The 127812-nt window shown below is 32.9% G+C and overlaps 4 protein-coding genes across 7 annotated transcripts; 1 reads left to right on the forward strand and 3 right to left on the reverse strand.

Annotated features, from left to right (window-relative positions):
- Positions 1-4583: 4583 nt before the first annotated feature.
- Positions 4584-6148, reverse strand: LOC114327380 (collagen alpha-2(I) chain-like). The gene is made up of 2 exons (XM_028275977.2): positions 5984-6148; positions 4584-5038 (listed from the first exon to the last, which is right to left on the reverse strand). Exons 1-2 carry the CDS (start codon positions 5993-5995, stop codon positions 4682-4684), a joined length of 369 nt encoding a protein of 122 aa, XP_028131778.1. The 5' UTR covers positions 5996-6148; the 3' UTR covers positions 4584-4681.
- Positions 6149-15455: 9307 nt separating this feature from the next.
- Positions 15456-17712, reverse strand: LOC114327382 (collagen alpha-2(I) chain-like). The gene is made up of 2 exons (XM_028275978.2): positions 17554-17712; positions 15456-16129 (listed from the first exon to the last, which is right to left on the reverse strand). The coding sequence occupies exons 1-2, from the start codon at positions 17563-17565 to the stop codon at positions 15557-15559; spliced, it is 585 nt and encodes a 194-aa protein (XP_028131779.2). The 5' UTR covers positions 17566-17712; the 3' UTR covers positions 15456-15556.
- A 5602-nt stretch (positions 17713-23314) lies between these two features.
- On the forward strand, positions 23315-58833 carry LOC114327384 (collagen alpha-2(I) chain-like). Of its 4 annotated transcripts, none has more exons than XM_028275979.2 (2): positions 23315-23479; positions 29688-30319. In XM_028275979.2, exons 1-2 carry the CDS (start codon positions 23468-23470, stop codon positions 30222-30224), a joined length of 549 nt encoding a protein of 182 aa, XP_028131780.2. In that variant the 5' UTR covers positions 23315-23467; the 3' UTR covers positions 30225-30319. The 4 variants fall into 4 exon arrangements, with proteins under 4 accessions (XP_028131780.2, XP_050512421.1, XP_028131783.2 ...); XM_050656464.1 differs by lacking the exon at positions 29688-30319 and adding an exon at positions 58167-58833 and having other exon boundaries at positions 23418-23479; XM_028275982.2 differs by lacking the exons at positions 23315-23479; positions 29688-30319 and adding exons at positions 55993-56159; positions 58167-58833.
- Positions 58834-65029: 6196 nt separating this feature from the next.
- On the reverse strand, positions 65030-72142 carry LOC114327385 (uncharacterized). The gene is made up of 2 exons (XM_028275983.2): positions 71976-72142; positions 65030-65504 (listed from the first exon to the last, which is right to left on the reverse strand). The coding sequence occupies exons 1-2, from the start codon at positions 71985-71987 to the stop codon at positions 65103-65105; spliced, it is 414 nt and encodes a 137-aa protein (XP_028131784.1). The 5' UTR covers positions 71988-72142; the 3' UTR covers positions 65030-65102.
- Between the last annotated feature and the right edge of the window lie 55670 nt (positions 72143-127812).

Raw genomic sequence — 127812 nt, forward strand, 5'->3', positions numbered from 1 at the left:
GTCCAATTTTTATTTAGGAGTGAAAATACACAAATAAATGTTTTGAAAAAGTTGTCAAAACTAAACTTTCAATATGATGGGTTACCACGACGACGATATTGGTTTCCATGGCGACAATTCAAAACCATTGTAATTGTCTACTGATTTGACTTTTAAATATTATGTCAAAATAATTTTATTTCATCGAATTATTGCGTTAATTTCATTAAAACATGAAAACAATAAGATACATTTGAAATAAATTAGTAAATAATGTCTAAATATTATTTTATTGCATTATGATAGTATATTATAATGACCTTAAAAGGCATTCTACTTTCCCGCACGGCGTACGGGAAAGTGAAACTTTCGGAAACGAAATGCGTGCGTGAAACTGGTTGTTTTAGCAAGGCCGTAGAAAAAGGGAATTTTTTAAAAACATAAACATTCTCCTCTCATTGGCACTCAATTTTTTTTTCAAAACTTCCTTTTAAACCAACCAAATTTCTAACGCATACTATAAATATGTATATTAATATAGTGAACTGTAATAATTCGTACACACCGTTTAAAAAAAGTGTTTTTTCTACAACCACTATTCAAAGTGCACTTTTCTGCACGGTTTTATGTTAGCAAACTTGATATTTTCTCACAGTATAAGATATTTGACATTATTGTGCAGAAAAGTGACGTTTCTGTGCCGCAAAGTGACGTTTCTGTGCCGCAAAGTTCTTTTCTGCACAGTTGACTACCTCATTCTGAGTAACGTTATATTCTGTTTACATCCGTGGACTACCGAATTCTGAGTAACGTTATATTCTGTTTACATCCGTGGTTAAACTTTAGACAAATATATAACCTATAAGACAATTATTATATTTAACTATAGCATAGAAACTAAATTATGGATGTTACAACTGTTTTATTTTACAATTTTATTCTTATTAAACATTTTATAATTATCAAATAACCAATAAGGATTTAGCAACCTGTGCAAGAGACGTCGAATGAAGTAGGTTTTGTGTAAATCCGTGACTGCATAAGTATAATGTCAATAATGTGTAATAATTGTTTAAATTTAAACAAATTAAGGCAGTTCATTAATTTTTTAACTGATTTCTGTGCAATTTATTTAGGTATAAGGAATTTAAATTGATTAGTAGGTATTAATTAAATACAGTTTAAAATTTATCACATAGGTACCTATTATAATTAATCGTCGTTTGGAAATTGTGATTTTTATTTTTAGGAAAAACTGTGCTTGTAGAAAAAGTATAGTGTGAAACACGTGCAGAAAGGTAATTTCTCACTCGTTTGAATTGCGGCACTCGCCTGCGCTCGTACCGCAACTTTTCAAACTCGTGAGAAATTAGTACCTTTCTGCACTTGTTGCACAATATACTATTTTCTACGGCCGTGCTAAAAGCTAAAATACTAAAATACCTTGTAATATGGCATTATAATAATATATTATAATACATGCAATAAACTAATATTTAGATATTATTTACTAATTATTTCAAATTTATCTTATTGTGTTCATGTTTTAATGAAATTAGCGCGATTATTTCATTCATAGGAGATTCTGAGCAATAGAAAGCTACAGAAATGCAAATTAAGGTGATAATTTTTGATAATATCCCGTCGTCAAGTATATTACGTCAGATGCCCTTCGTTGCTACAAAAAAAATACATTCAGTGACATTAATGACAATTAATGTTTTAAAAGTTATAAAAGTGATGACATTCAACCGTAAAATATTTTATATCAACTGTGTGTTTAACAGTACTAATTTGTACTTACATAAATAAATTACAATAAAATTTTGGTTTTGAACAGTTTTATTCATAAAATAATCGCAACAAATTGCACTCGATCTCTAAAATTGATATAGAATTTTTGCCCTCGTGACACTTTGACATAAATTTAAACTGTCAAAGTGTCACTCGGGAAAAATTCAATAATTTTAGAGCTCTTGTGCAATTACTACTGATAATTCGATGAAATAACATTATTTTAACATACTATTTAAAAGTGAAAGTATCACTTTCCGCACTTGTTAGGAAAATAACTATTTTTTGCTTCAGGTATTGTATCTGTTTGTATTTGGACTTTGGTATTTTTTCTTAAAGATTTCAATATTTTCCAGGATTCAGATTTCCTTGTTCCTGCTATGTATTGTTAAATTTTTGTACACATGTTTCTTCCCATTCTTCATTATTTTCTTTTGCCCTTAATCGTTTTGGTACATTCCATGTCAAATCACTCAGACAAAAACTTTTGGATCTCCGATTTTTCCGAAACTTGGTGTATAGCTTCTACCGGACATAAAAATAAGATATTTAGGGTCAAAACATTTTCTTCTTCTTTTTTCTCAAAATTTTATTTTAAGCAGTTTTACAGTTATTTGGTATTTATTTAAACAAATTTGCATTTTCTATCATAAAGTAGGCTATAGTCTATCATAAAGGGACTCAAAAATGTCACTTTATGGCATTATAACAAGCTACTTTGATTCAAAACAAGTTTTTGATCAAATTTTATAGTGTAGAAAAGGTTAACATACCGTTTTTTTTACATTTTCCTCCATTCCCAAAATACATCGTAATCGATTTGGCTGAAAATTTGCCCACATATAGCCAAAATATAGTACTTCAATTGGTTAGAAGGATTTGAATTATATTAAAATACCAAAAAAGTTACATGCAATAATATTAGACTCAAAAGTATATTAGTCCAGTCGGAATAGCATTTGACCTTGCATGCCGAGCTGCCCAAAATTGTATTTTTCTACTCTTTGGTGGGGTCAATAGTAGCCTCCGTTACGTTAGCCGCCATCTTTATTTTAAAGGAGAACCGTTTTTGCTCAATATCTCCGCAATTTTTCTCTTTTCGACAAAAATGGTAGGAACTGAAATTGCTCCAAATAAATCGTATTTACAATTATTACAATTTATTTTTAACAATTTTCGTCGTGAGGTCGATATTTTCCGAGTTAATTGTACTTACAGTAGACGCCTACATTTTTGGCTATGATATTGCATGTAACTTTTTTGGTATTGTAATATTATAATTCAAATCCTTCTAACCGCTTATAGTCCTATGTTTTGGCTATCTGTGGGCAGATTTTCAGCCAAATCGATTGTGATGTATTTTGGGAATGGAGGAAAATGTAAAAAACGGTATTTTAACGTTTTTTACACTACAAAATTTGATCAAAAACTTGTTTTGAATTAAAATAACTTGTAATAATGCCATATAATGACATTTTGAGTCTCTTCTATTAAAACATTATGTTTTTTATCGATACTTTACGATAGAAAATGCAAATTTGTTTAAATAAATACCAAATCACTGTAAAAACGCTTAAAAAAATTTTGAGAAAAAAAGGAGAAGAAAATTTTTTAACCCTAAATATCTTATTTTTACGTCCTGCAGATGCTATATACCAATTTTCAGACAAATCGGAGATCCAACATTTTTTTTTTATCCAAAATTGAGTGATTTGAAATGGAATCACCCTTTTACTTTATGCTTTTCAAATATAGAATTTTCTCAATACATTTTTTGGTTTCTTCGTTTATTTTTACTTTCTGTTGGGTATTATTATTATTATTTCTTGTGGTTATCTCACTTTTTCGATTTCTTCTTTTAAGATGTCCATTAACTTGTCCTCTTGTACTACCGGACTGTTATCAGTGGAGCCGTATGCTTCCAATATCGCTATTTGCGTGCCATATATTTTCATGATGAGTTTTACTAATCGTTCATTTATGGGTTCCCATGATATTGACTAAATAGTGACTATATTGATCATTTATAGATGTCATCTATAAATTGTGTACCGTTTCCCATTTTTCTTATCTTCAATGGTTACCAAAATATCGTGGTTTATCTTTTTAAAGTCGTCTATCCCTTCTTTGTCTTAACTTTACATCCTTGGATGTTCCAAGTGCTGCACGTAATTTCTCCCTCTTTCTCTGTTTCTCTGTCTCTCTTTCTCTCTCTCTCGCTCTCTGTCTGCTTCTCTTTTCTGTTGGTTGAAATTTAAGACTGGGTCTATCTTACTAAAAGCAGAATTGCCCCCACGTATCCGATGGTGCTCCCTCCGATGAAGGTGTGGATTAGCACCCGGGCAACAACATCCTGATTTTTCATCCTGCTACCTGTATGTTTGTCCTTTTTTTGTTTTATGTTCCAGGATGTTAAAGTCTGACGCCAAAACCCTCACTTTATAGGGCATGTAATTTCAGCCGCCGTTGTAATCTTTTTAATTTTTAACATTTTCAGTGTCACTTCTGTAGCGATATTTTTGCATATACCTATATTTCATGAATTTTTTTCTGTCTTTTGAACCTGATCTGATATTTTAAAGTATTCTTCATTGACCAAATAAAGACATTTACGACGTCTCTTATATTCTGATAATAAATTAATATTAATGCAAGTTCTGGTAATAAAATATTGTGCTTGATTTTTGTTCTACAAATGTTATGCCTACATTTCATATTTTTTTCTCTCAAACTCTATAGAGTATATAAAAATCGTTTTCATATTTATATAAAGTACCCCATCAAAAGTTTTATGAAGAATAAAGACAAAATTTTAATGTATGTACAACGTTTATTTAAATTTTTGTATTTTTCAGTTCTATTTATACAAAACACAACAAAACAACTTCTTTTTTGTAATTATTTTCGTTTACCAGTGTCCGGCACCCCATCCATGTCCCCATCCGCCAACACCTAAACCGGCATGTCCCAAAGCTAAAGCGGGAGCTCCCCATACACCAACACCATTGGGTCCAGTTGGTCCTACAGCTCCGTGTCCGTTGACTACTCCAGAGGGTCCAACGGCTCCAGCTCCAGTTACTACTCCGGATGGACCGGCAGCTCCAGCTCCAGTGACGATTCCAGAGGGTCCAATTGGGCTAAGAGCGTGGGGGTTGATGATACCGGCACCATGGCCCCATCCCAAACCTCCTAATCCTGCTCCCCAGCCCAAGCCGACGACGGAGGCAGAGGCGGTGGCTGCCATGCAGGCGAAAGCAAGAATTACCTGAAAAAAGAAGAAAACAATTTTCATAAATAAAGAGCGTTTATAATAGTATAAAAAATTATCAGCAATTTAGTTTTCATGAGTGACAAGAAATCATTAGAATACAACAAACCGTCATATTTATGTTTCATAGACCTTAAGAAGGTTTTTGACTAGGTCAAATTAAAGAACTTTATCCACTTATTGTAGAAGACTAGTCAAAACGATCGAAATTATTTAGCAGGACAGGACAATAAGAGTAACAGAGAAGAAGAACTAACTGACAATTGAAATTGAAGCTGGCAATGGGATAAATCAGGAGAATTTCCTGAGTCCTCTATTGTTCAACTTAATCATGGATGAAATAATAAAAAAGTAAGAATAAAAAACGAATAGCAAATTGGAGAAAAACAACTTAAAAAAGAAGGAGATTTACAACGTATGCATCACCAATTTAATATGTCGGCCAGAAAATATTTAACTTGTTAATTTCCCCACACAAGACAAAACCCATGGTTACAACAGCAAATCTGTTAAGATTTAAATTAGAGCTGTAGGGACAGATAATAGAACAAATAGTGGAGATTAAATAAATACATTCCGTTTTTAAAAACTCATTCAAAAAGAAGAAAATACCACAATCGATGCATATATCGAAAAGCTAAAAACGAAATTTGATCGAGAAAAAATATATACTCCAGAACAATCAAAATGCAAAACATTGCCAAAAAGAAAAGATAGAATCATATATTTAAAGTAAGTATGGACTAAATAAGCGAATAAAGAACATTAAAAAAGTAGACAAAAGATCCAGTACATTTGCCATAAAAAATATTCCCTATTATTAAGTTTATTTGCAATAAAATCTAAAAGAAAAATGCAGAAAACTGCTCTGCAAAACTTTTTGATACTATTTTTTATACAAACTTTTAATTGGAATTTATTAAATAAAGCCCTATGTCTTACCAAAGAGTTCATGTTGGAAACTTGTTCAAGTCGTTGAAGTGAACTGATACCTACCACCCTTGTTCCCTCTTCTTTTATACAATAGCAAACCCAAGAAATGACCTTCGTTCATATAAATCTTTCTATCCGCGTTTAGAACAATTATTGTTGTTATTGTAACAGGTTATTGACTAGACCAATGGTACATAATTGTACCAATTCAAGAAAAAAATGTATTCAATGTCGTTAAAGAGTTAAAGCTTACCATATCGGCAGATATCCGTAAGTAGATAAGTAAGTACCTACATAAAAAAATAAATAGTCAAATAATGAAAGTGTAGTTTTTGTTCTTTTTTTAACGAAACTTTAGGTGTGAACACCTTTTTATATTTTTTACGATATGATTGTGTGATTCAGTCAAGATAAATGAAATGTTGAAATAAATGGGTAATTGTTAGAAAATCACAGTCTAACAATCTGCATTACGCATTTTGTAGGATTCTTTGTATTTTCGAGAATAAAGTAATATACCAGAAAAATTAGCACAATAAAAGCCTTTATCGTGACACTTTTTGATATCTCTATTTATTAACTGCTTTTTGTAAATTTAGTGATACAAATCTAACATAAGCGGAATATGCAAAAGACTAAACGTCATTTTTTACTTATAAGCAATATACAGGGTGTCCCGAAAAGATTGGTAATAAATTATACCACACATTCTGGTGTCAAAAATAGTTCGATTGAACCTAACTTACCTTAGTACAAATGTGCTCATAAAAAAAGTTACAGCCCTTTGAAGTTACAAAATGAAAATCGATTTTTTTCAATATATCGAAAACTATTAGAGATTTTTTATTGAAAATGGACATGTATCATTCTTATGACAGAAAAATCTTAAAACAAAATTACAGTGAAATTTGTCCACCCCATAAAAAATTTATGGGGATTTTGTTCCCTTAAACCCCCCCAAACTTTTGTGTACGTTCCAATTAATTCATTATTGTAGTACCATTAGTTAAACACAACGTTTTTAAAACTTTTTTGCCTATTATTATTTTTTCGATAAGCCAGTTTTTATCGAGATGCGGCTTCTTTTTCAATATATTTACGTAAAAATTTTATGGGGGTTTTGTTCTTTTAAACCCCCCAAATGTTTGTGTACGTTCCAATTAAACTATTATTGTGGTACCATTAGTTAAACACAGTGTTTTTAAAACTTTTGCCTCTTAGTATTTCTTCATAAGTCACCTTTTATCGAGATGTAGCTTCTTTTTCAAAGATTAAGATTAAGACAAAGATTAAGATGTTGCTGCCATAAAAATGAAACAAGTCTATTTTCAATAAAAAAATCCCTGTGAGTTTTCGATATATGAAAAAAAATCGATTTTCATTTTGTAACTTCAAAGGGCTGTAACTTTTTTTGTGTGCACTATTGGTAGGGGAGCAAAGTATGCTAAATGTGCAGTCACTCGAGCGCTTTGGAGACCTATTGGATTGTGAAGAGTAGGTCCTAAAACCAAAAAAAGTTAAATAAAATTTTCCATTTTAGTGGGCGCTTGCCATTTTTTAATTTAATTTTCCATTTCCAACAATCGTTTTTTCCGATTATAACGCCATTTATGCATAATTCGAAAAAATGTTTCGAATAAAAGTTACTTATTTTTTCGTAAGGAATCCAAATCTGTAATAAAAAATGGGGGGATTCAGGGGAGAAAATGTTCATTTCGCAAAATATCGCGGGATTCGTATTTAAAATATTTTGCAAAATTTTACGGTTTTGTTATTATTATTATTATTAGTAGGAAAGGTTATGAAATAATAGGTAACTTAAATATTTATGTTTTATAGTTATGAATAGATAGATAGATAGATAGATAGATACATTTATTTCCTTTTAAAATTTTACAATTTTATGGAAAGGGTGAGAACAAATATTTCGTTCCTTTTTTTCATCCCAAGAAACACACAATATGTTTATTTTAGGGATAAACAAAAGAAAGAAATAAATAAAAAAAAAAAAAAAAAACAACGAGTTATATAAGAATTAATTAAAGATACAAAGTATAATTTACGTATTTAACTATTCATTTATGATGAAAGACCTAAGTTTTAGAACATTCCAGATATAGCTAGCTATTATTTTAGCTGAATATACTGTAATGTTATTTAAGGTATGAGTTACAGTATCAATATCGGCTATATAATTAATGGATGATTGTTTCATACAAGAATATATTGGACAATCAAAAAGTATATGTTCAATTGTTTCTAACTCCTTATTGTTACAAATAGTACAGATTTCATTAGGATTAATTTTATATGTAGAATCCTTATAAGTGAACGTTAAGCAGAATGAATTACATAATCGAAGCTGTGCAATAGTTCTTGTAATCTGGATGGGCATTTTTAGGCATAAGTATTTTTGACTTAATTCGGAAAGAGCTAGGTGTTTATATAAGGGGAGAAAATTGGATTGCTGACAAAGAGAAATATCTAATTCTGAGAGCTTATTTTTAAATTTGATTAACAAGGCTTTTCTATTCAGTTGTAGGGAATGAAGGGAGAGATTATTCCAAATAGGTTCAGCATCAATAAAAGTAAAAAGTGATTTTACCTGCGCTGCCCAGTTATACCTGCTATCGGTCTCCATCAGTTGTAGTTGACGAAAAAAGCACATTTTGGGGTAACGGGAATCGTCCATCATATAAATTTTCTTTAACCAGTTTAGTGTCCACTTGAATATATTATACAAGAGTTTGACTCTGCCGCATTCTACTCTGACTATGTAACCGGGTGTGGATATGGGAAGCATAAGAATTCGTTTTAGGAATTGTACTTGAACTTGTTCGAGAACATCTACATAACGGAGTGCCCATACAGAAATACAATTGGAGATTGTACTTGTTACTAATGCATCAAAAAGTTGTAGCCTCGTTTGCATGCAGTCAATTTTAAGTTTAGCTAGAACAGGTATAAGTGCTCCAGTTGCTTGTTTAGCTTTCGCATTACTCACATCTGCCATTTCACGGAATAGAGACGAAGAGGCAAAAGTCACTCCAAGGTAATTATAGGTGTTAGTTAATAGAATGGGATATTGATTGAAAGTGAATTTAATATTATTTTTTAAGTTATAAGGACCCCTAGAGAAACACATAATTTTAGTTTTAGCAGTATTGACAGTAAGTTTGTTTTGTTTGCAGTAATCCTCCAACATTTTTAATTTTTTTGATATATCGATCTCCGAGTGACCTAATATTACCAAATCGTCAGCGTATAAAAGCATAAGAATTTCATTTACGTTATTAACATTGATGCCTTCTGCTCCGCGGCTTTTAAAAAAATCTTCGATGTCTGCAAGAAATAACGCAAATAACAAGGGACTGAGGACTTCTCCCTGTAACACGCCCTCACAAATGTTAAACGATTTAGTATATTGCTCGTCAGCATTAACCCTAAAGGTAGCATTAGAATAGAAAGATTTAAGTAGAAGTACAATTTTAGAGCTAATACCTAAAGCAAAAAGTTTAGACCAGAGCAACGCGTGGTTAATGCAATCAAAAGCCCGCTTAAAGTCAACAAACAATACAAATAGCTTGCGCTTTTTAAATCGGAGACGAAATTGAATGATGGATGTAAGAGTATAGACATTATCGTAACAACCACGTTCTTTACGAAAACCAGATTGGGATTCGGGAAGTATATTAAACGATTCTACCCAATTGACTAAACGGTTCAAAATAATTTGCATGAATACTTTAGTAATGCAGTTTACTAAAGCAATTCCCCTGTAATTGGAAGGATCGTTAGAGGGACCTTTTTTGTGGAGCATTTTTAGAGTAATTTTCGACCAACTATTAGGAAAAGTGGAAGTGTTGAAGATAGTATTGAAAAATGAGTTAAGGTATAAGATCCAGTTATTTGGTAAGTATTTGTAAAACTCATAGGGAATATTATCAGATCCTGGAGCTTTGTTGTTTTGACAGGAATTTAAAGCTAAGTAAATTTCATTGGTGGTAATAGGATTATCAAAATACGGATTCCTCGCATCGAAATAGAGGGTTGTGTCCACTATCCCGGCTCCCATAATTTCAGAGTAGAATGTTTCCCATGTTGCAGCAGGTAAAGATATGTAACTATTTGAAATATTTCGAGCTCTTTTAATATGAAACCAAAAAGTTTTTGAATCAGTAGAGTTGGAAATATTACCAATAATATTTTGTTGAAATTCAGTTTTTTTTACTTTTAATAATTTTTTATACTCTGCTTTAATAATTAAGTATTCGTTTTTAGTTTGATTTGAGAAATTGTTTTGTTGACAAATTTTGAGTTTACTTTTAACTGATTTCTTTAGATCTCTACATTGACAATCATACCACGGTTTGTGTTTATTAGGTCTGTTAGGAGCGATTATACTTTTTGACAGCCCAAGATTATCAGCTGTTTTATAAATATTATCCAACAGGTTTTTGTTTGCCATTTCGACATCATGAATTATGTGCACCCCCGCAGAATTTTGCATGTTTAGTTTATAAGACAAAACTAAAGATTCATTTAACTTAAAAATAGTTTTATTTTTTATTATAGTTTCTTTCATAGGTGAAAGATACGTTTGAGTTATAAAGCATGAAACAGGAAAGTGGTCTGATAAAGTACACGTTGTATTTACGTAAACATCATTAACAAAGTGCAAATGTGAGTTATTTACCCAGACTAAATCTATTGTACTCTTGCCCATAGGGCCGACGAAAGTAAATTTTGCAGGCTGATCAGAAATACACCTACCATTTAACAGACAGAACCCGTTAAAATTCATGAAATCAAGAAGGCATCTACCTTTTGCATTAATTACAGTATCTAAACTTTGTCTCTCGTCAAAAAAATTTGTGTTTTCAAATATTTCAGGAGGGGATACGTCATTGTCTGAAACACGGGAGTTAAAGTCTCCTCTAATAATTATAGGTGTATCATTAAATTTCTCTAAAATATTAGATAACACCTCCTGAAATAGTGACAATAAATATTCAATACTTAGACTAGGTTTAAAATAAACGTTACAGACTACAAATTTATAATTATTGCTAGATATTAAACAAAAGATCCACCAAGGTGATTTATCAATACAAACAGAAGAAAGGTTGGGATTACAAAAAATTGATAGACCACCGCTAGCCCTACCCAAGGATTTTTCTTTTATGGCAACTGAACTGGCACATGAGTAAGTAGATAAATAATTTGAAAATTTTATATTTTCGGTAATAACCCATGTTTCCGATAAACAAAGAATGGGTATATCATTGAAATCACTTAAAAAGTCATTAACACTATTAATTCCTTGTGAGTTCCAAAAAACAATGTGTACTGATTGCTATTCAGATTTCGAGGAGGCAGGTTTTACAACTTTTAGGCCAGACTCTCGATTAGGTGAAGACTCTTCCTCGCGAACTCTTTTGTTGGATAGTATTTGAACGATTTGCGGAACTCCATAAACATATTTAATAGTGAGATTTGTTTCAGTTTTTAATCGTAACTCTAGTTCTGCACGTAAATCATTTAGATGTTGACGCTGTTTAGGTGTCATATCAGAGATTATCTTAACTGAAGGATATAAATTACGAGAAATATTCTTCTTGTTTCTCAAAACGTCCAATGCAGCCTTAGGAGTCCCAAAAATAACACGATAAAGACGAGGTTTGTTATTATTAGTATTTTTTCCAAGACGATAGCCGGACTGGATACAATTCGCAGAATTCGGAGATAAGTGCGTAATTACTTCTTTAATTATGCGAGCGTCATCTTCGGGTGATCTTTCAGGAATTCCTAGGAGTAGGACGTTCTTTTCCCGCTTCAAACGCTGAGTAGTTTCGTAATATATATCATCTTGTGACGGAGTTGTAGAGTTCACTAGTTTTTCCAAGGAACTAACTTTTTCACGAAGAAGATTATTTTCATCACGAAGAGCGGATACATCCTTCATGCAGTTTTCAAGCATTTGTGATTGTGTAGAAAACTTGTTATTTAATTCTGTCACAGAATTTGTGAGAATGGATAATTTGTCCATAAGTAAATCAAACTGATGGTTGCTGAGTAGCGAGGCTGAAGACATAGATGGCTCATTCTGAAGAGTAATGTTATTCGGAGAGGCTCTACAGGTATTACAATGCCAGTTCTCAAATGATACGGATGTTTCATTGCAACCATTTAATTCTGATCGAGCACATCTTTTATGGCATAATTTGTTGCAACTTAGACAAGAGACCTGGCTATCGATCTCCATTAACAAATTATTGCAATATAAGCACAGAGATTTTAAAGACATTCTTCTAATGAGGTGCAGGTTTATGTTTTTTTGAAGTTGTTAATTAAACTAATGTATGTAGTAGATCCAAAAAAGACTTACTGTTTGATTAATTAAATACAATCAATGGCACGAAACTATATATTTTAGAGAGCAATTGTAAACACGTCTGTACACCACGGACTTTCAGTTCTCACAGTTATGAATAATATCTTTTTTCTACGAGCGTGCAAAAATGTCTACTTTCGCGCACGCATTTTAGTTTAGAAAGTTTCACTTTTCCGCACGCATGTTACTTTTCCGCACGCGGTTTTTACTTTTCCCCACGCGTGTTAATTTAGATATGTTAATATGGCCTTAAAGTAATTATAATACATGCAATAAACTAATATTTAGATATTATTTATTAATTTATTTCAAATATATCTTATTGTGTTCCTGTTTTAATGAAATTAACGCTACAATTCGATGAAATAAAATTATTTTGACATAATATTCAAAAGTCAAATCTGTAGACAATAACAGTCGTTTTGAATCATCGTCATGGAAACCAAGATCGTCGTCATGCTAACTAATTATATTGAAAGTTTGGTTTTGACAACCTTGTCAAAGAATTAATTTGTGTATGTATTTTCACTAGTAATACCACTAGAGGTCAAATTATTTCCGGAAATTTTTTTGAGATCATGAATATTTTGAAAATTCCTAAAATTTTCTAAAAATATTCATTACCAAAAAAAAATTTCCGGATATTAATTTGACTTCGCGTGGTATTCGGTAAGAAAATTCCACACCAAATTTGCATTTGAAAATCCAAAGCTGCATGAACAGATTAATAGCGCGCCATAGCTTTGTCAGCAATTATTTAGGCTTTCAAATTCGTAATTTCTACTCATTGTAGTTGCATGGGAATACCATTTCAAGATAGAAAATAGTATATTCTTCAATTTTACATAAGTTTTGAGTAACTACAAGTGATAGAAAATTATTTTTTGGCGTTTTATTTTAAATTATGTAAATAAAAACCAGTCTGTCAAAAATGTTCTGTTATTGTAAACGTCAAAAAATTTCCACTATAATTCGCTGTTGGGTACCCCACGAGCAAAAAATTTCCGATAAAATACCTCCGTTGCCATGGTGATCTGTCAAAATAACGTATTTTGATTGGTTCAAAATTACAGGTGTGGAATTTTCATATTAATTAAATTAATTGATTAAGATTTGGTAATTTTTTAAAGACTCTAAGGGCCGGTTGTTCGACCGCTAATCAACAATGATCATTATCAAATATTTAATTACTGTCACCAAAACTGTCAATGTCAACTTTGTTTGGGTTGCTGAAAACATAATTAATTACAATTATGAGATTTATTATTAATTATGTTAATAATGATTGTTATATTAATTGATTATAGACTCCACAGACTTTTTAACAACCCAAACAAAGTTGACATTGACAGTAATTAATTATTTGATAATGATCATTCTTGATTAGCGTTCGAACAACCGGCCCTTAGAAAAATATTGTTCCTAACTCTTGCAGAAAGAATGACTTTCTGCACTTGTTAGGAAAATAAGTATTTTCTACAACCGTGTTAAAAATGCAATTTTTAGCACTCCATAGGAGCGTTAAAAATGCTACTTTAAAGCACTAATGCTTTAAAAATTTTAAGGCACTGCAGTTAAAAGTGAATTGTCAAATTGTGAAACGTCAAAATATTTATATTTCATTTTTTTTCTTTTATGGCTTTGGGAACTGCGCCCATTTAGCCTGCAACACTTCTTGAAATCGACGCATCACCATACACCAAAACCATTACGAATTCATCTCCGAATCCATTACAAAACAATCCAGGGTAGGTGAGGGAAAAAAAAACTTTTCGCACCCAGATCGTTCAGGGTGACTAACCACATACTAAGTAGGGATACGGGGTATTATTAATTTACACGACTAATTTTATAATCTAAAGTTTCAATTTACACGACTTAACATAATTAGCAGAATCCTAATGATTGACGGTTTGTTCAAAGCTAGTAAGTTCATCAGATTATATGGGGGATAAACGTTTTCTTGCACTAGCTGCATATTCAACAAATTTCTTTTTGTCACATATTTATCACATGCAAAAAATATATGATCCAAGTCACTTATTGTATTGCAATTTTCGCACAAATCCGACTGTATTATGTCGCGAGCTATTAACAATATCGTGTCTTGAAAAATCTAAATTTTTATGCCAATAATCTGTCGGGATTTTCGGATGTAAAAGAGTATACCTTGTCGGACAATTATTTATACCTTGTCATTTATTAACATTAATATTAATAGTACAACTTGCGCAATTTGAAAAAGTGGTTTAAAAGGTTTTTTTAAATTTAATTTAAACTGTATTATTGCATTTTAACACGTTTGTAGAAAAAAACTATTAAAATTTGGCAGAATATATAACAATAAAAGTAGATGTTATTCTATAGTTGTTATGATTTACGTATTGACAGTATAGGCAGTTTTGATGTAATGTCAAGAAAAATATAAAAATGGAATGTCAGTCAAGTTCAAGTAAAAGTTTTTGTAGGTATTGTCCTGTAATTGAGAAAGAATGAATAAATTATAATTGTTGATATATAAGACGTTTGTAGAAAAAATATTGTATGATATACGTGTTAAAAAGTACATTTTTAAGGCACTCATGTGAATTGCAGAATTCGCTTCGCTCATTTTGCATTCTTCGAATTTAACACTTATATCATAAATAACTATTAATAATAAATTTTACAAGAAAATATGTATAGTTCTATTGGCCGACTTCCATTTTTTTAGCTCCAAAGATATTTCCCAAGGGTCAGTGACTCTTCCGTTCTTAAACCTTATACAGATTTTTGTTATTTTCCAGCCTTCAGCGGTTCTTCCACCCCCTAAGTTTATCTTGGTGAAACCAACATTTGTCCTTTTTCTCAGATATTTTTTCTGACTATTCCTTGAGTTGCTTTCTATGCGACAGTGTACAGTTGTTTAAAGACATCTTATACAGTGCAAAGACAACGTTCACTCCAAAAAGATGTCCTTTTAATGCTATTTTTTAAAAGTTTTTGAAATAATTTTTCTTACTTTTCATAATACATATTGTTATTATTCCTATATATCAAAGTTTCTTAAATATTTCAGAAATGTTTAAGTATTAAAGATATAACAAAATAAGTAAACGAAGTATAATTATAAAGATACAATATGTATTAATAGTTTTCACAGCATTTCATTTTATACAAACATAACAATTGGTTAATTAATTTTTCTATTAGTGTCCCCATCGTCCAGCGCCCCATCCTCCTAAAGCGGGAGCTCCCCAGACACCAACTCCGTTAGGTCCGTTTGGTCCAATAGCTCCACGTCCGGTAACTATGCCAACAGGTCCAGCAGTTCCAGCTCCAGTAACGACTCCAGATGGACCAGCTGCGCCGGCACCGGTGACGACTCCAGAGGGCCCGTGGCCACCAAGACCCCATCCCAAACCCAAGGCTCCGGGAACGACTCCAGCAGGACCTACTGCGCCAAGACCAATGCCAGGAACGCCCAATCCCAAACCTAAGGCACCAGGTCCAGCTAAGATACCACCTACATTGGGACCAGTTGGTCCTACAGCTCCACGTCCGGTGACTATTCCAGCGGGTCCAGCAGCTCCAGCTCCAGTTACTACTCCAGAGGGACCGGCGGCACCAGCTCCTGTGACGACACCAGAGGGTCCAATTGGGCTAAGAGCGCGAGCGGCGAGGAGGCCTGGGTTTCCCCATCCGCCCAAACCTAATCCTAAGCCTAAGCCTAGGCCGCTAGCAGATGCGGAAGCTACCAAGGCGACAAAGGTGAGAGCAATCTGAAAAAGACACGTGTGAAAAATACAGCTGTAACAATAACTTATTTTAATATGGCATATACACATTGTGAAATTTAAGAGGTTAAAAACTAAAAAGGTAAAACTAAACTATTGGATTGGAACACTGTATGATTTGTACACACTAGACCTACTATTCACAATAAGACAGGTAAGTGAGAAGGTAATCAATAAGAATAGAGAGATACATATAAGCTTCATCGACCTGGAAAAGGCGTTTGACAGAATTTAAAGAAAGGACGTATGGAAGGCACTAAAAGAAAGGAGAGTCGACAGGAACATTATAGAAGTAATAAAGGATTTGTACAAAAATAATACAAATACAGTAAGAACCAATAACGAGGAATCCAGAGACTTTACTACAAGTCAAGGCGTTAAACAGGGATGCGTGTTGAGCCCACTACTATTCTCAGTTGTACTGGATGAAGCAAGAAAGAAAGCCAAGAGAATAATGAGAAAACTAACATTAGGATAATGGCCAATGAAACAGGCTCAACTCTCGGAGCTATTATTTGCAGACGACATGGTACTGATAGCAGAAAACAGAAAAGACTTACAGAACAATCTTGAAATCTTAGAAGAAGAACTATCAAATATAAATATGAAAATAAATACAGAGAAAATAAAAACAATGATAATTTCAAATATGAGGAAGATACACGCAATAGAATTAGACGGGAAACAACTAGAGTAAGTGGAATATTTTAAATACCTAGGAGTAATAATTGAATCAAATGGTAAACAAGACACGGAAATAAATGAGAGAATGGGCGAACAGGAACCATATTTTAACACTATGACAACAACATTTTTTGTGAAAAAAGAGATACCAGTGAAGATGGAAGCGGCAGTCGTTAGATCAGTAGTTAGACCAACCATCATGTACATATAGCAGCGAGATATGCAGATTGATAGGGAGACAAAAATCCAGGGCCAATGCTATGGTAATGAGGTTCCTGAGGAAAATAGCAAATAGAAAGAGGACAGACAAAATACGAAACGAAACACTCAGACAAAACCCAAAGCTAGGACCAATCAATGAAAAAATAGTAGGTCAACTTAGATGGTTCGGTTACGTGTGTAGAATGTCGATGGAGAGACTGACAAAAGGAGTGTTCAGAACGAGAATTCAGGGGAAAAACAAAACAGTAAGACCAAGAGTTATGTGGGTAAATGAAATCAGAAAATAAATCGAGAAGAAAGGATTGACAATTGAAAGTGCAAGAAACCTATCACAAGATCGGGAAGCATGGAGACAACAATGCAAAACTTACTCCACCAGCCTTATACCTAAAGGTAGAAAGGCTTAGGACTAGGTAAGTAAGTATGATAAATAGACACTTAGAAATATTCACAGTTACGCACAGTTTCTCGATTATATAATAAAAAATAATAAACTACCGTACCATGGAGTTCATGTTGGTTGATTATTTGAGACACAACTGATGCAACGTTGTTCTCGCCCCTGCTTTAAATACTGATCTAAGAGCCTTATCCGACCTTCAAGATTATTAATATTGCTACCCGTATTTTAAAAATTGTAACGGGTTTTGGAATACATTGATTTAACGGCTTAATATACATATTTTATACATATATGGACTGTTTTTTAATGTACTTATAATAAATTTATTTCTGAATAATTGATGCACTGTTGTTTACCTAACAAATACAATACTTCAGATTATTTATTAGACATTCTTCAATGAAGATAAAGTAGACTACAGCGGATATATGAAAAAACAACTAGATTTGAATGTCAATTACATTTCTGAATTACATGGTGAAATTTGGGCAGTAATTATGATGAAATTGGGGTAGTAATATTCAATGCAGATTTTCTATATCAAATACATAATAATTTGTAATTCAATTCTATAAATTACCCCTGTCTGTGGCTTACTGGTAAGAGAGTCTACCTTTGGATTCAGGGGTCGTGAATTTGAATCTCATTAGGGGTCGGAAATTTTTCATTTATTGAAAATTAATAAGTGAAGATAGTTTCTATCCATGTGGGATCGGTAGGTATTTACCGGAGGTACAGCAGACTTTCGGCTACAATTAGCGTCTCTTTGTAAAGATAATGAAGTCGACTTTTCAAAGTAACAAGACATTTACTCAACACATACCTACACTGCACACTACACTAGGTATTGGATTGCAAAATCAATTGTGTGGAAAAGAGAAACGCCAGACAATGGGTCTATTGAATAAAAAGAAGTATTTGCTTTTACTTACAAGTATTTAAGTATTTACTTAATAGTAATTGAATAAAGTTATTTCTTTAATGCTTTGTTCAATTACTATTAAGTAAATACTTAAATACGAAGAAGTAAAAGCAAATACTTATTTTTATTCAATAGACCCATTGTTGCGAACGCCGTACCATCAGTCTAATGTGCCACATACTCAAAGTATTTCTAAAGATTATTCATCGCAGAATATACAAAAAGTTAGAACAATACATTGGACAAACGCAGTGCGGATTTAGAAATGCTCAAGGAACCAGAGAAGCATTATTTGCAGTAAATGTGCTAATACAGAGATGTTTAGATGTAAACCAGAACATCTATGTCTGCTTCCTAGATTATAACAAGGCATTCGATACGGTGAAACATAATCCGTTAATAAAACTACTAAGAACAAAGAACATCGACACACGGGATATAAGAATAATAAATAATCTGTATTATGAACAAGAAACTGTCATAAGAATAAATAATTTAAACACCAATAAAATAAAAATCAAAAGAGGCGTTAGACAGGGCTGTGTCTTGTCGCCATCACTGTTTAATGCATTTACAGAAGATATATTCAAAAAAGCATAAGAAGATGAAGTATCAGGCATAAAAATAAATGGCCTACCCATATGTGAAATTAGATACGCCGATGACACAATACTAATAGCAGAAACTATTATACATCTACAAAGAATTTTAGATAAGGTTGTTGCAACGAGGGAAGAATTTGGTCTGTCACTAAACATAAAGAAAACGAAATTCATGGTTATATCAAAGAAAAATATAAGAAACATCAATCTACACGTAAATAATAAGACGATAGAACGAGTTCAGAACTATAACTATTTAGGGACAAACATTAGTGAAACAAACGATTATACCAAAGAAATCCGAATTAGAATAGAAATGGCTAGAAGTGCATTCACTAATATAAAACAAATATTATGTAGTAGAGACCTCAGCCTAAATCTTAGAAAGCGAGTACTAAAATGTTATGTATTTTCTGTTCTTTTGTATGGTGTGAAGATATGGACTCTCAATAAACAACGCCTCAATAGATTGGAAGCATTTGAGATGTGGACATATCGAAGAATGCTGAGAATCTCCTGGACAGACAGAATAACCAATGAGGAAGTACTAAGGAGAACACAGAACAGCAGGGAGATACTGGATTCCATCAAAATAAGAAAACTTCAATACTTGGGTCATATAACACGTGGTGACAGATATGAACCCCTAAAATTAATTATGCAGGGAAAGATTCAAGGAAAGCGCAGCATAGGTAGGAGAAAAATGGCCTGGCTAAGAAATCTCAGAGAATGGTTTGGATGCAGCTCATGAACTCGTTGGGGCTGTAGTGTCAAAAATGAAAATAGCAATGATGATTGCCAACCTTCGTCGCGGAGATGGCACGTAAAGAAGAAGAATGGCCATTAGTTGTCGAGGAACTAATCTAAATGATAAAAATAAATTCTATAAATTAAATCTAATAACAATAAATTATATTGTTACGAAGTTCCATTGATTAATGTATCATAAAATATTGATTAAAAAATTATCTTTTTTAAACAAACATTGTTTAAACAAGCAATTGGACTTCGCAAGTCATAGGTTTTTACCCAATATGACCGGAAATATAACCAGAAGTCACTATTTGAATTTCGTGTAACTTTGTTTGGATTATATGCTATTTCACTAATATTGAGTCATATTTACCAAACTTCATCCATCAGCAAAGAGAACAAAAACAAAATGAGACTATAGTGAAAAGTATCACCGTATACAACTGTGATGTATGGCCACTGAAAGAAATAACACTAGCAACGCTGAGAGCAACGCAATTGGATTTTTGGAGAAGAGCTGCAGGAAGACCTACAAGAGAACGGATTACCAATGAACGCATTAGAGAAATAATGGAAATCAAAACGAACAATCACCGATGATTTATCGACAAAACGACTTATCTGGTTCGGACATATACAAATAATGGATGAACAACGAATACCAGAGGAAAAACTAAAAAGAAAAGTTGGAGCGAAGGAATAGTCAAAGAGCTGAGAGAAAGAAACATAGAAGAGGATCTTTGAAACAACCGGACGAAGTGGGCATTGGAAGCTGAAAAACAGCGGAGAACGTTTTTTTTTCTCTGATTCTGGCTTTGGTTTAGAATTAGAACCTTTAGCCACGTAATTGTATAACTTATCACTAAGTCAGGGGAGTAATGTGTAGTGTGTGTGTTGAGTAAGTGTCTTATTACTTTACAAAGTCGACGTCATTGTCTTTGCAAAGAGACGCTAATTGTTTCCGAACGTCTGCGGTCCCTCCGGTGAGTACCGATCCCACAATGACAGAAATTATTTTTCATTTATTAATTTATAATAAGCGGAGAACGTTATAAACCGACATGTAGTAGTATAGTTCAGAGAAATAAGATTTTTTTCGTGACACATCCCCCTTCAGGCCGAAACCAAATTTTTTGAGTAGTATGGATATCTATGTATATTAATAACCTGTTTCCTTAATAACCTGTAATACTAATATATGTTTCCTGCAGCCGATTTTGATGATATACATATTTATAAACAAATCAAGATCAAAAAACGGTAAATTTTTGCTTTTTTCGTCTATTACCAAAAAGTTTAAAAGTATTTTAAACAAATTTGAGACTAAAAAACTCATAAATCGTATAAAAAACTTCAATATGGCGTTCGCTGAATATGTCTATCCTTATTGGTTACTTAGAAAATTGCAAAATAAATCATGAATTTTGAGTTTTTATAAATGTTCATAACTTATGTAAAAATAAACTTAGAACCTTCTTATTACAAGGAATGCTGAGACTTCTGGTGCTTAAATCATACCCTAAATTTCAAAGCAATTGGTAAAATAGTTTAAAAGTTATTTAATTTGTTTATCCCTAATTCATTTCTTTTGCAACACTAAGTCAGAAAATTATTTGGTTACAGTAATACTTTGGACAGTTTATGAAAGAAGAACATTTATACTATTAACTTAATTAAAAAAAATGACAAAAAGTAATTTTAAACAGTGTAAAATTATTTTGCAAAAACATGTCGATTTTTTGCTTACTTATAAACAATTAGAATAACTTTTTAACCGTTAGCCGTAGAAAAATAATTTTTTGATATTTAGAAAGACTGAATTTTTATACTCATTTAGAAAGAAAAACAATTGTCCTAGGACAATTATGGACGAAGTTAGTCCCTTTTTTTAATTCACATGTTCTTGCAAAATAATTTTGCAATATTTAGAATTATTTTTTTATTTTTTTTTAATTAAATTAATAGTGTAAATCTTCTTCTTCCATAAACTATCCAAAGTATTACTGTAACTTCATTATTTTGTGACTTATAGTGTTGCAAAAAGTATTGAATTTGGGATAAACAAATTAAATAACTTTTAAACTATTTTATCAATTGCTTTGAAATTTAGGGTATGATTTAAGCACCAGAAGTTTCAGCATTCCATTTAACGAGAAGGTTCTAAGTTAATTTTTACATAAGTTATGAATATTTATAAAAACTCAAAATTTATGATTTAATTTGCAATTCTCTAAGCAACCAATAAGGATCAACATATTCAGCGGGCATTCAGAGGACATATTTTTTATACGGCTTATGAGTTTCTTACTCTCAAATTTGATTAAAATGCTTAACTTTTTGGTAATAGACGAAAAAAGAGAAAATTAACCGTTTTTTGGTCTTTATTTGTTTATAACTATGTATATTATCATCAAAATCGGCTGCAGGAAACATATATGTTATTAAGGGAAAATATATGTTATTATTATAGATGTCCATACTACTCAAAAAATTTGGTTTCGGCCTGGAGGGGATTGTGTCACCAACAGGATATTTTTTTCTTATTTTTCTGAACTAGTAGTAGAACGTTAAATAGTAGATGTTTGGTGAGTTGTTCTAAAAAAGTGTACAATATAGGAAAAATATGTAGTTTAATTTTGTTATAAATTAATTTATTTATAAGAAAATTAAAACATCTTTGGGATCTGGTAATGAGTTATTTATGTGTCTCTATTATTCGAGTTACATCGATTTAAAAACAAGAAAATAGCCGAGAAGATATATTTTTTTATAACTGATATAAAATGTCATAATTTTACACCTCTTGATAATTGCTGAAACGTCACATTTGATCCCATGGGGTAAAATCTATGAAAAGCAAATGAGGAATCATTGTTCATTTCGCTCAGATTTTACCAGATCTTGCTGAACTTCGACCACATTTTGACACAATTTTTTTTGGTATTCTGGTAATTACCTAGGCAACGTAGTATTTTTTAAGGCAAAATTGTTAAAACTTCGTGTGTTTCTGGCGACTTCATGAACAAAATTTTGTATTGTACACGGGGCAAAATGTAGATTTTAGTGCTCTCACGGTTACATCCCTCTGCTATACGCGTCTGGACCGAAAAACTCCTATTTCTGCCCCTTATATAATATTTTAACTCTTTTCCATGCTCTAACCCTAATAGATTTTAAATCGTTCACTGACGTTGTTATCTTTAGTCAAGAGTGAGTCTAGGTATCTTAAGATGTTCACACCTTCCAGTCCCAAATTATAGGAACAGAGAATGGAACAACCATACAAACAGAATGGCAGACGATAGGGTAGTCAAGACAGTAAGAGAAGAAGTAGAAAAAGAACAAGACAAATTAAAATTCCACTAATAGTAAAAGAAACTCAGGTTATTATAATAGTGTATGACAAAAAATGTTGAGACTGTTTTGATTTTTCTAAATAACAAAATACCAACACTGTGACACTAAGAATCAAGTTTATTCTATCAATTAAAATATATCTGCACCAGTAAATCAGGCAAATAGAAAATAAAAACAATTAAAATTCAGATTATATAAAATTTACATATTACGGATAGGTAATTTCAAGATTCCGTTATATCGCTCAAAAAGATATTTTCAGCGCAAAATGCATATTTTATATAATTGAAGGCCATTTTTACTATTTTGTGCAAGTATATAAACCAGGGGTGCAAGATGAAAGATAACAGTTTTCTCCTGTGTCTTAATAACAGCTCAACATGAACGCAATGGTAAGTCTTTTTTTTTGAAAATTCCACACCTGTACTTTTGAACCAATCAAGATACGTTATTTTGACAGATCACCATGGCAACGGAGGTATTTTATCGGAAATTTTTTGCTCGTGGGATACCCAACAGCGAATTATAGTGGAAATTTTTTGACGTTTACAATAACAGAACATTTTTGACAGACTGGTTTTTATTTACATAATTTAAAATAAAACGCCAAAAAATAATTTTCTATCACTTGTAGTTACTCAAAACTTATGTAAAATTGAAGAATATACTATTTTCTATCTTGAAATGGTATTCCCATGCAACTACAATGAGTAGAAATTACGAATTTGAAAGCCTAAATAATTGCTGACAAAGCTATGGCGCGCTATTAATCTGTTCATGCAGCTTTGGATTTTCAAATGCAAATTTGGTGTGGAATTTTCTTACCGAATACCACGCGAAGTCAAATTAATATCCGGAAATTTTTTTTTGATCATGAATATTTTTAGAAAATTTCCCTCGTCTGCGACTCGGGAAATTTTCAAAATATTCATGATCTCAAAAAAATGTCCGGAAATAATTTGACCTCTAGTGGTATTACTAGTGAAAATATTTGGTCGATCATTAATGACTAATGACAAATCATTTTAGGAGGGTTTGTTTTTGAATAAAAAGAATGTGTGTACTTTGTACGCACGTAAGAAGTTATACTTTTATTATATGATTCCAACGAAATTAATATACAGTGTGGAAGGCAATTATGGAATAAAATTATTTCTGTCCTTGTTTCAAAAAATTATAAAAAACGCTGAGACCCGTCGATTTTTAAATAAAAATGTGCATTTTTGAACATAAATTTAACTATACAGGATGATCCTCGCAAGTCTAGCATAATCCATATGCTTTATTTTTAATGGAACACCCTGTATATTCTTATATATTTAAAAGCTGCTTTACAACCTGATTTTAATGAACTGTCTCATGTAGGGTGTATTATGATTAATACAGGGTGAAATTTTGAAATTAAAAAGTATGGAAACCACTTATGGAATAAAATTGTTTGTGTCCTTATTTAAAAAAAATATAAAAAATACTGGGACACGTCAACTTTTAAATTTAAATGGGCGCTTTACAAACATAAATTTAAATATACAGAGTGCTTCACGCAAGTACGGTATAGTCCATGATCTTTAGTTTTAATGGATCACCCTGTATATTTTTTAATTTTTAGAATCTGCTAAATAACCTCCTATCAAAAAAATGTATTATGTAAAGTCCATTATGAATAGTACAAGGTGAAATTTAAAAATTATTTATAAATTTTGTCAGGACATTAAATACAAAACCCAATAGATTTATTACTTAGTTTAGAAAACGTATGCCTTTATTTAGCTAATTCAACAAATAATACCGTTATTTAAAGCCTGATAAATTATTAATTTCAAAATTTTATGTACTCGTAGATATTTAATTTCTTGACGAAAATTATACATACGATAATTATACATATAAAATTTCACCTTGTATTATTCATAATAGGTCCTACATAATAGGTATACACTTTTTTGATACAAGGTTGTTTAGCAGATTCAAAAAATAATAAAAATGTACAGGGTGATCCATTAAAACTAAAGATTATGGACTATGCTGTACTTGCGTGAATCACCCTGTATATTTTAATTTATATTTTAAAACGCCCATTTGAATTTAAAAATTGACATGTCCCAGTAATTTTTATAATTTTTTAAAATAACGACACAAACAATTTTATTCCATAAGTGGTTTCCATACTTTTTAATTTCAAAATTTCACCCTGTATTATTCATAATACACCCTACATGATATAGTTCGTTGAAATCAGGTTGTTAAGCAGCTTTTAAAAATATAAGAATATATAGGGTGTTCCATTAAAAATAAAGATTATGGACTCTGCTAGACTTGTAAGGATCACCCTGTACATTAAAATTTATGTTTAAAAAGTGCACATTTTTATTCCAAAATCTACGGGTATCAGCATTTTTTATAATTATTTTGAAACAAGGAGAGAAATAATTTTATTCCCTAAGTGCCTTCCACTCTATATGTACTTTAAACAGTTTATTTATATTTTATTTAAATATTTAACTAATTTTACTACTTACTACTTTCCAAACATTTTTATTAAAACAATAGATACCAAAAATTAAAAAAATAAAAGATTAAAACACACACAAACACATTGAAAAATGCACCAAAGAAATGATTTCTGAACAATAATTGCTGGCAAAATTTTTAACTAAATACGCATTTTCTGAAAAAATTTATATAACAAATATATTCACAATCATAAAATGTATAAAAAAAAATAAAAAAATAAAAACTTGCATTGGGATTCGAACCCGCGTGCTTAGAGTTGAAATCCACTTAAAAAACACCCGTCACCCGATTTGACCACTTACACGTACTTGTCATGTGGGAAGGTAGGCTAACTGAACGTTTTACTGTTTGACAGTTCTGAATTTAATCAAATTAATTTGATTTTTGTGTGTGTTTGTGTTCACAAAGGGAATTAAAATATTAAAATACAACAAAACATAGAGTAAGAAAACAATAGGTATATTAGATGAAGAGTGGTAAAAATTTTGTTGGCAATCAAATTATGTAAATCAAAGCATTACCTACTATAAATAGATAGGTACATACAGTTTCCAAATATGTAGGTACCTACCTATGTAATTTTTTATTACAATACTGAAACATTTACAATTAAGTACGTACCTGTTGCTTTTAAACACTATTTAAAAAGTTACTACAATTATAAACTTGCTTTTGTCTGTGTCCTCACAACAATAAAAACTAATATACAATATTTTTGTTTATCCATAACCTCCATATTGAACAATTATTGTCATGTCATTTGAACACCAATCAATTTGCACCATCAGAGCAAATGTATAATGCGTCTGCGCCGGGGAATAAGGATTTTGATGAATTCACGGATATTCAATTTCTCTCCCATAGCGCCTAAAGAAGTATAACTTTAAAAACCTAAAATGATTTTTAAATATATTTTATCGAGGATTTGTGAAGACATGTTCATTTCTTTGGATTTTGATCTTCCTGTCACACATTTTTTTTTAGAACTTTTTTGTTCACATTTCGAATTGTTCTTCTTCCTTCACTGCTTTTCCCTTTTCAGGTGTCGTTGCTCCTTATTCTTCTTCACCACTCATTCCTATCCATCGTTTCTTCTATATGTAAACCTTTCTCCATCAAGTCCTCTGCCACGGTCCTTCTATCTTCTCCTCGGTTTAACTCTACTTCTCTTTCCCTCAGCTTCAAGCAACTCTATTCTTCGCTCCACAGTTATTTCTACGTCTGACGTGACCAAACCATTGCAATCTTTGTTATTGAACCTTTTTTGAGACTATAGTTACGTCAACTCTTTCCTTAATCACGTTGTTCTTTCTAATATTACCCAATATCCACCATAATATTTTCCCTTCAGTTACCCAATTTTTTTTTTTGAACCAATTTACAGGCTACATTTTAACACCGCACACCAGTGAAGGCCTAATCACACTTTTGCATATCTTTCCTGGTTAAATCAACCAGCCTGTATCCTGTGGTAAATTTCTCGATCTAGTATCCTATTGTCATAGTTGGCTAAGGTATCGTTTTTTATTGAGTATACGCTATTATATCTGTGGTGTGTCGACAATTCATAAAAAAGGCAGCTTCCATAAATGCGACCATTATAGAACTATTTCTCTTATATCACATGCCAGTAAAATTATGACTACATATAATCAATGAGAGACTAAAAACATTCCTTCAAAGAGAAATTCCACAAGAGCAAACTGGATTTACCAAAGGTAGAGGTATTCCAGAACACCTGTTGAATATAAGACAGATAATCGAAAAATCTAGGGAATTCATAATTCCACTGTACATACGAGTATTATGCTTTATAGGTTATCGTAAGGCGTTCGACAGGGTCAAGTGGAGACAATTATGGCGAATACTAAAAGAAGTAGGCGTACCCCAACACCTTATTTCGCCTATAACTGAACTATACGAATATACGAACACACTACTGGATCAGTTAAAGTTTTTGACACACTTTCAAACGAATTTCATCCAGAGCGGGGCGTCAGACAGGTATATGTATACTATCTCCACAATTATTCAATATATATGGAGAGCATATTATGAGAAGAGCACTTGAAGGATGGGAAAAAGGCATCTCAATAAATGGTCATAAAATAAACAACCTACGTTTCGCACATGACACTGCCCTTTTTGCAAATAGTCAAGCAGAGCTGATTGAGCTTATATGGCTGGTTGAAAACGAAAGTCAAATATTTGGTCTGCAATTAAACATATCACAGACAAAGATCATGATAGTGGATAGACTACATAACAATCATCCACACATAACCACAATTGATCGATTTGAGGTTGTGAGCTCATACTTATATATGGGATAATTAATCACAAACACAGGATCACTACAGGAAGAAATAAAACGTAGATGTGATCTAGCAAAAGTCGCCACAGCAAAAATGACCACAATATGGAAGGACTGTCAAATTTCAAGAGCGTTAAAGATGAGGTTGATCAACTGCTTAATATTCCCAATACTGACCTACGCATGTCAATCTTGGACCCTGAGAAATTCGGAAAGAAGAAAGGTAGACGCCATTGAAATGTTCTGTTTGAGACGAATGCTACGAATTCCTTGGACCGACCATAGAACAAATAATTCAATTTTAAGAGAGCTAAAAGTTAGCCAACGACTTTCCAGTAAAGTCCATCTCCAACATTTAAATTACTTTGGACATGTTATGAGAGCAAACCACAGAAAACATGGAAAGACTCATTATACAAGGAAAGGTGGAAGGCCGAAGATCACGAGGAAGATCCCCAACAAGATGGATCGATCAAATTACAGGAATATGCAAAAGACCTATGCATGAGTTAAAAGAAATGACCAGAGACAGAGATCTTTGGAGACGGACAATACACGACATCACGTTGACCACTACACTCCCTCCGGCGGGTCGTCAGGACTGAAGAGAGAGATCTGTGGGGGTACATATATTTACTTTAATTCATTTTTCACTTCTCAAGTTGTGAGGAACTTTTGAACTGTTGCTCTACATTTAGGCCAGGCTCTACTACAGCCCGAGTAGAGCCCTGGCCTCCCCCAGCATCCGCCTCCAAATATCTCTGTCCCTGGCAGCTCTCCTCCAGTTATCCACTCTCAATATCTCGTTAGCTATCCATCTCTTCCTTGGTCTTGGTCTTGGTATCGCAGATGGGTCCCAATACCCTTATATTTTTTTTAAACGCTTTTCTTTAGTTCAATCGTTTGGGTCAAATCTTTGGACGTTAATTTGACTGCCTTTTCTTCAATGCAAATGACTAAAAATTTGCAGACATATCCATTCGCGGGTACAATACACGAATAGTCACTAAAAAATTTTTTTATGTTTATTAATTGTTAAAAAAAACGATTTTAACGGAAAATCCTTAAATTCTCTTGTTTTTTACAATGAAGAAACTTGAAACTATTACAGATTGTAGCTAATTATATGAACTATACATAATTTTTCACTTTTTTTGTTAATTGTTTACGTTATGCTTCATAAATAAACAATAAAGTTTCAAATTTTTTGCCGATTCCGACTACTTTTCATGTTTGTACATCATATTTTTTATAGGTACATATTTTAATAAACATGACGATATATTTTAATATTTGAAAAGTGTAAGACTAAAAAGTAAAAAATAAAAAAATATGAAAAAAAAATTTTTAGGAAACGGTTTTCTTTAGATACGAGTAACTAAAATTAAACATATTATAAAAAAATCAACTAAAAAGCAAAAAATAAAAAAAATGGAAAATCTAACACATTCGTTGAAGAAAAGCGTTTATTTGATGAAGACGCGCCACGCTTTTCTTTGACGAATGTGTTAGATTTTTTGAATTTTTTTTATTCAAAGGTATTGATAAGGTTTATTATATTTTATGTCACGATCTATGTTTCCAGAGACCAAGAAATATTTCCTAAATTTTCAGAGCCTGTTTTCTTCTTTTTTGTTTCAATAATAACTACTAGGTATATCTATTTTAAGTTCTGTTAATTTTTAGATCATAGCGTAGGTAAAGATATTTTACATACACGTTTTTAATAGAAATAAATATTTTATTTATTATAAAATTTCTATTTTTTTCAGATTGCCCTCACTTTTGCCGCCATGGTAGCGACAGCTTCCGCCTCCCACCTCGGTCTAGGTCTGGGATTGGGACCTGCCGGTATCAACCCCCATGCCCTTAGCCCAATTGGGCCCTCTGGAATCGTCACCGGAGCTGGCGCAGCCGGTCCTTCTGGAATCGTAACCGGAGCTGGAGCTATTGGACCTGCTGGAGCAGTCAACGGAAATGGAGCTGTAGGTCCAACTGGTCCCAATGTAGGTGGTATCCTTGGTGGTCCCGGTGCCTTAGGATTGGGATTAGGTCTTGGTGGCCCCGCTCTTAGCCCCATTGGTCCCTCTGGAATTGTCACCGGTGCTGGTGCTGCTGGTCCATCTGGCATCGTTACTGGAGCTGGAGCTGCTGGTCCCGTTGGGATAGTCAACGGACTTGGAGCTATTGGACCAAATGGCCCCAACGGACATGGTGCCATCTTAGGCCCCGCTGGGTTAGGTTTAGGTTTGGGATTGCGAGGACATGCCGGTTTGGGTCTTGGAATTGGGGCTGGTATTCATGGTTGATAACACATAGCGATTCTTAGGAAATGTTTTTTTACTGATTTTTATAATGAACTGATATTATTTATATTAAACAAATAAATGTTGCATACAAAATATTTCAAATTTTTTCATTTATAAATGAATTTTAACACAAACACTGACGAAATGTATGTATGGATAACAGTATTACACACGTAAAACCCATTATTTTGTCTGCTTTTAGAGATTGTTTTTTAAATTTAAGTACGAACGAAAGTATTTTACACTATAATAATCAATTATTGGTTCTTTATTTACTTTTAGAAATAAGCAAATAATAAGACCACGTGAGAATTTGGCATAATCCAGTTATCTATCCAGTTTTTAGTTAATATATTCCATGTCAAATCACTCAGGCAAAAAATTTTGGTTCTCCGATTTGTCTGAAAATTGGTATATAGCTTCTGCAGGACATAAAAATAAGATATTTAAGGTCAAAAAATCTTCTTCTTCTTTTTTTCTCAAAATGTTATTAAGTATCAATAAACTATCAATGAAAAACATAATATTTTAATAGAAGGGACCCAAAAATGTCATTATATGGCATTATAACAAGCTATTTGGATTCAAAACAAGTTTTTGATCAAATTTTATAGTGTAGAAAACGTTAAAATGCCGTTTTTTACATTTTCCTCCGATATATCATCATCGATTTGGCTGAAAATTTGCCCACGGATAGGCAAAACATAGGACCTTAAGTGGTTAGAAGGATTTGAATTATATTTCAATACCAAAAAAGTTACATATCAGACTCAAAAGTATATTAGTCCAGTCGGGATAGCATTTGACCTTGCATGCCGAGCTGCCCAAAATTTTATTTTTCTAATCTTTAGGGAAGTCAATAGTAGCCTAAATTTAAAATCACGAGTGAATTCCTCCATTACGTTAGCCGCCATCTTGTTTTTAAAGGAGAACCTGTTTTGCTCAATATCTCCGCCATTTTTGACTTTTCGACAAAAATGGTAGGAACTGAAATTGTTCCAAATAAATCGTATTTACAATTATATTATTAAAATTTATTTTTAACATTTTTTGTCGTGAGGTCGATATTTTCGAGTTAATTTTACTTACAGTAGACGCCTATATTTTTGGCTATGATATTACATGTAACTTTTTTGGTATTGTAATATAATTAAAATCCTTCTCAATACTTAAAGTCCTATGTTTTGGCTATCTGTGGGCAAATTTTCAGCCAAATCGATTATGATGTATTTTGGGAATGGAGAAAAATGTAAAAAACGGTATTTTAACGTTTTCTACACTATAAAATTTGATCAAAAACTTGTTTTGAAGCAAAGTAACTTGTTATAGTGCCATATAATGACATTTTTGAGTCCCTTCTATTAAAATATTATGTTTTTCGTTGATACCTTACGATAGAAAATGCAAATTTGTTTAAATAAACTCCAAATCACTGTAAAATTGCATAAAATAATATTTTGAGAAAAAAAGAAGAAGATTTTTTGACCTTAAATATCTTATTTTTACGTCCCGCGGAAGCTATATACCAATTTTCAGACAAATCGGAAATCCAAATTTTTTTGCTCCAAATTTGAGTGATTTGAAATGGTGAAATGAGTGAAATGAAATCACCCATATACAATGAAAGAAATCTTCGGGCATCAAACATCATAAAATCTTTTCAGGCCATAATAATGAAAATAAAAAACTTCTCCTTCTTTAATATAAAACTTATACTGAAACGGTGTCTTGGAGCATGGTATCACACTTGCTCATTTCCCGCCTTACGGAACACATCGAGTGCGAAAAAATCATATATTTAACAATATTTCTACAAAATTGCTATGATTTTTAACTTTAACTAATATTTATACTCCCAATGGTCATGTTGCTGTCTACTATTATACTGTAATGAAAATTCTTATATCATATCGATACCTATGTACAAACTGCAGTATGCTTCCAGGCGAAGCCATAGCTATTTTGGAAGCCTTAATCTTCTAATCTTCTTTAAAAAGGGTAGAACACGCAGGGCTGTAACTACGATGTTACGGACCCCGTGGCAAAGGTGATCTTGGGCCCCTTGCCCCAAAATTTCTTAAAACTTTAAAACCGAATGGAAAAATATGAATATTTATTTAGAGAAAATGCAGGAAGAGGTAAATCAGATTGCTGAGCAGATAAAGAAAATTTAAAAGGTCGAAGAAAAATTCAAGAATGCGGAACAACTCGATATGGAAAAAGTGGAACAAAAATTGACGGAGATAGAAAAATGTCAAAAAGGAGGAGACTGTCAGGAAGTAATTGTATACAGCTCTAATGAGAGCAGAATCCTATTTGACGAGGATATTAGAAAACGATATCCGGTACCTTCAGCAGTGACACCCTCGAAGGCGAGTACCGTCACTGCTGTTAGATTTATTATGCTGTGGTACTGGTAGGGCTGATTCCAATGTGCTCATTCCATCCTACCCTTACCTTTCTTTTTAATATGTGGTACTATGTGGTTCCGTTCACGTACCAATATGTGATCTGGGGTAAATTGGTTAAGACAAAGTAGCTGGGACCGAGGGCCGCTATTACGGTTGCATTTTAGTTTTTATTTCACCAAAATAACTAATTTCCTCAGTAACAAATTATATCTTTACGAAAGGTCTCGGGAGCCACTCTTCCAATGACATTTTAGGTTTTATTACGCCGAAACAACTGATTTCCTAAGTATTAATTTAAATGTTTATGTTAAAGTCTCGGGAGCCCCAGCTCAGCTCAGGCCTCAGGGGCCCCTTCTAAGGGTTCTGTTCCAATTGCATTTTAGTGGAAAATACTAATTTCTCCAGTGAAAAATTAAAACTTTATGTCCAGTTCTAGGGTGCCCCTGTAAGGTTTTTTAAAATTGTGTCATTTGAAAATATTTCGTTGGGATCGGCTTTTAAAATACATATTTTTATTTTCCTCGTTAAACTCTATGCACCGTGAAAAAAGGGGCACCTGCGGGGCTCCGCTTGGTTGGGGGCCTCGGGGCACTGCCCCGGTAGCCCCAATGGTAGTTACGGCTCTGAGAACACGATGAAGTGCTTTATCATAATAGACTCATTAAATGCATTACTGGAAATGAAACAGATATATACCAAAAATCCTATTTGACAAACAATAAAAAACTAACTAAAAACATTCCGATCAGCAGAAAAGAAAGAGGATTTTATTTGGGTAATTTCACATACAGGTATCTGCGGAAATGAAAAAGGAGATCAACTGGCAAACAAAACTTGAATAAGCTCAAACCACATTGCAAAGTTAAAAATATATCCTTACACCGATCTATACAATCTGGTTAAATCTACAGGGTGTAACAAAAATACAGGTCATAAATTAAATCACATATTCTGGGACCAAAAATAGTTCAAATGAACCTAACTTACCTTAGTACAAATATGCACATAAAAAAAGTTATAGCCCTTCGAAATTACAAAATGAAAATCTATTTTTTCTAATATATCGAAAACTATTAGAGGTTTTCTATTGAAAATGGATATGTGGCATTCTTATGGTAGAAGCATCTTGAAGAAAAATTATAGTGAAATTTCTGCTCCCCATAAAAATTTTATGGGGGTTTTTTCCCTTAAACCCCCCCAAACTTTTCTGTACGTTCCAATTAAATTATTATTGTGGTACCATTAATTAAATTTAATATTTTTAAAACTTTTTTGGCTCTTATTATTTTTTCGATAAGGCAGTTTTTATTGAGTTGCGGCTTCTTTTTTAATATGTTTACATAAAAATTTTATGGGGGCTTTGTTCCTTTAAACCCCCCAAATGTTTGTGTACGCTCCAATTAAACTATTACTGCGATACCATTAGTTAAACACAATATTTTTAAAACTTTTTTGCCTCTTTGTATTTTTTCGGGAAGGCACCTTTTATCGAGATATGGCTTCTTTTTTAATACGGTTCAAAATATACCTAAAAATGTAAATCATACATAAATTTTCATATTATTACCAAGTCTCCATAATAGTACTTACCCATATACAAATATGTGGTGGATTTGACAAATATTCAAAATATCTCGATAAAAACTGACTTTTCGAAAAAGTACTAAGAGCCAAAAAAGTTTTAAAAATATTGTGTTTAAGTAATGGTACTACAATAATAATTTAATTGGAACTTGCACAAAAGTTTGGGGGGGTTTAAAAGAACTAAACCCCCATAAATTTTTTATAGGGTGTCCAAATTTCACTATAATTTTTTCTTAAGATGCTACTGTCATAAGAATGCCAAATGTCCATTTTCAATAAAAAATCTTTAATAGTTTTCGATATATTGGAAAAAATCGATTTTCATTTTGTAACTTCAAAGGGTTGTAACTTTTTTTGTATGCATATTTGTACTAAGGTAAGTTAGGTTTAATCAAACTATTTTTGGTCCCAGAATATGTGATTAAATTTATGACCTGTATTTTCGTTACACCCTGTATACACTGTACTAATATATGGCAAAAACATTTAGTCTAAGAGCTGGGAGCGGATTTTGTGCGTGATAAGTAATATGGAAAAACTATACGGGGATATGTTGAATTAGTTGTGTACATGACTTTCACCAGCGGCCGGAAACCAGAGTTGGGGCCGAGGGTAGTTATAAGGGGGCAAAGTCGCGGATTTTATTATTTTTTTTATGACGCTCATGATCGAGATAGTGCACCAAAATTTGAGAATAAGTAGGTCATGAAGTACCTAAGTAAAATCTCTAGGGGCTCAACGCTGCGTAGCCGACAAAGGGGTGGGGGTAGGGGTGAATATAAAAAATATAAGGGGTTTTTTGCGACGTTCGTGATTGAGATAGTGCACCAAAATTTGGGTATAAGTAGACCACGACATAAATAATTAAAATCCCCAGAGCCGGAAACCAGAGTCGGGAAGGAAGGTAGTTATAGGGGGTCAAATTTCCGTTTTTTATTATTTTTTTTTGTGACGCTCATGATCGAGATAGCGCGCCAAAATTTGGGAATAAGTAGATCATGACGTAACTAAGTAAAATCTCCAGGAGTGGAACGCTGCTTGGCCGACAAAGGGGTGGGGCAGGGGTGAATATAAAAAAATGTAAGGGGTTTTTTGCGACGTTCGTGATTGAGATAGTGCACCAAAATTTGGGAATTAGTAGACCATGACATAACTAAGTAATATCCCCAGAGGGGGAAACCAGAGTGGCGGACGAGGGTAGTTATAAGGGGTAAAAGTTGCGGTTTTTATTATTTTTTTTGTGGCGCTCATGATGGAGATAGTGCACCAAAATTTGGGAGTAAGTAGGTTATGATGTAACTAAGTAAAATCGTCAGGGGCGGAACGCTGCTTGGGGTACAAAGGGGTGGTAGGCAGGAGTGAGTATAAAAATATATGGGGTTTTTTTTGCCGTTCGTGATCGAGATAGTGCACCAAAATTTGGGAATAAGTAGATCATGACATTACTAAGTAAAATCTCCAGGGGCGGAACACTGCGTGGGGGACAAATGTTGTGCCGGGTCACAAAAAAAATAATACACACTGCGATTTTGACCCCTTAAAACTACCCTCTTCCCCAACTCTGGTTTCCGGCTCTGGGGCTTTTACTTAGCTAAGTCATGGTCTACTTATTCCCAAATTTTGGTGCACTATCTCAATCTAGCACGTCGCAAAAAACCCCTTATATTTTTTATATTCACACCTACCCCCACCCCTTTATCGGCCACGCAGCGTTCCACCTCTGGAGATTGTACTTAGTTACCTCATGACCTACTTATTCCCAAATTTTGGTACACTATCTCGATCATGAGCGTCACAAAAAAAAATAATAAAAACGGCGATTTTGACCCCTTATAACTACCCTCATGCCCAACTCTGATTTCCGGCTCTGGGCATTTTACTTAGTTATATCATGGTCTACTTATTCCCAAATTTTGATGTACTCCCTCAATCACGAACGCCGCAAAAAACCCCTTATATTTTTTCTAATCATCCCTGCCCCACCCCTTTGTCGGCCACGCAGCGTGCCACCCCTGGAGATTTTACTTAGTTACGTCATGACCTACTTATTCCCAAATTTTGGTGCACTCTCTCGATCATGAGCGTCACAAAAAAAAATAATAAAAACGGCGACTTTGACCCCTTATAACTACCCTCATCCCCAACTCTGGTTTCCGGCTCTGGGGATTTTACTTAGTAATGTCATGATCTGCTTATTCCCAAATTTTGGTCCACTATCTCAATCACGAACGTCGCAAAAAATCCTTTATATTTTTTATATTCACCCCTACCCCCACCCCTTTGTCGGCCATGCAGCGTTCCGCCCCTAGAGGTTTTACTTAGTTACGTTATGACCTACTTATTCCCAAATTTTGGTGCACTATCTCGATCATGAGCGTCATAAAAAAAAATAATAAAATCCGCGACTTTGACCCCTTATAACTACCCTCGGCCCCAACTCTGGTTTCCGGCCGCTGGTGAAAGTCATGTACACAACTAATTCAACATATCCCCGTATAGTTTTTACATATTACTTATCACGCACAAAATCCGCTTCTATCTCTCCGACTAATTGGGAAACATTAGGTACAAAATTAAATGAAATCTGCACAAAAATAAATGCTGTCCTGGATAATCTTTAAACAGAAGAAATAACGTTATTATTAACCGTCTAAGACTTGACCATACTCAGGGCCGCCGAGAGGAATGGTCGGGCCCCTGTAAGAAGTGAAGAGTGGGCCCCCGGCAAAAAGCGAAGAGAAAAAAAATTGTTTAATTTTTCTAGAAATAAAATTTTTAATAATAAATACATACCTAATAAGAAGCATTTCAACTATAAATTTTATTAAATTTTGATTATATTAATAGTGAAAATATTTATAATACAGGTGCTTTTTGAGTTTTCCGATTGGCAAAGATGTCTATATTTTAAAAAAATCGCATGATTTTATCAAATCATTCTTAACGCACAAAGTTGCTCGGCCAGTTAACTAATCCTGTTTCATTATAGATCTCTTAGCATTGTTTATGCGAGAAAGACAACTAAAGGATCTTTCCGCCTCTGCAACTATCACCGGTAATGTGCAAAATACTCTTAACGCAATAACGTCGCAGGAAATAATGACTCAAATTTGAGATGTTTAACTTTAACAAGTAAATACACACACCGGCAAAATTAGCCGAACACGTTAAAAATGGGACATGTTTGATGTCTCGTATTTCATAAACCAGTGGTCCGATTTGAGTGATTCTTTTAGTGTGTTATAGCCTTATTATTTAAGAATATCGTTGTAATAATATTGTTGCTATACAGGTAAATACCATTTTATACCGGGTGTACCAATCATACTGTGTTTTTTTCTTAAAGTTTGGAACACCCTGTGGAATATTCTAGCATATGTAAAATATTAGAATTAATACTCGATTGTAGACTTAGGCTTGCTTAACATTTTCCTTTTCGATTCATTTACTTATGTGAGATAATAAAAAAGTTATGTGCGTTAACAACTATCCATGTTTTCATCAATAAATCCTCATAGTAGGGGAGGAAAGTATACTAAATTTGCAGTTACTCGAGCGTTATGGGGACCTATTGGATTGTGAACAGTATGTTCTAAAATCAGAAAAAGGTTAAGTTAAGTTTTCCATAAAGTGGGGGACTTTTCATTTTTTAATTTAATTTTCCATTTGAAACAATCATTTTTCTCCGATTATAGCGCTATCTATCCATAATTCGAAAAAATATGTCGAATAAAAGTTGCTTATTTTTACGTAAAGAATCCAAATCTGCAATAAAAATTGGGGGCTCCGATTTAAGATTTTAAATTAAAATCCCCTACCCCACCTCCGTGGGGCTCGTGACACCCCACGGAGAGCGGGGGGTAAATTAAAAATTATAAATACGAACCCTGCGATATTTTGCGAAATGAACATCAGATCGTAAAACTGCAAAATACATCTATTCAATATTTTTCAAAAATCTACCGAATGGCACCAAACACGACCCCCACGGAAGTGGGGTGGGGGTTACATTAAAATATTAAATAGGAGCCCCCAATTTTTCTTGCAGATTTGGATCCTTGACGTAAAAATAAGCAACTTTTATTCGCAACATTTTTTCCTATTATGGATAAATGGCGCTATAATCGGAAAAAAACGATTGGTGGAAATGGAAAATTAAATTGAAAAATGGAGAGTCCCACACTTTATGGAAAACTTAACTCAACTTTTTTTGGTTGTAGCACCCACTCTTCACAATCCACTCCAGGTCCCAAAAAGGCTCGAGTAATTGCAAATTTAGCATACTTTTCTCCCCAACTATGAGGATTTATTGATAAAAAACATGGTTAGTTGTTAAAGCACATAACTTTTTTATTTTCCAACATAAGCAAATGAATCAAAAAAGAAAATGTTAAGAAAGCATAATTCTACAATCGAGTTTTAATTTTAATATTTTATATATGCTGGAATATTCCACAGGGTGTTCCGAACTTTAAGAAAAAAACACAGTATGCTTGTTACACCCGGTATAAAATGACATTTACCTGTCTAGCAACAATATTATCACACCGATATTCTTAAATAATAAGGCTATAACATACTAAAAGAATCATTCAAATCGGACCACTGGTTTATGAAATACGAGACATCAAACATGTCCCATTTTTAACGTGTTCGGCTAATTTTGCCGGTGTGTGTATATTGCAGAAATATGAGATTTACCAATATTATCATCATATTTATGTCGCTCTCACATAACGAAACATTTCATCTATCAATTCTTCACTGATGTCCTTATCAATTTTTTTCTCAATATTGTCGTCATCTTCATCTCGGAATGTCCACAAAATGTTAAATAGTGAATGAATTTCGTTTACCGCATTAAATCTTTTGTTTAACTTACAATAATAATACAATAATATTATTTATTATGTTATTGTTATTTCTAACCCTCAGGAAATACCATCATTTCTAACTCAGGGAACCACTTATTTAATACCGAAGGATCAAAATAACACCCAAGATCCAGCCACGTACCGCCCAATTACTTGTCTTCCAACTTTGTATAAATTGGTCACATCCTGTATAACCCGGCGTATCTACCAACATTGTGCTCTAAACAATATCATAGAGCCTCAACAGAAATGATGCGCTAAGGATTCTATGGGTTGCAAAGAACAACTGATCATCGACTCATTCATTTCTAACCAGGCATTCACCAAAAAAGGAACATTTTTACTGCCTTTATTGACTACAAAAGGCCTTTGATTCAGTGCCGCATGAATGGCTTATAGATATATTAAGAATATACAAAGTCGATGATAACATAGTGACTTTCTTAAGGCATATAATGACAAGTTGGAAGACTAAAATTCACCTTAAAATACCTGGTGAAAACAATATCGAAACGGAAAATATCGCAATCAACCGGGGCCTGTTTCAAGGAGACTCGCCGAGTCCATTGTGGTTCTGTTTGGCTATGAACCCCCTATCACAGCTACTAAACTCCACTGACTCAGGTTTTAGCATTAAAAACAACAATACTGTAGTAGCGAAGCTTAATCATCTGTTGTATATGGATGATTTGAAATTAATGGCTTCTACTCGAGACAATCTAGAAGAGATGCTAAAAATGGTAGAATCATTCTCTAATGATATTAATATGCACTTTGGACTAGACAAGTGCCGCGTTTTAAATATAGTCAGAGGAAAGATACAGCCCGGTGGATTCGATATGCAAAATGGCCAGAACATCGAGGCCATAGGTGAAAACGATATATACAGATATCTTGGAGTAAAGCAGGTGCGGAAAATTGACCATAAGCAAATGAAAACTGAGATAACTACTGAGTTTATACGAAGGATAAAACAGCTGCTTCGTTCACAGCTTAACAGTAAAACTTTTGTTTAAGGCACCAAACACCTACGCTTGTTCCGCGCTTAGCTATTCATTTGGTATTGTTAAGTGGACAAAAACAGATATAGAAAATCTTCAGCGAAAAGTACGAACACACCTCACAAAGGCACAAAAACACCATCCTAAAAGTGCAGTAGAAAGAACGACATTACCACGGAATCTAGGAGGAAGAGGACTTATGAATATAGGTGAGCAATTAGATAAACAAATTGCTAATTTAAAATCTTATTTTCAGATGCAAGCTGAGACATCTACTCTACATCGCGCTATTTGCGCAGTAGATGACACAACACCGATCAAACTGAGGGAACCAGAAATGCGCCTAAACCACCTCACTAAAGACGAAAAATTCGAATCTGGATGGGTAAACCTCTGCACGGGCGACATCCCAATGAGGTCAGCCAAGACTATGTCGACAATGCAGCGTCGAACTATTGGTTGACATCAGGAAAGATGTTCCCTGAAACGGAGGGTTCATTACTGGCCATTCAGGATCAGGTTATACCAATCAGAAATTACTTAAAATATATCATCAAAGACCCTCAGTTTCAAAACGACAGATGCCGATATGGATATCAAGCCCAAGAAACCATCCAACATCTTACAGGGGGCTGCCAGGCATTTGCTGCATCTGAATACAAGGAACGGCATGACGCAGTGGGAAACATCCTTCATCATATAGCTATCAAGCTGGGACTTCTCCAAACGGACCATCTCCAGTATTATCAATATGTCCCTGAGAGTATGCTTGAGGATGGCAACTGCAAGCTGTACTGGGACCGCAATGTGCTCACAGACCAAACAGTGGCACATAATAGACCAGATCTCGTACTAGTTAATAAATTAACAAGACAAACAACACTAATTGATGTGGCGATACCCAACAACAATAATCTACGTAGTAAATTTACTGAAAAGATCGCCAAGTACAGAGATCTGGAAATTCACATACGAAGGCAATGGAGAATGCAAAGTACCCAGACGATACCGATTATTATGTCTACTACTGGAGTCATTCCGAAGACCCTCCTCGAAAGCATAAAAAAGCTGGGTCTGAATGAACATCTTTATAAGACCATGCAGAAATCTGTACTACTTGCGACGGCCAGAAGTGTACGAAAATTTTTGGGAGATACACCTGCATTCCAAGTCACCTAGGGCTCGATAACATGGAAAGAGCCCCACCAGAGCTCAATCCTTTTGATACCGTAGGTATCTGGGATGAGTCAATTTTCCCTTAAGAGGGAGTGTGAGCCGTATGGCTAAATCTGGAATAACTCCTTAAACAATTGACAATATTAAATATTTCACAGCGAAATATTGCGCTGGGCTCAAAATTATCAGTAGCGGTACTACTAGACCCAGGCAAATCATCAAAAAATTCGCAGGCTTTTGCATTATGTTTCTTTATTTGATGTAAATTCTGGATTTATTTCATAATTGCTGGCAATTAATTTAGATTCTTTAGCCGACCCCGCATAGGGATAAGGCAAAGATAATGATGATGATGAACTAATTTAGATTCTTCAACAATGGAGATCATGAATTTCTAATTTTTTGTAAATGTGACATAGAGTCCCAAATCATTATATTTGAATTCTATAAAGTACGTTAGATAATTATATAGAGTGCTTTTTATATTTAAAAATAAAATTGAAAACTTTTATATGGTGTAGTTTTTGTTGTGCAATGTTTTAAATATTTTTAGTTTAGAATTATTATGCGAAATCCATTAAATCGATTTTAATGAAATTTGGTGGACTTATATAACAAACATTTTCTGGGCGAATGATGAAGGTACTAAGTGCAATTTAAGTGGTTGAAAATCAGATTAAAAACAATATTATTTTCTCCCATGTTTTCTATTTATGTCTATTTTGCATCAAGGGTAATAAATTAAAACATTTTTAACCAGCCGTATCGAAAAATTCAATTATCGTTAATTTAATTTCCGCACGACTTTGCTTTAAAATGAATCCTTTTGAAGTTATAAGCAACGAAAGTAGAAACAAACGATGTTTTTAGTAATTTGTAAATATTCTTTTATTAATATTCCTGGCTTCTTAAAAAGTAGGCTATTGATTATATTCAAAATAAGATAGCTAAAAGGAACTACAACGTTAACGGGGTTTTATTATTTCATATGGTCAATGGAAATCTATATATAAAAAAACCGCGGAGTGCTACCATTTAAAGGGGTGCGTTTTTGAGAAATGGGTGAATTAGTCCCTGGGCACAGGTTACATTAGGGTGAGTTCTATGCACTTTTGGTACAAACATACTTACATAAAAATTGTTCCTGGTTAAATTTTCTATCTAAATATCACTTTTTAAAGTCAATGATACTTTTTTTTACAAAAATATATTCAAAAGAAAAAGCACAAAGAAACCCAACAGAAAGAAATTTTGTTTTTGTCCCATAACTTTTGTCCACGAGGATATAGGTATAGACATTGCTTTACAGCAAAAAAATCTACATATTTCTTCTTTAAAATGTTGTTTAGTAGAGGTAATTAGGATTTATAGTTTTCGAAATATGCTTTTTCAAAGTTCGCCACTCACCACAGCAATTTTCCTTGTTATTTTGCAAATATTGTTCTGTAACTTTTTTCTACGTAACTTTAGGTATATGCAATGGTACACGTAATAGAAATAAAAATCAATTACCTTTAAAATGGTCTACTGTATAACGTTGTACGACTTTCTTTTAAAGAGATTATGGTTTTTCAAAGTTTTATACTTTTATTTTATAATATAATATAAAAATAAAATAATATTATTATATAATATATTACATATTATATAATATTATATTATATTATATAATACCTAATATAAAAAATATCATTTTTTACTATTATTTTTGAAATTTCTCATTATAACTTTTTTTCTTCTACATTAAGGTATATATTATATTATATAATAAAAAAAGCTTATTTTTTTTACTTTAATGGTGTACTTCAAAAAATTCAAAAATATAAAAAACTACAGATATTATTTTTCAAAATGTAATAAGATCTCTCCAATGTATATCATAATTTAATAAATTGATTTAATTTTTATAAATGTACAATTTGGCAAATATTTTAAATACGGTCCTTAACGGACGTCAATTTTGAATTCTGCCATATGGTTTCAAGAGTCAAGCTCGCATTCCACAACAAAACGCCAAGCCAACAAGTGCAATGTAGATTTTAGTATTTTGTTTTGTTTTATGTAATGTTTATAATTATTCATTAAAGTGCTTATTGAAAATGGCAATTAGCCGAAACGTTTAAGCCATAACAAAGTGTTTTATTTTTATCAGACCGAAAACCCAGGAATTAAAAAGTTTCTATATGTATATGTGTATTAGGGTGGTGCGAAAAAAGTCAAGTTGATAATTCCGTGTCGCTATAGTGCGAAACAGTTGCGATTGTTAATTACAAGAAAAACAAAAAAAGAATTATTCAAATCGGACTTTATCTTCCGATCCCACAACAGACATAAATATTATGAAAAAAAAAAAGAAATTTTACCTTTTTTCAAAAAAATTTTATTTATCCTTTGTGTACGTTTTATTTATCGCTATAGTAAAATTTATTTACAGTTTGCATGGTAGAGTATTTAAAAAAATTAATTTACGTATTATGAATATCTTCCGATCCCGCAAGGTCAATCAAAATCTATAAAAATTTGAAATTTTTGATGATTTTGATAAATTAAAAAACAGTTAGTTATCTCATTTTTCTGCTACATTGTGAAGCTCTTCGCTTGTTTAAATATTGTATGACAATATTTAAAAAACCCATAACTCAAAAAGAGGGGGTGGTGGCAGTTCTAGCTCCACACGCACCCCTCTCTCCAACCAACCAATGACTGTGTGTTTTTTACATTATTTACATATGTACATTTCTTTTTCATCTGTTTGTGTCCAGCTCTTAAACATCAACTTTGTATTGTGATTTCTTGGTAAAATCTGGCAGCATGGACCTTGATTTAAATGTTTTCCTGATGAGTCCATCTGTTGATTGGGGCCCACATACATTAGCATTAGACGATGCTTCCGTGGGCAACTTTAGACACCGCTCGTCGGCTTGCATGTGGCAGGGATAGTTTTGTAACATTCCAGTCTATTATTTCAGTGTAGTCCTGTGCTTGAAAATTTAAAGTAGGAGGGATGAAATTTCTAATACTTTTGCCCTTGGCTTTAGTCTGTCCGGCTTTTAAAACTCTCCTTGGTCCTAGCTCTCTAATGTGTTTCCTTTCTCCTTACTACTTGAAATTTTAAAGCACAGGACAAAACTGAAATAATAGACTGGAATGCTGCAAAACTATCTTCTCCACCACTTCCTCGAAGAGTTTCAAATGAAGATATAACTCCTTGCATTACATCGGGCGACATGTCAGACTGGAATGTACAAAACTATCCCTGCCACAAGCCAGCTGATGAGCGGTGTCTAAAGTTGCCCACGGAAGAATCGTCTAATGCTAATATATGTGGGCCTCAATCAAAAGATAGATGCATCAGGATAACACTTAAATCAAGGTCCATTCTGCCAGATTTTACCAAGAAATCACAATGCAAAGTTGATATTTGAGAGCTGGACACAAACAGATGAAAAAGAAATGTACATATGCAACTAATGTTAAAAACACACACTCATTGGTTGGTTGGAGAGAAGGGTGCGTGTGGAGCTAGAAGTGCAACACCACCTCGTTTTGAGATCTAGGTTGTTTAAATATTATCACACAATATCTAAACAAGCGAAGAGCTTCACAATGTAACAAAAAAATGAGATAAATTAATGTGTTTTAATTTTTCAAATTCATCAAAAAATTTCAAATTTTTATAGATTTTGATTGACCTTGCGGAATCGGAAGATATTCATTAAATGCGTAAATCTATTTTTTTATTACTCTGCCATGCAAACTGCAAATAAATTTTACTAAAGCGATAAATAAAACGTACACGAAGGATAAATAAACATTTTTTGAAAAAATGTAAAATTTCATTTTTTTCATAATTTTTATGCCTGTTGCGGGATCAGAAGATAAAGTCCGATTTGAATAATTCTTTTTTTGTTTTTCTTGTAATTACCAATCATAACTTTTCCGCACTATAGCGATACGGAATTATCAACTTGACTTCGCACCACCCTAATGTGTATACCGTTGTTATATTTAAATTTAATTACTTCTTCTAGAGCTTTATTAATTCCAGGTAATTTCTGTGCTAGTGGTTTAATGCTTTCAACCCTAGCAGACGATAAATGAAAGCAGTGCGCCGGCACCGTAACCAAAATAACAACGTATGATGTCGCAGCAGCAATAAAGCAATAAAATATATTTCAAAATATAATAATAGAGGTAAAGGTCATATTAAATATAACCGATTATTAAGTGAACGTATTATGCACATTAAGTGAATAACAAAAAAAAACGGGAGAAATTACGTCTTTGGTCTGGTCGACGCCGGGCCCCTTACATCGCCGGGCCCGGTAAAATGTACCGGCTGTACCGCCGTCTCGGCGGGCCTGACCATACTAATATTTAATACCAAAAGAACCACTGCCAATCTGCTACAGACACTCTGATTAATTTATTGTTAAACATATCCTGCTTAATTGTACGCAATTCAGAAGAAACAAGATACCACGGATAGGTCTGGATCCCGCGTATGAAAAAAAAGTTGATTAATAGCAAGCTGAAAATTTGTTAATAGCTTAAGGGTGTCTAGTCGGACAAACTTTGATATATGGGAACACTGGAACAGGAGAAGTTTTAATTGTAGAACAGGTTAAAAATTTGGAACGGTCAGACCACGAAAACGGCACATGTGTTTTGTCCGACAGAACAGACTTAAACTCTCCGAACAGAGATTAAACTCTCATGAAAAATCAGACTGCTATTAATCACTAAATGGGCGTTTTAATGAGTGGAACATGTAGAATATGTCAAATGACAGGAATTATGACAGGTGGTAAATAGCAGTCTGATTTTTGCATGAGAGTTTAATCTCTGTTCGGAGAGTTTAAGTCTATTCTGTCGGACAAAATAAATGTGCCGCTTTCGTGGTCTGACCGTTCCAAATTTTAACCTGTTCCACAATTAAAACTGCCCCTGTTCCAGTGTTCCCATGTATCAAAGTTTATCCAACTAGACACCCTTAAGCTATTAACTTTTCAGCTTGCTATTAATCAACTTTTTTTTCATACGCGGGATCCAGACCTAGGAATCACAGATGATGATCTCAAAACAGTTCTCAACAACAAAAATCTTAACAGCGTCAACCTATTTAAAATACATCATTAAGTTGTATAATTCTATTTAATGTAATATTTCTTAGCATAGAATAGAAATGTGCTTTTTCTACAACCTTGTTAAAAATGCAATTTTTAGCACTCCATAGGAGTGGTTAAAATACTACTTTAAAGCACTAATGCTTTAAAATTTTTATGGCACTGCAGTTAAAAGTGAATTGTCAAATTGTGAAACGTCAAAATATTTTTATTTCATTTATTAACATTAATATTAATAGTACAATTTGCACAATTTGAAAAAGGTGGTTTAATAGGTTTTTTTTAAAATTCAATTTAAACTGTAATATTGCATTTTTAACACGTTTGTAGAAAAAAACTATTAAAATTTGTTAGAATATACAACAATAAAAGTAATAGGTCTGGATCCCGCGTATGAAAAAAAGTTGATTAATAGCAAGCTGAAAATTTGTTAAAATAGCTTAAGGGTGTCTAGTCGGATAAACTTTGATATATGGGAACACTGTAACAGGGGCAGTTTTAATTGTGCAACAGGTTAAAAATTTGGAACGGTCAGACCACGAAAACGACACATTTATTTTTTCCGACATAACAGACTTAAACAGAGATTAAACTCTCATGCAAAAATCAGACTGCTATTTATCACCTCTAATAATTCCTGTCATTTAACATATTCTACATGTTCCACTCATTAAAACGCCCATTTGGTGATAAATAGCAGTCTGATTTTTGCATGAGAGTTTAATCTCTGTTAGGAGAGTTTAAGTCTGTTCTGTCGGACAAAATACATGTGCCGTTTTCGTGGTCTGACCGTTCCAAATTGTTAACCTGTTCCACAATTAAAACTTCCCCTGTTCCAGTGTTCCCATATATCAAAGTTTGTCTGACTAGACACCCTTAAGCTACTAACACATTTTCAGCTTGCTATTAATCAACTTTTTTTTATACGCGGGATCCAGACCTATAAGATGTTATTCTATAGTTGTTATGCTTTACGTGTTGACAGTATAGGCAATTTTGATGTAATGCCAAAAAAATATAAAAATGGAATGTCAAATTCAAGTAAAAGTTTTTGTAGATATTGTCCTATAATTGAAAATGAATAAATTATAATTGTTGATATATAAGACGTTTGTAGAAAAAATATTGTATGATATACGTGTTAAAAAGTACATTTTTAAGGCACTCATGTGAATTGCAGAATTCGCTTAAATTTCGCAGAATTTACATAAATTGCCAATATTACAAAATAAAAGATAATGAAATAAAACAAAAGAATCTATTGAAAAATTTAAATAAATTAAAAATTGTCTAATAAAATCTAAGAATAATGTTGTGAAACTAGTCTTAAATCTGAAGCTAGTTTCTTAGTAAACAAATCGGTAAGAAGGGATACTTTTTGACTTGTTGTCTAAAAAAAATACCAAGAAATTTTACAGAATCAACGGTACTGATCTGGCTGTTATAAACAGTTAACTAGCACTTATGCTGCAGTTCTTCCCGAGCGTGTTGATCCATGAGGCAATGACAATTTTTTTTGTTAGTTTTTTTTTTAAGTTATACCGAGTACCAAATTTGGCATATTTGAGTTTATCTTCTGGACTGAGTACCATATATGGTACTCAGTCCAGAAGGTAACTGGACTGACTCTTTGGCAATGCAGGAAAAAAGAAGCTGGTAGTCAACCTGTTAAAAAGCAAGGGTTTAAAAGCTCCTTTACAGAATAATACTACTAGCCCGATCAAAGAACAATCTGACCCACAAAAAAAAAATAAAGGAAGGATGCAAATTTGGCGATAGGTAGTTGAAATTGTCTATTATTATATACGAAAAAGTTAAAAAATGAAGGGGAATACCCCCTCTCGAAGGTGAAAAATATACATTCAAAATAAGACCGGAATTGGATAAAATTAATATTTCTTAACAACTTTTGTTCTATAGATTTTTTTCGCTAAGTCAATACTTTTCGAGTTATTTGCGAGTGAATATGTTCATTTTTAACAAAAAAAAAACATGTTTTTGGACGGTTTTTCGGAGATAACTCAAATAGTAAGTATTTTATTGAAAAAAATATTTTTAGCAAAAATATAGGTTATAAAAAATTGAAAAAATGGTGTAGGCATGAGGTCTGTAGACCCAGTAGAAGCAGAGTTGTAACTAATTAAAAGTAGCTTCTTCTTCGTCAAATTCCAAATCGAATATGTCAATGTGAAATAACCCAAAAACGGAGCAATTTTCGGGGAAAATTCATTTCAACTTTTGAAAGTGTTTATAAAAAGGTTTTTTTCGTTTTTTAAAAAAAACTTCCAACATTAAAAGTAATTGAGTTACGCTCAAAATATTGTTGGTCCTTTTTATTTTTTGGTAAAAAAAATCGTGAAAATCACCCCCTAATTAGCATCACAAATAAATTTTATCATTACCACTTGACAAGTTACTTTGCTTATGTATCATTTATATGATCTGTAAGTTTCATCAGTTCAAAGCGCTTATTTTTGAAAAAGCTGTAGTTAAAATGGCTTGAACGAGTAACTAATCACGAGTTTAGGCCAATTTTGAACAGCCATAGCATAACCAATTTTTGTCTAACAAAAAGACAAAAAATCAAAAATATTCAGAAAAGCAAAACGAACATTTTATTACTCTTTGAGATTTTTGGTATTACTAATAATTTTTAAGTTAATTCCATAAAAAATTCCATTTTTTTTTTCAAAATAAAAAAATGTTTTATTTTAAACCCAATTTTTTTCAAAAATGAGCACTTTGAACCAATGAAACTTATAGATGATATAAACAATAAATAAGTAAAGTAACTTGTGAAGCGGTAACGATTAATTTTATGTGGGAAGCTAATTAGGGGGTGATTTTTGCGATTTTTTTAGCAAAAAATAAAAAAAACCAACAATATTTTAAGCGTGTTTTTTAAAAAACAAAAATAAACCTTTTTAAACACTTAAAAAAAATTGTAATGAATTTTCATCGAAAAAAACTCCGTTTTTTGGTTATTTCAAATTGAAATATTCGATTTGGAATTTGACGAAGAAGAACCTACTTTTCATTAGCTACAACTCTGCTTCTACTGGGTCTACAGACCTTATGCATACACGATTTTTTCCAGTTTTTTATAAGCTATATTTTTGCTAAGAATATTTTTTTCGCTAAAATACTTTTTGAGTTATCTGCGAAAAACTGTCCAAAACATGTTTTTTTTTTGTTAAAAATGAACATATGCACTCGCAAATACCTCGAAAAGTATTAACTTAGTGAAAAAACTCTATAGAACAAAAGTTACTTAGAATTAGTCATTTTATACAATTTCGTACTTATTTTGAACGTATATTTTTTCACCCCCGAGAAAATATTTTTCACCCCGTATTTCCAAATTGTTGTAAAATGGAGGGGATGTAGAATTGTAAACTTTTTCTTATATATAATAATAGACAATTTCAACTACCTATTCCCAAATTTTCATCCTTTCTTTATTTTTTTGGAGGTTTTCGTAAAATTTTGTGTACCCTGATGTGGCTATTATATACTGTCTTATCCACGTTAAGAGAGTAAATTATGCCTGATTGCACCAACAGATCTTAAGCTCCAGCTTAGCTAAGCTCTACTTATAGATAGGGCCTCCTTGAGTATCACTTACGTTGCACCATAATTTTCGATTCTTATCTTATTATCAATTATATCTATTACTATATTATGATATTTTTATTATAATATATTATAATTATATTATATTAATTCTTATGTTATTCTCGTCTTAAGCTTAAGATCTGTTGGTGCATCCGGGCATTAGAGTCAGACAGTGGCGTAACAAACTCCGTCGGGCCCCCCCCGCAGAATTGGAAATGGGCCCCCTTTAAACAATTGTCCAATGCGACATGTGTGACAAATACCTATATGTGTTACAGCCCAGTAAATCAACGTAAAATATGGCGATACCGTGTAATTTTCAGTGTCACCACCGAAGTGGTCAACTCAAGATTTTTCGAGTTATTTATGAGTAAAAATGTTTATTGTTCAACAAAAAAACCACGATTTTAGGCGATTTTTGACAAATAGTTTAAAGAGTAAATTAATATTCGATCGAAAAGAATATTGTTAGAAAAAATGTATCTAGCTTATAAAAAAAGTGAAACCAAAATGAAGTTCATCGACTCAGTAAAAGAAAACCTGTAGCTCATGAAAACTTTTTCTTATTCGTCAAATTCCAAATCGAATATTTCAACGTGAAATAACCAAAAAATGAAATACTGTTCGGGGAAACTCATTAGAACTTTTTTAAAGTGTTTAAAAGAAGCTTTATTTTTTACAAAAGTTTCTAGCATTAAAACTAAACCAGTTACGCTCAAAATGCAGTTAATCCCATTTTTTGGTAAAAAATTGTGAAAATCTCCCCCTATTTAGCACCCCAAATGAAACTAATCATTATCGCCTTACAAATTACCTAACTGTTTTATACGACCTGTAAGTTTCACCGGTTCAAAGTGTTTATTTTTAAAAGGGTTCTAGGTTAAGGGTTAAACGAGTCACTAATCACGACTATATGCAAATTTTAAACAGCCATGTCTTAACAAATTTTTGTCTTACAGAAAAACAAAATAAAGCCAAAATATTTATAAAAGCAAGACCTACCTACATTTCTTTACTCTTTGAGGTTTTTCATATCACTAATACTTTTTAAGTCATTTTGAATAAAAAAGGCATTTTTCCAAAATAAAAAAACTTTTAATAATTTTTTTCACAAAAAAGAACTTCGAACCGGTCAAACTTACAGATCATATAAACAATAAATATTTAAAGTAAATGGTAAAGCGCTACTGATAAATTTTATTTGGGGTACGAAATAGGGGCAGATTTTCACGATTTTTTATACCAAAAAAGGGGCCAACTTTATTTTGAGCGAACTCGTATAGTTTTGGTGCTAGAAAGTTTTATAAAAAAATAAAAACAAAGCTTTTTTTTAAACATTTAAAAAAAGTTTTAAGAGTTTTTCCCGAAAATTGCTTCATTTTTGATTATTTCAGGTTGAAATATTCGATTTGGAATTGGACAAATAAGAAAAATTTTTCATGAGCTTCAACTGTGCTTTCACTGTGTCGATACACTTCATGAATAAGTACACCATTTTCTGAATCTATTAAACTACATTTTTGCTACAAATATTTTTTCGATATCTAATATTTAATACGATAAATACGTACTTATTTTTGAGTTATTTGTGAAAAACCCGTCTGAGAACGTTGTTTTTTTAATAAACATTTTCAATCGCAAATGACTTGAAAAGTATTAGCATAGATAAAGAAACTCTATAGAAGAACAAAAGTTACTTATAATTAGTCAATTTATACATTTCCGGACTTATTTTAAACGTATGTTTTTCACCCCAAGGAAGGGTGTCACCCCGCGAAGTAAAAGCAACCAACGGCATAAATCCAACTTTGAAGTGGAGTGTAACTAGAACCAAATTGTCAAGCAAATACGTACGTCGTGACGCTGATAATTTCACTCCAAAACTGTCATTTACTGAGCTATTGGTATATTCATGCATTGTTTATGACGACTTATATTTTTCATCTTTATTGGTATAGAATAAAATAGAACAAAAATTACTAAATGATTACATTCGTATTATTCTATGAGATGAGCAACTTTCTTCGTGCACTATCTACTATCAGCGAATATATCAACAATTTTATTAATTCGGATGGACAACTTCATTTTCAATACTGCACTGCTTAAAAAACGTATGTATGCAAATAATATAAAAACACATTTTTACATATATTAGACAACAATATGGGGCCCTTGACATATTGGGGCTTCATGTTGCGGGGCCTCTGTTACGACTCTGTATAATTGTATCGAAATACTAAACGTAGGTAAATATTAAAGAGAAAACCCATTTCGGCAAATTGCAATTCTCAAGTCTTTCAATAGTCACGTAGTACACCACGTAATTTAGTGCCGTTACCATAAAATTTCGGTAGGCCGGAAGGGATTACGTTTCTAGATATTATGAGATGATTCACTTGGCAAATACGTCTATTTAGAAATTTACGTTTTTAATTTTAAACACACACCGTAAAATAATATAACAATAACAGATTTTTACATAATATCAGATGACAAGATGGGGCCCCTAAACGATTGGGCCCCCCCCGCAAGCTTCACGCTGCGGGGGCCTCTGTTACGCCCCTGGAGTCAGACCAAGTTTTTTTTTATAGTAACTAAATCAGAAGCAGATGTTGTGTTTGTGATATTCACTAACTAACCTCCCTGCGTGGTTGTTAGTGAATCCAAAAACTGACACTTTTATATGAATTTGAAAAAAAAAAGTTTTATATTTAGTCTAGGCGCCAGAGGGGTCACCGTGTCATATCCAATTCTGATGGACAAATTCAACGGTTTCTTATGGATTTTTGGCTGCTGATTACGAATTTCGAGGGGGATTTCGATCCGAGTGGTCAAAAAATTGTTATAAACAATTTAATTGTTTATAAATTGTTTATAAGGCTTTGGCTCATAAAATAAAAGAGATAAGAAAAAATGTTTCAAATAAAATTTGTTCCTTAATAAAAAACGAAGGAAAAACCGTTTACTAAACTTAAATCTAACAATTAGAACTCAAGATATTGTAAAATTAGTCCACAATGCAAATTGCAAATTGCAAAATAAGTATTTTTCGAAGCTTTATTGATCGTAACTCAGCTTCTACGCATGCAAATAAGTCTTAGAAAGTGTCGTTTTAAAGCTTAATTAACAGGCTTCCAAACAAAGTTTGCTAAATTACTTGATCTTCATTTGTTTTAAAGTTATACCCGTTTGAATTTACAATTTTCTTAAAAATATTGTACATTCATTTGTTTATAAGGGTTTCAAGCAAATTTGAGCTATAAACATTTATACTTTAATGAAAAATATTGATAGAAAAACTCAAAAGGAACAATTTAAGGTTATGAAAATGTTCATAAGTTTATTTTTGGCCAAGATGTCGATATTTTAATGGCGCGCGCTATGAGGCGTAAGATCGGCTCACCGCGCAAAGGTTCACGCGCTAACTTCTCGATGCAAATTATAATTTCTATGTATACCAGTGGCGGCTCGTCAGAGGAGGCAAGGGAGGCTCAGCCTCCCCATAAATTTTTTACACACTCTATACTGTTTTGTTTATCATGAATCGCGAAAACAACAATTACTCTCGCTATTATACAACGTGTAAATTCCATATTATCACTAATTATCCATACGTACGGAGCATTAGCATTAGAACGCATGATCGCGTCTCAGTTTTATTACATATTATTGTAGGCAGGACCCTGGGTTATCCCGAGATGCACGAACGGAGCCGAGAAGCCCAGCTTTCTCCGTTGCTAATGCTCCGTGCAGCGCAGCAGGCGTTTAAGGAGACCCGGTCTCCTAACAGTGGCATCTACGGCGCCATCACACGCTGCCCGGAGATATACCAAGGGAGGCAGTGTAGCTTCTCAGCTCCGTTGGGTGGTTGGGTGCGTCTCGGGACAACGAATTTTAGGGTCCTGACTAAAAATAATGAAAAATCTAAAAGTGCGAATTTTGTTATGAAATTTGGTATGTGGGGTTATAATAATATTTGGAACAACTTGCTCAAATAACTTTTTCCGATATCTCTAACTCAAAGCAAAATATCGGTAATTTATCGTGTTTTTGAATTCGCAGTAGGCCGCGTTTAGAATTAAAAAAATTCAGTTGAGTATCTTAAAAAATTTGAAGCTTCATTATGTATGGACTGCAAAACTTCAAATCTGTATTTATTTTGATATGCATAGGTATCTATTTACAAATAGATGGAATTGTTAACAAATAAACGACACAAACTTTGGTATTAAACTTTTACTATTAGACTAACTATTTTTAAAATGATGATGTCATGAAATTATGAATTAGGATGATATTATGAAATGTAAATAAAAAATGGTCAAAAGATGGGGCCTTAATTTACATTTTTTGGCGCATTTTTTTGCATTTTGCTAGTGCAAATTTGTCTAGATATTTTACAGTTAGGTATAGCCTCCCCTATTGTAAAAATCACGAGCCGCCACTGATGTATACATACGTTATCTTCATTTTTCATTTTTGAAGATCCTAATAAAATTTTATCATATAATTCTTATAATTAAGTCATCATACTGTACCTCGTATCACCTTTCATTCTATTTACATTGTCTTCTATTTTTTGCGCTAAATGAGAAAAAAACATTAAAAACTAATATTTCAGAAGTATAACTAAAAAGTAAGTTGATATTATTTATTAACACTATTTTTACAAACATTTTTTTCATGCATCTGCAAATCTGCATAGAGATATACAGGGAATATCAGCTTTTTTACATGTGCATAAGTTCATAGCGAAATTTTAACAGTTACATGGTGGTACAAGTCTGTTCTTGTAGGCAGTAAAACTAAAACTTTTTGAGGCTTCAGAGTCTAATTATCTATATGATATCCATATAAAGTGGATCTAGTTCTTTTGCAGCATCATCAAGGCCCATCAATAATTGTGTGTATGCCGCCACATCATAAATGCTCGTTTTATATGAAATGATCATGCTGCAAAATAACTCGATCCATTTTTATGTGGATATCACATATCACATATTGACTCATTTTCATGCGTAGAAGCCGAGTTACAATCGATAAAGCGTCGAAGAATACATACTTACTTGACTGTGAGCCAATCTTGCGCCTCATAGCGCGCCATTAAAATATCGACATCTTAGCCAAAAATAAACTTGCGAACATTTTCGTAAGCTCAAATTGTCCCTCTTGAGTTGTTTTATCATTATTATTAATTAAAGTATAAATGTTTATAGCTCAAGTTTGCTTGAAACCTTTATAAACAAATTAATGTACTATTTTTTTAAGAAAATTATAACTTCAAACGCGTATAACTTTAAAACAAATGAAGATCAAATAATTTAACAAACTTTGTTTGGAAGCCTCTTAATTAGGCTTTAAAAGGACACCTTATAAGGCTCATTTGCATGCGTAGAAGCCGAGTTACCATCGGTAAAGCTTCGAAAAATACTTATTTTGCAATTTGCAATTTGCATTGTGCACTAATTTTACAATATCTTGAGTTCTAATTGTCGGATTTAAGTTTAGTAAACGGTTGTTTCCTCGTTTTTTATTAGGGAACAAATTTTATTTGAAACATTTTTTTTATCTCTTTTAGTTTATGAGCCACAGCCTTATAAACAATTTATAAACAATTTAATTGTTTATAACAATTTTTTGACCACTCGGATCGAAATCCCCCCTCGAAATTCGTAATCAGCAGCCCAAAATCCATAAGAAACCGTTGAGTTTGTCCATCAGAATTGTAAATGACACGGTGACCTCTATTTGGCGCCTAGACTAATTTTTCTATTATTATTAATGAATATCACCAAAAAAGTTAGTTTTTGGGGAATTTATTAAAAATTGGTACCTATACAAACTTACATTGCACTTAACATACACCAGGAAATAATTTTTTAATCAATTAAAATCCGCATTAAAAGAACTGCACCCGTAAATCAGCCAAACAGAAAACAAAACCATTAAAATCCATAAGATTTACATACCGCCAAGCATTTCAATACACCGTTATATTGGCAAAAAGATATTTTCAGCGAAATGCATATTCTGTCGAAGGTCATTCGAACATTAGTGTAAGTAGGTATATAAACGGGGGGTGCAAAAAGAACCGTATCAGTTTGGTCCTGTATCTTAATCTCAACAGCTCAACATGAACGCAATGGTAGGTCATTTTGAAAATATTTGATTGATTAATCGATTAATTATTCGTCGATTGATTAATCTATTAATTAAGTATCGATAAATAATCGATAATTGATTGGTAATTTAAAAATCATTTTTAGATTACCAATATATTACTTCAAATTTTAGCCAGATTAGTTTTTAAATCGCTTCTTTTTATTGAAATATTTAAAAAAAAATATAGTTTGCTCTGTAAAAATACTTTAAGTTATTTTTATCAATGTAATTGGTACTTTCATTTTTTGCCAACACTGCCATCTATTTTTTCTTTCTATAGAGTCAGAAGCTGCTCTTAGATCCAAGAATGTCTGATTGAGGATTACCCCGAGTCAATACTTCTTTCTATTATATTTCTAATGATGTAAATGCCATCGTTTTTCTGTCTCTCTCGTCTAAACGCTGCTTGTTCTTCTCCCAGTTCTTTTTCTACCTCTTGTCTTAGCCTCTTCTCTACTAGTTTCGTGTATATTTTAAAACATCGATGACAAACATATTGCTCTATAATTTTCGTCGTTGGCGTGTTCACCTTTTTTGTATATTGGCACTATAAGGTTATATTGCCAGTCTTTTGGGATTTGTTGCCTACAAAGATATTTTCAGCGAAATGCATATTCTGACGAAGGTAAATCAAACATTTGTGTACGTATATAAACGGGGGGTGCAAAAAGAACCGTATCAGTTTGGTCCTATGTCTCAATATCAACAGCTCAACATGAACGCAATGGTATGTCATTTTGAAAATATTTGATTGATTAATCGATAAATTAATTATTGTCGATTGATTAATCGATAAATAAATTATCGATTAATTAATCGATTACCCGATAATTGATTGGTAATCCAAAATCATTTTTGGATTATTTGTGTTTTGCTAACAACAAAAAATATGTTTTCTAAAATTTGAATCAGATTATTTTTCAATCTGTTGTTTTTTTAAAATATTTTTTAATTCTTTGGTTTTGGTTTACAGCTGTCTTATTCATTAACTGTAGCTCTGAAAATTCATTAGATTAGTTAATTCAATAGAACTCCATTTAAACCAGTCTCAAATTTTCAACCACGGTACTCTCTTTCTTCCCATACCCTTTCATTCTCTTACCTTTCACTGTGTTATCAATCTTGGTATTTCATTTCCCTGTTCCATTCAATATATAATATCCCAGTTATTACAACTTTCTTTAATTTTTATTGTGTTTATTATTTCGTATTTTTGGTCATTTATCTCTATACTTCCGTGTTCTTTTTCTTCTGTGTCGATGCTATTCTAAGCATCCTTAAAAAAACATCTCAAACTCAGTTATAATCTAATGTCTTTATTGTAGATAATAGTTTTAATTTTTATAATAATATATTTCTTGCTATTTTTATTCTGGCCTTTATTTCTGCTGTTTGATCATTATTTTCTGAAATCCAGGTTCCAAGGTATTTCTATCTATCCTGTCTATCGGTAGGTACATCTCCCAAATGAATATTTGTTTGTGTATTTGTTTTCTATGTTATTATCATAATATTTAGACTTTCATATATTTATTTTTAATCTACATTTTTCACAGAAAAACCGCTTGTCTTGTTTAATATTAGTTGGAGTGTCATCTGCATATCTTTGTTTAGCTTTTCTGTTGATTGTTATTCCTCCACTTACAAATAATAATGTCTCTTCAAAAATGGATTCACTATATGCAGTGAATAGTAACGAAAACATACTACATACATTCTTTCATAATGTATCAGTGTTTTTCTTTCTAGTCTACTTTTGTCTAAATAATATCTTGAAGGGCCCCTCGACAAGAAGTGAGTGTATATGTCTTACTCTTATTTCTATCCATATTATGGTAATATTTATTTCTTTTTCTTTGTTACCGATTTGTTTTTTTTATTTTTTTAGATATGTAATAGAATTAACAGAATTGTTGTGATTGGCTTAGTCCCATGCTAAAACATATGCTATTTTTTATAATTTATCTTTACATCTTTGTATTTTTTATAGATTGCTCTCACTTTTGCCGCTATGGTAGCAACCGCTTCCGCATCCCACCTTGGTCTAGGTTGGGGATTGGGACATGCCGGTATCGTCAACCCACACGCCCTCAGCCCAATTGGACCCTCTGGAATCGTCACTGGAGCCGGCGCAGCTGGTCCCTCTGGAGTCGTAACTGGAGCTGGAGCTGTAGGACCCGCTGGAGTAGTCAACGGACATGGAGCTGTAGGACCAACTGGTCCCAACGGACATGGTGCTATCCTTGCTGGTCCCGGAGCTTTAGGTTTGGGATTGGGTGTTGCTGGTCATGCTCTTAGCCCAGTAGGTCCTTCTGGAATCGTCACCGGTGCTGGAGCAGCTGGTCCCTCTGGAGTCGTAACTGGAGCTGGCGCTGTAGGACCCGCTGGAGTAGTCAACGGACACGGAGCCGTAGGACCAACTGGTCCCAATGGACACGGTGCTATCCTTGCCCCTGCTGCCTTAGGTTTGGGATTGGGATTGGGACATGCCGGTTTAGGTCTTGGACTTGGCGGATGGGGACATGGAGCTGGACATTTGGGTCTTCATGGTTGATAACAAATAGCATTTCCTAGGAAATAAACTTTTATTGATTTTTGCAATGAACTGAGATTATTTATATTAAAAAATAAAAAAATAAATGCTGTATATAAAGATATTTTGAACTTTTTATTTACAAAACCATTTTAACACAAATACTGCTGAAATATATATAAGTATGCATATATTCTATAGGTAAAATCAGAAAAAAATTACAATTTTCTCATATTATTTAAACAAACAACCCTCTATTTAATTTTTTCAATTTATGATACTCTTTAATTTTTATGAAGGCATTCCTATATCTTAACTTATTACTTTCCTAAATTTAGGAATATTATCTCCAATTTTCGTAATAACATAATAGGCCTGATTACGAAAATGCCCCATGTATTTTGTCGGACAGAACTTCCAATTGATTTGTTACCGTTTCATTAAACTTATGCAAAAATCAGACTGCTATTTATCACCAATATAATTCCTGTCATTTGACATGTTCTTCTTGTTCCACTCATTAAAATGCCCAGTTGGTGATAAATACCAGTCTGATTTTTGCATGACAGTTTAATGAAATGGTAACAAATCAATTGGAAGTTCTGTCCGACAAAATATGTGGAACGTTTTCGTAGCCTAAGGTTCCAAATTTTTAACCTGTTCCACAATTAAAATTTCCCTGTTCCAGTGTTCCCATACATCAAAGTTTGTCCGACTAAACACCGTTAAGCTATTAACAAATTTTCAGCTTGATATTCACCAACTTTTTTTTGGTACGCGGAATCCAGGTGTATAACAAAATAGTGTTATAATGTAACAATATTATTCTTATTCAATCAATAGCTAATATAAAACATAAATCTAAATAATATGCATAAAAGTAACAGGTTTTAGATTAAAGTTATATCAACCGTATTCTAAGCCAAGAAGTTTTTTTATTTTTGTTTAATTATTAATAAATGAAAGTTTAATTATTAATATGTAAAAGGCCACTGGTATCACTCAACAACGGCAAAACAGTAGGCTGTGGAAAAATGGCAATTTTCATATTATTATTTTCTGTTTTTAAACCAAGAGGAGTAATTAAAATTTACCGCGCTGTAAAGCTTGTTTGTAACTGGTCCAACCTCAGGCAAGTTTACTCCACTGCTATGAAATTTTGACACTAATGACATTTATGAAATTTTGACACTACTGGAATTTCATAGGTTAATTAAGTTATATTGGCAATTTTTGTGTTTTCTGCGTTATTCCTTTAATTTTTAGATTTTTAATCAACTCATATAAAAAACAGTATTACATAATATATATGGTTTACCGTTGAAGACCGATATGATCAATAAAAAATATGTATTTGGAGATTTTTCCAGTGATTTTCTTGTGTGTGAATCTGTCTTTTTAGTTTACTCCTCCTGATTTGTCGCTTGTCCTAAATTTTAAAAATTAATATTTCTGTAGAATTATCAGTAGTAATTGCACAAGAGCTCTAAAATTCTATATTAATTTTAGAGATCCAGTGCAATTTGTTGCGATTATTTCATGAATAAAACTGTTCAAAACCAAAATTTTTTTGTAATTTATTTATGTAAGTACAAATTAGTACAATTAAACACACAGTTGTTATAAATATTTGACGGTTGAAAGTCATCACTTTTATAATTTTTAAAACATTAATTGTCATTAATGCCACTGAATGTATTTTTTCATAGCAACGAAAGGCATCTGACGTAATATACTTGACGATAAGAAATTATCAAAAATTATCAGTTTAATTTTTACTTCTGTAGCTTTCTATTGGTCAGAATCTCCTATGAATGAAATAATCAGTAGTAATTGCACAAGAGCTCTAAAATTATCGAATTTTTCCCGAGTCACACTTTGACAGTTTTAATTTCACGACCCGAAGGGGAATGAAATTATGTCAAAGTGTCACAAGGGCAAAAATTCGATAATAATTTCAGAGATCGAGTGCAATTTGCTGCGATTATTTCATGAATAAAATTGTTCAAAACCAAAATTTTATTTTAATTTATTTATGTATTAAGTACAAATTAGTACAATTAAACACACAGTTGTTATAAATATTTGACGGTTGAAAGCCATCACTTTTATAATTTTTAAAACATTAATTGACATTAATGTCACTGAATGTATTTTTTCGTAGCAACGAAGGGCATCTGACGTAATATACTTGACGACGGGATATTATCAAAAATTATCAGTTTAATTTTTATTTCTGTAGCTTTCTATTGGCCAGAAGCTCATATGAATGAAATAATCAGTATCATTTTGGGTACTAGAATATAGTTCAAGAAATTGGCTACTTGCATCTAGCCAGAATATATCCATAGCGAGATCCTGAACGGAGGAAGCCAAACGTAAGAGCTTTCAAAAAATTAATGATTCGTTCTTCTCGCACTCGGTCAGTTGGATATGAAAAAAATGAGAGAAACAAAACTGTTATAAGTGAAGAAAAGGAATATGATGTTCTTTTAGCTACTACTGAGGATTCCCACATTAGCACTCGCGTCAAATTTCAAGTCAAAATTATATTAGTCAAACTTTGGCGAAAGAAATCTACCTTAAGAGGTAACACTACCGCGCGGAAAATGCGTTCCAAGGTTGCAGCTTTAATTTTGAATATTTTGTTGAGATATTTGGCACACATATAAAGAATGGCGTGAATTTGTGGCAGAAGAAGAGTTTGTGATTACTAACACTTACTTCAAACTCCCTTACAGAAGATTATATTCATGGAAATCACCTCAAGACACTCCATGCCGCATAGTGAGAAATCAAATAGATTACATCATGATTAATAAAAGATTCCGTAACAGCATAACATCAGTCAAGACATACCCAGGAGCTGATATCAAGTCAGACCATAACCATAAGTTGGCAAAATTAAGCTCAGGCTAAAGAAGGTTAGACGTAGTGTCAATCCAAAATTCGACATCAGGCTATTAAAAGATCGAAGCACAGAACAGAGTGTAAAACGCTGTATACAGAACAACTTGAATACCGTTATTCAATCGGATGTAATGGATCAGGAGATAGAAAAGTTGCATACAGTTTCACAAGACATACGTGAGAAATTCCTCAAACCACCAAAAATAAAGAAGAAATCGTGGATGACAAACGAGATTTTAGATATGACGGAAGAGAGGCGAAAGTCCAAAGATCAGGACATGTCATTATACAAAATAATAGATAAAGAGATCAAAAAAGAAATTAGAATAGCTAAGGATACACGACTAAGGGAACAGTGTGCGGAAATCCAGCAATTGCAACATAAACACGATTCATTCAATATGCACAAAAAAGTTAAAGAAGCTGCAGGCTTATACAAACCTAGAAGAGTTGGGTGTTTGGCAGATAACCAAGGTAAACCACTGTTAAGTGTGGAAGAAAAACTAGACACGTGGAAGAAATATGTGGAAGTAACTTTTGCAGATGAATGGCAGAATACCATTGAAGAGACTGAATGCCAAACAGGACCCCCGATTACCATTGAAGAGCTAAAGATAGTAAAGCTGTAGGGCCTGACCAGTTTTATGTAGAATTCCTAAAACTTATGGATGGACAAGAAATAAAATGGATAACAACTGTATTTAACAAAATATACGTAACTGGAAAAATACCCCAAAGCTGGTTAAAGTCGACCTTCGTAACTTTACCCAAAAAAGTAAATGCCAAAACATGTGAAGACTACAGAACAATTAGCCCAATGAGCCACTTACTCAAAACGTTTCTGAAAGTGATACACGGCAGAATATATAAAAAATGCGAAGAACAGGTATCATGGACGCAGTTTGGATTCCGCGATGCCTTAAGCACCCGAGAGGCTCTATTCGCTTTCCAAGTGCTTATGCAAAGATGCAAGTATGTTGACTGTAACGTGTATATTTGTTTTATCGGCTACAAAAAGGCGTTTGATAGAGTAAAACATGATAAACTCATAAATATCTTGAAAGAAGCGGGAGTAGATGATAGAGACTTGAGAATCATATATAATTTGTATTACAAACAAACTGCCAATATTAAAGTGAATGACCAATTGACAGAGGCAGTCTCCATAGATAGAGGAGTGAGGCAAGGATGCATCCTGTCCCCGGTGCTGTTTAATATATACTTTGAATGTATCTTCGAGCAAGCGCTGGGAGAACTACAGGAAGGCGTATTAGTCAATGGAGTGCGTTTGAACAACATTAGATATGCCGACGACGCTGTAGTTTTTGCAGACAGTCTAGATGGTTTGCAAAGAATAATGTCGCGCATATCAGATATAAGTAGAGAATACGGACTTGATCTCAATACGAAAAAAACAAAGTACATGGTAGTCAGCAAGCGCCAAATTTGAAATACACAGCTGTTGGTTAACCAACAACTAATTGACAGGGTCGATAGCTACAGATACCATGGTACCAACATAAACAGCCAGTGGGACTACTCAAGTGAAATAAAACAACGCATAGGAAAAGCGAGATCAGCGTTCATAATGATGAAGTCTCTTTTCAGAAGCCACGATTTCGAGTTTGAGCCGCAATGTTGAGGTTCTACGTAGAATAGGCAAGGAATGCGAGATTATTAACACAATCAAAGAGCGCAAACTAGAATATCTTGGCCATGTTATGAGGAATGAACAAAAATATGGCTTGTTGTAACTCATTCTTCAAGGCAAGGTATTTGGAAAGAGAGGACCAGGGAAAAGAAGAATATCTTGGCTTCAAAACCTGAGAAAGTGGTTTAATACATCGACAACCGGACTATTAAGAATAGCAGCACGCAAAGTTAGGATAGCCATGCTGATCGCCAACATCCGGAACGGATAGGCACCTTAAGAAGAAGAATAAAGAATGGCGGCGTGACAGAGCCCAATTTGAGAAATACGTTAGTATGTGGAAATTACTCTATAATTAAATAAAATATTTAAAAAAACGAGTCTGTATCGCCATAAAGAGGAACAAAAAATACACTTTCTTCAAATAAACTTTTTTATTATATGCCTAGATTTTGTGTTACATTGGAACTACTAAAAATCGATTATTTACAACAAGAAATCGAACTTGACTGACTTGCAAACATTTAGCGCACCTAAATGTAGCATGAGTATAATGATTATTGTTATCACAATACTGTGCCTTAGCTTATGATATTATAGTGTCACTTTCACTGTCGTACTGCCAGTCGACAGCCAAATCGATTTTTACCGCATACATTTACATTAACAGTTGACTGTTAATGATTATCATCGCAGATGAGGTTGTTGTCAATGGTCTTACGCATTGCAAACTATTTTTTTTTTCGATTATGTGCTCCTTTAAAGATGAGGCTACATTTTACAAAAACCGAACAGTGCATCTGCCTAATTTTCATTGCTATGCATCAACCAATCCACAATTTGTTAACAGTCATAGTCAAACTAGGTGGTTTACACATGTCTGGTATTGGTATTGTTGGGGACCATATTATTGGCCAACATGTTTTTAATGTTCGTGTGAATGGTACTATAAATCTGTATTTTCTGAATTATTTGCCATTACTACTAAAAATGTTCCACTTAATATTAGAAAAAGAATGTGGTTTTTACACGATGCGATAGGGCTCCAGTTCCTCATCAGTTCATTTTTTATGTGGGGACATATAAAAAAATTGTTTACCAGAAGCCTCCAACAATGCCAGATGATATGAAAAATATAATAAGAGAAGCTTTTAATAATATTGAGTTACACATGTTCAGAAATATAGCTCAGTCATTTGAGTATTGGTTACTTTGCATATACATACATTGGAGGTGGACATTTTGAACATTTACTTTAGACTTATTTCCTTAATATTACATTAATTGTTATATTCATTGCATATTGTTATGGTTGATATTTTGTATTAAGTAGTTATTTATTGAATAAAAATATTTTTTTTATTACTACACAGGAATAAGTATTTCTATTTAAAAAATTGAAGATGTTATTTATTCATTCCTTCTTCATATAGTGTCTATATTTCATAGCTTTATCGAAAGCAATAAAAATGGTCATAACTCGTTAAGTATCCTGTATGAAACTTCATTTTGTAGGAACATGGATTATGAAAAGAACCTAAATATGAGAAAATGTATAGGGTGTACTATCTAAAAAATTGTATGATTGGTTTACCCCGTAGTTATTAATCACCCTGTTTAATTCGGCATATTTTCAAAGCCTGAATAATATTATTACCTATATTTTTTCTAAAATAATATATTGATAGTAATTTTTGCTGCAAAAGGCTATCTGCACAGGTCGCTAGTATTTGAAGTATTTGAATAAAAGTACCATGAGTTTTATATATACAAAATTTTATTTTAATTTAACATCAGTTCCATAAACAGCGAGTTTTGTTGCATTTTTTTTTCTAACCATGTAGACCCAAATGGCCAGCTCCCAATCCATGACCCCATCCGCCGAGTCCAAGACCCAAACCGGCGCCGGCGTGTCCCAATCCTCCCAATCCCAATCCCAAACCTAAGGCTCCGGGACCAGCAAGGATAGCACCGTGTCCGTTGGGTCCAGTTGGTCCTACAGCTCCGTGTCCATTAACTACTCCAGCGGGTCCAACGGCTCCAGCTCCGGTTACGACTCCGGATGGACCGGCTGCTCCAGCTCCGGTTACAATTCCAGATGGTCCAATTGGGCTAAGTGCGTGTGGGTTGATGATGCCAGCATGGCCTCCCCATCCCAAGCCACCCAAGCCCAAGCCCAAACCGAGGTGAGAGGCAGAGGCGGTGGCTACCATAGCGAAGAAAGCGAAGGCAATCTGTAACAAAAAAGAAGTTGTTTAGTATCTACATAAAAATACGGTAGAAAAGCGCTTAGAACACAATATGGAGACACACAGAGTATTTATTGACCTTAAAAAGGCGTATGACAGTATCCTATTGACTAAGCTGTGACAGGTGCTAGAAGACAAGAAAATTCCACCGATTTTCATTAATGCTTTGAGGAAGTTTTACGACGATATGACGAGTTCAATAAAGATTGGACAAAAAGTGAGAAACAATTTAAAGTTGACCAAAGGAATTCGCTGGTACGCGAAAATTTCGTGGTAAACGGGACTGTACTGCATCTACGCTATTTAAGATTTATTTGTAAGGGGTTTTGGATATTTAGAAAAGAAAATGTGATCCTATAAAAATGTGAAAAAGTAATACTTGCAAAAGATCAAGATAACATACACACATGTTGCTAAAAATAAATGTCTAAAGAATCTATTACTTGCCGTTTATCAATTAATCCATTAAAACAGAGTATGCAGTAGTGGTACGTGAAGAAAACACTTATAATTAAGAAGCATTACAAACGATTGTCAAAATACGAAAAAAACCGCTACTAGAGATGGTTAAGGTAATTCAGCAATACGTCAACTGAATAGTGTACTCTGGAATAATCACATTACTCGAAACACAAAATCTAGGATATACAAAAGTATCCTAGAAAGTATTGCTAAAGTTTTTTCCAACCTAAGAAGACCGCTTTGCAATTAAATGTTGATAACTTTATTACTAGCGGACCAGATGAGCGGCGATATTATTTTACACTATCTGTATGAATACCATTTTATTGGTCTGTTGTGTTAATCAGCACTCCTCAACAAGTTTTCGTTTATTCGTTTTAATATTTTATTGCAATAGTACGGAATATACAGTGCGCTGGAATAAGTGTTACCCCCCTTAATGACTTATTAATTTTTAGCACATAAGCAAAACGCTCGGAGAGGTCGATTTTTAAAATAATCATAGTATATTATAGCATCAATGTTTCGAACTTTACGCGGTCCCTCTTGAGGTGACAGTGATAACTTTGATTTTTTTTTTAAATGGGAAAGTACATCATGTGACACCTCATTTAAAAGCTTTTGAAAGACTGATTACAAATATGTATAATACTTTAATCCTTTTTGAGAAAGTAAGCGCAAAATTTCGGTCGAAATATTGTAAAATGAATTCATTTTTTTCGAATCCTTAGAAAACTAATAAGCATTTTAAAAAAATTTAAACTCAGAATGAAATAATACAATATTATCGAGGGTCAAAAGTCTCTGAGAACTTCTATAATGATTGTTTTAATAAGTCACAGGGGTGAAAAAAAAGAAAATTTAGTCGAATATTTTATTTCAAATATATCATTTAAAATAAATTTTTGTTTATTCTAAGGGACTTTCAGCCCTCGGTAATAGTGTAATCTTTTATTCTGCGTTTAAATTTTTCAAAGTAGTTTTCTCAGGATTCGAAAAAAATGAATGCGTTTAAAAAGAATTCGATCGAAATTTTGCGCCTACGCTCCTAAAAAGGATTAAAGTATTATACATTTTGTAATCAGTATTTCAAACACTTTTAAATGAGCTATCACATCATGTACTTTCCCATTTAAAAAATCAAAGTTTTGCCTGTCACCTGAAGAGGGATCGCGTAAAGTTCTAAACAGTGATGTTATAATATACTTTGATTATTTTAAAAATCGACCTGTCCGAGTGTTTTGCTTATGTGCTAGAAATAAATAGGTTATTAAGAGGGGTAACACTTATTCCAGCGCACTCTATCTTATTTAAACAGTGAATTTACTTGTTAATTTTTTGTTAATTTCTTGTGACGTATCGTATAATATAGGTTTAGCCAATAATCAAAGTTATGCCTTTACAAAACCATTTTATTTAAAAAATATAAGGAATACCATGTGTCATAATTATTATAATCTCCTTTATACACGTTTACACGTAAAAAAAATTGTTTAGTAAATATGTACATATTTCTTAAATCCACCCAATCATTGGAAAATGATTCATGGTATTTAAAAATATCTATTAACGACACTGTTATCGACAAAGTCGATCAAATTCAAACTTGTCATCATATTATACTTTTGTTTATCGTTCAAAATTAAATGATGGTTGTGAATTGTCTTGGTGTTATTTAATATTTTAGCAAAATACACAATCAGCAAAAATCTTATTTAAAATATGCGAACCGTTTTTGCAATCACTACACTTGTTTAAACTTTTAAACCTTTTGTTTTGTTGAAAACTCGGAAGTGATTTAGTGCCAGTTTGTTTCAAGGTTATATTTAATACAGTGTCTGTATAAAGTAAAGTCCTGGATGTATTTTATTCAAATTTGAACATACCAGCAACTTGTCAGGTATTTGCCAATTTTACTGCATGCAAATCCATTCTTATAATTTTCATTCTACGCGAAATAGAGATCTTAATGAACATTTATGTTTAATGTTTAATATTATATTTTCAGTAGATTTGTTAATTTTTGCCATGGAAAATGCTTTTGTATTATGTAATTTATTAACTTTTTATTGTCTGTAGTTAGTTGATTAATGTCGGTTTATATTATATTATTATCATGTATTGTCACTGCATAACGTGGATTGTGTGTATGTTAAATTTAGTTTTATTGTAATGTACTTACTACAATTTTATGCTGTCACACTTTCATTTAATTCATTTAATTTTATTTTTTGTTTTTTCTTTTCTTTTACTGTTTTACTGGACTTTACTACTACTCCTTTTATTTCTACTTATTTTTTATATATGTATATTTTTTATGAAATTGGGGAAACCCGTAAATAAATAAATTTGATGTTGACAAAATAATTTCGGGTATTCAAAATATTCCGTCCCACTTCTTTTAACACGCCTTGTATATACATATTATATTCATTTTGTTTTACTTTGATAGAGTAAAATCCAATATTCTTACTGAACGTAAAATACAGGAAATTAAATATTTTTACTTTTCAAGCGATCGGAATTAAATATTAACGCCCCACTGTTTGAGACCCACTGATCATCTCTTAATGGCATATTATCGGCCGTCATAGGGTAAAATGACTTTATATATGGTTCCGAGCTATGGGTAATAACTAAAAAAGACGCATCCAAAATAAAAGTAGCGGAAATGAATTATTATACTACAAGAGATAGCGTAAGGGATACTGAAATCAGAGAGCGCATGAGAATAGACATTGATATCCTGGAAACTATAGAATGCAAACGGCTGAAATAGTATGGTCATGCCAAAAGGATGAATAGTTAAAGATGGCCAAAGAGAATACTACAGTGGCTCCCCACCAACTGCAGAAAAATGGGAAGACCAAGAAGATCATAGAGACAAGAAGTAAATGGTGCAATGGAAGAGAGGGGTCTATAAGCAGACGAAATAAATAATGAACGGGGACTATACAACTATTGATAGCACGAGGAAGTATATAATACTGCCGAACAATAAGAAAAATATCTTCCATTCGATGGGCAGATCAAATGAAGACACTGATGGAAAAAGCCCTACATAAAGCCTTTCATGTGGCACAAGATCGCAGCCAATGAAGACAGCAAGCTAACAATATTTCATCTCGCCCTGACAAGGGTTAATCAGTAAAGAAGAGGAGGAGTTTTTAATGGACAAGATAAATTCTCCCAGGAAGAGATTACAGAAGAACACCCGCCTCAGTTCAAATACAACATCGACGCACTGAAAGATAATTCAATCTCCTTTCTTTTTAAATTAAGGCTGAGCCAAAAGATAACCAATACACAGTTTAATACAAGAACAGCAGTTGAAAAATATGATCGGCTAAAAAAGTGCTTACATGAAGCTGCATTCGAAGCGTTAGGGGAAAAATCCTCAAATAACACTCATCACCCTTGGTTTACAGATTCTTTAAAAGAAAAGACGAGGGAAAAAAAGAAGCATATCAAAAATGGCTCAGTACCAATTGCTAAGAAGACCAAAAAACCTACGCAAGAATAAGAATGGAAACAAAAAAGAAGTGATTAAAACCAAAGAAAATATGTGGCTGAAGAAATGTGAAGAAATAGACACTCTTGTGGGAGGAACAAAAAGCAGAGAAGCTTGGAGAACAATATCAAATACAAGACAAAACGTACAAGAAAGATGCCAGATATCCCTTATAAGTATAAAAGAGTGGGAAACATACTTTAGAAACCTATTGCAAGAGAATAGACAGGAATATGTATAAAGCAAACCATCATTGCCCCAAACAACCTGGAACAACTAGAAGATATAACTATTCAAGAACTAGAACTAACGTTAAGAGAAATGAAAAACAATAAAGCTCCTGGTCCCGGAGGTATTCCAATTGAACTCATTAAGCACAGCACGACACAGGCAAAAGAAATTTTAATTGAAATATTCAACGGATGCCTTTCAGGCAATAGTGGCGTGCCCTCTGAGTGGAAAAACTCCATAACTACCCCTATATACAAAAAGGGTGGTAGAAAAAATTGTAATAATTACAGAGGCATTAGTGTGACCAGCTCAGTTGGAAGACTGTACGGACGAATAATAAAGAAACGGATAGAAAAGGAGTGGCAAGATTCCGAAGAACAAAGTGGATTTAGGGCAGGTAGATCATGCACAGATAACATTTTGTGCATAAGGCAATTACTAGAAAAACGTTCTGCTAGAAATCTAGAAACTCACATGGTATTTGTAGACTTAAAAAAGCATACGATACCGTTCCCAGAGAAAAAATGTTTGAGGTATTACAACAAACCACTTTAAATAGAAAATACATCCAAACAATAAAAGATCTCTATACTAATGCAACAACAGCAATTAAAATTGGAACGAAACTTTCAAATACCTTTGAAACTTCGAAAGGCCTTTTGCAGGGATGTTGTCTGTCGCCCACTTTATTTAAAATTTACCTTACACATGTGTTAAAATATTGGACTAGGAAATGCCAAACAATGGGAATACCAGTAGGAGATTCTTATTTGTATACGTTGCCATTTGCTGACGACCAAGTTGTGATTGCTGCTGATAAAGATGACGCCAGTTACATGATTAGAAAATTGAAAGAGGAGTACCGAAAATGGGGCTTGGAAATCAGCATGGAGAAAACTGAATACCTTGTAGTCGGAGGTGATACTGAAGACTTAGAATTAGAAGGGGAATACATAAAAGGATGTGATGAATTTAAATATCTAGGTTCTATTTTTGACAAAAACTCCACATGCGATCAAGATATAGAATATTGAATAAGTCAAGGAAGAAAAGCTATAAAAGAGCTGAATGGCATTTGGTGGAGTACAGGATTGCAAAATCAGACAAAGAAAAAAATCTACCAAACTATCGTGGAAGGAATTGTCCTGTACAACTCGGAAGTGTGGGAAGTAAAAGACCGACAAAATAAACGACTACAAGCTTTAGAAATGGACGCGCTTAGAAGAAGCTGCAGAATATCTAAACTGCAGCATATCCCAAACGAAGAAATAAAAGGAAGAATGGAAGTAAAAAATGATATTATAGACAGAATAGAACAAAAAAGATTGATATGGTACGGGCACGTCCAGAGAATGGGACCAACAAGATGGCCCAAGAAAATGATCCAGTATGCACCACCCGAGAGAAGAAAAAAAAAAGCAGACCGAAGAGAACATGGTTACAAGATGTAGAGAAAGCAATGAAGAGTAGACAACTCAACGAGGAAGATATTCGTGACCGAAAAGCATGGCGAATAGGATGCGGGAAACGGCGAATGCTGTAGAACATCCGATATATATAAGATAAATTCTCGATACAAACTTCTTGGAACTCTTGTCAACGAGACTAACACACATTTAGAAGAAACTCGATCACGCATTGAACAAGCCTGAACGGCATACGTCAAAATGAAAAAAAAAATGTTGACTCTACTGCATATTTTGAAGACCTTAAGAACTAGAATGGTTAGGTATTATATATTTCCCGTACTGATATACAGCGTAGAAAGCTGGACAATAAATAACGAACTCCTCAAAGAGATGGAGGCCTTTGAAATGTGGTTCTACAGATTCTTTTTCAGAGTGTCCTGGATGGATAGAATTACAAATTAGGCGGTGCTGAAAAACCTGAATATTGAACCTGAAGTTATGATAACCATTAAGAACAGAAAACTGGAGTTTTCTCTAGAGAAACTAAGTTTCAAAACACTTCAGCTCATAATGCAAGGAAAGATAGTTGGATGTAGAATAGTGGAACCAAGAAGAATTTCTTGGCTGCGAAACTATCGTGAATGGTCGGAGGCCTTTGTCCAGGAGTGGATGCAAACAGGCTGAAGAAGAAGAAGTTTATGGATATTCTCTAAGTGTACTTACTAAAATTTTTATTTTTCTATCCCACTTGTGATTGCTTTAGAGTTTTCTTAAAAAAAATCTGACCACAAGAATAAAAATAGAAGATAATAATATATTTGGTGTAATTTAAAAACTGCTTACCATGGAGTTCATGTTGAGTAGTTGACTGAGACACAGGACCAAACTGATACTATTTTCATTTTACCCTGTGTTTATATACATATTCAAATACCGAAAATGACCTTCGACAACATTTCGCCCTGTTTTTATAGCGGTAAATGATTGTTCCTTCGAATTAAAGAAACCAATGCACTGGCCATTGGTTCTAAGCACCCATAGCGCCCATAGTAAATGAGCTTTGATTTTTTAATCGGTTTTCTGGTACGCTATAACGGGTAAAACGACTATTCTCATTGTTGGTGCTGGCGTGAAAGGAGAAACATCATGTCGAAGTTTAAACTAAATAAATTTGTTGCAATAACAATAGTTCCTCGAAAATTTGCTAGTGATGTTTATGTGTTTGCTTGTTTATTCTGTATTAAGAGATTCTCTTATCGGATAAAAAAATGAGTTGGCCATAGTAATTTCTAATCAAGAATAATGTTCATAACTAAACAAAACGCAACATACAGGGTGGCCGGACTAAAGCGAAACGTAGGCATTATCAGGAACTACGACACAATTTTTGAAAAACCCAACAGGTCAATTTTTGATTAATGAGGGACACATTTTTCCTACATTTTCGATTATTTTACTTTGACAACGGAGGTCAAATGAGATATCGTTTGTTGGTTTATTTTTTAGATGATCGAATGGTGAAATTAATACCTCCAGCGTCCATATAATTATAAAGATTTGTTCGAAACGTTCTTCCACATTCCGAAGTATTTGCGGAGTGATGTTGTAGGAATTCATTCACAATTCCTTGACGTAAATTGTCTAAAGATACGAGTGTTGCTCTATAGATTTTACTTTGTAGATGTTCTCACACAAAAATCCAGGGAAGGCCAATGTGGTGACCGAGGAAAGCATTCGATGCTGCTTCTTCTTCTTATTTACGTGCCATCTCCGCGACGAAGGTTGGCAATCATCATTGATATTCTTTTGACAATACAGCCCGAAAGAGTTCAGTTGAGATGCATCCAATCCATTCTCTGAGATTTCTCAGCCAGGACATTTTTCTCCTACCTATGCTGCGCCTTCCTTGAATCTTTCCCTGCATAATTAATTTTAGGAGTTCATATCTGTCATCACGTGTTATATGACCCAAGTATTGAAGTTTTCTTATTTTGATGGAATCCAGTATCTCCCTGTTGTTCTGTATTCTTCTATAGAAACTCCTATGCAGTCTCTGAAGAACCTCTAACAAGAGGTGAAATCGTCGATAAGAGTGCTGGCTGCACTCTCTGATCTAAGTAAAAGTTAAGACAGTTTTGGCTTGGCATTGCAACTGAATAAAAATGGCATACATTTTTATTTTATATTAGTATTACTCCTATAGAGTAACTAGGTCCATTTTCCGTTGGAACTTTACTACGCTGCAGAATTGCATAGTGTAAAATTCCTTCCCTTTTGTCTTCACTGCAGCATCCATTTGGCTTGCATATTGTAGAAGCCTTGGAGGTGTCACCAGGAAAATGGGCCAATAAGTTTTTCAATTAATAGTTATTTATGATATAAGTGTTAAAAGTACACGTTTAAGACACACATGTGAAAGTTTGCAGAATGAGCGATAGCGAGTTCTGCAATTTACATGAGTGCCTTAAAAATGTACTTTTTAACACACATATCATACAATATTTTTTCTACAAACGTAATTACAGGACAATATCTACAAAAACTTTTACTTGAACTTGACTGACATTCCATTTTTATATTTTTTTTGACATTACATCAAAATTGTCTATACGGTCAATACGAACTGCAGTGCCTTAAAAATAGTTTAAAGCACTAGTGCCTTAAAGTAGCATTTTTAACGCTCGTATGGAGTGCTGTAAATTGCATTTTTAACACGGTTGTAGAAAAAAATCTTTTAAAAATGTTTTATTTACAAATATTTTTATTAGGTTGAAAAACTTAGTCTTTTATGGATTTCATTCAAAAGACTACATTTATTCGGATATTTCATGTGTAGCTCTTAATTACTAGTGTCTGGTAAGATTTAATTTTTATATGAATAAATTATTATCCGACATAATTGAATATAAATGTGCAAATTCTCGTTAAAGAAACATATTCCATTCAATATAATTCTATTTCATTCGATTAATATGTATCTACATATATCGAATAAAAAAGTAGTGTTACTTTACATAATTTGTTATGTTTGACATTTAGAATTTTTGCTGCTTTGTCTTTTACTAATTAATATGGAAAATTATTGGAAAATATCTCACAAGAGTTATTACGATAATTATTGATATGAAAATTATTTTTTAATGGATGTAATGGGTTAAATATTTAAATATAAATGCTATTAAATGATTACTACTAAAATAAAAGCAAATGGTAGGAAATTGTTTTGAAACTTCGCTCATTTATACCTTTTTTATGTACTGATCATTCTGAATGACGTGACAGATATCTATACATTACCATTATCAATATAGTTTCTGTATCAGTGATGAGTGCGCTAATAATCGGCAAAATATTGGAAAAGACGGAAAACATAATATTGACGAAAAACATTGTGAAATAAAAAGAGATGAAACTAGAACAGGTGGGAAATTATCAAAATAAACCTATAAATTCACGTTACATTGATCGTTTCTCACCTTTAGACGTATCGGAGTTAAAGTGTCACATGAGAATTTTATAAAATTCTCCTGTCACAGTGACAGTTGCCCAACTCCTCCGATACGTGTTAAGGTGGGAAACTATCAATATAATGTAAAATAGGTTTGTATACCCTGTTCTACGAACATACGCCTGTTTCGGATTACTTCGACAACGAATATTTTACTGTGCAAAATAAGAAGAAGGAAAGTAAATTGCAAATTACATTGCTGTTTATTGGAATAATTATTAGCGCCATTTACTTTCGTACTTTTTATGTTGCACAGTAAAATATTCGTTGTCGAAGTAATCCAAAACAGACGTATGTTCGTGGAATGGCCCATATTGATTATTTCATTCATAGGAGATTCTGACCAATAGAAAGCTACAGAAATCTAAATTAAATCGATAATTTTTGATAATTTCCCGTCGTCAAGTATATTACGTCCGATGCCCTTCGTTGCTACGAAAAAATACATTGAGTGACATTAATCACAATTAATGTTTTAAAAATTATAAAAGTGATGACTTTCAACCGTCAAATTAATATTTTATAACAACTGTTTGTTTAATTGTACTAATTTGTACTTACATAAATAAATTACAATAAAATTTTGGTTTTGAATAGTTTTATTCATGAAATAATCGCAACGAGTTGCACTCGATCTCTAAAATTAATATAGAATTTTAGAGCTCTTGTGCAATTACTACTGATAATTTCACACCTTTACTAGTATCTCTTTTTACTTCACAACGTATTATGTTTACCGTCTTTTCCGTTATTCTGCAGGTTATTAGCGCACTATCATTGTATATTATATTCGAGTTACTTGGAGCTGCTCTCATTTGTATTATTTTTTGTTATCCTTTTCTTGGTTGTTTGGGACTTTCTTGCTTAAGAGCAAACAGTAGCGATCAACAGGTAGCAACAAACGCGTTCCAAGATTGCGGCTCTAATTTTGAATATTTTGTCGAGATATTTGGCACACATATTCGTAATATAATAAAGAATGGCGGTACAGAGCCCAATTTCAGAAATATGTTAATATGTGGAAATTACTCCATAACTAAATAAAATATTGAAAAAGGGAGCCTGTACCGCCATTAAGAAAGACACAAAAATACACTTTCTTCAAATAAACTTTTTTATCCCGTGCCTAGATTTTGTGTCACATTGAAACTACTAAAAATCGATTTTTTTATAACAAGAAATCGAACGTCACTGACTGGGCAAATTTCGCGCCTATGTGTATAAAAATGATTATTGTTTTTGATAGTATAAACGTCACTCTCAGTGTCGAATTACCACCGCATTGTTGCCTCACTTTTGAAAGTTCGCAGAACTTTCGCAATCTTGGACCGCGTTTGTTGCTACCTGTTGATCGCTACTGTGTGCTCGTAAGTTTGACTATTATCAATATATGGTCACTGTCATCGTCTGCACCTCTGTAGCTTCTACAATCAGTCGCGAATTTTTTGTGTTTTCTTTCAGAACATGGTCTTATTGATTTCTTTTTTTTTCAGCAGGAGAGATCCAGGTTGTTTTATGTGCATGTTTATGATTAAATTGTGTATACTTGCTATCTTAAGGTTACGTTCCATTAAAAATTCTATGTATTAGTTTTTTCCATTGCATTCCTTTTTTATTCAGATTGCTACCATGTGTCATATCTTCTCTGTAAGTAGATTTATTTACAGTTAGGTCTGGATCCCGCGTATGAAAAAAAAGTTGATTAAAAGCAAGCTGAAAATTTGTTAATAGCTTAAGGGCGTCTAGTCGGATAAACTTTGATATATGGGAACACTGGAACAGGTGCAGTTTTAATTGGGGAACAGGTTAAAAATTTGGAACGGTCAGACCACAAAAACGGCACATTTATTTTGTCCGACAGAACAGACTTAAACTCTCCGAACAGAGATTAAACTTTCATGCAAAAATCAGACTGCTATTTATCACCTGTCATAATTCCTATCATTTGACATATTCTACATGTTCCACTCATTAAAACGCCCATTTGGTGATAAATAGCAGTCTGATTTTTGCATGAGAGTTTAATCTCTGTTCGGAGAGTTTAAGTCTGTTCTGTCGGACAAAATACATGTGCCATTTTCGTGGTCTGACCGTTCCAAATTTTTAACCTGTTCTACAATTAAGACTTCCCCTGTTCCAGTGTTCCCATATATCAAAGTTTGTCCGAGTAGACACCCTTAAGCTATTAACAAATTTTCAGCTTGCTATTAATCAACTTTTTTTTCATACGCGGGATCCAGACCTAAGTGATAAGTGCGCTAATAACCGGCAAAATAACGGAAAGACTTAAAACATAATAGTTTGTGAAATAAAAAGATATGCAACTATATTGCATTAATAGTTTCCCACTTTTAGACGTATCGAAGTCAAACCGTCATAGGAGAATTTTATAAAATTGTTATATACAGTGGTAGTTGCCAAACTTCTTCGATAAGTAAGTCGAAAGGTGGGAAACTATCAATATAACGTAAATTTATAATTTTCTATTGATAATTTCCCACAATTTTTATGTCACAACGTATTATGTTTTCCGTCTTTTGCGATATTTTGCAGGTTCTTAGTGCACTCATCACTGTATATAAGTTTTCAATAAACAAAAAAATTATTATTGATGTATTTGTAGAAAAAACAAAAATCAACGCTCTATGTAAAACACTTACATAAAAATACGGATGTGATTTTATCCGTGTCGCCGTCGTCGAAAATTGAAAATGATTTAAAGTGTTTCGAAAAGCGACCAAGACCATGGATTCCAGCTTGTAGCAGAAGCGAGTCCGCTCGTACATAATTATAGAAGAGGGATTTTAAAACTCAAATATGTTCTTCACAAAGTACATCGTAATTTTCATCAGAGTGCTTTTTCCTAATTAAAGTAATTATAAAGTAGGATCTCAATCAACACAAGATCTAAGGAATAGCGATTTTAATAATGTAAAAGGACCAGCTACTGGATATAAAACAGTATGTTACGGCGAAAGAAAATTGCAAAAAATAAGGTGTATCTTTATATATAACGTTGTATACTGACTTTTCCTAAGAAAAACATTTCGAGGCAGTTAAAAAAATGACTAAAGTATACATATACACAAAATAGCCGAATTAACGGTGACAATTACCTATAGAGGCTTTTTTTATTTGTGTATTATGATTAAAAAAGAACAATATAATATATAATAATATATGAAACGTTTGGGAAAAAGATAAATATCAATGGAGATGACTTTAATGTAAAGCACACCTAATGGGTATCAAGATTGACAACAACTGAGTGAAAAGAGGAACTGGTAGCCAAAAAAGAACCAAAAAAGTGAATCTATACAACAGGTCGACCGACTTATTGGCCAACAGATAGAAACAAAATACCACACTTAATTGATTTCTTCATTATTCAAAATATTTTGTCCAATTATATAGCTATTAATAATGGTTAGGATATGAATTCAGATCATTCACCCATAATACTTAATGGGGGTTATATGATCATTTAGTCCAGAAAGCCACTGCGCATCCGCTAGGAAAAATATTCTAATTCGGATTTTTTGCACAATCTTACTCAAAAAGTACCCCTTATAACAAATTTGCATGTTGCCAGGACCAAAAGTTGGTCAAAAATTTTTTAAACGTTTTTTTTTTGTTTTTTTCCTAAAATTATTTTTTTTTTGCATGAAGCAAAATTTTTTTAGATTTTTTGGATCATTTCAAACAGAAAAGATCTTTAGTGACATTTTTCTAAAGTTGATAGTTTTTGACATATCAGCGATTAAAAGTTGAAAAATTGCGAAATCGGCCATTTTTAACCCTCAAAAACTACGTGAAAAACTGAAAATTTGAATGTTGCCAAGGTAGGTAGATATTCTTTAAACATCGATTGATGAAATCCCGAAGAGTTTTTTGCAATACAATATCAAAAACCCCTTTGTTTTTTAATTGCCAATCAAGCATGCGCGACACTATTTTCCACCGTTGCATGTGTATGCAGTATGGTGCAAATGAAAGGAATAAATTCGTTATTTCGTAAACCGGCGACTTTAAGGAAAAATCCCGAAACAGGTCGATTCTTATTTTTAAGTTATGATATTGTGACATATATGGTATACTAGTGACGTCATCCATCTGGACGTGATGACGTAATCGATGATTTTTTTAAATGAGAATAGGGGTCGAGTGCTAGCCCATTTGAAAGGTTTTTCAATTCTCTATTCATTAATATAAACATTTACATAATTATTTACACATAATTTAATTTTTTTTTCAATTTGCCAAATGATTTAATTTAATAAAAAATTTTTGGACACCCTGTATAAATAATTATGTACATGTTTATATTACTGAATAGAGAATTGAAGAACGTTTCAAATGAGCTAGCACACGACCCGTATTCTTATTTAAAAAAATCATCGATTACGTCATCACGCCCAGATGGATGACGTCACTAGTATACTATATATGTCACAATATCATAACTTAAAAATAAAAACCGACCTGTTTCGGGATTTTTCCTTAAAGTTGCCGGTTTACGAAATAACGAATTTATTCCTTTCATTTGCACCATACTGCATATACATGCAACGGTGGAAAATAGTGTCGCGCACGCTTGATTGGCAATTAAAAAACAAAGGGGTTTTTGATATTATATTGCAAAAAACTCTTTGGCATTTCATTAATAGATGTTTAAAGAATATCTACCTACCTTGGTAACATTCAAATTTTCAGTTTTTCACATAGTTTTTGAGGGTTAAAAATGGCCGATTTCGCAATTTTTAAATTTTTAATCGCTTATATGTCAAAAAATATCAACTTTAGAGAAAAGTCACTAAGACTTTTTCTGTTTGGAATGATCCAAAAAACCAAAAATAATTTTTTTCCATGCAAAAAAAAAATAATTTTAGGAAAAAAACAAAAAAAAAAAACCTTTAAAAAATGTTTGACCAACTTTTGGTCCTGGCAACATGCAAATTTGTTAAAAGGGGTCCTTTTTGAGTAACATTGTGCAAAAAATCCGAATTAGACAATTTTTCCTAGCGGATGCGCAGTGGCTTTCTGGACTAATTATAAAGGTTTGGAATCTTATACTAACAAATAAATTAACAGATTACTATTAGATAAACCTGAGGAATTAGATGTCGAAGTCGAGTGTTCAAAATATACAAAAATCAGCACTCCTATTCTAAGATCAAAAGTAAAAGGAAATAATAATCCGAAAAAAAAATTAAAAAGGGAAAAGGAATCTACTAAGGAATTGAGAACAATTAAGAGCTCCTTAAGTTAAAACAAATTTGAACAATGCTAATCAAAAACTTAAAAAGTGAGATTCAAAACATAAAAAATGAGTCAATCAGTTATTAGCTGAGAGAGTTGACAAATAATAGCAGTTCTGAATTTGAATACTCTCTATGTAAAGTAACAAAGAAGCTAAAAAACCAATGGCCCATTCTCCATCCATTAAACTGAAAGAAGCAAAACGCAGAGATATTTGCAACATACATATTTAGAAAATCCAGTGAAACCGTATGAAGACCAAATTATTGATCAAATATCGTCATAGCCTAATCAGACAGAAAAGAGAATCAGACCTAAATCCCCTAAGGAAGTATCTGATGAAGTATATAAAAGATAACATAAAACCGAAAAAAGCAGCAGGATATAAGCCATAGTAAAGTTGACAAACATAATGAATGCTGCATTTACATGGAGATATGTTCCAAATTTATGAAAAATGGCTGAGGTTATAATGACATTAAAATCAGAGAAATCAGCAAATACAGTCTCCTCATATAGGCCAATATAATTTTTGCTATTTAGTAGTGTTGAAGCTTTTTGAGAAAATCCTCTTAAAAAGAATGAATTCATGATATGAAGAAAAAAAAGTGATGCCAAACCAAAAATTTGACTGTAAAAATAAACATTCCACTTTTGATCAGGTACACAGAATTTCCAGCATAATCGCAAAGTCATTTGACGAAAAGAAAGGTTCTACAATCCTTTTAGACATAGCTAATAAGTCCTTCGACAAATTATAACATAAATGATTAATCTAGAAACTCAAAATTCTTATTAGTCGAGGAAATGAAGCATTTTGGCTCGCAATTTTTTCGTCCAGCATGGATTTACTTGAAATTTTCACACAAGGTAGGGAATAGTCCAAGGATCATTTTCTATATCATACCGCTGTACGTTAAAACCTTGGGGATGGTTGAAACCCCATCTCAGGGGTGGGAATTTTTTTATTAAATTTTAACCATGTAAATCGATGTAAACAGTAATTCTAAGAAAAAAATATTTTTTACATTTTCTTCGTAAAACTAATATTTTTTGAGTTCTTCGCGCTTGAAAGTAAAGGTCGCGTCATATTATAATACACGTCGCGTTTTCGGCACGTAGCGTTTGCAGACCGGCAATCGGACTGCCCATTCACATTTTCATACATAGAACGTTTCTGTTGGTTTCAGTTTGGTGCGGTGCAGATGTGTTTATTGTCACAACACATGCTTACATGACAAATTGCCTCGAAAACTACTTTTTAAATTAGACCGGGCAGTATCGTCGCCCAAATTATTCTGATTCGATATTTTTAAACAAACCTCAAAAAGAAGTCTTTATAACATATCCACAGGGTGCCGGGCGGTACCGTGGTCGAAAAATTGTTTAAACATTTTTTTTAAACAAATTCACAAAAATATTTTTTTCATTTCGAGCAATATTTTTTTTAGATAAACTGGGTCATTCTGGGCAAAAAAGGTCTCTTGTCATTTTTCTCTAAAATTGATTGTTGTCGAGTTACATGCGATTAAAAATTTGAAAAATGCGAAAAGGCCATTTTTAAGGCTTAATATATATATATATATATATATATATATATATATATATATATATATATATATATATATATATATATATATATAATCTAAACCTTTCTACCTAACGGTTTAAGGCTTAATAACTCGATTAAAAGTATTATTATGAATTTCAATAAGTGACCAAATCAAGTTTCAAACCCCTTCTTCAAGGTCCCAAAGAGATTTTTGTCATTATTTTACTACAAAGCTGTTATTTTTAGTTATTAACAATTAGCGCTATAGTCCAACTTTATCGTCGCCCCCGTTAGCGAAACTATTTCGATTAGATTTTTTTGCACAAACTTACTCAAAAAGAGTCCTTATAACAAACACATCCACAGGGTGCCGGGCGGTGCCGTTGTCAAAAAATTGTTTTAACAATTCTTATTAAACAAATTCACAAAAATAATTTTTTCATTACGAACGATTTTTTTTTAGATAATTTGGGTTATTCTTAGCAAAAAACGTATCTTGCAAAAATGCGGAAATGGCCATATAACTCGACAACAATCAATTTTAGAGAAAAATCACAAGAGACCTTTTTTGCCCAGAATAACTCAAATTATTATTAATTTGGGTTTAATTAAATTATTAATAAAACATTATTTTTGTGAATTTGTTTAACAAAAATTGTTTAAACAATTTTTAGACCACGGCACCGCCCGGAACCCTGTTGATGTGTTATAAGGACCTCTTTTTGAGTAAGTTTGTGCAAAAAAATCTAATTTCGCTAACAGGGGCGACGATACAGTTGGACTATAGCGGTAATTGCTAATAGTTAAAAATAACAGCTTTGTAATAAAATAATGACAAAAATCTCTTCAGGACTTTGAAGAATTTGTTTGAAACTTGATTTGGTCACTTATTGAAATTCATAATAATAATTTTTAATCGAGTTATTAAGCCTTGAAAATAGCCATTTTCGCAATTTTAGAGAAAAATGACAAGAAACCTTTTTTGCTCAGAATTACCCAAATTATTTAAAAAAAATATTGCTCGAATGAAAAAATATTTTTGTGAATTTGTTTAAAAAAGATTGTTTAAACAATTTTTCGACCACAGCACCGCCTGGCACCCTGTGGATATCCTATAAGAACCTCTTTTTGAGTAAATTTGTGCAAAAAATCGAATCGAAATAATTTCGCTAGCGAGGGCGACGATACTGACCGGTCTAAATACTCTGTATCAAATTCAAAGAAATACCTAAATAAACAACGAGGGGAAAACGACCCGTAGCTGTCAACATCCGAAAAATATTGTTTTCGAATGAACCGAACGCAGACGTAACGTTTCTTATACGCTACGTTACGTGTCTTATACGCACAATATGAATTGTTCAATTTAAAAACCATTAAATTATATTTTTCGCAAACGAAACGCTACGTGCCGAAAACGCGACGTGCATTATAATATGACGCGACCTTAACAGTTTTTCGACGAAAAAATCGACTCCTTTAGAGAGTTTTTTGAGAATAACCCGAAAAGTAGGTGTTTATTTAATAAAAAAAAAGTAGATATCAAAATTGTGCTTATAGTAACACAAATCAAATTATTTTTCTATAATATTTTTAAGACCAATACAAACCGAGATACGGTACGTTAAAGATTAGCTTTTTTCGTCAAATGTATAATTTAAAATATTTAAAGCCAAATACCGGGAAAACTTTGCATTTTTTGAGGAAAATTTAAAGAATTTTTTTTTAAGTATTCAATTAGCTCTTTCAAAAAAAAAAATAACAAAAAGTTTCTAGCATGAAAATTTAGCGACTTGTGACCAAAGAAAGGTCGGTACCTGTTTTCCTCTACGAAAAAATCAGTCAAAACAACCCCCTAACTACCCTCCTAATTAAAAATTAATCTTAACCTTTCTGTAATTCCTTGTATATTTGTATTACCAACACATCCAAGCAGTTGGACCTATTTAAAATGCCTAATTTTAGAAAAATTGGAGTTAAAAGAAAAATTGATTTTTTGCAATTTCGTATTTTTCACCTTTTAATTCAAAATATCTCCGAAATACTGGAGTTACGAGAAAAATGATAGACTACTAAATTGTAGCCTTTTTAATGACTAAAATTCACTTGTACATAGATTTTCATTACAGTGAACAGTTAGCGAGATATAGCTGTTTAAAACCTCTATTTACGAGCAAACACCCCCTTATTCGAGCCTTTAAACCCACCCCAATTAAAAACTAAGGGATCTTACGGAATTTAATTACACAGTATTACAGCTCTTCAAAATCCTACAAAATCATTTTTGAAAAAAAATTTTATCGCCAAAAATGAAGAAGCTATGTTTATAAAAGGATTATTTTTTTCGAATAGTCCGCTTTTGTTTCAATGTATGCATAATACCACAGAACCGGTTCGTATACTGGAAGATGACTAAAAAACTATTTGTATTTGTATTTGTGCACATTTGTAAATTCGTATTTTTCCGTAAATAAATGGTTTTGTAATTCTTTAATTCTACTTTTTTTTCTATATAGATCAATTAAATTATCTACTTATAAAAATTGTAATGTTACTAAGCGTGGTTTTTAAGGGTGTAAATATTATGATATTATATCCGAAAGCATAAAACAATCATTATTTAACCAATCAACACCAAATTTTACCCATATTAAAGTTTACAATGTTTTTATATAATTTTTGACAATAAGGGGTATTTTACACCCCTAAAAATAATCAACGCCCTTGAGCATGATATAGAATTTAAAGTACAGGGTGAGATAATCCTAATAATAAATTTTTAGGATAAGTATATTTTTTATACACAGCTCCAACAAGGGTGGTTTTAAGGGTTGAAATTTTATGGTAGTAGGTATATCTTAAAGCATAAAACAATCATTATGTAACCAATAAGAACCAAATGTTGACAATATTAAAATGTTAAAATGTTTAAAATGTTATTTTATAATTTTTTACAATTAGGGGTAGTTTTGACCCTTAAAAAACCAAAAGCGTACAACGGCTCAATATAGAAAATGAACTAGAGGGTGAAATGAGCCTAATCCCAAATGTTTGTACAAATCGATGCTGGACGAAAAAAATGCGAGGTTTTGCCATTTTTTTAGTTTCATTTCCTCGACTATATGTCTAAACAATATTTAGAAATTTTACAATACATAACTGACAGATGTTTCAAAAAGAAACAAAAGCAGGATACCTTCAAGGAAGCCCTAGGTCCGGTCATCTCCCTGTTATACACATACACCTGAACCAAAATTTGATACTATAGTCACCTTTTCATACGATACTGCTATCTTAGCATTAGATGATGCCAGCGAAGTAGCAGTAAAAAAATTACAGTTGTGTAAAAATGGAAGAACAAACTTAGAATTCTCTAGAAAATAACCATTCTTTTCATTTTGAAGTTGTACAGATTAAAAGAAAAGAACAGAACTACATCGAAAGATGTATATTGGAGATGATCTACATAAAAAAGGTAAAAATTGTATCAATAATAGGAACTATATAAAAGATCTCTTTAATATATCACAACGTAATAAAATCAGTTGTTCGTAGATTTTAAATACGAACCTGACCCAGTCGTAGTTTTTAAGTTTCTGTATTGTAGTTTTAGCGTAAAATAAAATTTTTGTATTCCATCTCAAACTAGCAAAGAGTGCAGACCTAAATATAAATTATATTAAAAGTAATGTTTACCGATGACCGACAAAAAGGCTATTGATTATGTTCAAAATAAGAGAGCTAAAAGAAACTACAACGTTAACGGGCTTTTATTGTCTCGTATGGTCAATGGACCTCTATATTTGATAAAACTGCGGAGTGCTACCATATAAATGGGTGCGTTTTTGAGAAACTGGTGAATTAGTCCCTAGGCACAGGGTAAATTAGGGTGAGTTCTATGCACTTTTGGTCAAACACGTCTACAAGAAAATTGTTCCAGGTTAAATTTACTATGGAAATATCACATTTTAAAGTCAAAAGTAATTTTTTTACAAAGATATATTCAAAAGAAAAGCACGAAAAAACACGAAAGAAAGCTATTTTATTTTTTGCCCCATAACGTTTTTACACAAGGATATAGGTATAGGTATAGCTTCAGTAAAAAATAACTTCCATTCTACGTCTTTAAAATGAAGTTTAGTAAAAGTCTTTAGGATTGATAGTTTCCGAAATAGGATTTTTCAAAGTTTGCCACTCACAGCATTTTTGGGCCATTTTCCCCACTATTTCGCAAACATTGTTCTGCAACTTTTTTCAACGCATTTCTAGGTATACACAATGGTACATTTAGTAGAAAAAAAAGTCAATTACCTTTAAAATGGTCTATTGTATAAGGTTATACGGCTCTTTTTAAGCAAGTTATGCTTTTTCAAGATTTTATACTTTAAATTCCGAGAACAGGCAGGATTCCGAAAAAATTACGGAACAAATGACCATCTACAAAGTATAAAAACCCTGATAGAGAAAGTAGTGGAATACAATAAACCCCTAGTTCTAGTTTTTATCGATTTTCATAAAGCCTTTGATACAGTTGAACTTAGCAAAATATTACAGGCGCTTAAAGAATGCAGGCTAGATTATAGGTATACAAAATTATTACACAAAATATACTTACAGGCAAAAACCACTGTCAAATTACATACTAACAGTAATCGCATAAAAATAGAACGGGGGGTTAGACAAGGAGACCCAATGTCACCTAAACTTTTTAATATGGTCTTAGAACATGCTTTCAAGAGTTTGGATTGGATGACAAAGGGAATAAAAATAGATGGAGAATACCTAAACAACTTACGTTTCGCCGATGATATAGTCATAGTAGCTGAGGATCTAGGTATGGCAAGAGAGATGGTACAAGAACTCGTTGTAGCTACAGAAAATGTTGGTTTAAATATAAACATCTCAAAAACAAAAATAATGACAAATTTGGTACCCAACCAGAACATCAGTATTGGTGGGAAGGAAATAGAACTCGTAGATAGATATAAATACCTGGGACATGAAATTACGATTGGCAGGGATAACCAGACTCATGAGCTGAAGAGAAGAATCGGTCTTGGGTGGGCAGCATTTGGAAAACTGAGAGAAACTTTTAAAAGTGAGTTACCCACATGTCTAAAGAGAAAGGTATTCGATCAGTGCGTCCTCCCAGTCTTGACGTACGGATCAGAAACACTTACCTTAACTAAAGCCTCGGCTACCAAACTAAGAGTCACGCAGAGAAGAATGGAGCGGTCAATGTTAGGAATAACTCTGCGAGACAAAATCAGAAACGAAGAAATCAGGAGAAGAACAAAGGTGACTGACGTCATCGAGAGGATAGCCAGGTTGAAGTGGAGATGGGCAGGACACGTAGCCAGAATGACAGATGGGCGATGGACGAAGAGGTTATTGGAATGGAGGCCAAGAGAAGACAAGAGAAGCGTCGGTCGACCGCCTACAACATGGACTGACGACTTAAGAAAGGTAAATAAAAACTGGATGAGGGCGGCGCAGGATAGATGGGGTTGGAAACGAGGGGAGGAGGCCTATGTTCAGCAGTGGACTTTTGAGGCTGGATGATGATGATACTTTAAATGATTTTTGATATTTTTAAATTTCTCATTATGACTTTTTGCTTGTACAGTTAGGTATATTATATTGTAGAATAAAAAAAGGCCTATTTCCTTTACTTCAAAATGGTGAATTGCAAAAAATTCTATGACTATTTTTAAAGAAGTTATCCGTAGGATATCCATGGGTATCCGTAATTTGAGAAAAACTTTAGATTTTGTTTATTTTTTTTTAACTAGAAGAACATAATTGCACATTATAACATAATTTTTAATTCCAAATAACTTTTCTTAATAACACTTTTCGATACTGTGAAATATAAAAGTACTTTACTCTTGAGCGAAATTCGTATTTTTTAACATACCTCGTACACTATTGATAAAATTGTATATCTGATTACTGCATCTTATGTTTTAGAGAGACTATGAAGAGCATTTTATAAGGAATAATTTTTTTCGTAAAGTTAATAATAAAGAAGTTTTCCATATGGTTCCAACTTAGTGGGTCCTACTGCATGTGCATATGTCACATTTTGAAAAAGCATATCTTGTTTAAAAATAGTCCTAGAATTTTTTGCAATACAACATTTTAAAAAAAGCTTTCTTTTTATTGTACAATGTATGTACCTAAATTACCATCAAAAAAGGTATATTGAGAAATTTAAAAATAATCGTAAAATCAAAAATAATTAAAAGTATAAAATTTTGAACAACCATATCTTGCTTAAAAAAAGTTATACAACCTTCTGCAATAGACCATTTTAAAGAACATTTACTTTTATTCCTATTAAATATAACATTGAATATACCTAAATCTACGTAAAGTTACAGAACAATGTTTGAGAAGTAACAAGGAAAATGAGCCAAAATCGCTGTGAGTGGCGAAATTTTAAAAATGCACATTTTTGAAACTGTAAATCGTAGATACTTCCATTAAACGTCATTTTAAATAGAAAGGATGGAAGATTTTTTTAAAGCAATGCGTATACCTATATCACAGTGGAAAAAAGTTATGGGACAAAAAACCAAATTGCTCTCTTTCGTGTTTTTTCTTGCTTTTCTTATGAATATATTTTTGTAAAAAAATTATTTTTGCCTATAAAATGTGATGTTTCGATATTACATTTAACCTGGAACAATTTTCCTGTAGACGTGTTCGTACCAAAAGTGCATAAAACTCACCCTAATTCGCCCTGTGTCTAGGGACTAATTCACTCCTTTCTCAAAAACGCACCCCTTTAAATGGTAGCACTCAGCGGGTTTTTCATAGTTAGAGGTCCATTGACTATATGAAACAATAAAACCCCGTTAACGTTGTAGTTCCTTTCTAAAATACATAATCAATAGCCAAAAGGATTAAAAAAAAAGTTTCTAATCCCAAAATCAGTTAAGATCAACAAAAGATGTCAAACAGAAGTAAAAATATATATTTTAATATTGGAATCCAATTCTTTCGTACGAAAGTAAATAATTTTGTTCATTAAACAACTGACATTGTTTTATTCTTTTTATAAAATCATATATACATAATTCCATAATATGTGGAACTAATTAGTATGAAAAATTGCTTTAAACAAAACAGTTATTATTATTAATAAACTAGGCGTGGTCTTTTTTATTCAATAAACACAAAAAAATCAACAACATACGTTTCAAACAAGTAGCAAGGTTTTTCCGTTTAAAATTAGTCAACCCAATAAATCGATGTTATATAATGTGCCCATGGACACCTTAATTGAACTGATTATCGGTCGAGATAATAATCACTGCATGTTTCATATGCCGGTAGATATTTTTGTTATGTACCAAGCAAATTCTTTAATCTGCATCGACATAATAGGAAGTTCAATAAAGCTACTACAGTGGGATGTAAGTTGTCAGTAAAGAAAATTTTAGAATAAAAGGTCCTCTAAATTTTACTTGAAAATCAATTTGGAAATTTTCACTGCATTTATTTCTTCTCAATGATCAAACATGGTTAGATAGATAGATAGATAGATAATTTTATTAACCCTTGGTTACATACAAGTATGCATAGGGCATGTCAAAAAAATACAATAAAAATTACAACACCACAATTACAAACAAAAATAATATATAGTACAAGACAAATACATAATAAGTTGCCAATAATTATTCTATAAATTATGTCAATACAAAAATTAAAATTCGCCCCAGACATTGGACATCTTCTAAACAATTAGAGCTAAGCATTCCGTAAATTCACGTACTGAATAAAAGACATGGCTTATTAAGAATTGCTTTAAGTTTTTTTGGAAAGTTTTTAGTGAATTAAAATTTTTAAAACTAGATGGTAGTGTATTAAAAAGTAGGGAGCCTGCATATTCAGGAGATTTTCTAAAATTAGTATAAATATGACGGGGAAGATATATTATTATCCCGGCATTTCTTGTGTTATATGGGTGTAAGTCATTTGCTGTTTTAAGATCATTTAACTTAGTGAACGTGCGTGATAACAACTTATAGATATATATTGAAGCAAGCGTAAGAATGTTATTATTTTTAAAACATTGTCGACAACTGTCTCTAAAGCGTAAACCAAATATTGTTCGAATTATTCGTTTTTGTAGGACAAATACTCTCAAACTTTCCGATGCCTGTCCCCAAACAATAATGTTTTGACTGATTATGGAATACACTTGGGAATAATATAGTGTAACCAACGCATTTACAGTAACTTCTTCCTTTAACGACAATATCGCGAAATATGCTCTATTCAATTTTAAACAAGTATTGTTTACGTGTTCACGAAAATTTAAAGTATTGTCCACAATCGTGTCAAAAACTTAGTACTATCAACTAATTTAATAATCACGTTTTCTGTAATTTCGAACGCAGAAGTACTTATTTTTCTTTCACCATAAGAAAACTGAATACACACTGTCTTATCTATATTTATTACCAAATTATTTCGGTAGCACCAGTTCTTAAATGACAAGATTACATTCTTGACCTTAGAATGTGCTAACTCGAAGGATTCCGCTGAGACAAGTATGGTGGTATCATCTGCATACATGAACATGTTTGACATGTATGCAGTGATTATTAAAGAAAAAGACCACAATAATTGGAGTAGTCAAACCACAAAAATTTAAGGCAGAATATATGTAGGTACGGTTTTATACAGTTGATAGTTGAAGGAAATGTCAACGGAAGACGAGGCATCAGTCGATAAGCCGACAGAAATTCTCTTGTTGGAGAGGGCACATGAAGAAGAACAAGAAACTTTGAGATAAAATTAACAATATGCCCAAATAAAAATGAAAGAAAAAAAAACGAAAATTCTTTATTTATATGCACGATTTCATAGGATTTATTGATTTTTGAGTAGGTAATACCTATTTGTATAACAAGGGAGGAAAGTGCTACTTTTCCTCCCGAGAATGAAGTTTACGGCCCGACGCGTAGCGGAGGATCAAACCTTGCTTAAAAAGGTTCCCTATTAACAAATTTGCATGTTGCCAGCGTCAAAAATGTGTCAAAAAATTTTAAACAATTTTTTTAAACTTAAATTGTTCTACGATTACATATACACATGCAACGGTTGAAAATAGTGTCGCTCCCGCTTGATTACCAATAAAAAGACAAAGGGGTTTTCGATATTGCATTTCAAAAAGCTCTTCGGGATTTCATCAATCGACATTCTTAGAATATCTACGTATCTTGGCAACATTGAAATTTTCGATATTTCAGATCGTTTTTGAGGGTTAAAAATGGCCGATTTTGCAATTTTTAAATTTTCAATCGCTTATATCGCGAAAACTATCACATTTACAGAAAAGTCGTTTAAGATCTTTTCTATTTGGAATGATTCACAAAACCTAAAAAAAATTGTCCGATGCAAAAAAATAGTTTTAGGAAAAAACAAAAAACAAACAAACATTTTTTTGACTTTTTGATCCTGGCAACATACAGATTTGTTAAGAGGGGATATTTTCAAGCAAGACGGTGAAAAAAAAATTGAATCGAAATATTTTTCCGCACATATATTTACGCATGTTAAATTTAAGCGCCCGCTTGATTGGCAATTAAAAAACAAAGGGGTTTTCGATATTGTACTACAAAAAACTCTTCGGGATTTGATCAATCGATGTTCAAAGGATACCTTCTAACCTTGGCAACATCGAAATTTTCAGTTTTTCACATAGTTTTTGAGGGTTAAAAATGGCCGATTTCGCAATTTTTAAATTTTTAATCGCTTATATGTCAAAAACTATCAACTTTAGAGAAAAGTCACTAAAGGCCTTTTCTGTTTGAAATTATCCAAAAAATCTAAAAAAATTTGTTCGATGCAAAAATAGTTATTTTCCTAACAAGTGCAGAAAGTCATTCTTTTCCGCACGCGACTGCAGTTTGCCGAACGACGCGAAGCGGGAGTTTGGCAAGCAGTCGAGTGCGGAAAAGAGACTTTCTGCAAGAGTTAGGAACAATATTTTTTCTAAGAGTCTTTAAAAAAATTACCAAATCTTAATCAATTAATTTAATTAATATGATTATTTCATTCATAGGGGATTCTGACCAATAGAAAGCTACAGAAATCTAAATTAGACTGATAATTTTTGATAATTTCCCGTCGTCAAGTATATTACATCAGATGCCCTTCGTTACTACGAAAAAATACATTCAGTGACATTAATGACAATTAATGTTTTAAAAATTATAAAAGTGATGACTTTCAACCGTAAAATATTTATAACAACTGTGTGTTTAATTGTACTAATTTGTACTTACATAAATAAATTACAATAAAATTTTGGTTTTGAACAGTTTTATTCATGAAATAATCGCAACAAATTGTACTCGATCTCTAAAATGAATATAGAATTTTTACCCTCGTGACACTGACAAATTTCACTCGCCTTCGGCTCGTGAAATTAAAACTGTCAAAGTGTCACTCGGGAAAAATTCAGTAATTTTAGAGCTCTTGTGCAATTCCTACTAATTATTTCATTCATAGGAGATTCTGACCAATAGAAAGCTACATAAATCTGAATTAAATCGATATTTTTTGATAATTGCCCGTCGATAAGTATATTACGTCAGATGCCCTTCGTTGCTACGGAAAAAAATACATTCAGTGACATTAATGACAATTAATGTTTTAAATATTATAAAAGTGATGACTTTCAACCGTAAAATATGTATAACAACTGTGTGTTTAATTGTACTAATTTGTACTTACATAAATAAATTACAATAAAATTTTGGTTTTGAACAGTTTTATTCATGAAATAATCGCAACAAATTGCACTCGATCTCTAAAATTAATATAGAATTTTTACCCTCGTGACACTGACAAATTTCACTCGCCTTCGGCTCGTGAAATTAAAACTGTCAAAGTGTCACTCGGGAAAAATTCAGTACTTTTAGAGCTCTTGTGCAATTCCTACTAATTATTTCATTCATAGGAGATTCTGACCAATAGAAAGCTAATAAATCTGAATTAAATCGATATTTTTTGATAATTGCCCGTCGATAAGTATATTACGTCAGATGCCCTTCGTTGCTACGGAAAAAAATACATTCAGTGACATTAATGACAATTAATGTTTTAAATATTATAAAAGTGATGACCTTCAATCGTCAAGTATTTATAAAAATTTTGTGTTTAATTGTACTAATTTGTACTTACATAAATAAATTACAATAAATAAAGATATATTTGAAATAAATTAGTAAATAATATCTAAATATTAGTTTATTGCATGTATTATAATTACTTTAAGGCCATATTAACATATCTAAATTAACACGCGTGCGGAAAAGTAAAAACCGCGTGCGGAAAAGTAACACGCGTGCGAAAAAGTGAAACTTTCTAAACTAAAATGCGTGCGCGAAAGTAGACATTTTTGCACGCTCGTAGAAAAAAATAATTTTAGAAAAAAAAAACGTTTAAAAAAATTTTGACCCACTTTTGGACCTGGCAACATGCAAATTTGTTAAAAGGGGTCCTTTTTTAGTAAGATTGTGCAAAAAATCCGAATCGGAATATTTTTCTTAGCGGATGCGCAGTGGCTTTCTCGACTTTAGATATCCGTTAGTTTATTAAATGTATTGCTATGGAAACAATTACCTACCAAAAATCCAAATAGCCCTATAATTATTTTTATTACAGATACCCGATCATGAATAAATCTATATAAAAATATCGCAAAAGGTACAACAACACCGTTGACGAATCAGATGTCGAATGTTCGATACGAAAGAGTGCAAGCAGTTGTTGGCGTAACCTTGACCATTAATTAAAATACTTCTTGCAACCAGATCCATATACGTGTATAATATCTGTATCTAGTGCAAGTGCAGCTAATAGGGAAATGACTGAAGGCAAGACGGACATGGGTGGAGCACAAACGCATTACACAATGTTAAGTAAAGTTCAAAATAAATTATTATGTTCAAGTGGATTTTACTTGACTAAAAACGTTAAAATGCTTTTGATTTTGAGTGGGTAACATGTAATTATTGTTTCAGGCACATTATCAATGCATTTTTGATATGTGTGCTATATCTATTTTTTACTATTACAAAAATATTTCTTCTTCTTCCTGCTTATACTCTATAAGAGAGTCGAATTTTGCTGCCATGTTATACCTATTTCTTGCTGCAATTTCCTTCATCTGTTGCAATGTAGAGTGCGCGCGTAAAGTATGGAAACACAAAGATATCTGTGACACCCCGTATGATATAGATAATATTAGATGGCCCAGCGATCTTCTTCTCCTTCTTTTTCTTTTTCTTTTTCTTCTTCCTTCTTGTATGTAGGTTTTAAAGCCTGTTTTTTCTTCAATACTAGCCTTATCGCACAATCTTTTTCTTGGTCGGCCTTCTTCGTCCATTTGGTGACTTATCTCGTGCTATTTATACTATCCTATCCTCGGTAATTCTACTAATGTGTTCGTTCCATTCCTGTTTCCGTTTTGTAACCCATACATTAATGTCTTCTACATTGCATCTTATGTTTTCGCTTCTCTCCCTATCCAACAGGCTTTTCACTGATATTCGTCGAGGTATTTTCATCTCTGTTATTTCTAGTAGTCGTCTCGTTTTAGATGTGTCAAGTTTTGTCTCCGCCGTGTATGTCAATAAAGGTCTCATTGCTGCTTTATAGATTCTGGCTTTTGTGTCTTGTCTTAGGTGTTTGTTCTTCCAGATTGTGTCATTAATAGATCCCGCCGCTTTACTTGCTTTTAAGCTTTGTTTTCGTACTTCCTCTTCGACATCTCCGTAACTGGTTATATCTATTCCCAGATATCTAAACCTTGCTTCCTGTTTTGTTATTTTACCATCAATTTCGATTTTATATCGTAGTGGGTATTTAGATGTTGTCATACATTTGGTTTTTTTCTGCTGATAATAAGTGCGTTCGCGGGAGCCTGTCGGCGACTAGTCGGCGACAAATTAGCAGCAAAACGCATGCGCACTTTAAAATGATACAAAGAATATCGTTAATAGATAAATATACAAGGTATATTTGCCTAGTATAATTTAATAATTAGTTATTAATATTAATTAAAAGTAAATATACCTTGTATATTTATCTATTAACGGTATTATTTATATTAAGTGAGGTTAGAAATTGTCGGCGACAATTTGTCAACTGTACCCGCGAACGCACCTATTATCATATTTTGTTTCTTGGCTATTGTATTGAAGATGTGTGTTAATCTTTGGAGATCGTCTTCTGTCTCAGCGGTTTACATATTATTTGGATTTCTTTGTTCCCCATTCTGCAACCATGGCCTTTGCGTACTACTTCTATTATTTCGTCCATTGACCAGCGATCTAAAATTTTATTTTTTTGATGTTGCCAAATGCACAGTTTATTAGATATACGAATAATATTCGTATTTTTAAATGGGGCTGCTCATATATTTTACAATCTTTTGCTACAGTTTATTATTGTTGATGCAACATATAATGGGTTAATGAAAAATATTAACCAATAATATACAAACATTAGGAGAAACATTTTTATTTTGTAATTAATACTGTTGTATAAACAGCACCTAAAAAAAAATTAGTTTTGTTGAAAAAGTTGGTTTTCAATAGGACCACCTTGTCTTTGGAAACAGAAATCTATTCTGAATTAAAATTCATTTAAGACTATTCTATTCGTTTCCGGAAAAATTGGTACTTCTCTATTCTGTAATTTTGTCTTTCAGTTCTTGAATAGTCTGTGGCCTACTTACAATTTGATTTTTAAGTAAACCATAAAAAATACTCTACAGGTGTCAAATCCGGGGATCTTGTTAATCATTCGATAGCTTCTCTTCTTCTTCCAATCAACCGATTTGGAAATGTACTGTCGAGAAACTCACAAACGCTTAGAAGATAATGAGGAGGTGCTCCATCTTGCTGACACCAAATTAATCTATTAACGAGATGAGGATTTATATCGTCAGAATAGTCTGGCGGATAATACTCGAATTAACTTCTTCTTAACGTGCTCTATCAAGTCCCCTTGACAATGGCGATTAACATGGCGAAACTGTCTCTGTCTCGAGAAATTCTAAATAGTTGTTCTGCTTTCTTTATCCCTGTCCACTCTCGGATATTCTTCAACCAAGAGGCCTGCTTTCTATCAATCCCTCTGCGTCCTTCGATTTTACCCATCATAATAAGTTGGAGAATATTATACCGGTCTCCCCCTACTACGCGCCTAAAATAGGCCATCTTTCTATATTTGATGTTATCAAGCAGCTCGCGTGCAGCATTTGCTCTCTTAAAGACTGCCACATTTATCAGCATAGCCGTCCATGGTATTTTCAGTGTACGTCTGTGCAGCCAGATTCAAAGGCCTCCAAACGATTAATGGTGGATATTTTTAGTGTTCATGCTTCGACACCATACAAGAGGACTTACCAACTATAACATTTAATCATGCGCTTTCGAAGTTGAAGTTACAAGTTATCATTACAGAAGAATGACCTCATTTTTAAAAATGTCGTGCGGACTATCTTGGTCCTACATTTTATCTCTTTATCTGGATCTAGTTGTTCAATAATATGGCAACCAAGATATTTAAAACTGGGTACTCTTTGAATTATATGACCATCAACATATAACCGGGAGTAGTATTGAAGGGCCAAACGGCTAAATACCATGTATTTTGTTTTTGAACAGTTTATGTTTAGACCAAACTCTCTTCCCACTGTGTAAATGGCATTTAAAAGGTGTTGTCATCCATTCATATCATCACTTAAAATAACTGTATCGTCTGCATATCTGATTGTATTTATCAGAATTCCATTAACTTTCACACCCCATTTCAAATTATGCAGCGCTTCCTTAAATATTCTATCTAAATATAAATTGAATAACAGTGGGAACAGTATAGAACCCTGTCTGACACCTCTTTGTATTTTGCATATTTCTGTTGATTTTCCATTTATGCAAGCTGTCGCTGTTTGACGCCAGTATAATTTTTCTATGATTCGTACATCTTGACTATCAACTCCTTTATCCTTTAATATTTTAATTAATTTGTGATGTTGTACTCGATCAAAGGCCTTCTCATAGTCAATAAATACAGCAAAGACGTCTTTCCTTTGATATCGGCATTTCTGCAATAATACATTTAGTGCAAAGAGTGCGTCCCGGGTTACCAGTCCATTTCTGAAGCCAAATTGTGTTTCATCCTGGTCTTCTTCACATTTATCTCTGATTCAAGATTCATCTCTGATCATTCATCGAATTAACTAAGATTTTAAAAATGTCCAGTATTCTTCACCTGTTATGGTTCTATCCCAAAAATGGTCCAATAATGAGATTTCTAATAATTTCTGCCCACACTTTGATCTTTTGTCGATAGTGCGGTTTTGTCTCTAATATCCATTGCAGATTTTTAATCCGACCAGTGCGTCCAGTTTGCTTTATTGACCGTGCCATTTAAATAAACAGTAGTCTCATCAGAAAAAGGTCATCAAGTCGTCCCAGGAACGTAACTCCAAAATATTGACAATTAGCCCAGTAAATGAACGGGAAATTCGGCGATACCGTGTAATTTTCAGGGGCTACTTCGAATTGCATGAAAATTTGGATTTAATTTCTACTTACCCTCCACTTCAAAGTTGAAATTGTGCCGTTGGTTGCTTTTACTTGGGGGGTGACAGTCACCCCTTCTCGGAGGTAAAAAAACATACGTTCAAGATAAGACCGGAAATGGATAAATTGACTGATTTTAAGCAACTTTTGTTCTATAGAGTTTTTTACTTAAGTCAATACATTTCGAGTTATTTGCCATTGAAAATGTTGATTTTTCGACAAAAAAATCTACGTTTTCAGACGGTTTTTCGCAAATAACTCAAAAAGTAAATATTTTATCGAAAAAATAGCCTTAACAAAAGTGTACACTTATAAAAAACCCAACAAAATGGTGTATCAGTAAAGTATATCAATCAAATAAAAACAAAGTTGTAGCTCACGAAAAATACGTTCTTATTCGTCTAATTCCAAATCGAATATTTCCAGGTGAAATCACCGAAAAATTAAGCACGTTTCGGGAAAAACCCATTTAAACTTTTTTAAAGTGTTTATAAAAAGCTTTGTTTTATTTGTTAACAAAAGTTTTAGCATTAAAAATAAGCGAGTTACGCTAAAAATAAACTTGGCCCTCTTTTTTTTTTTGTAAAAAATCATGAAAATCTCGAAGTGTTTAGCTCCCCAAATGAAATTAATCGCTACCGCTTTACAAACAGTTTACTTACCTATCTATTTTTTATATGATCTATCAGTCTCACCGGTTTAAAGTGTTTATTTTTGAAAGGGTTATAATTGAGAAAGCTTGAATGGGTCACTAATCACGAGTGTATACAAATTTTGAACAGCCATATCTTAACCAATTTTTGTCTTACTGAGAAACAAAATTAAACTATCATATTTATAATAGCAAAACCTACATTTTTTTACTCTTTAAGATTTCTCTTATCACTAATACTTTTTAAGTTAATTTGAAAAAATGAAATTTTTCAAAAATTTTTAGTATTTTTTTTTAATATAAAACCAAATGTTTTCAAAAATAAGCACTTCAAACCAATCAAACTTACAGATCATATAAACAATACACATACAGTTAAAGTAGATGGTAAAGTCAAACGATTAATTTCATTTAGGGTGCTAAATAGAGGGAGGTTTTCACGATTTTTTTTACCAAAAAAAGGGCCAACTTTTTTTTTCAGTTTAACTCGTTTATTTTTGATGCTGTAAACTTTTGTAAAAAACAAATAATAAGCTTTTTTTCGATAATTTAAAAATGTTGATAAGGTTTTCCCGAAAAACGCTTCTTTCTTCGGTGATTTCGCGTTGAATTATTCGATTTGGAATTAGACGAATAAGAACTTATTTTTCATGAGCTATAACTTTGCTTCTACTCAATTTGTAGACTTTACTGGTACACCATTTTTTTCGTTTTTTTATAGGCTACACTTTTGCTAAAAATATTTTTTTTGATTAAATATTTACTTTTTGAGTGATTTAGGAAAAACAGTCTGAAAACGTAGTTCTTTTTTGTCGAAAAATCAACATATTAAATCGTGAATAACTCGAAAAGTATTGACTTACGTAAAAAACTTTATAGAACAAAATGTGCTTAAAATAAGTCAATTTATCTATTTCCGGCCTTATTTTAAACACGCGTTTTTCACCCCCCGAGAAAGGGTAAATGTCACCCCCCAAGTAAAAGCAACCAACGGCACAAATTCAACTTTGAAGTGGAGGGTAAGTAGAACATAAATCCAAATTTTCATGCAATTTGGAGTTGCCCCTGGAAATTACACTCCAAAACGGTCATTTATTGGGCTAAATATCATTTTAGTAATCTACTTTAAAATGTATAATATTAATTCAATAAAATTGTGTTTTGACTAGGAAAGTTTTGGGGTAGTTCTGATTTCTTCCATTATATATGTATTTTGGGCTGCTGAATCCGAATATTATGCGGTTTGCGGACAAAATTTCGTGACGAAACATTGAAAAAATAGCGAAAAAAGCGTAAAATTTCTGCTTTTTCTCGCTTTGTTGCTTAAATCTCGAAAACTATTAACTTTTAGTAAACGGTCTGTTAACAGAAATTAAAGTACTTAAAATTCTCTACAAATATCACTATTTACTTTTTTTTTAGACGAACTGTTCGGTCTAAAGTGCAAGTTGAAAATTACCAATTTTTATCGGTCTCGGCAAAGCCCACTTTTTACATTCCAAAACTTTATTTTTTATTAGAATGCTGTCATTTGATAAATTTCTCCTAGTTTTCTGCACAAATAATAAACGTTAATTCATTTGGTATGTCTGTTGTGACAGCTTTCATGAATCCATTCCATCCTAAGAGGCCGGGAATGTCTCTGCTTTTCCCTTAGAGCCACAGAAGATCAGGCACAGATGGAGTCACAGTTTCAGTTGGTGTGAACATTTCCTTTGGATCTGTTATGTTGATTTCTGATAAACCTTGAGGTTTTGTCCTTAAAATGAATTAGTTGAACAGCTCCCTGACTTCCATAAACCTCAGGCGCGGGTTTCGTTTTTAACCGAGGAATAATATAATATGTATATATATATATTTTTTATTAAATGGATTTTATTTTGTGTTTGTCATCTTTTGCTTAGTTATATTGATTTTTTTTCCATTTTTTCGTATTATATGGTTTATTACAATATTGGTGTGTTCGCAGATTGCTTAAAAGTTTCGTCTTGATTCTGGTTAGTACATATGGTTTAAAGTTTATATTTACATTTCCTGATTAAGCTATAAATACAATTAAAGGTTTCTACGTTTTCAGAGAAAAATAATTCATTTAAGTGCAATGAAAAATAAAGTTTTGGAATGTAAAATGTGGGCTTTGCCGGGACCGTTAAAAATTGGCAATTTTCAACTTTCACTTTAGACCGAACGGTTCGTCTGAAAAAAAAAAGTAAATAGTGATATTTGTAGAGAATTTTAAGTAATTTAATATCTATAAACAGACCGTTTACTAAAAGTTAAAAAAAATGTAAATAGTGATATTTGTAGAGAATTTTAAGTAATTTAATATCTATTAACAGACCGTTTTTCGTTTTTTTCGTGATTTTTTCAATATTCCGTCAAGAAATTATGTCCGCAAACCTCATATTCGGATTCAGCAGCCCAAAATCCATATATAATGAAAGAAATCAGAACTACCCCAAAATTTTCCCACTAGAGGGCTCGTAGAGTACAAATTGACTGAATTATATACCCATGTCTGAATTTCCAATATAAAAAAAAATAAAAATAAATTATTAAAAAATAGTAAATCAGATATTCTTTTACCATTTTTTAAATAAATACTGGTTTTACAGTACCCCTTTGATATTTCCTAACCGCTCTTTGATTATGGCGTGGCAATGCATTGATAAGTTACTTTCAATGATTTAATAACTGCAATCATTATAGTTAAACTTGAATCTTGTGGTTTTCATTGCCTCAAAGCTTAACGGAAGAATTAATTACAACAACCTATATCACGTGTATTACTTCCTTTCTAAATAGATCTTGCTAATGTGATTTTATCGACAATCTAAAAATCAGGAAACTAAAAGAATTGACATGTTGCCAAAGATTTATAGCAATTATTTTATTTATATTTACGTGTCTCTATGTCTAATGGTCATTGACAGGTGTTCATAAATTGGTTAATTTCCAGAGATCATGTTTGTTGTTGCTTTGAAAAGTAATATAATGAATACTTCTGACCCTGTTCTCTTGATATTTACTGAAGATATTCATATTAATTCAAACTCTATTTCAAACTCAAACTCAAGATTTTGAGCTTTCAACCCCCTCTATCGAGTCATATTCAAAGTATTGTCATCCTTTTCTTAAAAAAATATACTTATACCACCTTTTATAAGGTTTTGGACATTTTGTTTTGTTATTTTTATGTTATGTACTCTCAGATTTGGTGCTGTACTAAGAAAACTTTTTTAATTGAGTAAACCGTAGTGACTTAAATCTTAACCAAGCGTAACAATCAAGGTGACATCTAATGATAAATATGCCAAATATATTATTGCAACTTACTTGTACACTTGCGTCAGCACTCTAACTTTCCGTACTACTTATTTTGGCAAAAACTTTTACTAGAAAATGTATGATAATAGAAACGTACAGTGCATTCCACTTAAGGAACTAGAAATAATTAGACCAAACAAAAAAATCACGTTGTAGGTGAATTGAGCGATTAATCGATAGAGTAATAATGTGGCCAGTGAAGGTGATATTTTTAAAAGAACTGTAAAATTTTGTCAATAATTGTTCTTCTAATTAAATTCTTGTTATAATTTGTTATTACATATACAAACATCTGGAACAACACTTGTGAAACTAGGTATAAATTATTACTGGGAGACATTACTGGACGTATCTCGAGTACTTGCAAAATAAATCTCAGAAAACAATGACTTATACAAATGTCTTCATGTGTACAAACTTTTTCATTTCTAAAAGTCGTCTGAGCCGTTCACCGTGTTTCGGAGGGCACGGAAAGTCGTTGGCGCTCCTGGGCTATTGTGCATCGACAATAGCTATTTATAAGAGGGTTAAAGATGCAATTGTCACCGAAACTTCTCCGAAAGGATCTCTCGGCTAAAATGCCATACTTTTTTTTTTACATATTATTGAGTTTCAGACCCAACTGTTTTCTTTTCGTGAATATGTGTTTCTTTCACGTTAACCTGCGGTCCAAGTGCATACTTACCTAGATATTTTACATCATCTCTATGTTGAAGTACTTGATTATTTAATGAGACGGTTGGGCACGTAACCAGATCCGGAACCTCTCCGAAAGAATCCCTCGGCTAAAATGCCATACAATAATATTATTATTATTATTGTGACTGGATATAACACTATGAAAATTTGTTGCATAAATCGTAGCAGTAGTATGAAAGAGGAAGAATATTTAACTTCATATAAACTCGACTATGTAATAATGGATGAACTTATTTATAGAGGGCCCATAACATTACAATACAATACAACAATAGAAAATGCACATACACGCATGTACTGCTGTAGAATTCAAGCTATCAAAATTTGATTTTTAGGAGAGTAAAAGACATTTAATACATACAAAAATTATTTGATTGATAAATGACGTCATAAGATAAGAACTAAATCAATTATTCAATGAGAAAATAAACAAATACAGAACAGAAGCTATATTTAACTATATTTGCTTAAAATGTTGTTTGGCTCTTTTTTACTGTTAATCCCGGTTTTTTATATGCCCTTTCATTCAAACAATCACGAAATATTTAATATAGTTCAAGTAAAAATAGTCATCTTATCTGAATTTTTCATACCAGTTATTTTATTACGGAAAGGTCAGCCGTAAAATTATTATAAATAGCAGATTGTACCCATATTCAGAAACTGTAACATACCCAACCCACCTAGGAAATGATTTGCTCATTATCAAGTTACTCCCTTCGTCTTAAGTCAGGTTTACACTTTTGTACTTTAAAGACGGTTTATTTCTATATCGTGTTCTTACAAATTGTAGATTATATTCTTTTTCTCATGATCATCTTTCAGTGCGTCACAGTTTTTCGATTTCTTTCTAACGCATTAAATTGTATGTGACAGAAGAAAAGGCACGTCCGGGATTACAGACATTTACAACAATTTATTCTAGTTATTCTAGTTGTCGATAGATGGCGTCATAATAAAAAATAATTTTTTTTTAATTAGATAATAATATTACAAATATAATCTGTATAATTTATAAGACTATACAAATCAAAGAAAATACCATTTTATAAATGCAAGAAACACATTTGATTTGTTTTTATTCCAAATTGAAAATAAAATGTGACAACTGTCAGATTTAACTAAAATGTCATGTTAGAATAAATGTCATAAATGTGTATTATCACAGACTTACCCTTTTTCCTATCATTTGTTACGCACTGAAAAATGCTCATGAAAAGGACAATACCATTTTTGTTATGTTGTTTGTAAAATATTGTTCTGTAAAATATTTTCAATGCATATTGACCACTTTAATTTAATTTGAAAAAAAAATCTAGTTTGCTGAAAGCTGCTAATCTCTGTCATATGTCATTATACCATTATCATTTCATTCATCATCATTATCATATTAGAGCCTCTGTTTGCGTCTACAGTCAGACATAAGCTTCCTCAAAGTGTCTCCATTTATTTATATCTTGTGTTGTTGCAACCCAATTGCGTATATGCTCATTAAACAGGGTTGGGACAGAATGGAAAAATTTTTTCTTTCATCAATTAGGTGACTAATTGAATGATATTCTATCCAAGACAGAATATGATGGAATATATAGAGGAATAGGCTTTGGAACTAAAAATGATGTTGGATATGATATGCTGGAATTAGCAATAACATTAGATATTGCGATTATAAACACATTCGTTCAAACATGAAAAACTCAACTTATTATGTACACAAGATGACAATATCACTCCCAAATAGTCCCAAATAGACTATTTTATGACAAGAAAAGGAGATATACATGAATTTAAGGACTACAAGGTATCTTATATGAATGTAAGAACTGTGCGAAGTAAAAAGCAAGGATCACAAAACCAAAATATCGGAGAGGATCACAAAAAATCAAGTTGTGGATATTAAAAAAATGAGAAACAGGCAATTTAGGGCAATAATAGTAGAAACTTATTGGAGCATGAAAGGAAGTCCTAATACAATTTGGAGAAAAATTGGGAGTATTATTCGAGATACTCCTACTAAAATACTCAGAAAAAACGCCAGGAAAGAATATTGAGATTAAATAGGTAGTGGTGATAAAACAAAAATCAAGAAAAAGTAAAAGAGAAGAAAAAATTGTATAACTAGGGTCAAGCAAATAGATCAGACACAGACTTTCGAAACAGTCGCTACAAAGGAAGCGAAGACAACCGTAACAAAACTAAAGCAGAAGCGTATACAAAGATATATAAAATAATTAAACATAAAGCAAAGAAAGAAAATGATTAATAAAATATTAATTCACGAAAATGATGTCAAAAAAGATGTGGCAAAAAATGAGGAACTGGTTGAAGAACTTCAAAAATTAAAAAAAGGAAAAGCCTTAAAAGCCATTAAGAAAAGGAAAAAAGGAATGAGGGAAGAAATACGTACAAAAATGTACAAACTACAGAGCAATTTAACTATTTAGTCGCTACATGAAAGTATGAGAGCGAGTAATTTACAGACGGATACGTGAAAAAACCGATATTACACAATTAGCTTTTTTATGCAAGGCAGATCAAAAACACATGAAATTTTCTCTACCAGGCATTTATAAGTTGATGGAAAAATACAGAAATACATAAAAAACACTCATATAGTGTTCATGTGATGACGTTATTCGAGAGAGTTTTGAGGGAGTAACAACTACTATTAGAACAGATGTGGGAGAGACTGATAAATTTTATGTGAAAGTAGGATTACATCAATTATTTATTCTCATTATATTTGGATCAGATAAAGGCATGACTACAGAGTAATATTCCCTGGTGAAAATCGTAAAGGGTGTCTAAAACAAAAACTGGATCAGTCCTGACAAGTTCTCGAAGAAAAAGATTTAAAACTTAGTAGATCACAAACAGAGTATTTGTAATATTCATTTAAAGATGGAGTTTCTGTTTGTAAATAGTAATATTTTTAATGGTAGGAGAGCCCAAGCGGGGATTTTTGCATTAACTCGAGCGCGTCAGATTATCATATGGGGAGAAACCTGGTACCCTGTAGATGTACCTCTACCATATATTGACTCTAAACATAGAGGAGTTCGTTAAGAGGGGCCGAAAAAGAAAAGTATCCTTAGAAAAACTCGAAATCGTTAGATTAAGATAAGGTAAGTTAAGTACATGCAAAATAGTGTACATTTAAAAAATCTGACGATTTGGGCGGGGCCTAAGGAAATGGGTGAGTCACAAAGTTTCACAAGAAAAAAGCGAATATTTCGCGAAATAAACGATAGATCTAAAAAATACGTGCTCAATATTTGTTAAAAATCTATAGAATTATACCAAACACGACTCCCCACGGAGAGTGGTGGGGGGTAAATTTTAAAATTTAAATACGAATCCCGCGATATTCCGCAAAATAAACATCAGATCGAAAAACTGAAAAATACACTTATTGAATATGTTTCAAAAATCTATCGAATGACACCAAACACGACCCCCACGGAGGTGGGGTGGGGGGTTACTTTAAAATTTTAAATAGGAGGCCCCATTTTTATTGCAGATTCGGATTCTTTACGTAAAAATAAGTCACCTTTATTTGAAACATTTTTTTGAATTATGCATAAATGGCGCTATAATCGGAAAAAACGATTGTTGGAAATGGAAAATTAAATTAAAAATGGAAAGTCCCCACTAAAATGGAAAAATTTACTTAACTTTTTTTGGTTTTAAAACCTACTCTTCACTACCCAATACGTCCCCAAAGCGCTCGAGTGACTGCACATTTAGCAAACTTTCCTCCTCTACTATAAGTACCTAGGATCGGAATTACAGAGTAATGGTAAAATAGGTGGATGTGTATGCAGGAGACTGAAAGTTGGGCGGATGAACTAGAAGGAAGCGAGTGGTATGTTATGTGACAGAAAAATTCTAATGAACATGATGGGAAAATTCTATAAAACAGCGATAATACCAATTATGATGTACAGAACTGAATGTAGGACAGTTAAAAAGAAAGAGGAACAACAAATACTTGTGATGGAAACGAGAATGCTTATATACCAGGGAAATAAGGCAAAAATATACCATGTTCGGGACACTTGAGCAGCCAGGTTGCAAATGGGTTTTTTGGGTTCTATATACCTAATACATTATAAATACAAAAATGCCCGTCATAGTTTGGACGAGAAATTTAGTTATTAACAAATAAGGGCCAAAAATGGCAGTTTTTTCGTTTAAATCGCTACAAGTAAAAATAGGGTAACTAAATATCTTATTTATAATATTTTTCTTGTAGTAGATGAGCCAAGGTTTAAAATAGTGCTTTTTTAATTTTGGTCCGATTATTTGTTGCTTCGGATATTGCAAAATAAATATAAAATTTTGAAAATAAAAAATTTGTTATAACTTTTGCGAAAATGAATTTAAGACTTTTATATTGCATGAAAAGTTGAGTCAAACAGTCCACACAATGCACAAAAAAATTTAAGACGATTCGTCAATTAGTTTAAATTTTATTCAAGTTGTTTATCGCAAAGATCTTTTTTTTTCGCAATGTTATTGTTCAGAAAATAATAACGATATAGCAATTTTGTGAAGACAATATGAAAGAAGAATAGTCATATTTTTAAAGAGTTTAAAAAAATCATTTAAAAGTTATTTTTATCACTCAGAAAATATTTTAATAAAATAGAGTCATTTTTGGCTTATAAACAATTTGAATAACTTTGTTAATATTATTAAATGGCAAAAACTACAACTGCATTTTAAAACTGGTATTTTTATACGAATTTTAAAAGAAAAACTTTTCGCCTAGGTTAATTACGGTCAAAGTTGGCCACTTTTTTTATTTAATTGACGGCTACTTTGTTTATAACAATTAAGAAACCTAACTTGAGCTATTTTGAAGTTGAAGATATATAGTTTATGTGTAAAAGTTTGAGTAAACTTTAAACCTCAACAGAGTGGTTAATAAAGTTTTAAAAATGGCGTCGGAACGGAATTAATTCGTGGTCGGTGGAGGGGAATTAATAAAATCCGTGCACTCAAAAAATGAAACTGATTCTGCAAAAATATGCTGCGATTAATATCACCGTAGCTTGTTGATGAATTTTGATCATAATTTTTTAATTTGTATGTACTCGTAGTGTTATAGAGTACGCTATGTACACACATTCTCACCTAACATTACAAAATGTTAGGGTGAACTCCCCTTATGAGTCAGGGATATGAAAAATAGATTACGACCGATTCTAAGACCTACCGAATATACATATATAATTTTATAAAAATCGGTCAAGCGGTCTCGGAGGAGTATGGAAACTAACACTGTGACAGGAGAATTTTATAGATGTAAATATATAGATAGCTATTAACAAATAGGGGTTGGTGATAAAAGAGTGAAAATTAAGGGTTGTATGTATTTTTTAATTCTACATCATATAAAATTAAGGTAGATAATTTTGTCCAAAAAATAACAAAAAATGTCAAGGGGGATGTCCCCTTATAACTTATGGGTATAAAAAATAGATTAAAACCTCTTCTCTGGCCTATAGGATGTACGTGTAAAATTTCATAAACATCGGCCAAGCCGTTTCGGAGTAGTATGGTAACTAACACTGTTACAATAGAATTTGATGTATATAGAAGTAACTGCGAATTAAATAATAAAAGTGGCTAACTTTGAAGCTAATTAACCTAGGCAAAAAGTTTTTTTCTGAAAATTCGTTTAAAAATACCAGCTTTTCAAATCCTAAAGTAGATTTATTCTATAGTCAATATTAACAAAGTTATTCAAATTGTTTAGAAGCCAAAAATGACTCTATTTTACTAAACTTTTTTCGGAGTGATAAAACGACTTTTTAATTATTTTTTTAAACATTTTGAAAATATAAGTATTCTTCTTTCAAGGGGTTTCCACAGAATCGCTATGTCATTATTATTTTCTGAACAATAACATTGCGAAAAAAAAGCTCGTTGCGATAAACAAATTGAATAAAATTTAAACTAATTGACGAATCGTCTTAAAATTTTTTGTGCATGATAAGAATGTTTGACTCAACTTTTTGTGCAATATGAAAGTCTTAAGACCATTTTCGCAAAAGTTATAGCACATTTTTTAATTTTGAAATTTTAGTCTTATATTGCAATTTCCGAAGCAAAAAATGATCGGACCAAAATTAAAAAAGTGCCATTTTAAACCTTGGCTGATCTACTAAAATGCAAATACTCTAAGTAATTTATATAATTACCCTATTTTACCTGTAGCGATTTAAACGAAAAAACTGCCATTTTTGACCCTTATTTGTTAATAGCTAAAATTCTCGTCCGAACTGTGACGGGCAGTTTTGTATTTATAATGTATTAGGTATATACTACCCAAAAAACCCATTTGCAACCTGGCTGCTCAAGTGTCCCGACAAAAACCTTATTTTTATGGACTAGTAGAACGATGAGTGGAAGGACAAACAAATATAAAATTAAAATATAGAGTATATTAGTGGAAGTCTATGGGTGACACTAATTAATACCAAAATGAGAGAGCCTAGGTTAAGATGGTTTGGCCATGTTTAACATTAAGACGGTGATCACCTAATACGATTTAATCATCTATTTTTATATCAGTCGTTCGTGTGATACCGGTCTTAGAAAAAAACCGGGCAAGAATTCACGTCCGTGATATTTAAATCCCGCAATCCATGAGAACAAGAGATTTCGAGTTGAAATAAATTTATAATAGTAAACTAGTTATTTCATACTTTGTCTCGAATGCACTTGCGATCGTGACTAATATGCAACGGCAGCAGCCCACAGCCGATACAGACCACACCCTTCATGCATTATTAATATGCACATAACAATTATTTTTTTTTTGCATTTCTTTTACGTGTACCTTAAGAAGTAGTGGACTGGAACAAATATTCCGTTCGGAAGGTCAGTAGCAAATCGAAAATAGGTAGATTACCACTATTATATATTTATTTTTATACTTATTATATAATTAACAGAAAATTAAATACATCAAAAAGATCAAGGCAGGTTTTGTTTATATTTGATTCAGAGTTGGACCACCATCTCCATATAGCTATTTCAGCATCCTTATGCATCATCGGTGAAGCTTATGCAGTCACAACTCTGAAGTAAATATAAACATTCTGCCTATTTTAAGGCAAACCATCGCAATGCAATGAACCCACCTTTTGAGACGCAATTTAGCGACATCTCTCATATTACGAGGAAAACAACGAAAAGCCCCAGATACAAAGTTTACCATCTTCTAAACAATTAGAATAATTGAAATAAAAATACAATAAACAATATTTTAAATCTAAGACTTTTCGTTAATAAACTGCTTTCTGGCTGCATCCCGTATCTCCGGATTTTACAATATATAATCACAGAGACGACGAAAATAGGAGAAAGCAAATAGAGGACACTTAGGTCACGCATGTACCTTCTCTTCGTCTAGGAAAAGGACCGAAAGACAGTTTCTAAATACTCAAAACTGAGTAAAAATGAAAAAGATAAAAAAGATCAAGGCAGGTTTTGTTTATATTTTATTCAGAGTTGGACCACTATCTCCATATAGCTATTTCAGCATCCTTATGCATCATCTGTGAAGCTTATGTAGTCACAACTCTGAAGGAAATATAAACATTCTGCCTATTTTAAGGCAAATCATCGCAATGCAATGAACCCACCGTTTGAGACGCAATTTAGCGACATCTCTCATATTACGAGGAAAACAACGAAAAGCCCCAGATACAAAGTTTACCATCTTTTAAACAATTAGAATAATTGAAATAAAAATACAATAAACAATATTTTAAATCTAAGACTTTTCGTTAATAAACTGCTTTCTGGCTGCATCCCGTATCTCCGGATTTTACAATATATAATCAGAGAGACGAATGGTTTGCCTTAAAATAGGCAGAATGTTTATATTTCCTTCAGAGTTGTGACTGCATAAGCTTCACCGATGATGCATAAGGATGCTGAAATAGCTATATGGAGATGGTGGTCCAACTCTGAATCAAATATAAACAAAACCTGCCTTGATATTTTTTATCTTTTTCATTTTTACTCAGTTTTGAGCATTTAGAAACTGTCTTTCGGTCCTTTTCCTAGACGAAGAGAAGGTAAATGCGTGGCCTAAGTGTCCTCTATTTGCTTTCTCCTATTTTCGTCGTCTCTGTGATTATATATTGTAAAATCCGGAGATACGGGATGCAGCCAGAAAGCAGTTTATTAACGAAAAGTCTTAGATTTAAAATATTGTTTATTGTATTTTTATTTCAATTAGTCTAATTGTTTAAAAAGAAAATTAAATGTTATACACCCCCTTTTATGGCTCAGTGGTAAGAGGGCCTACCTATGGATCCAAGGGTTGTGAGTTCGAATCTCGGCTGGGTAAGAAATTTTTTATTTCTTATAAATTAGTAAATGAAAATAGTTTCTATCCTGGTGGAATCATAACCTTACGATTTTTATCGAGTTGGTTTTGGGCTCAATCGAACAAAGGAACACAACATTATGTAGTAGAGACCTCAGCCTAAATCTTATAAAACGAATACTAAAGTGTTATGTATTTTCTGTGCTATTTTATGGTGTGGAGACATGGACTCTTAATAAACAACGTCTTAATAGATTAGAAGCATTTGAAATCTGGACATATCGATGAATGCTGAGAATCTCATGGGCAGACAGAATAATCAATGAAGAAGTGCTAAGAAGAATAGAGAACAGCAGGGAGATACTGGATTCCATCAAAATAAGAAATCTACAATATCTGGGTGATATAACAACACGGGGTGTCACATGTGAAATTCCTAAAATTAATAATGCAGGAAAAGATTCAAGGAAGACGCAGCATAGGTAGAAGAAATATGTCTTGGCTGTGAATTTTCAGCGAATAGCTTGGATGCAGCTCAACTGAATTCTTTCGGGCTGTAGTGCCAAAAGTTAGAATAGCACTGATGTTTCCTACCTTCGTCGCGGAGATGGCACGTAAAGAAGAAGAAGAACATAGGTTGGTGTCTCAACGTCCAGTAAGCGGTACCCCCGAAGAGAAGTGCAGTATCTTGACCATATAGCAGGATGGACTCGGATCAATTTATTGGTTGGGGAGGCCACTGTTGTAGTAGACTGTATATAAAATTGGAGCTAGAATTAAACCCTGAGGGATTCCTGCTTATGAAGTGAATGGTACTAAGAATTATACATTTCTATATCTCCAATCATCCGATTGGAGAAATAGAAATGTATAATTAAAAAAAAATGGCTGAAAATCCTGCAATGTAAAGTTTATCAATCAAGCCTCCATGCCAGACTTGATCGAAAGTTTTCTGGACATTAAAAAAATGCCTATAGCAAATCTGTGGAAAGACAAAAGATAATTTTTTAAAATAAAAATGTATACCATTTTTATTCAGTTGCAATGCGAAGGCAAAACAATCTTACTTTTCAATTAGAATACGGAGCGCAGTCCAGTCCTCTGAATCGCGATTTTCGGCTCTTATTGGAGCCTCATCGGAAAGAACGTAGGCACTGTTCTCCATACCCTAATTGACCAGCGTCGAGAGTTTTTCCCACCCATTGCAACCGAAGTGAAGGTATTAGGTGACTAGCGTCATCTGGCAATTGAAAGATGAAGTTAGTTTTCAATCCTAATAGCAAAATTAATAATATTGAAAATATTAAAAATATTACTAAAATATTTTTAAATTGAAAACTTATTGGTACATTTCCCTGGTGACACCTCCAAGGCTTCTACAATTTGCAAGCCAAATGGATGCTGCAGTGAAGACAAAGGGAGGGAATTCTACACTATGCAATTCATATCCCCCGTCTGCAGCTCGGTAAAGTTCCAACGGAAAATGCACCTGGTTACTCTACGGAGTAATACGACTATAAAAATAAAAATTTATACCATTTTTATTGAGTTGCAATGCGAAGAAAAAACAATCTTACTTTTCAATTAGAATACGGAGCGCAGTCCAGTCCTCTGAATCGTGATTTTCGGCTCTTATTGGAGCCTCATCGGAAAGAACGTAGGCACTGTTCTCCATACCCTAATTGACTAGCGTCGAGAGTTTTTCGCACCCATTGCAACCGAAGTGAAGGTATTAGCTGACTAGCGTCATCTGGCAATTGAAAGATGAAGTTAGTTTTCCATCCTAATAGCAAAATTAATAATATTGAAAATATTAAAAATATTACTAAAAGATTTTTAAATTGAAAACTTATTGGTAAATTTCCCTGGTGACACCTCCAAAGCTTCTACAATTTGCAAGCCAAATGGATGCTGCAGTGAAGACAAAGGGAAGGAATTCTACACTATGCAATTCACATCCCCCGTCTGCAGCTCGGTAAAGTTCCAACGGAAAATGCACCTGGTAATATTACGGAGTAATACGACTATAAAATAAAAATGTATACCATTTTTATTCAGTTGCAATTGCCTTTGTCTTCACTGCAGCATCCATTTGGCTTGCAAATTGTAGAAGCCTTGGAGGTGTCACCAGGAAAATGTACCAATAAGTTTTCAATTTAAAAATCTTTTAGTAATATTTTTAATATTTTCAATATTATTAATTTTGTTATTATGATTGAAAACTAACTTCATCTGATAATTTTTTACTTTTTATAATTGTTAAAAATAACAAATCAAAATCAGCTGTTCGTTTTCAAGGATTTGTAATCAGCTACCCCTTATATATGGACAATATTTTAACAACATTTCAGATAATTCCAAAATCCTTTTAAAATACGAAATAAGTAATAACGATATTGTTTATAGAATGTCAAATAACAAATAGACGATCAGTTGTTTACTCCGAATTAGTCCTGTCGCCAGGGGGGGTACAACGGCCTCGTTAATTCAGATGGACTTACTCAAGTTTTTTTTATGTATTTTGACCCGTAGAACACGAATTTTTTGGGTAACAGTTGATCCGGATGTCGATAAGATTGTTATAGACCAAGAACTTGAGGAATCAAATAACAGCGATTTTTGGCAAAACAAAACAATATTTTGTATTTTTTAGGCCATTTTAAGTAAAAAATATTTCTACAAGTTTTTTCGTAGGATGCACAGTTTTCGAGATAAACGCGGTTGAACTTTAAAAAAATCGAAAAATTGCAATTTTTGAACCCGAATAACTTTTGATTAAAAAATAAAATAGCAAGTCTGCTTACCGCATTTGAAAGTTTAAGTCAAATTATATCGGTTTTGATTATTTGCATTGGTAAAAATTTATTTTTTTATTGTTTAACAAAGCTATAAACACGTAGGGTTTCCCGTGCTTTTACATGCGTTTTAACGCATGTAACGTAGAAATAGTCTTGATTGCACTAGTACCTATTCTACCTACTCGTTCGATTTTAAATGAGAAATCATAGAAACATCACTCACGCACTAGTTGTTTGTAGCTTTGTTTAGCAATAACACAATAAAATTTTAGCAATGCAAATAATCAAAACCGACATAATTTGACTTGAACTTTCAAAGGCGCTAAGCAGAACTGCTATTTTATTTTTTAATCAAAAGTTATTCGGGTTTAAAAATTGCAGTTTTTCGATTTTTTGAAAGTTCAACCGCGTTTATCTCGAAAACTGTGCATCCTACTAAAAAACTTGTAGAAATATTTTTTGCTTAAAATGACCCAAAAAATACAAAATATTGTTTTGTTTTGCCAAAAATCGCTGTTATTTGATTCCTCAAGTTCTTGGTCTATAACAATCTTATCGACATCCGGATCAACTGTTACCCAAAAAATTCGTGTTCTACGGGTCAAAATACATAAAAAAAATTTGGGTAAGTCCATCTGAATTAACGAGGCCGTTGTACCCCCCTGGCGACAGGACTAAATGTAGGGCACACACATTTATATATTATTATATCTAACCTACACTTGACATAGAAATTAAAGTAAAAATGTATACAAACATATCGATCTAGTAAATAAATGAGACGCGAATAGATTTGGAGATTCAGTTAGATTTGGGGTTATCTGATATATGCTGCCTACCATAATACTTATATGTTGAACGCCGTCATCAGCTGAGTACCATCCAATGTATTAATGACGGTATTTGACGTCGAATAAAGTGCTGATGATTCATTAACCCGGCACCTGCCACGTGGCTTTGCAAGGCGCCAACTGCCACGTGGGGTGCTCACAGCACCCCTTAAAAATTTTCTGTGATTCACTTGTTTAAAAAACAAAATAATGTGTTCAGTAACAGAAGAATATAAAAAACATGTTTTATTGACTTATTAGCCACTAATATGTATGTTATAAAAGTTAAAAAATAAAATGAAATAGGTGTCATAAGCAAATTAGCAAGTACCAAGCCATAATAAATGAAGTCAAGTGAAATATATAAAAAAGAATGTGTGTGTATTTTGTACGCACGTAAGAAGTTATACTTCTATTATATGATTATATGATTATAAACGAAATTAATATACTTTTTATTTATATTTTATTTAAATATTAAATTAATTTATACTGACTACTTCTCAAACATTTTTATTAAAACAATGCCAAAAATTAAAATAATAAAAAAAATAAAACACACACAAACACATTAAAAATGCCACAAATGATTTCTGAACATTAATTGTCGGAAAATTTTTTAACTAAATACGTATTTTCTGAAAATAAAATTATATAATGAATATACTTACAATCATAAAATGTATAAAAAAAAAATAAAAAAATAAAAGTTTCTATTGGGATTCGAACCAACTTACCACGCGGCTGGTATTTGCGTTGTATTGGGATTGACTCGCATTAAAACTTCGCCACGGAGACAGCTTGTCATTATGTGCGAAGATCGTCTAACTAAACAGATTAACTTTTTGACATTTTTAACTTATGTAAATCAAATTATTTTGATTTTGAATTGAAATGATTTAGAATTGAAAAAATACAACAAAACATAGAGTAAGAAAACAATATATTAGGTGAATATTGATAGAAATTTTGATGGTAATCAAATTATGTAAATAAAAGTATTACATACTACTTATGTATTTTGGTAGGTTCAAGGTAGGTATCGGAGCCCGTATAACGACTAATAAATTTCGCAATCACTTGCGTCGTGCAAAGTGGCTATGTTCAAATATCATAACAAAATTTGATCAACTATTTATAAAACACTTACCAGTGAAAGATTCTTTAGCTTTGAATAAGCGAGATCTGCGGCACTCATACTAGTCACAGTTTGATGAGCTTTCACATTGGCATACAACAATCATCTCTTCTATGTAAATAAGTCCAAAAATATAATATGAAAACTATTTAAAAAGGCAGTATAACCATTAACTAAATTTTTGTTTGTTGTTTCTCTTCCTACAAATTTTAAAACGCAACAAGCATACATTATAACCAAACCACAGTCCCACAGCTGTGCCACAGCTGCCATATTGGATAATTATTGTCATGTCATTTGAACATCCAATTAGAACAAAGTTATAATCGCATGCGCCCGGTCGCTAGGTTTTACTATATAAAATTTCACCGTCATTACGCCCGTAAAGAAGTATAACTTCAAAAATTAAGATTTAGTGAGTATATAGTTTATATTAATAATTTAAATCAGTTATTTCAATAAAACATGTAAATTTGACCTGCTTATCAAAAATACAAAAAAAAATTTAAAACTTAAAGTGCCAGATGATGACACCCCAATTCGATTTTAGAGATAAAAGTTCAGAATGACACTAAATAACCACTTCAAACACAAACACATCTATGCTATATAATATTATAGAAAGCTACTATGACGCACAGCTCCGTTACCAAACTTGAAATACCAAATATTTGATAAAAATATGTTACGTGGCAGGTGCCGGGTTAAGTGTATTCGTGCTAACAAATCCCATATAAGGGTAAATACAACCCCTTATCTATCATATTATATACCTTTTATAACTTTCAATTACCTGTATAAGATTTTTTAGCTGGATTTTTTCTTTACTGGCCTACAATAAAGTTTTGTATTTTTAATCAAACATTCTCAATTTAAATTAATAAAATAAACTAATAACAAACCCTCTACATGTATCACAGTCTCAGATAGTGTAGCTAAGCTAAAATTAAACGCATAGTACCGCGTAAAGATATTCGCCAATGCTCAACATTTAAGATAATTTAAATAGCAGCGAAAACATCATAAATAGCTTTCCAGTATCCCATACGACGTCTGCGAAAATCTAAGAAGTACATAAGAAAAGCCTCCTCGGTAAGAAAGAATAGGGGTGGTAGTTGGGGTAAAAGGCGTCTAGGTGGGGGAGAGTGAAAGGAAAGAAAGAGTTGCCCAGCTTAATTAAAATTCAAGCGGGCGAAAAATGCTCTATACGAACGAAGGGCCGCTGTACACGTACGAGCACAGTCAACTTTCTTACGTACCCTCGGAAAAGGAGGCGAGGAGAGAGGGATGCGAATTAACGCCAGCATCCCTTTAATCAATTCGGTGATTACTCATCGAAAATGCGAAACTCCATATACCTCCTTGGCGGTAAATACAGAAAAAAGTTCAACAATGCATAAGTGCAAGATTGTTATGAGGGAATGAAAAGAAATAGTATATTAAGTATGGAGAACGGTAAGGGTTTTATACCGATCGAAGACAATTGTTTGGAGGAGGAGCGGAGTGACGACTCCAATTGTCTGAGATCGGTTACCCTTAACGTTCGACATGCTTATAACGTTTTTTGCACGATTGATACCATTATAAATTATAAAATTAAACATTTTCGTCATATTGACCAGTTTCATTCATTTTATCAAGATAAATACTTTGGTTGGTAGATAGTAACTAAGGTGCATAACAACAATGGAGAATTGAGTTTTTATTTAGTTGTCAATAATTTTAAGTACAATTTTGATTATTATAAATTAAAATATGAGCGAAAGTGAATTTGAAGAAATTGAACGGGCTTGGGAAGAAGGGTGTTCCGCAATTATTCCCGAAAAATCCAAAATCCGTTATCAAAATACCTACCAAAGTTTTAAAAAATGGTGCGAAGGCAAGAATTTAAGAATCGAAGAAAAGACTCTATTGGCATATTTCGTTCAAAGACATATGCAGTTGAAAGCTCCTGGAAGCCTCTGGGCAGAATATTCAATGATTAAATCCACCGTTTTTCTTTATGATGGCATTGATATTTAAAAGTTTTCAACTTTGATCGCGTATTTGAAGAGGAAAAATTTGGTGCAATACTAGTAATACTACTAATGTATGCGATTCTGCAGGAGTTTCTGTTAGAAGTGAAACCACAGCCCAAACAAGTGGGATTTCATTAAATAATTTAACAAATTGTACCATAAGTTTCAATATTAATAAATAATTCGTTAGTTTTCTTTATTCTTTCAAAAAATAAATTAAAATTAAGAGATTTTTTAACTCGACGGTAAGTGAATTACTTACCGTCGAGTTGGAGTACTTACCGTCGAGTTGGATTACTTACGGTCGAGTTGCTAGTAAATGTCACCTACTGACGTAAAATCTGTCACGGTAAACAGTCAAAAATTATCAATCGTGCAAAAAGGTATGTAAAGCTGTGAAAAAATGTAATTTTAGCTTTTTTGTTTGGGAATATGTCCTTACTATCTCTTCCTTTGTCTCTCCCTTTTACACTCTTTCTCTCTATTTCTCTCGTTCCCGAGTCTGTCTTTAAGTATTTGTGACATAAGCTTTTATTAATAACTCAAAGCTCAAGAGAATAACAGCCTTTGGAGGCCCAGTTTAATAGTCTTGTTTTATTTCCTTTTGTTATGTGCTGGATTTTTCCCGTTTTTAGCCTATTTGGTTTTAGAAATGGTATGGGTAGATAGCAAAGTTCTTCTTCTTCACGTGCCATCTCCGCGACGGAGGTTGGCAATCATCATGGCTATTCTGATCTTAGATGCTGCTGCTCTGAATAGTTCGGTTGATGTCCATCCGTACCATTCCCTCAAGTTACGCAACCACGAGATTCGTCTCCTTCCTACACTTCTCTTGCACGGGATTTTCCCCTGTATAATCAACTGAAGTATGTTGTATCTCTCATTACGTATAACATGCCCCAGGTACTGCAGCTTTCGTGTCTTGATGGTTTCCAATATTTCCAGTCTTTTGTTGACTCTTCTCATGACTTCGTTGTTTGTTATGTGCTCGGTCCATGATATAAAAGCAAATAAAGCATTCAGCTGGAAACTCATTCTGCGAAGCTCTTAGAGCAGCTGAAGATAGAGACCAATGGAGAAACATTGTTAGGAATATTGGAAGAAATCACGATCCTCAGTAATGGGGAAACGACAGGAGAGAGAGAGAGAGAGAGAGAGGTCCATGATATCTTCAGGATTCTTCTATACACCCACAGTTCAAATGCTTCCAACTTTTTAGTAGTCGATGCGTTAAGAGTCCCCGCTTCTATCCCGTAAAGCAGAGTCGAGAAAATATAATACCTTGCCAGCCTAACTCTCAAGTCTAATTTCAGTTCTCTTGCACAAAGTACCTTTCTCATTTTATTGAAGTTTGTTCTTGCTTTCTCTATTCGAACTTTAATTTCTTTGGAGCAATCGTTTGTGTGATTAATTATTGTGCCAAGATAGTTGTAGTTTTCTACTTGTTCTAAAGTTTTACCTTTAATTGTCAGGCTTTCATCATTATTTTGGGCTTTTGATATCCTCATAAATTTAGGTTTCTTGATGTTAATTGATAATCCATATTCTTCTCCATACTCAACTATCTTGTTCATTAGCTTTTGGAGGTCTTTAAGGTTGTCTGCTATTATGATAGTATCGTCCGCATATCTAATGTTGTTAATTGGCGTTCCATTTAACTTTATTCCTGCTGTTTCTCCCTCAAGACCTCTTTTCATAATTTCTTCAGAGTATGCATTGAATAGTAGTGGTGACAATACACACCCCTGTAGCACTCCTCTTTTAATTTCGAACTCTTCTGATGTTTGCTCGTTAATGCGTATTTGTGCTTGCTGTTTGTAATATAGATTTATTATAATTCGAAGGTCATTGTATTGTAATTGCTTTGCTTTGAGGACGTCCATTAGCTGTTTGTGGCGGACTTTATCAAAAGCCTTGTTGTAATCTATGAAACAGACGTACATATCCTGGTTCACGTCCAAGCATCTCTTGATTAGTACGTTGAATGCAAAGAGAGCTTCACGGGTACCTACGCCTCTACGGAATCCAAATTGGGTTTCTTCAATATCCATATCAAGTGTTTGGTAAATGCATTTATGAATGATCTTTAAAAACATTTTAAGTGTGTGAGACATCAGGCTTATGGTACGGTGGTCGGTGCATTCTCTAGCATTTTTCTTTTTTGAAAGACAAATAAATGTTGGGGTCAACCATTCATTGGGTATGTCACCCGACTGATAAATTTCTTTAAAGAGCTTTAAGAGGGCATCTATGTACTCATTTTCTATTATTTTAAGAACATCAATAGGCAGTTGATCTGACCCCGGGCTTTTTCCGTTACTGGTGTTCTTTAATACATACAATATTTCTTCCTTTGTAATTTCTACACCTGTTTCTCTTTTTTCGAAAGATATGTCTTGTAGGTTTCCTCTTTCGTCGTCGAAAAGATCTTCCATATATTCTTTCGTTTTAGCTTTTCGTCAGTCGTTATAAAAGTGTTTCCATTTTTGTCTAAAAGAGTTGTGTTGTGGTTTCTTTTTGCAGCCCTGCCATTTCTTTAACCTTTTGATGCAGGTTGAATAGATCGTATTTGTTCTGAAGATCTTCTATCTCTTTACATTTTTCCTCATAGTAAGTTTGTTTTGTCTCTCTTATCTTTTTTCTGATTTCATTGTTAATTATTTTGTAATTGTGATTGTCTTTGTTCTTAGCTTGTCTTCGTTGGTCCATCATGCCGAGTATCTTGTCGGTCAAAGTTGCTTTGTTGTAACTCAATGCCAATATTAATCTAACGAGAAGATAAACAAAGCAAAGTATACATAAATTTGTATCGTGGCAAAAATAAAGTAGGAGAAAAAGTAGGGACAAGAGAGTCTTCTAATGCACCAGACCACAAACCAGAAAAAGAAAAAGAAGACTTTTACGAACTATTATGGATAATATGTGACAACATAAAATAAGGATATGTAATAATAATCGTGATTGATCTAAATGCTCAATTAGACAACGAAAAACATCATAAAAAGGGTACTAGGAAATAAATAGATACAATACACCAAAAAACAAATAAGAATGGATTAAGAATATGTCAGTTTGTACAAAAATTAATTTTATTTTTCCTAAAAATAAAATTTGAGCATCATATTACACAATAATTAACGTAAGGATACCCAGTTGGGGATGTCTTCTTCTTCGTCAGGCATAGACAACTCATTGAAAAGTCTAGAGAATTTCAAGTATCTATGATTATATGCTTTGTTGACTACCAAAAGGCATTTGATTGTGTAAGCTGGATAAATCTGTGGTCAATTTTAATAGAAATGGGCGCACCAATGCACCTGGTGACACTTATTAAAAATCTGTACCAGTCTAATATAGCGACAGTACGACTAGATCAGAAGTTCTCAAACCAATTCAAGACCGAGAGAGGTGTTAGACAAGAATGCGTGTTGTCACCTGACTTATTTAACATTTATGGTGAACATGTCATGAGAATGGTTTTAGAAGGATGGGCCGGTGGAGTAACAGTAGCTGATAGGAAAATCTCCAATTTAAGATTTGCTGATGACACTACACTTATAGCAGCAAATGAGCAAGAAATGTTTGATCTTCTGCGAAGAGTTGAGTACGAAAGCAATAGAGTTGGCCTGAAAATCAATAAAGCTAAGAAAAAATAATGGTGGTCGACAGATTTGACACTATTCAACTGACTAACATATTACAGGAATACTAGATATAGTCTGTTCGCTAAACTCAGACGCAACTTTCAAGATATTTTAGTCGGTAATTTTGCCAATTTTAGCAAAATAACCAAAAAATAATTTTTAAATAGTTAATAATAACTAAATATTTAGTAATTTTGTCAATTTTTGCAAAATTGGCAAAAAACAAAAAAAAAATATCGACTAAAATATCTAGCCAGTTGCGTCTGAGTTTAGCGAACCGACTATAGTAAACACCTTTGTCCATCTCGGGTCTAGTATAACTAACGATGGTTAACTGTGAAGCAGAAGTTCGGAGACGTATTGGTATGGCAAAAAATGCGATGAGTCGCCTAACTAAAGTTTGGAGAGACAGATCTATCTCTCAAAATATCAAGATGAGATTGGTGAATGCCTTTGTATTCTCAATATTTTTATACGGAGCAGAGACTTGGACTCTTCGCGCATGCGAGCGCCAAAAAATTGATGCCTTTGACATGTGGTGCTGGAGAAGAATGATGCGCATACCTTGGATAGCTCATAGGACAAACGTTTTCATTCTAAACCAACTCAATATTAAAAAAAGGCTGTCCACAATATGTCTGCAACGAATTCTGCAATTCTTTGGTCATGTGGTTCGCAGAGGTGACGACAGTTTTGAGAGATTAATTGTTTCTGGAAACGTTCCGGGGAGAAGATCAAGAGGACGATCACCAACTAGATGGTCTGACCAAATAAAGCATTCAGCTGGAAACTCATTCTGCGAAGCTCTTAGAGCAGCTGAAGATAGAGACCAATGGAGAAACATTGTTAGGAATGTTGGAAGAAATCACGATCCTCAGTAATGGGAAAACGACAGGAGAGAGAGATGCGTTTTACTGATCTTTGAGCCAATATCCAAGTTTTGTATCCATAACTTACTATATCGTAGGTAGATAGATAGGTTGTAGATTCGTATGTTTAACTTTTGATTTACGTCATACATGGTTATCATTGGTGCTGCAGTACCATAGTAGAGCCCTGATCTTCCCAAATATACTTCACCAATCAGCCCTATCCATTGCCAACCGTTGCCAGTTTGCTACATTTTTTTTCTAGCATTATCATCTACATCACCATTCCATCTAAGTTTTCTCCTACCACTTCATCTACTTTCCACTGACTGTGTCATAAGGATTCGTCTAAGAGAATTGTTTTGCAGTACTTTTGCTAGATGTCAGGCTCATCTTAGTCATTTTATTTTTATGAGAGATATTACGTCTTTATCGACAGATATTTGTTTGTATTTTTGGTATATCTTATAGTTGTACCTTTTTCTCTAATATTGTTTTCATAGAGGCCATCGAATATTCATCTCAGGATTCTTCGTTCAAATATGGGCAAGAGGTTTTCATCTGTCGTCTTGGAGATGGTCCATGTAATCGATCTATACGTAAGCACTGGCAGTATAAGGATTTATCAAGTGTATTATTGAGTCATATGCTTGAAAAAATCGAAGAAAATATTATTGACAAATATATATCATGTTGCCAGGCTTTGGTTAAAACTGGCTTAACTATAGATATTTGATCTATTCTGGCTCATTTATTTCCGATGACTGTCTCTACTAGGGATTGTAGTCTATAGTTAAATGAAGTATGATACCAACTAATTTGGATACAAAAGAGAATACCTAACGCATAGAATAATTGAATCACTACACCCATATAAGAAAGGAGACATATAATAAAAATACTAGGAGACACAGATAAATGATACACATATTTTGGGAACAAATTCTGGAAAAATTTAAAGGAACTTCAGAAATCAATGAAACCAAAGGAACTGTCAGAAATGACATTACAAGAAACAATTACAATGGTGGAATTTTAAGGAGAAATTTCAAAGAAGTTTGACATTGATCAAAGGGTATAACAGTGGTACCCTATCCTTCATTGGGATTATAGTTTACATAGCAAAAACAAAAACTTTCAGAAATCTAACGTCAGGAAGAAAACAGCTTGCAAACAGAAAACCAAGTCAATAACAGGCAACAGGGTAGACGTCAGAAGAAGTAACAAATGCCTAACGAAACTCGTAAAAAGAAGAAGAATAATAAGAAGTAGAAGACGATCAATACTGATCATTCGAAAACGTTAAAATCATCTTAAAATATTTATAATAAAAAAAATGACTCACAACTTTCTTTTTATGTTTTGTAGGTGTGCAGGGATATTTAATTTAACTTCAATTCGGTGATCCTTTTCACATCCGTTTTTCCGTACTCCTTTCGCTAACCCCATCCGGCTCTCGCGGCCGCCCCCCCACGACCCCCTGCCATTAATACTTCTTCTTCAAAGCACAAACTCGCATTTTAATCGATTTCATTTGCGCATGTGAGCCTGTGGCAAAAACTCTACCCTTAGTCGGTGACGAAGGGGGTCCGCGAAAAGCATCCACGGGGGGAGGGGGCAGCTCCAAAGGGGAGAGAAAGAAACGGAAAAGTTCGCGTGAATTAAGCAAAGACGCGCTCTTTAGCTCATTTGCATTCTTTCTGTTTCACTTATGTCTTCCTTGGGATGGAGATGGAGCAGCGCGAGAGGATCGTATGAAATGCTTCAGCCTCAGCTTCGGATGCTGGATGATGCTGGCCCTGACTACGGCCGGAGAGTGAGGAGCGGGTTATCCAGATTACGGAATTGAAGGGTTAACTGCTCCAAGATAATATAAAAAGAAAATCTTGTATTCGACTTCTATAAATGATTTAAAGCCGTAAAATAACTTGCACATACATAAGAAAATCTTAAGTAAACGAATTATTTTCGTAATATTTTTCATATGATTTGTATTACTTGGAATTTGAATATACATAATTCAATAATATCTATGTTTATAGACCTGACAAAGGCTTTGAATCGTACAAGTCGAAGACGTCTTACACTTACTGTATAGAAGAAACATACCAATTAATATTATACAAACCATCGAAAACATCTACTTCCATAATCGAATACAGGGAAAGATAAATGGAAAACTAACACAGTTTATACCAGTAAAAAGCGGAGTCAGACAAGGTGACTCGTTAAGCCCACTGCTCTTTAATATAATAATGGACGAAATAATAGGAGCAGTACGTAAAGGTCATGGTTACAGAATGAGGAACAAAAAAATCCGAATATTATGTTATGCAGACGACGCCGCATTAATCGCCGAGACAGAAGACCATCTCTAAAGATTAACACACATCTTCAATACAACAGCCAAGAAATACAATATGATAATATCAGCAGAATAAACTGCGATGTAAAATCGAAATTGATGGGAAAATAATAAAGCAGGAAGCAAGGTTTAGATATCTGGGAACAGACATAAACAGTTAAGGAGATGTTGAAGAGGAAGTACGACAACAAAGCTTAAAAGCAAATAAAGCGGCGGAATCTGTTAATGACACAATCTGGAAGAACAAACACCTAAGACAAGATACAAAAGCAAGAATCTATAAAGCAGCAATTAGACCTATATTGACATACACGCCGGAGACAAGACCTGACACATCTAAAACGAGACGACTACTAGAAACAACAGAGATGAAAATATTCCGACGAATATCAGGGAAAAGTCTGTTAGATAGGGAGAGAAGCGAAAACATAAGAAGATCATGCAATGTAGAAGACATCAATGGATGGGTGAAAAAACGGAAACAGGAGTAGAACGAACACATTAGTAGAATGGCAGAGGATAGGATAGTACGAATAGCACAAGAAAAGTCACCAAATGGACGAATAAGTTTGGCATGCCAAGAAAAAGATAGTGCGATAATTTAAACAATTTAGGAGGCTAATATTGAAGAAGAAACAAGCTTTAAAGCCTACATATAAGAAGGAAGAAGAAGAAGAAGAAAAAGAAGAATAATTAAATAAAATGTATAATACATAATAATTAAATAAAACAAAAATAATATTGATATCCTGGCGCATTTACCATAATTTTAGTACAGCTCTTTCACCAAATTTTAAAATTTAATCAAACAAGTAGTAAATAAAAAATACCAAGCTGCGAAAATTGATTTTGTAAATATTTTTTTATAGTTATTAATACTAGAAAGAAAGAAATATTAAATTTGTAGAAAATTTCATAGGAGAATACCAAGCTGGATTCAGAAAGAATAGATTGTTATGGATCAGATTTTTATGTCGAAAAAGAATGTGGATTCAATAGAACATCTATAGTCTCTTCATATATTTCTGAAAAGCATCTGAATTTTAAGCACTTTATAGCTGCAGGCCTTTTCATCGATCGTCATTTGTTTCGAGCTTCTGTCATATGTTGTATAATCTGTGTATACGAATATTATATACAGATTATACAACGTATGGCAGAAGCTTAAAACAAATGACTGTGAATGAAAAGCCCTATTGATCGAAGTTCTAAGAGACATTGGCTTGGACGGTAGAAACGTTCGCATAATTGCAAATTTGTATTGGAATCAAACAACATCAGTTTTAGTAAACGGCTTGGAATCATATGCTCTTAATATTGAAAGAATAATACGGCAGGGATGACGGATGACTCTTGTAGCCCCTGCTCTTCAACGTTTAATCCAAAAGAACTTTCGAAGATGCACTTTCTGAAAAACCAGAAGGAATAGTTGTGAACAGTGAAGTCATCAATAATTTGCGATATGCGGTCGATATAGTACTTCTAGCTTCTACTCAAGATCTGCAAATATTACTTGATAGCGTCGTTGATAGCTGTATGGAAGCAGGTTTGGATCTGAAATCTGGATACGGAAAACCAAAATACTCGTAATAAGTAAACAGAATATAAAACCGTCTATATATGTAAATAACTTCAAGCTTGAGCAAGTTGATAACATCGTCTACTTTGCACAGCAATTAAATTGTAACGCAGAAAGTCACGGAGAAATTAAATCTAGGATAGAGCAGGTAGAGCCACTTTTAGAAGGATGTCCAAGGTGTTATGTAACAGAGACCTACAATTGGCATTGAGGATCCGCCTACTTCGCTGATACGTGTTCTCGGTCTTACTTTATGGTGTTGAGTTGTGGACTGTAAATATAATCGATCTAAATCGCCTTGAGGTTTTCGAAATATGGTGCTTTAGAAGAATTTTAAAAGTTTCTTGGGTGGAGAAGATTCGAAATTTCATAATACTAGAACGTCTCAACAAGACCACTAAGATTCTAAAAATCATTAACAAGAGAAAGCTGGAGTATTTCGGTTATCTAACGAGAGGTCCCAAATGAGGCGCTCAGAGCAACAGTGGCCTAACCCACATCCCACAATTTTACCAAAACGTTTTTACTACATTAAAGTTATCCCTTATTTAAGTATTTTCAGTTGCTTGATCCACTCTGCATCTGAAAATTCTTAAGTAATGCATAACTTTAGTGTAATAAAAGCGTTTTGGTAAAATTGTGGGATGTGAGTTAGACCACTGTTGCTCTGAGCGCCTCAAATATAGGTAACTACAAAATATTCAAGGGAAAATTACAGGCAAATGCAGTCCAGGACGAAGATGAACTTCATGGTTAAAAGACTTGCGAGATTGGTATGGTGTTGATACAAATATGCCATTTAGCGTGGCAGTGAATAAAATTAAGATATCTATGATGGTAACCAACAGGACTTGGTACATGAAGAAGAAGATACGACAGCATTAAAAGAGAGATCAGATCTGCAATGCAATGGCAGAACTTTCAGTTCATCAACTCTATTGCTCCTTAACGCATTAAGGATTACCCAAATTGTTATATTTATGTCTCCTTTTACAGCACGACCAAATTCATTTTGTATTTGTAATTTGAACGCTGACTGTTTTTGACGTTTGGTTTTTCCACATAAAATTCAGAAAATTTGGAAAAACCCAATGTCAACACCAGTGCAACTTCAAATCTCAAATATAAAGTGAATTTGGTCGTGCTGTAAAAATATCAGTACTATAAGAGCATTTAACTAAGCTGTGGGCATTTTTATGATGTATTGTCTCCATACTTTCCGTCTGTCCTTTTCCGTTTTCACCTTGAGATTGTTTTATTTCGTATAGAGCTCATTGCGGTTCCTATTATTCCTTCCTCTGTTGTATCGGGAAAAACTTCAGATCCAATATTTTTTACTATTTTTCGGTGTTTCTCTTCGTTACATGTTGTTGGTTTTGCTTTTGACGCGTACAATGTTTGATAATAATTTTGTATCATGATGGCTATTTTTTGAATGTCTGTAATATCCTATTTTTATCATTAATTAGTCTTGTTACCTTCTCACTTACTTGTCTTATTGTGAATATTAGGTATTGTGTGCTTCTGTTCTTCCTGAATCCACACTGTGTATCTTCCATAGTTCGTTCCATTCGGGTATTTATTCTGGTCTCCATTATTCTTGCGAATACCTTCCCAGGGATACTTGATATGGTGATATTCCGGTAATGATTACAGATTATCTTGTCCCCCTTTTTGTGTATTGCTAATGTCTTTCTTCTAGTCCTTTGGTGTTTTTGATCTATTTATGATATTATTCATTAGTTTTCTCATGCTTTTCATGCCCTCTATTCCCGTGAATTGTATCATTTTCGGGGTAATATGATTCTTGCCTGGTGCTTTCTCTAATTTTACTCTTTCTATTGCTTTCTCTAATTCCTCTCTTGTTATGGATTTCGTTTGTTGTTCTTCATTCCTTTCTTGTATCTCCCTTATATTGTCCGTTTCTGCATGAGTTAGCTCTTTGAAATTCTGTAGGTAAGTTTCCATTCTTGTTTTTTATATTCAGCATCGTGTGCTCTTTCATTTGTCTGAGTTGTTTTATGCGCTATATAAGAGTTTTTGGTTTTCCCTATAATTTTTTGTCATTTCGTCCAAACCTCTCGCATGACCTGCCTTTCCTGCTTTCACCACTATTTTAACCTTTTTCCTTTTTTCTAAATGCGTCGTAATCTTTCGGGTGCTTTGTACTTAGGTATTTCTCTCTTTCTCTCTTTCTCTCTTTCTCTCTTTCTCTCTTTCTCTCTTTCTCTCTTTCTCTCTTTCTCTCTTTCTCTCTTTCTCTCTTTCTCTCTTTCTCTCTTTCTCTCTTTCTCTCTTTCTCTCTTTCTCTCTTTCTCTCTTTCTCTCTTTCTCTCTTTCTATCTTTCTCTCTTCTTTATTATCTCTCGTATTTCAAATGTCCACCATTCCATCCTCCTTATGTTAGTGTTTGCTATTTTTGCTTTCCCGCAAGTTTCCTCAGCTACTTTGATTATGGTGGTTTTGAGATAT

Source organism: Diabrotica virgifera, chromosome 7, assembly GCF_917563875.1.
Source record: "Diabrotica virgifera virgifera chromosome 7, PGI_DIABVI_V3a".
In the NCBI taxonomy this organism is placed as follows: domain Eukaryota; kingdom Metazoa; phylum Arthropoda; class Insecta; order Coleoptera; family Chrysomelidae; genus Diabrotica; species Diabrotica virgifera.

Bases quoted from the DNA above. Each gene is read 5' to 3' on its own strand.
- LOC114327384 (XM_028275980.2), top strand. From the start codon at position 56,784: ATGCATATTCTGACGAAGGTAAATCAAACATTTGTGTACGTATATAAA. The intron at 56,904-58,166 runs GTATGTCATTTT...TATTTTTTATAG, and splicing joins AGCTCAACATGAACGCAATG to ATTGCTCTCACTTTTGCCGC.